Raw genomic sequence first — 144,179 nt, 5'->3', positions numbered from 1 at the left:
AGAGCAGTGTCCATGGCACGATGCTCAATACCCAGCAACCTCCTGAGAGTAAACTACTGTCAGCAAAAATGATCACTATCCAAGTATAGACACAATACAAAAATACAGTAATAGTCACATTAAAAAAAATCGCGGAGGAGATTCAAGATGGCAGAGACAAGCAGACACAGGTAGACCTGTGGCAGCAGTCCACGGAGGTAGACGGGCCCAGCGGCAGTGTCCAACAGGGACATTTAAGCCCGGCGGCAGCTGGCGGAGACATACAGGCCCAGCGTCAGCCCACAGGGGTGGACAGGCCCTGTGGCGGAGATAAGCAGATGGAGGTGGACGGTCCGGCGGTGGCGGCCTACAGAGACATTCAGGCCTGGTGGCGGCCCACAAAAGTAGACAGGCCACACAGCGGAGACAGGCGGACGCAGGTGGGTCTGAGGCGTGACCCATGGAGGTGGACGGGCCCGGTGGCAGCGGCCGACAGGGACATACAGGCCCAGTGGCAACCAGCAGAGACATACAGGCCCGGTGGCAGTTCGCAGAGGTGGATGGGCCTGGCAACAGTGACAAGCAGAGGTAGGTAGGCCCGCGGCAGCAGCCGGCAGAGACATACAGGCCCGTTGTCGGCCCGCAGAGGCGGATAGACCCAGCAGCAGCTGACAGGGACATACAGGCCCAGCGGCGGAGACAAGTGGACACAGGTGGGCCTGTGGCGGCGGGCCACAGGGGGGACAGGCCCAGGGACAGAGAGGGGCGGACACAGCTTGGAACGGGGACGCCCCCAGCCCCAACACCTGGGGAAGAGGCTATCTCCGTGGGTCGGAACCAGGGCAAGTCTAGGCACTCCGTCTGGGGACAACCCAGGGCCCAACTGCTGATCCTGTGAAACCCAACAACTTGGAGGTGTTGGTGAGACTACCCTGCTCAGCTGAAACCCATCTGGGAGAGGATTCAGATGCCTACAGTTTGAAGTCTGAAGAAACAAGATCAGCTGAGGAGTTGACAAATGAACAAAACGTGACCTGGGAACACAGAAGGCGCTACCCAGCCACTAAACCAGATCACCAGAATCATAAGTATATAATTCACCAACTGAAATCAGCTGTCCCTGAAGAAACAGCCCAATAGCACCAATTTAACCAAGAACCCCTACTAAACCAAAACTAAAAATTAGAACAAGAGAGGCACTCTCAGACACAGACACCACCTGCACCGCACAGAGGAAAAGATGAGTAGACGCCAGTGCAAAAATACAGGCAACAACATAAAGATCTATATGGCAACATCAGAACCTAGTGATTCTACACCTGCAAGACCTAAACATACCATGACAGAAGAAACAGAAGAAATCAACCCTAAAAATGACTTTAAGAAGATGATAGAGGCCCTTAAAGAAGAAATAAAACATTCCCTCAATGAGGAAATAAAAACTTTTCTTAAAGAGGAAATGAAAAACTACCTTAAAAAGGAAATAAAAACTTTCCTTAAAGAGGAAATGAAAAACTCTCTTAAAGAGGAAATAAAAACTTCCCTTAAAGAGGAAATGAAAAACTCCATTAAAGAGGAAATAAAAAACTCCCTTAAAGAAATGGAAGAAAAAATGAACAAAAAATGGGAAGAAATCAAATCAAGCCAAGAAAAAGCAATTAAACAGATGAAAGAAACATTCCAAGATCTGAAAAATGAATTTGAGACAATAAAGAAAACACATGCTGAGGGAATGCTGGAAATAGAAATCCTGACAAAATGAACAGGAACTACAGAAACAAGCATAACCAACCGATTGCAAGAGATGGAACAGAGAATCTCTGACACTGAAGACAAGATAGAGAAAATAGATTAGTCAGTCAAAGAAAACACTAAAGACAAAAAAGTCGTAACACAAAACGTCCAGGAAATTTGGGACACCATGAAAAGACCAAACCTAAGAATAATAGGGATAGAAGAAGGAGAAGAATACCAACTCAAAGGCACAGAAAATATATTCAACAAAATCATAGAAGAAAACTTTCCTAACCTAAAGAAAGAAATACCTATGAAGATACAAGAAGCTTACAGAACACCGAATAGGCTGGATCCAAAAAAAAAGTCCCCTCGCCACATAATAATCAAAACACTAAACACACAGAACAAAGAAAAAATATTAAGAGCCGCAAAGGAAAAAGACCAAGTAACATATAAAGGTAAACCCATCAGAATAACACCAGACTACTCAATAGAGACTATGAAAGCTAGAAGATCATGGACAAACCTCATGCAGACACTAAGAGACCATGGATGCCAACCCAGACTATTATACCCAGCAAAACTCTTAATCACCATAGGCGGAGTAAACAAAATATTCAAGGATAAAACCAGATTTAATCAATACCTGTCTACAAACCCAGCCCTACAGAAAGCACTAGAAGGGAAAATTCAACCCAAAGAAGCTAAACACATCCATGAAAAATCAAGCAATAGATAATCCCATACCAACATACACCACAGAAGGACAACACAACACAACCACAAAAATAACAGGAATTAACAATCACTGGTCATTAATATCCATCAATATCAATAGTCTCAACTCACCTATACCTGGCGATCTCTGAGCAGGCTTCAGATTTTGACAGTTGATGAAAGATACGACAAGCATTAATGTGTGGGTGAAAAGCTTGGTGAAATTCTGAGTGAAGTTTTAGTTAAAGTTGGTTGAACTTGGGATTGACTGGGAGGCCAAAGATTTAAAAAGCAGAAGATTCTCTCAAGACACAAGTTGTGTGATAATAGTGTGTTTTGTGTGTGTGAATGACAATTTGTAAATGTTGAATTCTAGGCTTCGACAATCATTGTCAGTGCAGATCAAGCTGTAAGTATTTATGTTTTAAAACTTAAATTATAAAGCTAGTTACGTCTTTCTAACAACTAGTTTTAATGTTTATGAGCATATTTTACCTACATTACCTTTTCAGGATGTTGAGAAAGATGCATCACAAGCACAGGCTGGAGGCTGGGGGCTAGATGGTTTTGAGGAAGAGGACTTGGTGGACTCTTTCATAGAGCAAAGGGAAGCAATGCCTTCTGGGAAATGAGCTAAGTTTTAATCTAGTCTTTAAGATTAGAAGTCAAAAACAAAAATATTAAGGAAAGGAAAACCTAATTGATCTTTGAAGTATTGTTATGTGGAATTGAGTGGGACTTTTGAGGCCTTTCTTCCAGAAAACAAGGACTTGGTTGTCAGGCCTATATTAGACCTAAACCTTGGTGCCATGTAGTTGTACTTAAATCATTTCAATGGAAAGTGTCTTAGTGATTGGAACTTCTAGTGCAGTTTGGAGTTCTTCCATTTGTAAAATGTGATATTTGCATGGGATTCTTTGAATCTTGTTTTCTAGTCCCTCCCCATCACCACCCTCATAGTCTGAAGGTAGATTTTTCTCTTGATAAAGGAACAAAAAAAGTGAACATCTTGTTTGTAAATAGGTATCTAGTAACTAGTGGTAAACTTGAAATGGTAGAATTCTTTAAAGCCTAATTCTAGGTAGCCTTAAGAAAATGTATCTTAATTATTTTTGAACCTGTATTCACCTTGTTTTTTTCAAATATCTTCAGTTATATTTTCTTTTTCAGAGCTGCTTCTTATTTGGGGCTACTTTTTTTTTTTTAATTGAGGCGTAATTCATAAAAGGGTATATTGTTTTGATGAGACTTTTTACAATGGTGGCTAGATGTCTTTTTTTAGTCTTCCAAGAAGGGCCGTTTTACTTTTTTAGAGTTACTTTTTAAAGTCATGAGATCAACAACTTGGACTACTATGCATGTAAGTGCTAATGCAAATTAAAGCCAAGTTGACCTCCAGCAGCAGTTCATTCTATGTTGACAGTGAGAGAACACTTTGCCTGTTAGGATACTGTTACTCATGGACTGAAATGCTGAAGAAACCCCTCCCCCTATTTTGTTTTTTGCAAAAATCAAGGTATATTCTAGGGTTTCCTGGTTGACCTCAACAGATAAACTGAGATGATAGTCTTAGTTCAGAAATGATCTGAATGTAGATTTACAGTCTACGTGTACAGCTGGCTAAGTGAGATCGCTTTCACAGTTCTGCATGTATTCCATCGGCTCCCCATTAGTCACTGAACTCTTAAAACTGGTATTGTAACATTATCACAATGTTTTGCGCCAATTTTATAAACTTTACAGTGCAATATGTGTTCCTTTTCTGAGGCAAACCAAAGGTATATTTCTCAAGGTTCTGCTGCTATCAGCAGCGTTGATGGAGGATTTTTTATACATTTGTAATAGATAGAAATAAACCAGAAAAAAAAAGAAGAAAAAAAAAGTGGTGGAGGAAAAGGTGAACACTGCAAGAATACTCAAAAGGGCTGAGAGTTGCAAACGCCAAGAATGGCTTTGCATAGTAAATGGAATAGAACAGCCCTGAACTATAGCTTACTTTTCCTGGTTTGGTCTGACAGAATGATTGAATGCTTTTGTACAAAAATCAGAGCCTTAAAAACAAGGATTTGGTGAGATTGTAAAATGGTGTGCCACTTTGGCAAAACAGTTTGGTGGTTGGTCAAAATTCAAAACATTGTTACTCTGTTACTCAACAATTCTACCCTTAGGAATATATCCTCAAACTACTGAAAATGTGCACCTATGAAACATGTACATGAAGGTTTACAGCAGTGTGTTGCTAATAGTAAAAAAGTTAAAACAACTCAAATAGCTATCAAATACTGGAGAGAAATAAAATGTGGCTTATTCATACAATAGAATATTATTAAGACATAAAAATGAATGAGAAACTGACAGATTAAATGACTTTGGTGAACCTTCATAATTTCATTTGTAGATCTTTCCATTTCTAATTTATAAATACATTTGGGGTTATAAATTATAAATGTACTGCCTCCTGTCAACATTGTATACTTCTATTTGATGATTTCTGTGTCAAACATTATATGGAAATGTTTCCAAGTATTTTCTGTATTAACTGTGAATGAATAGAACAAAATAAATTGCCTGTGATGGAAGAAAAAAAAAATCGCCACATGAGCATCGACCATTCTAGGAAGTAAAGGAGCACTCATTACTGTGTGCATTAGATATGTGATGCTGTGGGTGTGAACAGAAAGGAAGCAGAGCTGCCCTGTTGATTAGTGTGGATTGATAGGGAAAATGTGGGCGCCATGGGCCCTGGCCCCCGACTGTGAGTGGCTGCGGCCTTGCTTGCTGACCTTGATCAAATGTCCTCCCTATTCAGATCCCCTGCCGGTATCCACCCTTCTGAATACTAAAGGGAAGTTCCTTGTTTGTGTATCCTGCATTTTGGGCGTTAACAACTTAGATGCAAGAATGTAGAACATTGGGTCTGGAATGTAGACCATTGGTAGCGAACTTCTGCCCTCCGGGGGTTCCTCCATTTGTGCTGTAAGCCTGTATTTAAGGTTTCTTCCCACTTTCAATAAACGGCATTCGACATCCAGTCGTGGCGAATGACTCGCTGTCTCTTGTCTCTATTTTTAATCCGCAGCCCTTCGCTAGGACATGGTGAACGGTTATCGGTAATGCGGGCGTTACCGCTACAAATGGAGGTTCCTACCGAGATCTGAGAAAGAAGGACCAGCTGACGGACATTCTTGGAAGGCCGGCCGGCATTTTAAAGGTAAGAGTGGATTGAAATGGGTGCGGCTAGCTCACAGTCACTCCTCGAGGAACAATTAATTGGACTGTTGAGGCGGCAAGGCACTATCATTAAGAGCAAGATGGTTAAAGATTTTGTTCAAATCCTCCAGAATGCTAGTCCTTGGTTTCTGGTCTCCGGAGGATTTAATATACCAGATTGGGAACAGGTCAAGGTTGACTTACAGAAATATTTGCATAAAGAAGGGCCTCATTCCGTATCCTTAGCTACTTTTTCTTTGTGGCGCTTGGTTAAGGATGCATTGCTTAGTGATGATATTGAAGTCCAAGAACACTTAAATGAAGCTAAAGCTGTGTTGGAGGAGTCTCAGATAGAGGAGGCTCTCAGAACCCTTCAAACTTCTGATGTTTCTGATTCGCCAGAGTCATCTTCCGATTCTGCAGAGTCATCTTCAGAGGGTGATGATGTAGAAGTCAGATCAGAAAAGGATGCTAGATGCCTAAGAGGGAAATCACTGATTTCTCGCAAGGATAGACCTCCAACCCATAACCTTGACTTTTGCAACACGGAGGTCCTTCCTTCCGCACCCATGGAGGGATTGACGGGGGGAGTTGCTTACCTGGTTATAGAGACTCAAAATGCTCAAGGGCAGAGACAAAGGGAGCACAATCCTCTAGATTTTAAAAGCATCAAACAGCTCAAGGAAGCTGTGATGTCATATGGGCCCCATGCTCCTTTTACCACCGCTATACTTGAATCTTTTTCTGCCTTAAATTGCACCCCTAGCGATTGGATGCAGTTGTGTCATGCTGCTCTCTCTGGGGGGGATTATTTAATTTGGAGGAGTGAGTTTCAAGAACATTGTCAAACTACGGCTAATAGAAATGCTGCTGCAGGCTTCCCGGCTCATAATCTTGAGATGCTCACGGGTACAGGGCAGTATGCCACTTTACAAGCACAGATTTTTTTTTTTTTTTTTTTTTTTTTTTTTCGAGACAGCGTTTCTCTGTGTAGCTTTGCGCCTTTCCTGGAACTCGCTTTGGAGACCAGGCTGGCCTCGAACTCACAGAGATCCGCCTGCCTCTGCCTCCCGAGTGCTGGGATTAAAGGCGTGCGCCACCACCGCCCAGCAAGCACAGATTTTGTATGATCCCGCAGTTTATGCACAGATTAGTGTGGCCACTACCAGAGCGTGGAAAGGGCTACCTAATAAAGCTGCTGGTGAACAACTATCTAAAGTCATTCAAGGGCCGTCAGAACCATTTGCAGAATTTGTAGATCACCTGCTTCAACTAGCAGGGAGAGTGTTTGGGGATGTTGATCAAGCCATGCCCATAGTAAAGCAACTGGCCTTTGAAAATGCCAATAAATATTGCAAGGAGGCCATTAGGCCTCATAAAAATAAGAGCTTAAATGATTATCTTAAACTATGTAGAGATATAGATGGGCATCACATCATGGGACAGGTAATGGCCTCAGCCATGAGGGGGATTAATTCTGGAGGAAACCGCCCAAAAACCTGTTTTGGATGCGGCCAGCAAGGTCATGTTAAGAAAAATTGTCCTGGAGCCCAAGCAACGGCAAAGACACCGGGACTTTGCCCGCAATGTAAAAAGGGGCATCACTGGAGTAATGAGTGCCGATCTAAGGTTTATGCTCAGGGAAATATGTTACCGCCGTCAGGAAACGGGCAGCGGGGTCTGCTCCGGACCCCCCGAAGCCAGGTGTACGGAGCCCTGGGTACACCTGTCCCATCCCCAGTTTCCCACCATCCCATCCAGTTCGTTCCTCGAAGGAACCCCTTTTTGTCCAAGACCTTATCAGAGGCACCCCTGGAAGCACAGGATTGGACCTCTGCTCCTCCACCAGAACAGTATTAACACCTCAGATGGGTCCCCAGGCTCTTGGTACTGGAGTTATGGGTCCACTACCTGCAGGGTCTTTAGGACTGATTCTGGGCAGGAGTAGCGCTCTTATGCAAGGTGTTAGAGTAATTCCAGGAGTGATAGATGAAGACTCTGAAGGGGAAATTAGAATCATGGTTGAGGCTGGTAAAGGGGTGACAATTATTCCCCAGGGTGCTCGCATAGCACAACTGCTTTTGATGCCCCGCTTTCATACTAATAATACTTTTCTTAAACCACACAGAGGTGAGAGTGGATTTGGCTCTACGGGCCCTCTAGCATGCTGGGTTTCCACCTTAGAACAAAGACCCATGCTAAATTTAAAAGTTAATGATCACAGTTTTCGGGGTCTTTTAGATACTGGCACTGACACTTCAGTTATTTCTTTAAAACATTGGCCCGAAGCTTGGCCCCTTAAAGATTCTACCTCTCACCTACAAGGTATCGGCACAGCTCAGACGCCATTACAGAGCAAGCTACTTTTAAATTGGAAGGATGAGGAAGGTCATGCAGGAACTTTTCGACCATTTGTGCTACCTGACATTCCAGTGAACTTGTGGGGACGGGATGTGTTGGATGGCATGGGAGCGGTGCTTACTACACAGCCTGTACAACAGATGCTGAAGAGTCAGGGCTACTGCCCAGGCAAAGGCTTAGGGAAAATGTTGCAAGGAGACCCGCTCCCTGCGGCAGACAAAAACTGTGTCACTAGGGGTCCTGGCGATACTAGAGGATTAGGGTCTTTTCCACAGGGGTCACTGCACAGCAGCCTTCAATAATACAACCGATAAAAATCACTTGGAAGAGTGATGACCCTGTATGGGTGGAGCAGTGGCACCTTGCTAAGGAAAAATTGGAGGCTGCGTATGCGTTGGTTAAGGAGCAGTTAGATGCTGGACATATCATTCCTTCCACTTCACCTTGGAACTCACCTATATTTGTTATTAAAAAGAAATCAGGAAAATGGAGGCTATTACAGGATCTTAGAGCTGTAAATAAAACCATGCTTCTCATGGGAGCAACACAGCCTGGCTTGCCTGCCCCTGTGGCAATTCCTAAGCATTGGCACTTAATTGTGGTTGACTTGAGGGATTGTTTCTTTACCATTCCTTTGCATCCCGAGGACAGTCCTCGCTTTGCTTTCAGTGTTCCTTCAGAAAATCTTAAGGAACCTTATCAGAGATATCAGTGGGTGGTATTGCCTCAAGGAATGGCCAATAGCCCTACTATATGTCAAATTTATGTGTCTTTGGCCCTAGCTCCAGTTCAAAAAGCTTTTCCAGGTGTTTATATAATTCACTATATGGATGATATATTAATGGCTGCTAAAGTTAAAAAACTTGTTTTTGATGCCTTTTCTTATTTACAAGAGGTTCTTAGCTTGGCTAATTTACAGATAGCCCCAAAAAAGGTACAGGTATCTTTTCCCTATCATTATTTAGGTCATGAATTGTTACGCACGGGCATACGCCCACAAAAGATTACTCTGCGTACGGATCAGCTACGCACACTTAATGATTTCCAAACCTTTCTGGGAGATATTCAATGGCTTCGGTCCACTTTAAAAATTCCAACAGGTCAGCTTCGCCCCTTGTATGATGTCTTAAAGGGCGACCCTGACCCTTCATCTCCCCGTAAATTAACAGCTGAAGGACGTGTAGCCCTGGAGCAGGCTCACGTGCAGTATATAGATCTTAATTCTCCCTTCTTGTATTTGATATTTTGTTTTACTCATTCACCTACTGGAGTGTTTTGGCAAACAGGTCCTATTTTATGGGTACATTCCCCAGCTTCTCCAGCAAAAATCATCACTCCTTATCCACAGGCTGTCGCTCAGATTATATTTAAGGGAATCAAGATCAGTGTTCAAACTTTTGGTAAAGAGCCAGATATTGTGGTGACCCCATACACCCAGTCTCAAGTAGCATGGTTGCAAGTTAATGATAATGATTGGGCCATATTGACATGCTCCATGCAGGGTCAGTTTGATACTCACTACCCCTCCAATGATGTGTGTCAATTTTTTAAATTGCATCCTGTTATATTTCCCAAGATAGTACAAATGACTCCTATTCCTCAGGCCCGTGTGGTATTTACTGATGGCACTTCACGTGGTTTTGCTGTGGTGGTTTCTGGTAACATAGTAAAGAGAATAAAAATCCAGGGCACTTCTGCCCAGGTGGCAGAGGAACAAGCGCTGTTGCTTGCTTTACAGATGTTTTCTAATGAGAGTGTAAATATTTATACCGATAGTCAATATGTGGCACATGCCATTATGCCTTTGGAAACAACAGCCTACATACCATCCATTTCTTCCATTCATGAATACTTATTACAAGTGCAAGGACTTATATGGTCCCGCTCACATAACCTTTATGTGGGCCATATTAGAGCTCATACTCAATTGCCTGGACCTCTAAGTGAAGGTAATCAGAGGACTGATGCCATTACTCGTATGGCTGTCACATTAGTGTGTTCTGCCTTTGATAAGGCTACTCAGTTGCATCAACATTATCATCTTAATGCTGGATCTCTCCGTTATCATACAGGCATAACCAGGAACAAGCCATCCAGATAGTTAAATCATGCCCTATTTGTGTGGAATTTTTACCTGTTCCTCATTTGGGAGTTAATCCTCGAGGACTTTTACCTAATCATGTGTGGCAGATGGACGTCACACACGTGCCTTCCTTTGGAAAATTACAATATGTTCATGTGTCTATTGATACATATTCTTCTCTAATTTTTGCTTCTGTCCATTCAGGGGAAAAGGTTAAGGATGTAAAGAATCATTGTCTTCATGCTTTTGCTTACATGGGAGTGCCAAAATGCATAAAGACTGATAATGGTCCCGCCTACAATAGTACGGGATTTTCAAAATTCTGCCAAGATTTTTCTATTGTTAATAAGACTGGTATTCCTTATAATCCTCAAGGGCAGGCTATAGTAGGACGCTGCCATCGTACCTTAAAAACTTATATTGCTAAAGTAAAAAGGGGGGAGCTAGGGGCTCATCTCTCCTCTCCACATTCTATTCTTTCCCTTGTTTTATATATTTTAAATTTTTTATTGGTGGATTCTGCTGGAGTAACTGCTGCAGATAAGCACTGGAGGGCTCCTGTTGCAAATCATCCTCTGGTGCAATGGAAAGATCTTTCTACTGGCACTTGGAGGGGACCCGATCCGGTGTTGGTGTGAGCCCGGGGATCTGTTTGTGTCTTTCCGCAGGACAATGAAGTTCCTCTTTGGGTTCCTGAATGCTGTGTGCGCCCTGTGGCTGCAGCTGAATCCCAACATGGCAGAGACCTATTGGGCCTTCATAAAAAACTCTCCCCTTCTGATGCCAATGGGGATTGAGAGCCCAATACGGCCAGCCTTGGCAAACATTATTGTAAGTCTAGGAACTGTAGCCATGTGGTTGGATTCTTCAGAAGGTAATATATGGTGACTTTTTTCAAAAACGTTGAGAATGTATCACACCTTGGAGATTAAGGATAACTCTGAAGGTCAATAAACTTCATTTGCTAACAGTAACATGCCAGCTAAGCCTTTTTCGCATTTTGCAACCCCCCTCAAGCTGGTGTAGTACCTACTTTTCAGGAATGGCTCTGTGCAACATTTACTGGCCTCCTGAAGCTCATCTAGCCTTTTTGTAGATACCTCAAAATTTGTGAGCCTGAATGTAGCCATTATTGAGGCCATTAGTTCTGCTCCTTGTTTGCTGTTTTTGTTTTCTGTTTTCTTTATGTTTCTCAGTTGTTCTCTTGCAGACCTGCCAGCCTAAGTAGTGCTGGGATCAAGAAAAATGGGCCTTGGTGGTTCGTGTTCCTGTAGCCATGTCCATGCCAGTGGACCATGGCAGCTAGACACAGATGATGCTCACACGCTCCAGAAGAGACTCTGACATCGCTGTTGCAAGGGCAAAAAGCAGCCACATTCTTTGCCAAAATGTCACAAGAATGGTTTCTAGGCCACTTGCTAATATTCCCACCCCCCATTGACACTTCTTGAGCTGGGCCCCCACAGTTCAAATCATCCCCAGCACTGTCTGTCATGCTCCCATCAGGATTTTCCATTGATCCCAACTTCTTTTCTAGTTCTAAGTCCCCAAATCTTCCATATTCCTCCCAAAAACAACATGGTCAGGTCTGTCACACAGTACCCCACTCCTGGTACCAACTTATGTCTTAGTCAGTTTCTATTGCTGTGAAGAGACACCATGACCAAAGCAACTCTTATAAGAGAAAGCATTTAATTGAGGCTTGCTTATACTTTCAGAGGTTTTAGTCCATCATCATCATGGCAGGAAGCATGACATCATGCAGGCAAACACTGGAGCAGTAGCCGAGAGCTACATCCTGATCTGTAGTCAGAGAAAGAGCCACTAGGCCTGGTATGGGCTTTTGAAACCTCAAATCCCACCCCCAGTGACACACTTCCTCCAACAAGGCCACACCTCCTAATCCTTACAATCCTTTCAAATAGTGCCACTCCCTGGTGAGTAAGCATTCAAATATATGAGCCTAGAGAGCCATTCCTATTTAAACCACCACACAGATTTAGGATTTTTAGTGGATTTAATCACTCATTTAAATGACTTAAACTTGAGTCTTCAAGATAAAAACCAACTATTTACTTACTATGCATTTATTTATTTATTTATTGGGGGTGGGGTCAGAAGACAATTTGCAGAAGTTGCTTCTCTTCCTCCACCACATGGGACCCAGGGATCAAGCTCAGGTTCTCAGACTTGGTGGCAGACTCCCCTACCCACTGAGCCGTTCTACCAGCCTCCATTTTCTCTTATTACTGGTCACAAACTTGAGATTTGTTTGACAATCTTAAAAGACTCCCTGAGCAGGACACCATAGAGTGAGGATTATGATGTGAGGACATTTTTGTTCTTCTGTGGTTGTAGATGTCACAGAAATTGTACACACACCACTTGCTGATCAGTGTTGATAGAATAAGATAATAACCAATCCAAGAGAAGAGTGGAAACAAAGCCGTTTTTAATGTATGATTCTGTAGAAAGGGATATAGCACGGGAAAGGGCAAAATGGCTGGTGTGCTGATTTGGAACAAGACAATGGTTTTCAATCATGTCTCTAATCATGACAAGTTCCTGTTCTCTCTTCCCAGAGGCCAGGCCTTGATCCTATTCTAAACTCCTCACCCCATTGACTTAGGACACAGAACATCATCTGACGAATAATTTTAGAACCAAGACTACCTCCTCCTCTGGTCTACAGACAGTCACATAGTCATACTCACGTAGTCATACCTAGACCTGTCCAACTCTGATTTCTCAGACATACCAGCTCCAGCTGCCCACTAGGAGACTGAGCCCATCACTTCCCGCTAGCCTGTAATTTTGATAAATGTCAAGCACATCTCATACTGAAAATGGAACATGACAAATTAATTTTTACAATTTTCACTAATGTCTATGTATTAAATGTATGGGCCAAGACAATTCTTTACCTAATGTAGTGCAGAGAAACCCAAAGTCTGGCCACCACTGATGTAGGCAGTATGTACTGCAAAACTAGCTAATTAGGCTGAAATTCTAGACTCGGGGCTGGTGAAAGACTTCGACCAAACTCAAAATGAAGGACTTTCATTTACTTATTTATTTATTTAGAATGTAGTGAGGTGTGTGTGTGTGTGTGTGTGTGTGTGTGTGTGTGTGTGTGTGTGTACTGGGGATGGAGCTTAAGGCCTGCATAAGCACTGTACCACTCAGCTATATCCTCAGCCCTATCATTTTTATTAACGAGAAATACTATATTAGCCTCTAAAACTTGTAAACTTGAGGGAAGCATAGAGACAAAGAGGCAAAATGTAAAGTCAGAACTCTCCCAGCTCTCTGAGTACTTGGAGACATCAGAGAGATCTTAGACCGGCAGCTAGAGCTGAAAAGCTAATGAAAACCTACTATCTATAACACGATGGTGCGCTCTCCACTTCTTATCAATGCAAACTGGACCCCACTTACACGGCAGGAGACAAGGCCAGGCAACTTCTCCCAACTGCCGTCCAAAGATCCCATTCCCCTCCTTATCTGTTCTCCAAGCTGGGGGAGGCGGGCACCTGGCTGGGACTTGGCAAGTTTGTTCTTTCAATGGGTGAGCACTCGGGGTTCCTTGCCGGTGATCATACTTTACAGCCACAAAGCGTTCCATTCCATTGTTGCAGTCTCAAAGTAACAGGAAACTTGTGTTCATAACAAAACAAAACAAAAAGACTCCATTCCTTCTCCAAGGTGTAACCCTCACCCCACTCTCTCACTCTGAGAATTTGTCTACTGAATTTATGTTCATAGACTAGATTCCTTTTCGTTTTATTTTATTGTTTTCACAAGAGAGAGTTTTTGTAAAGTGGTGGGAGACAGGTCTTGGCGGATGAAGCCAAGGTGCCCCACGGCGGTGAGAGAGACGCGCCATGCAGACAGATGGGTGGCGGCCAAGGGGCACGGAGGAAAGTCACTCACACCATGCAGACAGGGCAACCCACATGGAAAGTTTTATTGGGGGGAGGGAGAAGGGAAGAGAGGGAAAGCAGGATGGGGACTGAGAGAAGAGAAAGAGAAAAGGGAAGAAATTAAGAGAGCAGGTACACACTACCTCATGGCAAGAGAGGGGGAAGCGGAGAGAGACAGACAGACAGAAATAGAGAGAGAAGACAGAAAGGTTTTGTTGTTGTTGTTTTCTTAAAGGAGACTCCATCTAGGACAACATTATCAGGGAGCTGGGCAGTCAGGGGCAGGTCTGAATGCTAACAGGAGTGACCGTACTTCGTGTGCTCCAGTGTTCGCGTGAACGTGGAGGCCAGAGATCAGAAGAAACTGAGACACACCTCAGAGTATAGGGGTGGACCTCTCAAAGACGTCTCTTAGAGAGTAAGATAAGGTAGATGTGGGCTCCTCCAGGAAGAGTCCCCATGAATGGTCTGAGCATTAGCCATATATTCCCTTTTGGTGACTTTTAAATTACATCTCAAGAGATTGCCCAGAATTTTTCAAAAGTTTGTTCTCTCTCTTGTAAGTAAGATGAAAGGGTGGCCCCAGGGTGCCTTGGAAGCATTTGTAATCTGATCAAATAAGACCAGAAGCCACTAGGGCTGTACAGGGGGTTTAGCACAGGCCTTTTAGGGGGTTTCTGGTAAGACTGTAGAGAACAGCAGCTCTACAGCCTGCAAGGCAGCAAGACCCCGAGCAAATGCTTTACCATGGCTCCTGGCTCAGGAACTCTCCCCTCTTCTCATGTCCCCAAGGCTTTCCCTGCTCCCTCTAACCTTAGTGCCACACCTGGGTTTCATTTCATCTTTTCTGTAAGGTAGGTAGGCACCATAATTCCCATGTAACAGATCGAGTATCAAAGCTGTGATATCTTATGGCCATTTTTAATAATCAGCAAGTCTTGGACCAAGACTTGAGTCCTATTTCAGCCTGGAGCCGATTTCTCCTAACTCTACTGAGAACTTTCGGCCTTTCTGTTTCAAGAATTTGGGCTTTCAGGTGCCATGCAGAATATATCAGCAAGTTCTACTACCCCAGGATTTCTCAACTGCAGTACCACAGACATTTTTCTTTTCTCCCAAGAGGCGGCAGGTGCATTGCCTTATGGGATGTTGAGCAGTGACCTTCGCCTCTTCCCAGCTGATGCTAAGGGAAACTCTGACATGCTCCTTTCTCCACACAATCAGGTTCCATCCTGCGCTGAATCCCTTTGGAAGGTGCATCCTGTGCCCCCTTCAGTCTGTGAGAGCTCGTGGAGACAGAGCCCTAAGAACCTGCCTGTGGCCTCTATTTGGTCCCCCTGGATTTCTTCCTGTCCCCTCGACTGCAGAAACTGACATCATCACTGTGAGCCTTTATCTGTTCTTGGCGGCTGTCCAACCCCCTCACATCTGCTGAGTCCGTGTGCTAGCTCATGCAGTCTGCCTGATTCAGGAGCTATTCAAGACCTGGAATGAAAATTGAATTGGCTGCCCAACAATGATTTACTGGAGGCTTCTAGAATTGTCTCCCACAACTGGATTAACTATTTTGATTAATTTGACCTGTCAGTTTGTTGGGAAAGAAGGGAATAGCCACTTAATTTATTTATTCATTTAATTTATTCAGCTGAATAATTTATGTAGACTCATTCATTTATTTATTTAACTGACACCAGGACTAAAATGACTTGTTTCCAGGTGACATCCAACAGTTAAAACCATCGGGTTGGTTGTACGTTGAGACTCAAGTTGAATGCAGATCCCGCCCCAGTACAAATCATTTTCTCTCCTTTACTCTCCTGGGAATATTGTTGGGTTAATAAATAATCACACTCTTTAGAAATTGTTTCTCTTTTTTCCCCCACAGAGAACATAAGATAAAGCTTTCCTCCAATTTCAAATTTTATTTTTAAATAGTTTTTTTTCTTGCAGTGAATATAATTTTTATACATATGTATGAAGATGCCATGATGAAACCTATTTCTTTACATGCTAACCTTCAAAAGTTAATTTACAAAAAAGGTAAATTTTTCCCTTCAGTTTCAAAATCTACTTTTTTTTTTCACATGCCCATGTAGCCCTTATGTTTATATGATGATGCCTTTCAGGCAAGAGAGACTGGCGTTCACTGGTGTATACACAAGACTCAAAATGGTAAATGTGTATCATTGCACATCCACGGTGGATTTCCTGTGTGATGGGCAGAGAATAGGAGGAGGCAGGCCAGAGGGTTCACTTCACACTGGATTCTTTAGGAAGCTCATAAAAAGGATTTACTGTATTTTGATTAATCCATCTTTCATCCACCTTGAGTGTCTCCATGGCAACTGGATATTTGTTTCCCAAGGATGGGTTTTCGGGCTATAGAAGGTTGATTCAGTTTCATGCAACCCCCCTCCCCCCACCCCGTATTCCTGAGAGCCACATCTTTGAAATTCAGCATGCATAGACAACTGCTCCCAGGCCCTGTCTGTGTTACTGATGCCAATGCTGGTGTCACTTTATCAATGACAAGACGTGATCGATTTTCCAAGCATTTTCTCACTGCCAACACAGACATCTGTTTTGCTTCTACTCCTAAAAAACATTAAGTATTTTGAGCTTAGCCTAAAGGAGGCTAGCTAAGTCGTCATGTATGGTTTTTGTTTGTTGTTTTATCACAAAAATGTGCATCGCCAAGTGTTGGTTAGAATATTTCAGGAGATGAGTCTACAAAAGTCCTATTGGATGCTCTTGTAAATAAAAAATAGCCATCCATCAGAAATTAATTATCCCATTTTCAGAAGACAGATATAAATCAGAATCTGATTCCAAGTTTACTAACATTAAAAACACACATTGTAAATGAGGTTGCATAGATTGCTCAAGGGTCCTCCATGAGTTAGAAGTGAAGCTGAGGGCTGGGGGTGAGCTCAGCAGCAGAGTACCTTCCTCGAATGCTCAAGGCCCTGGGTTTGATTCAGAACATGAAAATGGGTAAAGCTGAAATAAGGCTGAAGAGATGGAAACTCCCAGCACATAGCTCTGGGGGCAGGGAGCAGGGTGGGGGGTGGGCATCACAAAGTTGGTGTTCTTGGCTCCCACATCAGCCTGCAAATGTTCTGAGAATGAACTGTATATGAGCTTTTCCCTTCCTCAAAGCAGGAGCACACTGCTTTCTGGCTCCTCCCCAACCCTTTAGTCTTTAATGTGGAAACATGGCAAGGCATGGATGGATAGATGGATGGATGGATGGATGGATGGATAATGGATGGATAGATGGATGGATGGATGGATGGATGGATGGATGGATGGATGGATGGATAATGGATGGATGGATGGATAATGGATGGATGGATGGATGGATGGATGGATGGATAATGGATGGATACATGGATACATGGATGCATATTGAAAGCAGTAAATATTGCTCCATGGTATAAAGTGTGCTTACCTGACCTAAGTTCAACTTCCAGAAGAACAACAACAACCAAAAAAAATCTAAAAATTATATTCTTTGAAAAATAAACAACAACAGAAACCCTGCATGTTCCCCGTGTTCCTGAGAGCAATTACTGGAGTGAGGACAGAAGCTCTCTCCACAGCTTATGTAATTCTACACACTTTCCTTTGTCATGACCAAAATTACTTCCACAATCAGCAAAAACAATAAAATACACGTTGATTTTACAAACAAATTAAACAAAGGAAGGAACTGGTCTCCAAAGTCCAACGTTTACACAAAATAAATCTATTTCTTCAATTTAAAAATTTTTAAAATCTGCAAACTTTGCAACTATAAGTTGTATTTGTGTGTTTCGACGCCTTTATGGATGATTAAAATAATAAAACCAGCTTATTTTACCCGTATTATGGGACTGACAATCTCAGCTTTTTTTTTTTTTTTTTTTTTTTTTTTTTATCTCTCTTCCTAAAAGTAATATCGAATGTCTGACACACAGTTTAGGGATCATAACATGAATTATTGGAATTCATTCGCGAAGCCCAGACTCATTTAAAATCGCTGCTGTCTGCAGTGCAATAAACGTGATGGATGGCCTTCTGCAGCAGCGTGCAGCAGCCCCTCCACACACGGAGCGGCGGCTTTGTGTGCCGACAGGAGCGCATTTCCCGAACATTCTGCCAGCGTTTCCAATGGGACTGGCTTGAAGTCTCCTGCTCACAGTTATTTAAGAATAGCCTGTTCTTTCCCAATTACCACGGATCAATTTAGACTGTCTTTAAGGAAGGGAGCCTCACGGACGACTGGTGATTTGTGAAGGAGTGAAAATGGGCACACAGCCCTCATCTTTCCATCGCTTTCTAGGTTCTCTGTCATTTGGAGCCAGAAGGAAAAATTCTTCTACCGAAGAAACCACAAGAGCATCGCATTAAAAACAAGGCTGCTCCAGGAATCTTCAATTCTCTCAATGCTATTTTTCAGGAATAAATATTTATATTTCAGGAATAAATATTCAACTTCCAGATGAAATAAATAGCAGATTTTAGTGCCTCCCAAACTCTGCCCAGCAGCTCTGGCTCCCTCTCTACCCTTCTTTGCTCTGGCACCGGACTCACTACACCAAGCCATGGTTTTTAGAAGCAGATTATGAGACCCGTGTCCTGCAGTCAGTTACAACACACCCGTGTGCAGTATAGTGATAAAGCAACATTAAAAACAATAATACAAGCAATATTTCATGAGATAGCTAACCCTTATATCAAGTCATTCCCCTCACCTGGAACACTGTAATTAAATAAATATTTACAAAGGAAAACAATCTTTTAAGAGTCCTGGCCAGGCCAGGCATGGTGACACTTGCCTTTAATCCCAACACTCACAGAGATCTGCCTGCCTCTGCCTCCTGGTGCTGAGATTAAGGGCATGTACAATATATATCCTATATGTTATTATTATTATTTGTATAAACATCCAATATTACATATATACACAAACACACACACACACACACACACACACACACACACACACACATATTAGAACCAATATCCAATATGATGATATAGAGACAGACAGAGGCCAGTAACTTCCTCAGTCAGGGCTGGTTAGCAAAGACACATGCCTTTAATGACCCCTTCTGCTTCAATCCTAGAGGAAGAGAAAAGGAAGACACAGATAAAACCTTCTCCTTTGCACAACAGTACAATTAGCCAGGATTAAAAGTTAATTAAACGGCCGGGCGGTGGTGGCTCACACCTTTAATCCCAGCACTCGGGAGGCAGAGGCAAGTGGATCTCTGTGAGTTTGAGGCCAGCCTGGTCTACAGAGTGAGTTCCAGGACAGCCAGGGCTACACAGAGAAACCCTGTCTCGAAAAACCAAAAAAAAAAAAAAAAAAAAAAAAGAAAAAAAAGAAAGAAAAGGAAAAAAAGTTAAACAATAATTGTATTTAGCTAATAAAAAAGGGGGACAGCACTACAATGCCACTTTCCAAAGTCCCGTTCTAACCACTTTAATGTAAGATACTTGATAAAGGACAAATCATTGTAAATATGGGAGAACATATAGTCAATTTAGTTTTAAAATATGTAAATTTTGGTTGTTTTAAATATATGTTTCATCTGTTGCCTTCACTCCATTAGGTCAAATTGTGTTCTTTTCTTTTTTAATATTTATTTATTTATTATGCATACAGTGCTCTGCCTGCATCCCTTCAGGCCAGAAGAGGGCACCAGATTTCATTACAGATGGTTATAAACCATCATGTGGTTGCTGGGAATTGAACTCAGGACCTCTGGAAGAACAGTCAGTGTTCTTAACCTCTGAGCCATCTCTCCAGCTCCCAAATTGTGTTCTTGATTATTGAGTTTTAGGGATATTAATCCTAATATATGTCACATGTAAGCATTATAGCAGATACAAAGGGGTAAGGGCAAAGGAAAAGGTCATTATCAGGTTCATAATGGCTAACTGTTTTGATATGATTCAGGAGTTTCTTTCTTAATGGCCTTTACCAGCTGTTCCTCTCTCCTGAAGACTATTGTCCTGACCACTACTCAGCCTCCTCACACCTAATCCTATGAATGACATTTTTGGCTACAAGGGACCTTATACTAGTAAGTAAATATTATGTGTCATAAGTCATAATACACACACACAAAAAAAAAAAAAACAAAACCCACAAAATGTGATGTTTGACCAACAGAGAACTGTGAACAAAATCTCCTGGAAAGAAGCTGTGTTGACATAGAGTGACTGCCTGACTAACTAGGATTTCAGTACTGTGGAGGTATTGGCATGCCTCAGGTCCAGAGGCTAATGACTTCATCTTGGGCTAGTTCTCATCCTCCAGGACAGCCATTCCTTCACCAAACTAATATTTCGAGGGCAATAGGTAAAAAGCCTTTGGAATCTACTAACTTAGCAGACCCACTTAGCTTCCACCAACCCCAAAGCTAAGAATATCTTCAGATAATATGTAGAAAAGCACCCCCCCACACACACACATACACAATCTTGCTGGAACCACCTCTCTGATGTACCTACAGGTATGTTTTAACATGCTTCAATTTATGACTTTGTTCCCAGACCATGGTCATTCAAAAGGGCTCCAGAATAACCTACCTCTTATTCCCTTAAAAAAAAAAAAAAAAAAAAAAAAAGCCAGAGTATAGTTCAGTGGAGAGTCCCTGCTCTGGAAGGGAGAAAAACTTAAAATTTTGTATGCTCAGGTTTGTTATTGGTAATCTCGTTTAAAATGGGTCCCACATGTGCTGTGTAGAGTTCTCAAGACCATGGTGTAACTGAGAAAAGATATGCATTAAATAAGCTTTGATCAGACAGGAGTTACGTAGCTGTTCTGGCTTGACTTCCATGTCGATAAATTGTTATGGGTATCCCGCCAGCTCAGACACAGTTTATAGCTCATTAGAAGTCTTTATTTCAGCTGGCTGGGACCACAAACTGGTATTTGGGGGCCTAGTAGTGACCATGAGTGTCCACAGCACGGATTTTTTTTTTTTAAAGGCAAAAACTGCACCCTGGCATCTCACTCAGCAGCTGCAGGGGAACTCCGCAGAAGCAAGCAGTTAACAGAAGCTAAGGTAAGTGGTTACCTCTAGTGGTTTTCACACAGACAGGTTAAGATAAGTTAACTAGGACATCCTGACCTTGGATTCCTAGAATAGAGTTGGATAATTTTCCATGGGATCTCAATCAAGCCGATCAAATTCTGGTTAAACCTGAAATGGCCTCAGCAAGAATTCAAGATGGAGGAAGCTCGGCACTGTCTGCTCTGTCCCAGAGTGAACAGTAAAAAACAAGGTTTACTTAGCTGGAAATACACATTGAACAAGGCTTATGTGTGTTAATTGATGAACTAAAAGTTTTGACCATAATTGTGATGGTTTGAATGAGAAATAAGCCCCACGGTTTATGCATTTGAACACTTGATCTCTAGTTGGTGGCACTATTTGCGAAGTTATGGAACCTTTAGGAGGGGACTCTTGCTGGAGGAAGTATGTTACTAGGATGGGTATGAAAGGTTTATAGCCTCTCCCCCACTTCCTGCTCATGGTCCCCACCCCTCTTCTTTCTGAGTGTGGATAAAATATGATCAGCCAGCTTCTTGCTCCTGTTACTGTGCTGTATCACGTAGTCCCAACTTTGTAGGACTCTATCCCTCTGGAACAATAAGCCAAGATCAATCTTCTCTTCTTTAAGTTGCTTTGGTCAGAGTGTTTTACTACAGCAACAAGGCAACAGAGTGGAAACCAGGACACGACAGCTGGGGGAACCTGTCTATATTATCTAGGAACAGTGGTCCAGGATCCACTAATTCAGCATTTAACACTACTGTACAGACTATGACTACTGTAAATAACAGGAATTAACTGTACAGGCAGTATAAATATGAGGCAATGTATACAAAATAATATACTGAAATCAAGTAAAGTCTCATGAATGAAAGGGTGATCAACTTAGGATTTTTCTATGTAATTGGTCACACGCACCAAACCTAAAAAAAGAAAAATAAATATCTCTATAGGTTGTGATTCAAGCACCCAACAAAACCCAATTTTCATTATGATAACCACTATCTATAGAGTAGAAATAGAACCCAACATCTTGGGCCATTGAGATGGCTCATCAGATATGGGTACCAACTAACCTGAGTTCAATCTCTGGGACCTACATGGTAGAAGGAGAGAACTGACTCCTTTGACGTCCAAACACATGTCATGGCATGTGAACACCTCCTCCTCCCCACAAATTAATAATTAATTAATTATTTTAAAGTGAATATCTTCTTAACCTAAAAACCAGCTGAGGTACACAGTGTGATGGTTTGAAGGAAAATGGCCCCCAAAGGGAGTGTCACTATTGGGAGGTGTGGCTTTGTTAGAGTACATATGGTCTTGTTGGAGGATGTGTGTCACTGTGGAAGCAGGTTTTGAGCTCTCTCATATATTCTCAAGTACCACCCAATATCTCAGACCACTTCCTGCAAGTCAAGATGCAGGACTCTCAGCTACTTATCCAGCACCATGTCTGCCTACATGCCACCATGCCACACCATGAAGATCATGGACTAAACCTCTGAGAATGTAAGCCACCCCAATTAAATGTTTCCTTTATAAGAGTTGCCATGGTTATGGTGTCTTTTCACAGCAATAGAAACCCTAACGAAGACAGAAGTTGGTACCAGGGACTGGGGTATGCTGTGATAGGCCTGACCATGCTTTTGTTTGAAGGAATTTGGACTTTGGAAGTTTGGATTAGGAAAGCAGCTGAATGCTTTAAGTGCTGCTTAATGGGCCGTATCAGTAGGAGCATGAAAGACAGTGTTGCTAAGAATGATTTGAACCATGGGGTTGCTGGCTCAAGAGGTTTCAGAGGAGAAGGATTTTGGAACATTGCCTAGAGATCATTCTTGTGATATTTTGGTGAAGAATGAGGCTGCTTTTTGCCCTTGTCCAAAGAGTCTACCTGATGCAGAATATTACTTTAACTATGTAAAGATGTGTTACATTTGTTTATGCTGCATTTGTGCGATTGTGTAAAGATGTGTTGCTGTTTCACCTTGCCTGTCTAAGGCACTTGACTGGTCTAATAAAAAGCTGAAAGGCTAATAGCTAGGCAGGAGAGGGGTAAGTGGGGCTGGTGGGCAGAGAGAATAAGTAGGAAGAGGAATATAGGTTTGAGAGAAAAGCAAGGAGAAAAGAATGAGGGAAAAAGAGAGGGAGATGCCCAGGGCCAGCCAGACATGGAAGAAGCAGGAAAAGTAAGACAGGGAGAGAGAGAGAGAGAGAGAGAGAGAGAGAGAGAGAGAGAGAAGAAGAAGAAGGAGGAGGAGGAGGAGGAGGAGGAGGAGGAGGAAGGAAGGAAGGAAGGAAGGAAGGAAGGAAGGAAGGAAGGAAGGAAGGAAGGAAGGAAAAAATCCCTGAGGCAAAATATAGATGAAGAGAAACAGGTTAAGTTATAAGAGCTAATGGGAAAAGCAAAAGATAAAGCCAAGCTTTCATAACTAATAAGAAGTGTCTGTGTCTTTATTTGGGAGCCGGCTATCCAAAAAAGCATGCTACATCTGCTGGCTATCCAAAAAAGCATGCTACATCTGCCTGAGGCTAAAGTGAAGAGATTTGGATTAATCCCATTGGCAGAGGAAATTTCAAAACAGCCTAGTATAGACTCCATCATGTGGTTATTAGTGGTAACTCTAATGAAGATTCATAGTGAAAAATAGCAAGAAAATGTAAAATTTAGGGTTGGAGCTCAGTGGTAGAGTGCTTGCCTAGCAAGTGTAAGGCCCTGGGTTCAGTCCTCAGCTCTAATAAGAAAAGAAAAAAAGAAAATGTAAAATTTGAGGAGAAAAGGAGCACCAGGAAGTGGAATGGAGTTAAATCATGTGTTCAAGGAGATAAACAGATTAAGAAATGGAATATAGGGAGTGGTGACCTCAGGGCAAGACCCCACATAGCTAAGTTTCCAATTTGTGAAAAGGAATTGAAGAAAAGCTTAGAGCTGGGTGTGGTGGGGCACATCTTGAACCTCAGAACTGGATGGCAGAGGCTCGCAGAGCTCTGTCTCATGCCTTAGATCTCCCCATGCTAAGGAATTTTGTGACCTCACATGTGTCCTTTCTCAATTTTTAAGCTCAATGATGATTTAGAGAATTCGTGAGAAGAAGTAAATATGCTACTAATACTCAAGTTCAAAAGCAATAGGAGGCTCAGTTTATATATAAGAGAGCCTAGGAGCACACCCAACTGCATATGAAGCCTTCATGTTTCAGACAAATCAATAAGCCACTAGAAAAATAATGGATAAATCAATACATAGTGTTGAGTTCTACTGAATTACCATATTGAAAAACAAAAAGACAGTAGTGTTTCTATTTTACATAAGAGTCAAACCCCAGAGAAAATATAGACTTAGTTATAAAATAATTATTCAAAACTTGCAGAAGAAAATGTAAGATAATATAGCTTTGGAATAGTGATGAATTTAACAATAAAAATTGAAACCAAGAATTATAAAGAGTCTATAAATTGGGTTATATTAAAATTTCAATTTTCAAATGGGGTACATGGCACATATCTATGGAAAAAAATAAAAAAGAAAGGACATGACTAGTCCCAGATTTCAACACCAGATGAATGAAAAAAAGAAATAAAAAGGAAAGGACATGACTGCTCCTAGGTATGGTGGAGGAGAAGGTTTAGTGTAAATGAAAGGAAGAACATAGCCAGATGCAGGGACACGTGGGAGAATCCAGAGTGGACATGACCCTGAGCCATGTGAGGAGAGTTAGGGAGGGAGAGGGGAGAGAGGGGAATCAGGCAAGCATCCAGAAGGCCCAAGAGAGAGTGGAGTAACCAAAATGACTGGACTACATAGGGAAGAGCAACCTAGCCTCCTAAGCTGGGGAGTTCAGGGTAGGGAGTAGGGTATGCAAACCAGGAATAACATGTAGGGGCTAAGCAAAACAGGTTCGCTTTGATGTGTTAAATTGGCACCTCAGGCAGGTTTGAAACCTAACAACATGTAATCCCAGAACTCAAGAGGTAGAGGCAGAAGAATCAGGAGTTCAAGGTCATGCTTGGACAACTTTCTGGAGTCAGTTCTCTCCTTCCACCATGTAAGCCCAAGGAATCAAAGTCTGGTTATCAGGCTTGGCAGTAAGCACCTTAACCCACTGAGCCATTGTTCCTGTCCCATAAATTTCCTTTGTAACTCCATATTTCCAGGGGCATATTCACACAATTGAAATACAGGGCAGTACTCAGAAATACGTTGATAGGCTTGTTGGTAACATAAAAAGTTCATTGACAGCTGTAGCTAGAATTTTCCTGCCTTGCCCACAGTCAGGACAAATCTTCGTCACCCGCCAGTCCCACAGCCACTCAGACCCAAACAAGTAAACACAGACACTTATATTGCTTACAAACTGTATGGCCGTGGCAGGCTTCTTGCTAACTGTTCTTATAGTTTAAATTAATCCATTTCCATAAATCTATACCTTGCCACGTGGCTGGTGGCTTACCGGCGTCTTCACATGCTGCTGGTCATGGTGGCAGCTAGCAGTGTCTCTGCCTCAGCCTTCTGCTTCCCAGAATTCTCCTCTCTCCTTGTCCCACCTACTTCCTGCCTGGCCACTGGCCAATCAGTGTTTTATTTATTGACCAATCAGAGCAATTTGACATACAGACCGTCCCACAGCAGACAGCATTCAGTGAAATAAGACAAAAATTTTAAATATGTGCTTTCATTGAGTTCTCACCTACAAAAAAAACCTGCAAGTATTTGCTGAGCAGTGGTGGCACACACTTTTAACCCCAGCCCTTGGGAGGCAGAGGTAGACAGATCTCTGTGAGTTTGAGGCCAGCCTGTTCAGCCAAGGCTACACAGAGAAACCTTGTCTCAAAAAAACAAACAAACAAAACCCAAGCAAACAAAAACTGCAAGAATTAAGGTTGGAAAGAAATATGATTCAACTGTGTGGCAGTTTGAAAAGGTATGGTCCTCACAGACTCATGTGTTTGAATGCTTGACCCATAGGGAGTTGCACTATTAAGAGGTATGGCCTTATTGTAAGAAATGTGTCACTTTGGGGGTGGATTTTGAGGTCACATATATATTCAAGGTACTTCCAGTACACAGGTCTCTCCTTCAGCTGTCTGCAGATCCAGATGTAGAACTCTCAGCTCCTTCTCCAGCACCATGTCTGCCCAAGTGCCTCCATGTCCCACCGTGACGATAATGAACTAAACCTCTGAAACTGTAACAGTTAACGTTAAACGTTTTGCTTTATAAGAGTTGCTGTGGTCATGGTGTCTCTTCACAGCAATAGAAACCCAAACTGAAAGTGATTTTTCTAGGTTATGTCTTTGTACTTTCTATTTTTGAGCTTTTCTAGATTTCTGCATTGTAAATGACATATTAAAATCAGGAAACAAGTTGTCTTTAAGTTAAAAAAATGTTTTGTATGAGGGTCAGGAGTAGAGCTCAGTAGGAGAGTGTGCAGTAAGCAAACACAGGCTCTGGGGTCACTCCCAGCATCAAAACACAGGGATGGGGTATAAGAGAGAGAGAGAGATGATATAAATGCTCATTCTATCTCTTAAGCTGCATATGGTAGCTCATGCCAACAGTCCTAGTACATGAGAGACTGAGGCTGGAGGATAGCTGTGAGTTCAAGGCAGCCAGGGCAGACTGAGACCCTGTCTCAAAACAAATGACAAAAACCAGAAAACAAATTGTCTGGGATGTTCTGTTTTGTTCTGTTTTTCTATTTCTTTTCATTTCTAGTGTCAAGTGGCTGTGATAGCTCTGGTTCTGCAGCCACCAGAGAGCTAGTACCTCAAGAGACAGAGTGACTTAAGATTTTCTTAGCTGGGCGTGGAGGCAGAAGCAGATGGATCTCTGAGTTGGAGCCCAGCCTGATCTACATAGCAAGTTCTAGGCCAGCCAGCCAGCGCTAGACAGTGAGACCTTATCTCAAAAAAAAAAAAAAAAAAAAAAAGCTAATACTTGGGAGATTATAGTTTTTAGAGTGAAGATTGGGCTTATCTAAGGCCTAGTACCCTGCAGGATTAGAGGTTATTGTCCCCTGGAGCTGGACTACAGTGAAGGCCTTTTATAGGGATGGAAGGAGGTACCAGGAGAGAACGGGCAGGCAGGGGTCTTCATCACACATGGTATGTTTTCCCTTCACCTCTGGATAGGAGACTGCAATTGACCTTAACTTTCTGTGATTGGCTCCTGTGTTTTCTTTAGACAAAGATATGGCTTGACAACAAATTAACCTCACAACAATTGGCATGCTTTGTGTTCAGTGTACAAGATTAAAGAATAAGGAGGGGGGTGGGCAAGATGGTGCTTGCCAGCATGTGGGAAGTAGAGGCAGGTGATTAGGAGTTCAAACCAGCCTCAGCTATGTAGTATGTTTGAGGCCAGCACAGGCTCTACGAGACCCCGTCTCAATAAAAACCAAAAATGGTGAAAGGAAGTGTGTCACAAATCTAACACTCACCACATGCTTCATTTCACAAGTCCAGATCAGATTATTTAGTAGCTAGCATCTTAATCATTTAGGTATTATTAGAATTCCTAGGCACTCCCCCAGCTACATGACTATGCCTGTGCTGGCAAGATGCTTAGTCATCCCAAGTCCTTACATCCCATGTAATCTGTGCACTGTGTGATCACGTAATTTGTGTGCAGCGTGATCACGTAATCTGTGCACATACATGGTGTAGCTACGTAAGCCCATATGTACATGTGCAGGGGAACCTATAAAAGCAGGTTCTACCTATTCCTCCCTCCTCTTCCTGCACGGTCATTCCATAGGCCTATGCACACCCCTTCTGTTCCCTTCCCTTAATAAACTCTCTTATAATGGGTTTTGTTCTACCTCTTGGCTTTTCTCGAACAGTAAACGGCACTGCTTAATAAATAACAGGTATAGCTTTTCTTTAGAATTAGAATGGAAAGGAAAAGTAAATCTGCCAAGGATAGCTGCCCAAAGAGAAGACTCTGTTACCTTAGCAACACGCCAATGTTTCAGAGATTGGAGACTGACATCTGTGACCATCCTGCCTGAAGCCCTTGAAAGGTTTGTACCGTGTCTCTTAGGGCAATGTTATTGAGGTCTCAGGCAGGTGGCAGCCAGGGTAGTTCATTACTCTTGAGAACATAGATGGCGTATATGTCTTATCTTGGTCTAGAGATCATCAGACATCCTGGACAGTTGAATCTAAGACCATGACCATTTAGAGACAGCTATCTGCAGGTCAGTACATCTAGTTTCCACTGTGGCAGGAGAGTGGGGCAGAGAGTAAGCCATTACAATTAGCATATAAAAGAAGCCAGTTGGGGAAAAGACTGGAAATCCCTCCCCACCAAGGCTGAGAACTCCATGCATAGACTTAAGTGCATGCTACACGAATGACCCAAAAGCCCTAAAAGGGAGGTAGGTAGATAAAAATCCAAATCCTTTGTACAGTGTGTGCCATTGAGTCCTTGAGCTTTCTCTGGTCCACTTTACCCATCAAAAGTGCCTTACTCCATTAATAACCATCTGTTCTTTACCCATGTGTCACTGTCCAAATCTTTTGTTCCAAGGACACAAGAACTTAGAAATTTCACCGATGTCCTCTAGACTCTAAATCCACCTTTAACACCATGACAACATCTGCTTTATACTTCCTGACAATTAACTTTTAACACTTTATTTATTTACTTACTCACTTATTTTTGAAACAGGGTCTCTGGTAACCCAAACCAGCCTTGAACTCACTATGTAGTCAAGGATGGATTTGAACTCCTGACCTTCCAAGTCTCCACCTCCCAAGTGCTAGGATTACAGGCATGAGCCACCATGTCCACTTCCAGGAGTCTAGTTCAGGGCTTCACATATTCCAGGAGCAAGCACTCCACCAACTGAGTTACATCCTCAGCCCTACAACTGCCCTTTAAATATGACTTTAGGAATGGGCGGTGCGCAGAGACAGGTGTATTTTAACTAATTCTGTGGTTAGCCATTAGATAGGGAGCAAGGTGTAAGAAGAAAACAGCTCATGAAGTGAAAAGAAGACAGAGAGAAGTGGAAATAAGTTCTAACTCAGGGTGTGGCTTCAGCATTTTACTTACCTTTTTTTCCTGTTATATGTGAATAATGTAAGGATTTCTGTCAACTCCCAGTTAGTATTTTAGATGAGTCTTTACCTGTGATTTGGAAAGAAAGCTTTCAAAACAGGAATCCAAATGAGAGTAAAAGGCGGAACATCAGCCACTGTCAATGTCTGATGGGAACCTTGAAGAAGTTTGCTGCATGGTAGAGAGCCAGAGCCCAGCAATAATCCTACCATTCACTATGAGTAACGACCATCTGTTGGGCCCTTGGGAGGACCCAGCTCAGTCAGTCTGACTGCCTTGGTTTGCATGACAAAGAAGGTCCCAGAAACTCAATATGATTGAGATCAGCTCCCAGCTGGTAAAACAATCTGCAGACAACTGGCAGATCATACCTCTCCCAAACAATACTGTTCATGAAATAAAATGAAGGTGAAGTTTGAGAACTGTCTCCTGAGCCAGAGATGTACTCAGGTGGGAGAGGATGTACTAAGCATGCACAGAGGAGAGGTCCCAGCCTCAGCACTACATAAATGGAGTGTGGGGCACACCTGTTAGCCCAGCACTGCAGAGGTGAAGGCGGGAAGATAGGAACTTCCAGATCATTTTTGAATAAATAAGGTTAAAGACCAAGGTGATCTACACAAAAATCCTGTATGAAAACAAAAATAAATAAACAAAAAAGCATAAATATTCCTTCAATCGGGTTTGTGTTTTTTGTTTTGAGACAGGGTCTTCTTGGTATACCTGTTGGACCCCAAAGTTTAGGGTCTCAAATGGGTGCCCCAAGAACCCAGACTCCAGTCCAGTTGAGGCAACAGCACGAGGATTTATTGAAGCTTCTGTACAGATGGGCAAACTCTTGTCCTAAGAGCGAGAGTCGCATCCTGCTGTAGCCACATAGGTGCTTATAAAGGAAAACCCCACAAAACCCACAAGATTACAATTTCCAATCAATTTCATGGGCTGATCACAGAGTGGGTACAGTCATGTCCGAATGTACATTCTTCCTGAAACCTCAAGGGGGGTTATCAGGGCGGGAGTGGAGTTTACATACAGGTCACGGTGGTCCTTCCTGGAACACCTGCAACTATCCCAGTCACAGTTGAGCACATCTCTTAACAGAAATCTTTTTACATCGTTATATGGTTGCAGGGGAGATTGAGTAGTGGCTGAGTCAGGTTGCCCTTGGAACTAGATTTTTAGTTTCTCATTTCCTGGTGCTTGAAGTTTCCCTTTCCTGAGGCTTGGGGGTATAAGCCTGAAGGAGCAGGGTCTTTCAATACCCAGATCACAAGGACCCCCTAAAAGACCACCACGGAGACGGAATCCCATATGTAAAAACAAAGAGCCTTTGTTTTCAAGCTCAGAGCTTGAACTCTCTGTCCAAGGCAGCAGTGAGAGCAGAGATCCCAGAGCCCAGGCAGGGTGGGACTTTTATCATAGCAGAGGTTACAGTAAGGGGATTTCCAGGATTCAGAACCCTGTTTGGCTGACATTTGTCTGAGGGTATAGGGAATGTTTAGAATGTCAGGTTTCCTCTTTGATGCAGGCCCCTCTGAATGGGGTCAGCTTATGGCTCTTCCTGGGTCCAGATGTTGCCTGCCAGAGCTGTGTCTAGGCCTCTAAGCCTGTCAATGACAGCTGTGTGGTCAAGTTGTTTTGGGCCTCCACACATACTTATGTGGCCATTTTTAAAAAACATTTTGCCTAAAACTTTCAAAACAGGAACCCACTCTAGAGAGAAAGACAGAATAGCAAACATTGCAAATATCTGTCTAATTTGGGAATCCTAAACCAGTTTACTGCCTCTCAGGGAGAGTTTGAAAGAAATAAAACTCTTGTGTTTGCTTTTTCAAAATGTTATAGTCTGGAATCTCAAGTGTGAAAAGTTAATGATATTCTGCATCTCATAACTCATTATCACCATGTATCCATGAATGGCTTGCTTTTCTTCTGTTTATTATATATTTTTTTCAGCTTTAGAACCAAACTCAATTCCCATTCCTCTCCTTCCACCCATCCTAGCATGTTTGATAAATTTTCTTAAATATGTTTTATGAATGACTAGTGACTCAGGTCCCCTCCTTTCTTATGAGTTACTTTGCTATTACTGTCTTTGGAGACAGTAAACTCAAAAACTTCTGCATTTGGAAAAGATAAGCAATCCATATAGTATTGCAGAGAATTGGTGTAGGAAGAAAGAGGCATCAGGATTAACATATGAGGGCCAGAGAGATGGTTCAGTGGGTAAAGGTACTTGCTGCCAAGTTTGATGGTCTAAGTCAATACCAGGAAACTACCACAGAAGGAAAAAAATCTACTCCTGAAAGTTGTCCTCTGATCTTCACATTCATGCTGGATCACACACACACACACACACACACACACACACACACACACACACACACACGCATGCACTCACGCGCACACATGCATATACACAACAATAGTATAATTATTATTACTCTAATTTTTTTAAAGATTAACATACAAAAGAAACCATCAAGGAAAGACTGGAAACCCCTCCCTCAAGGTACACAAAGCAGAGCATGTGAGAGAAAAGCCACATGATCTCTCCAGAGAGAGTATGCTACCATAAGGGCTCAGGAGTCTGGTGGTCCAAAGTTCTCTGGCCCACTTCCGCTCTCAGGAGTTCTTTTCTCTTTCTTAGTAAACAGTCTCTATTTCTGTGGCATCTATGGAGCACTGATCCAATTCTTCCAACTATGGTACAAGAATCTGGAACTTTCACTGGGCACCTTCTGGACTCTCATTCATGACTTGTAAGTCTGTGTAAATGGAATTACTGAGATGCCTAGAAATAAGTAGGCCATGGGAAGGTTCTGCTCTGTCTGGGGAAAGCTGACTTTGTTGCAGAGATTGCCAAGACAAGGCAAGAATAAGACCACTATCACAATTTTTGAGCCAAATTTGAAGCAAACTTTATTAAATACTGACCAGGACCATGGACACTAGTCTGGTCCGTGAAGCGTGAATCTTAGAGAGTCTTATTAATAAAAACAAACCTGGAGCCGGGTATTGGGGTGAATTGGGGAGATCAGAGAGACAGAACAGGCCACAGCTTCCTCACCTCACCAATTCCTCAGGTGATCCTGTTTCTTCAGACTGGATGCCTCTGAGTCCTCATCCAGAATGAATCTCAGCTGAACTGCTGTTCTCAAAAGCCTGAATGAAAGCTTAACCAGTCAAATGCTTCTAGTTTCTGGTCTTCACGCCTTATATATCTTTCTGCCTTCTGCCATCACTCCCTGGGATTAAAGGCGTGAGTCACTATGCTTGGCTGTATCCTTGAACAGATGGATTTCTGCCTCTGGAATGCTAGGATTAAAGGCGTTTGTGCTATCACTGCCTATCCTCTGTTTAAAATTGTGACTGTTCTCTTCTCTGATCCCAGATAAGTTTATTAGTGTGCACAATATTTTGGGGAACACAATACCACCACAGGTCCATGCCTGGGATTCCCAGAGAATGGCCCCCAATCACATTAGACAGAGCCTTATAAAGGCAAAATGCACAAGGCTATATACTTCCCACTCTGATCCAATTAGCAGCAAGCACACATCCTGACATACTTCCTATCTACACATCATCAAGTACATCCTGTACCTTTGGGGCCACCAACCATGTTTACTGAAGTAAAAACTGTGGCTTGTTATCTTATATAAACAGCCCCCAGTGCTCCAGGAAGTTATCTGTCCTTGGGCAAGTGGAGCTTACAGGCTAGAGGCATTTTTGTTTTATAGCTCTCTTAAGCACAGTAATTTAAACTTAAAACACAACTTTAGCTGTCACAGTAATTTATCAGAGAAGAGCAAAGGCAAGTACCCATGTTCACTGCTTATATCACACAGTTTGAGCATTCTGTCTAGTTGAGACCGGCCTATCGAACAACCACAAATCTCACTCAGTTTATGGTCTGCTGCTTATTCGATGCATAAATTTGTGCAAATCACACACAAAACCTTTGTTTGTTTCTTTAGGTATATATTGTTGTTGGGTTGGTTGATTTTGAGACCTTCTCACCATGCAGCCCTGGCCCTGAACTGGCTCTATTGACCAGATTGTCCTTGAACTCAGAGATCCACCTGAGTTCTACACCAGCTGTTTTTGGTTTTGGCACACTATCTTACATAGCTCAGACTGCCTTTAAATTTGCTACATGTAGCGAGCACATACCCCAGTTATGAGGGAGGAATAACCACTCTTGATTCAGACTTGGTATAACACTCATTTATTCACACAGTAAGATTACAAGCACTATTCATCCTGTCTTCCAAATGGAAGCAGGAGTACCTCTCCAGGTGTACAGGTCCGGACTCGCCACGTCTGTTCCTCTGGATCTTGGGTCAGCCTTCCTCAGGTTGGCCACGTCTGCACTGGGGACAGGATCTCACGTCTCTGGCAGAGGAGAGTCATCTCGAGCGAGGGCCTGGCGAGCTCTGTTGGTCTGGTCTGAGGCTTCATCTTTTATATTCTTTCCTGGCTGGGTTTCTAGTCTTATCCCTACTTCCACACATAGCTTATAGCTTATCACTACTCCATTCGTGGTTTACTTACATCATTCTATTGCCTATCACTCCTGACCAGGGTTGTTCACCCTAGGCCTTACATGTGTTCCTTACACTATATAACCTGTGTTGGACTTAAACTCTTGCCCTTCCGGCTAAAGTACTTGGGTCGCAAGTACACACTGTCAAGTCCGGCTTGAATTTCTTTTTATCTAAAGATTTATCTGAAGATTGCCCCCCAAAATGACAGTGCTCATGACAATGTCTTAAAGAGAACTTCAGTAAGTAAACAGAAACATTGTTACTGGGTAAACAGAAGCCTAAAGGTGAGATTCTGTTTACCTGGAAAGCCGACCTCTTAAGGCAATTTCTGTTTACTGGGAACCTCCCTTAATCTGCCCCAAGTACTTAGGGCAAGGGCATCTAGTTCCTGTTAATCCAAATAGCCTGCCTCCTCTCAAAGACCATCACCCTGTTGACTGTCATTTAAAATCTTCTTGTTTTTTCACCATTTTGCTTCTCTCCATCTCTTCAATAGACAGTCTTGGCAGTTTGATCCCCAATAGACCTTTCTACCATGAGTAGTCCAGTTCAGTATTTTCACTGCATCCTTGCTTACAAAGATTTTATCAAAATAATTTTCCACATGCTGCACAGTAATCACACCTTTTGTTTCAATGACTTGACCATTCCAACATGTGTGTATTTTATCATGTATAACCTTTGCTCTAGTCCATAAACTTTTGACATTTGTAGCTCTAATTGCTTTACAGTTCATATCTCAGTATGATAAATATTTCCATGCATACATACAGCTTTCTCCTCACTTTAAATAACTTCTCTTGAGATGAAAACGCCAGTTTTAGAATTACCAGAGTGGTCAAAGTGCATGAACACTTTTATATGGCTCTTGATAAGCAATCCCTAAGAGAATCTAGGACACTGTTAAATTATTTGTTGATCCCAGGAGACTTCTCTGCAAGTCCTGTGCTCTCTGCTCTGGAGGCCACTTACAGGGAATAGACTCCAAGGACAGAAAGTGCCCTCGTGTTCTGATGGGTTCTGCCTGGATTTAGGAACTGACAGCCTGCCCAATGTGATTAGAAGCCTCATATTTCACTACTAAAAGGGTCAGGTCGCTTCAAAGGAGGGCATATGTAAGCATGAAAATATGTAAGCATAGCTTCTTCTTTATGAGGCTCTAAAAGGGTTCTACGTGTAGGTAGAGAAAAGTGACAGATGGGGAGGAAGTTAAGAAAGAGTGTCAGAGAGATGATCAGGAACCAGAGCACACATGGATTCTACACTGCTGGGTTTGGTTTTGTGCTGTTAAGCTCAGATACCTGGGCTTAACCCCCAAAAGACCACCACAGAGACGGAATCCCATATGTAAAAGCAAAGAGCCTTTATTTCAAGCTCCGAGCTTAGTCCCTCTGTCTGACACAGCAGTGAGAGAAGAGAGCCCTGAGCTCAGGTGGGGCAGAATTTTTATTATAGCAGAGGTTGGGGTGAGGGGATTTCCAGGGTCCAGGACCCTGATTGGCTGACAATTGTCTAGGGGTATCGGTAAAACAAAAAATAGGTGTGTGCTAGACTCAAGGACATGTGGCCACCTTACCTACCTGGATGGAATGTTTGGGATGTCAGGTACTTCCTCACCCCTGGGTGGACCCCTGGGTGGTATCAGCTTAAGGCTTTTCCTGGATCTGGGTGTTGCCTGCCAGTAAGCCTGTCACAGAAGCTGTGTCTAGGCCCCTAAGCCTGTCATGGCTGCTGTGTGGTCAAGCTATTTTGGGGCCCCTTCACATTACATGTAGAAAGTCATTGAAAGCGACAAACAAGGAAATTATGGAAGTTTGTGTTTACCAAGAAGTTGTAAGTGTTTAAAGACAGGGCCTGGAGAGATGGCTTAGCTATTAAGAGCACTTATTGCTCTTGCAAAGGACCCAGATTCTGTTCCAAGCACCCGCATAGCAGTTCTCAGCCATTTGTAACTCCAGTTTCAGAAGGTCTGGCCTCCAGGTACCAGGCACACATAACAGTACCCATACATACACAAAGATAAAACACTCACACATGGAAAATGAAGCAAATAGTCTTAAAATTAAAATAAAGATAAGGGCTAGGCTGGGCCTGGTGATATACAACCTTAATCCCAGCACTCAGAAGGCAGAGGCAGGAAGATCTCCGTGAGTTCAAAGCCAGCCTGGTCTTCCTAGTGAGCTCCTGGACAGTCAATGCTACGTAGTGAGAACCTAATCTCAAACAAACAAAAAGTGAAGGGCTAGGAGAGAGGTTCCAGCAGAAGAATACAAAGAGTGAGAAAATTCTGCGTTACACAGGACCATTGGATGGAGGGTTTTGAATAGAAGAACAGTGAATTCTTCTAGTTAATGGGGTAGGCTAGGAGCCAAGAAATGAGGAGAACACTAATGAAATGAGAAATAATTTGCCTTGCAGCAGAGCATAAGCAGTGGGTTACAAAAAGCAATCAGTTTTTAGATGTATTGTGGAGGGAAACCAGGCAGGATTCACTAACGGGTTAGATGTGTTTGGAGAAAAGCTGAAATGACAAGAATAACCCAAAATTGAGCTCAAGCAGCTGGAGGAAGAACTCTGGAAGTGGAAAAGAAGAGGAAAGCTGGAATGGAGCAGGGTGGGGGTTTTGTTTGGCAATTGTGGGGGAGATATTAGCTGAGTGTTAGGAATATTGAGTTGATGTCTTACAGACAAGTAAGGTACCAAACAGGGCCCGATCCTAGAGTCAGAAAGAGAAATCTAAATCCTAATTTTGTAAATAATAAATGTATTTTTTTTTACATCCCAGCCACAGTTTCCCTTCTCTCCTCTCCTCCTAGTCCTTCTCCCTCCTCAAAACCCCCTCCTTCCCATCCCCCAATCTACTCCTCCTCCGTTTCTGTTTAGGAAAGGGGCAGATCTCCCTTGAGTATCTATAAAATATGGCATATCAAGTTGCAGTAAGACTAAGCCCCTCCCCATGTGTCAAGACTGGGCAAGGTGATCCAGTATGAGGAGTAGGTTCCCAAATGCCAGTAAAGAGTTGGAAACAGCCCCTGTTCCCACTGTTAGGAGTCCCACAAGAGAAGGTCCTAATTGTTAATCTGGCAGTCATCAGATATGTTTGTAATTTCTCTTGTCCCTATACCTGGCCGAAAGCAACTTAAGGAAGGGAGAGTATATTACAGCTCCCGGTTTAAGAGCACAGTCTTTCACCACGGGGAAGATGCAGGTGTTGGTTTTAATGCCGCTGGGGGGGGGGGGCTGTGTTATTCATTAAGTGGCACTGTTAAATTGTGAGAAAGGCCACGAGGTATAACATAACCCACTATCAGAGTTTATTAGAGGCCTGTGGAAGATGGGGGTGGGGGTGGAGGGGTCTGTGATGCTTCTTGTGGATTCCCCTGCACATGCATGTATGAGCTTAAGGAGCTACGCCATGCATGCACATAGATTGTGTGATCACCCAGCGCATGGATTATGTAGGACATAAGGCCCCTTATTTGGCTACTGAACTGTGCCTGTGTGGTCATGTAGCTGGGGGAGTGGCCAGGAATTCCAATAGTAGGTGCAGAGGCAGCTGGTCACATTGCATCCACAGTCAGGTGATGAATGCTGGTACTCCATTTGTTTTCTTTCTCTTTTTTTTCATTTTTATTCAGTTCAGGACCCCAGTCCATGTAGACAGTACCGCTCACACTCAGGGTGGGTGGTTCCTCTTCAGTTAAACCTCGGAAAACACCCTCACAGCTGTGCCTACGGGCTTATGATTACAAATCCAGTCAAGCTGACCATGAAAATGATCTCGTCAGTCTACTGATGACATTTAAAGTCCTTTGAGCCAATGAACTTACCAAGAAAGATGCTAGAGGGTGTAAGTCATAGAAAACAAAGAGAAGCAAGGACCCAGGGCCGGGAAGAACTCCTTGCCCCACTCACAATAAAGCAATGGATCCCTGGTAGCCATTAGGTCCAATGTCAGCCTAGCCTCACCCACCCCAGGTTGATTCAGCCCACTGAATGGACAGAGAACAGGCATCTAATCCAAGTGGAGCCGACCGTGATCCCCGTGACAGGGCCTGGAAGATAGATCAGGGAATAAAAACACACCCCATGCTAGTCTGATGACCTGAGCTTCATCTCTCGATCCCAGGGTAGAAGGAGAAAACAGATTCCCAGAAGTTGTCCTCTGACCCCTATGCATGTGTCATGGCAGGTCTCCAATGAGCCTGAGGCAGGAGAAAAAAAGGGGAAAATTACAGAGACATGAGGAGGAGGAAAGAAGCCCTTGGCATAGGGATCTGACCTGCCTTTCCCTCTGACAGTCAGGAACTTTAGGCACCACTGATGCAGCCAAAATGGCCTGCTGAGATAACTGTCTCATGGGAGGCCTGCCATGGTGCATGTGCGGAGGTCAATGTGTGGGAGTCGGTATTTTCCTGAAGACATATTAAGCTAACGATGTCAAAGGCAATAAACAAATTGCACTTACTTGGGGACAAAATGATGTATGACCCAGACTTTTTAACATTTCCCTTTCATTTCTAAATCTGGACAATACCCATCATAAATACACATCACAACTTTATCTACAAAAGGAAACCCGTCAACCTTTAAACCCTGTAAATTACACGGGCTAAGCAATGAACTTATAAAGTCCCAGGATCATACCTTTAACCATTGTAAAAAAGGGTCAAGTGGGACTCTCCTTTGAGAAGCCCATAACCCCCGAACACTACCTCCCCTTTACCCTCGTGCTTAAAATGATACTGTAATTCCTTTTGACAAACACCAGCTCAGCTTTGTATTGGCTCATTTTGAAATTCTTCTCCATGTTGAAACTAAGGATCCTGGACTTGCCTGCCTTGGAGGGAGGGGTCCCTAAAGGGAAAAGGAAATGCCTCAGGCTCTGTGAGTGACAGTGGGTGGTGACAGCTCTGTCCCTTCCACCACTGACAGACCTGGCCCTTTCTTCCCTCACTGAAACGCTGGGGTTCTTTTGTCCGAAATATCTTCTTCTCTGCTTAGTCCTCTCGGATAACATGCAATGACTTGTTTATTGTATTTGTGGACCACAGCCCAGCTTCTTAAGCTGGGGGTCATGACCCCACATGGAATTGCATCATTGAATGTGAGTGTCGAGGGAGGTCTGGCCAAAGGGGAAGGTTTCTCAATGTGAAACCTTGGGTTTCTGGCAGCCTTCGGCCATGTTGTATCTGTTATGATTTATTATTGTTATAAGGGGGACCCCCGAAGGTATCCAAGTGTGCAGGGAACCATGCTGGCATGCTGGGCAGATGCAACGGAGGGCTGGCGGGTGACCCACTCTATGCGGGCATGGTGGCAGCCCCTATACAACCCATGAAGCATCCACATGGAGAGTTTATTATAATAGAGAGATAAAGAGGTAGAGAGGAAGACAGAGAAAGACAGAGAGAGGGAGAGAGAGAGAGAGAGAGAGAGAGAGAGAGAGAGAGAGAGGAGGGAGTTGAGGGGTGCACACCTCATGGGAGTGAAGTAGTAGAGAGAAGAGAGAAATGGACAGAGTTTTTCCTTAAAAAGAGACTTTTACAGGGGAAAATGTTGTGGAATAATCCTTTTGTACACTGCGAAGATTTGTCACTTGAATAGGTTTAATAAAATGCTGATTGGCCAATAGTCGGGCAGGGTGACCAAACTAAGGATGATGGGAAGGAGAAGGGTGGAGTCAGGAGTCACCAGCCAGAGGCAGAGGGAGCAGGAGATGAATATGCCATGCTAATAAAGGTACCACCATGTGGCAAAGCATAAATAGAAATATGGGTTGATTAAAATGTAAGTTTGCTAATAACAAGCCTGAGCTATTGACTGAGCATTTTGTAATTAATATAAATTTTTGTGTGTTTATTTGGAACAAGGCAGTCAGGACAAAAAGCACCATTTATAGGCATTACACCTGGAAAGACTCACTAGCCTTCCAAACATCCCAAATGCCCCATTTAAATAGAAATCATGCACAGTAATTACATCGCCAGCTGTAGTGTGACTTTAATCAGTGTAAAATAACCTTATGCTTCAGGCTTAAGAACACTAGTCTTGGGGGCTAGAGAGATGGCTCAGAGGTTAAGAACACTGACTGTTCTTCCAGAGGACCTGAGTTCAATTCCCAGCAACCACGTGGTGGCTCACAACCATCTGTAATAAGATCTGGTGCCCTCTTCTGGCCTGTAGACATACATGCTGGCAGAACATTGTATAAATAAATAATAAATAAATAAATAAATAAATAAATAAATAAATAAATAAATCTTTCTTTAAAAAAAGAACACTAGTCTTGGATCCTGTCTTAGCCAGTATTAAAGAGAGACAGAGAGAGACCTGTAGACATACATGCAGGCAGAACATTGTATACATAATAAATAAATAAATAAATCTTTAAAAAAAAAGAACACTAGTCTTGGATCCTGTCTTAGCCAGTACTAGAGAGAGAGAGAGAGAGAGAGAGAGAGAGAGAGAGAGAGAGAGAGAGAGACTTTTACATCAGGACACAGGGTGGTACCAAGGTGCAGGGTCAGAATATTAACAATATCACATGACCTCACTGAAGCCTTGGTTCTGAGCATACAGAGTGCTTACTTTGCACTGTATATATGGCCATCCCACTAAAAGGCCAATGGAATCTGTCTGGAACATCTCAGCTCACATTTTAATTTGAGGCTGCTGTACATTATGAACTTCAGTGTCCTTGTGTCCAAACAGAGCTTTCAGCTCTTATAGCAGCATAGTGGCTTCTTTTATTTTTTTGAGACAGAGTTTCTCTGTGTAGCCCTAACTGGCCTCGAACTCAGAGATCCACCTGCCTCTGCCTCCCGAGTTCTGGTATTAAAGATGTGTGCCACCACCAGCCAGAAAACAAAGACTTTTAATTTTTTACTTCCATTATGTTTCTATAAAAGCAAAAAACAAAGACTTAAACAATTTCTTACTGCCTTTCCTCAGCATGTATCAATATATCATTGGATTGGATTTGTATGCCTGAGGTCACATAAAAATTTCTTAGGCAAAATGAAGTGCTGAGTGGAGAAGTTTAAGAAGTCTTGTGATATCTTAAGATAGCTTGGAACACGTAGCACTCTGTTCATAGGGGGAATTCTTACCTGATATTTTGAGAATGCCTTCCCTGGGGAGACTTAAAGCCTGTCCTTTCTTCGTAAGGACCTAGTGACAAACCAAAGAACAATTCCACCAAAGCTCTTCCTAGGGAATCAATGAGTTTACCAAGCTTACTTATGGAGCATCGATGAGGGGTGACAGGCAAGAGCATGGGTGACCCCAAAGAAGCTGAACTGAAAACTCTATACCCAGCACAGATACACCCCAATAGCTATGTAGATGGAGCCTTCTCCAGCCTGTATACCCCAGCACCTAGGACCTGAAGACTCACAGCCCTGGGCAATTAGGTAAGAAATGTGTACAAATGGTAAGAGGAGCGACTGAAAACTCAGGGGAGGGTCTCAGGTCCTCCCTAACCTCTCCTTCTATGAGGTACCTTCAACATTCTATAAGCCAAGTCTCATGATGGACCCTTGTACATAGATAGATAGATGCCTGAGCTCATGAAGACGGTTGCTATTTTGCTCCAAGGATCACATATTCTACAACATGAGGTCATGTGTCTTAGCATCAGTCCTTGTGACCCAAGAGCTCCTGTAAGATCCAGACTGTCATCTCTTGGTTTGGGTTCCTCCAGGAACAGAGAGGATTAAAGGAAAGACAGATTGAGTGGATTCTAATGACTGATACAGATCATTAGCTAAACTAGCAGCTTGACAAACTGTGAATGGATTCAAGCTTTGAGATTAGAAAACTAAAAGGTCTTTTTGGAGGGTCTTAGGAACTACAGTTTAGCAGACACAGACTCAGACATCAATGAATGAATTGTTTCATTCAAGCAATGAAGTGTTTCAAAGGAGACAGACAAGTGGGAGGCTCAGACAGGCCAGAAGTCCTAATTCATTGCAAATTTTTTTTTGTAAAAGAACACTTCTGTGGAAGTTCAGAAATAACAGGGATAGGAAATAAAGAATAATGGTGTGTTTCTAATACCAAAATGCCTCAGATAGGCTGGAGTTTACCAGGCACGAGGTCCTGGCTCCTGTGGCATCTCCTTCCCTAGGGCCTTTAATTTATCTTAGAATGGAAAATAACAGTGGCTCTAGGCTGAGGCCAGTATCAGGGAATACCAGGGAGGGACTCTCCAGCCCAGGATATACATTCGATTAGGCTCTGTGTGCTTGGAATGTGGAAATGAAATGAAATGTAAACTGAAGGAATAAGAATGAGGCACTAAGGGTGGGGGGTATACCGAAGACCATCCCACTCAGCCCATGGGGATTTGTAATCAGGCCTATAAAAATAAATGCTGGGGTCATCCTCCAATGGTAAAATAAATTCTGCTTTGACTACTCTGAGCCTTTGGTGCTCTTTATTAAGTATTATAAAACTATCTTTGTAATATTTGATTTAATAGAGGCTTTTTAATTTTTATGTATTTTATCTAATTTATTTATTTTTGTGACAGGGTCTCTCTACATAGTCCTGACTGTCCTAGAACTCCCTCTGTAGGCCAGGCTGACCTCAAACCTACAGAGAGAGATCTGCCTGCCTCTGCCTCCCGAGTACTGAGATTAAAGGTATGGGCCACCACACCTGGCAACTTTTTTATTTAATGTAGCTTAATTTGTCATTTTAATGGCTCATGCTCACTGCTTCCTATTTAAGAATGTTTTCCTGGTATTGCAGCCATAAAGATTTCCCTTTATGCTTTTATTTTCAGGAGTATTGGGGGAAGGGGGTCTCATGTAGTCTAGGATAGCCTCAAACTCACTATGTAGCAAAGGATGACCTGATCCTTCCTCCTCTACCTCCTAAGTATTGGGATTGTGGGTGCGCATTAACATGCTCAGCTCTTTTTAAAAGTGTGTGTGTGTGTGTGTGAGTGTGTGTGTGTGTGTGTGTGTATGAGTATGTGTATGTATATGTGTATGTGTGAGTGCGTGTGTGTTTACACACACTGCAGCTCATGGTGGAAGTTAGAGGACAACTTTCAGGAGTCAGTTCTTTCCTTCCACCATGGTTCTGAGGCGTGAACTCAGGTCAGCAGGCTTACAGAGCAAGCTTTTACTCACTAGCCATCTCGCCACCCCGAGCTTCTTAAATGGTCAGGGCCACATAACTGAATATCAGATGACGGGAAACATGGCTGCAGCAAAAGATTGCTGAATAGACAACGACCAAAACTTAACTCAAAACCAAGGCCACCATGAATCCAAGGAACTAGCAGAGCTTCGCCATGTTGCATGGCGCAGCGTCACCACAGCCCCGCTTCTGAATCCCGTCCACTTTGCCCTGCTCCTTCCGCCACACACTGCCGGACCCCAGCTAATGCTGCCTGATGTTACCTGGTACCACGAAAATAAGCAAAAGTTCCTGCTGTGCAAAAGCTCGCGATAAGATAACAAAATGAAATACTGGGGTGAGTTTTCTTTTTCTTAATGACTTACCCACCTGTGTTAGTTGTGTTCTGTTGCTGTGAAGAGATACCACGAACACAGCAACTCTTATCAACGAAAGCTTTCAACTGGGCCTTGCTTAGACTAGGAGGTTTAGTCCATTATCATCATGACAGGAAGCATGGCAGCAGGCAGGCAGGCATGGTGCTGGAGAAGTGTCTGAGTGTAGTTGGCTTTTCACTCTTTGGAGGCCCAAAGCTCCCAAGTATATACATGAAGACTTATTTATGAATGTCTGACCTTAGCTTGGCTTATTTCTAGTCAGCTTTTCCTAACTTAAATTATCCTGTCTATCTTTTGCCTCTGGGCTTTTACCTTTCTCCTATATACCTTTTCTTCCTTCTTACTCCATGGCTGGTTGTGTGGCTGTCCTCTGCTGTCCTCCTCCCCTTCTCCTTTTCTTGATCCCTCCTCTTCTCTTCTTCCTCTCTCGAGCCTAGATTTCTGCCTGGCAGCCTCACCTGTCCCTCTCCTGTCTAGCTACTGGCCGTTCAGCTCTTTATTAGACCAATCGGGTGTTTTAGGCAGGCACAGTAACACAACTTTGTAGTGTTAAATGCAACATAAGAGAATGCAACACATCTTTGCATCATTAAATAAATATTTCACTTCGTAAATGAATGTAGCATATCTTAAACTCCTGTTCCACAACATGTGGAGCTCTACATCCAGATCCACAGGCAGCAGGAAGAGACAGACTCTGGGTTTGGAATGGGCTTTTTGAAACCTCAGATCCCACCCCCAGTGACACACTTCCTCCAACAAGGCCACACCTCTTAATAGTGCCACTCTCTATGGGTCAAGCATTCAAACGCCTGAGTCTATGGGAGCCATACCTAATCAAAACACCACACCTAATCCTTTTGAAAGACCCCCAGGGGAGATCTTCCTTCGGGAGAGACCCCAAACCCAAGGAACACACCGAAACCACAGATCAGATGCAAACAGCAAGAGGGTTTATTCAGATACACAGGTACCTGGGGCGAAGTCTCGCGGAGGACTTGCGCGCCTTCCTAGGGCAAGGGGGACTTTTTATAGGATCCCAGGGGCAGAGGCGCGGTTACAGAAGCGAGAAGCATAGTTACAGGGTTCCTATTGGTTATTTCAAAGAAGGCCAGGGTGAACTTGGGGACGTGTTTTTAATTCTTGGAAATTTGATGTGTGTGGCTGACTTGGCCTTGCCTAGGGTACAGTGGGTGTTTTTCCAGCCCAGCTGCTTATTCCTCAAGGCCGGTGGCCGACCATAGTTATCTCTCTCAAGGCCGGTGGCCGACCACAGTTATCTCTCTCAAGGCTGGGTGGCCGGCCACAGCTGTGAACCTCTGTTTTTCTGGTTCTTGCCTTTCAGAATGGCGTTTCTTAGGCTAAGTTATTGGGACGGGGGGTGGGGGGGCATTTCATTGGCCCAACGCCCCATGTCCTCATAATGGAGTGGGGGTCTTTCACTTTCAAACAATGCTACTCCCTGATGACCAAGATTTCAAATCTATAAGCCTATGGGGGCTCTTTTCATTCAAACCACCATACTACCTTTTCACTCCTTATAGCTGCCCCTGCCACAAAGGTATGTGTTGTGGGGAGGGGTGTTCAACATTAAAACATGATTCACAGTTTATTTAGTTAAATTTAAAATTGGAGCTGCTATTTAATTTTATCCTTTTGAAAAGAGATAAAGATATTTTTCACCCTCTCTTAGTTTTTTTTTCTTTTAATTTAAAGATGAGATCTCAGAGTGGTATTTGAGATAGGACACAGCTAACTGCATTTATTAGCTTTGAGCCAGAAAGAACTAATTAATTGTATTTACTATCAAATTTTACCCTTTATCTCTGTGGCCAGTTTAGGCCAATGTGCTCTTTTGGCTGATTTTTAACTAAGACATAAGAATTAGTTTGAGAATTGTTGCAGAAATGTGAGCGTTTGACAGTTTAAAGCTGCCTCTTTGGGGCCTGCCTCTACTCCCAATTCCTTAATTCCCTGGTTTTGCGGACAAGGTGAATAGAAATGGGATGCTCTCCTACTTTTTAGACAAAGAATAATGTCTTAATTAGGATTTCTGCTGTGGCAAAATAGCATGACCAAAAGCAACTTGTGGGAAAAAGGTTTATTTCATCTTACACTTCCAGACCACAGTCCATCACCAGAGGAAGTAAGGGCAAGAGCTGAAACAGACAACATGGAAGAATGTTGCTAACTGGCTTGCTCCCTGTGACTTGCTCAACCTGATTTCTGATACACCCCAGGACCAGCTGTCTACAAGTGGCACAAACCCACAATGGGCTTGCCTGCAGGCCAGTGTTATGGAGGAATTATTCTTTCTTACTCCACGAGGGAACAACCAGGGCACAGTCACAAGCAAATCAAAGTAAAACCAAAGCCTAACAGTGCAAAAAGTTTAGTGTCAGATTTCTAGGATTCAACATCTTCCAGGCTCCAAAGGGCTTGAAGGCTCTACCTGTCTGGCTCTGCCGTCCACAGCACACAGAGTTTGTCTCATAGCCTCGGGCTAGCTCTACTCCACAGCTGCTACTGTCCTTGGTGGTCACCCCATGGTACTGGCATCTCCAATATTCTGGATTCTCTGCTGCAACCAGGCTGTACCTTCATCAATAGCCTCTCCTGGCCTCTCTTCAGGGACTCTGATCTTGTCACAGAGTGCCAAGCCTCAACTTTTTTTTTCATGATTGCTTCAATCCTGGGGCTACTACTGTAATTGAGGCTTCATTTTCACTAATGGCCTCCCCTGGCCTCTCACAGCACCAAGCAGCAGCTGATCTCCATGACACCTTTATGCCTTCAAATCCAGTGCTGTCTGAGAAGCTCTTATACATTATCAGGTTTGGCTTCCAGCACAAACTACAGCCGTGGCCCCCTCTGGACCACACTTTCTGAGTACTGACCCTGAGGAAGCAATCCCAGGAGATTTTGCCTCAATAATGCTCATCTCAAAATGACTAAGGTAACTCCATCTCATCCTGACTCCATTTTCTGTCTCCTTGGCTACTCCTCAGTCCTCTACCCTGTGTCTGCCTTGGTAACACATTATACATTCCCATGCCCCTAACCATGGTATAGATGTATTGACCAAAATAATTGATGTTTTATACAAATAAACATAAACTAAAATAACTGGTATAAATCAAATTAATTGTCATGTTTTGTTTGAAATAACTAGTATGTTCTGCCAAAACAGATCTTGCAAGGTTACTCTGACCCTTATCTAGCATTAATATAGCTGTAGTTTTTGCTTTTAAAATGCTGTATCCCTTAGCTTCAGCAACAAAAAGACTTCTGAGTTATTAGTCTGTTTTTGGTTGCCATCCAAAACTTAAAAGGACTCTTATGCTCTTAACTTGCTTAATAAGTATGGTGGTCTGTATCTTTCTCACATGGATTACTTTAGTTTTGGAGGCCCCAGGGAGATTCACCTACACCTCACAGGACTCAGCCTTACTCTGGGCATTTCTGGTCAGAGACAGGCTGCACAGGAGGTACCCCATGACAAATGTTCCAGAGCCCCACTCCTCTCATTGAGTCTAGAGAGGTCTGGGAAAGACTGCCATGTTCCAAGATACTGAAACAGATCGAGTCTCTCTAATACCCCTAGGAGGTATGTCTGATTTCAGTTCTAGTTGAGAAAGACAGGCCTCTTGGGGATCTGACTTAGAATTAAGGAGCATATGCCCTCTGTGGAGCCTTCCTAAGCACTAGAAAGGAAACATCTGATGAAGAATTGTTCCATCTTTCCACACTGAATTAGGATGTCTATAGAGGAGGACCTAGTTTCCTGATTCTGCCTCTTGTGAGAGATTTGGTTTGGGTTTTAGTCTGGATGAATGGCTGGCCAACTATGAGTGATGGAATGCATGCTGGGCACAACCTGCCCAGAGGGTTATTTTGTTGATTTGTTAGTGATGTCTATGAGTTTCTTCCCCTCCCTGTTATTGGTCCTGAGAGGAGGAAAGCTAAACTATTTCCTGAATTCACTTTGACTTTGTGGTGGTTTCAAGACTCTCACTCTCTAGAGAGAGATCCACTGCCCTCATTGCTCACTTTACACAAACAATGCTACTTGCATTTGAAGTTATATTTGCAGCTCTAGGGCACCCTTCCCTTCACAGAGAAAAGAAAACTCTCCCTGGGGCTCCCACAGGCTTCTGGCATGAGTTGCATTCCACATTCTCACCCCTAGTGCCATGACCCCACTGCAGCTCAGCTGTCTCAAGCTCTGTCTGTTACAGTGTCAGCATCATTCATTTTGTTCATTTTATATTGTTGTCTATAAACTGCTGCAGGAGGCAATTATGCATATTCAGCAGATTGTGGTGGTATTCTAATTGTACTGAAATGTGATTTTGATTGTATGTTAATAAATAAAGTTGCCCGGGGGTCAGAGCTATTAGAGCCATAGACAGAGTGTGGCGGTGGTGGCACACGCCTTTAATCCCATAGATCTCTGTGTGTTCAGGGATACAGCCAGCATTGGAGACATATGCCTTTAAGACCTAGGGGGCTGTATATTCAGACAGTGATGAGGCAGTCACGTGTTTGGGTTTACAACCAATGAGAAGGCAGAATGACTGGAAAAGCGACTTACAGACAGGAAATAGCTCTCTTTCAAGAAGCTGGGACACAGAGGAGGAAGGGTGAGATTTTAGCTCTGAGCTCTGACCTCTTGGCTTTCTCTTTTACATTGTTTCTGTGTTTCTTATTTAATAAGACGGTTGGTTACATCTACATCTGGCGCCCAACGTGACAAGAATCCATTAAAAACCGCTTGGCTTGGCAGCAGGTTCGCTTTCCCGCAAGGGCGGCAGGCGGCAGGCGGCGGCAGGCGGCGGTCGGCTTCTTAGTCCGAGTGGCGGCTTCTTAGCCTGGGTCTAGGTCTGCTTGACCTCAGGCTGGACTATCGGTGAGCTGCTTGCTTAAATCCTGCTTGCTTAAAGCCGGTGTTACAGGTGTTACAAACAACTCAGACCTGCCCTGCCGAACAGGGCCCTGCCTGTAAAGCCAACGCACGTGGTCGGAGCTTAAGGAAGCCAGACCCAAGCCTTGACTCGGCACAAGAGGGAACACGTGGCTGCATTTAAACTTTAGTCGGCTACGCTTTCTTGTGCGTCCTCTCTCTCTCTCTCTCTCTCTCTCTCTCTCTGGATTTACACCTGGGACACTAGGTGGCTGTTTTGAAAATCCCCTCGGATTTCTACTGTTCTACATAGATTTGGTAAGTCATAACATATCAGATATTTTAAAGGAAATTATCTAAAAGAGAATTTTTTCCACATTAAAAAAAAATGGGTTTTATGTGTACATTGGAAGAAAATTGGTTTTTGTTCGAAATTTTAGGCAGTCTGACAATGGAACAACTATATAACATTAGTATTGGTGGAATTATGCAGCTTATCACTATGCTAATCCTCATTTTAATATTTAAAAAGATAGTCAATTTAAGTGCCAGGATAACAGCTTTAGAAGAACTTGTTAAACCTGTAAAAATTCAGACAGAAGAAATTAACAGTGAAGTTGTTTCAAGTCTGGATCATAAGGTTACAGAAAGAAAGCCTGTTTTCACACAGTCACCCTTAATTTATCCTGTAACCGTACAGCAGATGCCTGATCAAATGGCTACACAAAATATTTGGGCTCCAATTGAAATGTTGGATTTAAAAAGGTTTAAGGAGGCAATAGTATCTTATGGCATGCATTCCCCATATGTAAAGCAAATGTTAAACTCTTGGTCAACATATAATAGGATAGTACCACAGGACTGGCGGGACCTTGCACAAGGTGTTCTGGAACCCAGCCAGAGACTTCAATTTCTGACCTGGTTTAAGGAGGAGGCTAAAAACATAGAAAAACAATGGAGGGATAAAGGAATACAAGTTTGCCAGGATCAGCTTATTGGAGAAGGCCAATATGCTTCAGTACAAACACAATGTTTATATGATGTCCAAACCCTAATTTTATGTCGAACGGCAGCCTTGAATGCATGGGACAGAGTTGAGGAACCAGGAAAAAAATCTGAGTCATTTACAAAGGTGATGCAAGGCCCAAGAGAGTCTTTCACAGATTTTTTTTTACAAAGACTGGCTTCAGTAGTAAAGAGAATGGTCTCGGATTCAGAAGCTGGTAAGGCAATAATTGAATCTTTGGCCTTTGAGAATGCAAATGCAGCATGCAAAAGAATAATCAGGTCATTAAGGGCAAGATCTGCACTTATGGAAGATTGGACTAGAGAAACAATTAATGTTGAGGCTGATGAGCATGATGATACGTGGGTAGGAGAAGTAATTTCAAAAGGTTTGAGGAGTGTTAGATGTTTTGGATGTGGAAAGCAAGGACATTTGAAAAGGGACTGTAGACAGGTCATTCCCAGAAACAATCTTTCTTCAAGGAACAATGGCAACAGAATGCCCCTTCCTTCTGGAGTATGCAGAAGGTGTGGTAAGGGAAAACACTGGACCAACGAATGTAGATCAACAAAGGACAGACAGGGTAATCCTTTGCCTCAGTCTTGGGGAAACTCCCAGAGGGGCCTCGCGCAGGCCCCCAGTGCAAATCCAGTTCAAACCTTTCCTGCAGCCATAGAGGAAATCCCTGCTCTGAGCGATTAAATAACCAAATGCCTATTGGAATAAATCATGCTGGTCAGGATGATGAAACAGAGAGAATAGAAAATTCAGGAGAAAACATAAAGAAAATTTTTTGGCAAACTTCTATTAATGAACAGAGACCAAAATTAACGATAAAAATAAATGGTGTTTTGTTGTCTGGTCTGGTAGACACAGGTGCGGACGTTACCATAATTGCACCAGAATTTTGGCATCCAACTTGGCCTCTTCAGGAGGTAAACGTTCAACTGTTAGGAATTGGGACATTATCTCAGGTGAAACAGAGTGCAAGATGGCTCGAATGTATAGGTCCAGAAGGACAGAGAGGAAAATTAAAACCATATGTGGCTAACATAACTATGAACCTGTGGGGTCGAGACTTGTTGCAACAATGGAATACTCAGATTAACATCCCTCCAATCTCAGAAACAAATCATAAACTAACACATGTTACTCAGAGAAATATTAGAAGATATTGTTCTAATGAGTGGTCACCAGCCATTCATATTATACAAGAACAGGGCACAATAACTGATGATCTTCCAAAGACACCAACAGCTCTACCTTTAAAATGGTTAACAGACAAGCCTGTATGGGTCCCACAATGGCCTTTAACAACAGAGAAACTCCAGGCTTTAGAAGAGCTGTTAGAAGAACAGTTAAATGCTCAGCATATTGAAGAATCAACCAGCCCTTGGAATTCTCCTGTATTTGTTATTAAAAAGAAATCTGGTAAATGGAGAATGGTAACAGACCTTAGAGCAATTAACAAAGTAATTCAGCCAATGGGCTCTCTACAATCTGGAATGCCTTTGCCTTCTCTGTTACCAAAAGGATGGCCTCTCATAGTTATTGATTTAAAAGACTGTTTCTTTTCAATACCCTTACAAGAAAAAGACAGAGAAAGATTTGCTTTTACAGTGCCTACTTATAATAATTCTCAACCGGTTAAAAGATTTCAATGGAGGGTCCTCCCACAGGGAATGTTGAATAGCCCAACTCTGTGCCAATATTTTGTACAACAGCCATTGGAAGTGATACGTAAAAAATTTCCTAAATCTATAATTTATCATTATATGGATGATATCTTACTAGCTGACTCAAATGCAGATACTTTAGAAATAATGTTTGAAGAAGTAAAGAAAATTTTGCCTTGCTGGGGATTACAAATTGCTCCTGAAAAAATACAAAGAGGAGATTCTATTAATTATTTAGGATATAAAATAGAGCTACAAAAAAATTAGACCCCAAAAGGTGCAAATTAGGAGAGATAGACTACAGACTCTTAATGACTTTCAGAGATTATTTGGAGATATTTCTCATCTATGAACTAATGTTGGGGTAAAAAATGATGAACTGACTAATTTGTTCAAAACCTTAGAAGGTGACAAGGACTTAAATAGTCCAAGAGAATTATCACCTGAAGCTGAGAAAGAATTGGCCTTGGTAGAAAAGAAAGTGCATGAAGGACACGTGGATCGTATTGATCCAAAGCTGGATTGCATTTTGGTTATTTTACCTTCTAGGCGTTCTCCTACTGGAATATTAATGCAGAGGGAAGATATTGTATTGGAATGGATATTTTTACCAAATAAACCAAATAAAAAATTAAAAACTTATGTGGAAAAAAATCTCTGACTTGATTTACAAAGGAAAATTGAGACTTCGTCAATTAGCAGGCATAGATCCAGCAGAAATTGTCGTACCATTAACTAAGGAGGACATTGAAAAATTATGGACAGAAAGTGAACCTTGGCAAAGAGCTTGCAGTAATTTTTTGGGAGAAATTAACAGCAAATATCCCAAAAGCAATAGAATTGATCTTATAAAGAGAGCTGATTGGATCTTGCCTCGAATTGTACAGCAAAAACCCATATCTGGAGTTCGTACATTTTATACAGATGCCAACAAACAAGGAAAGGCAGGTTACAAATCAGAAAATTTAAGTAAAGTAGTTCAGAGTCCATATAATTCAGTTCAAAAATCAGAACCGTATGCTATTCTGTTGGTATTAATGGATTTTTCAGAACCTCTCAACATAGTAACTGACTCTCAGTATGCTGAAAGAGTGGTGTTATATATTGAGACTGCAGAATTTATCCCTGATGCTTCAGAATTTACTTCACTATTTATTCAATTACAAGATACAATCAGGAAAAGGAATCATCCTTTATATATAACTCACATTCGATCCCATACTGGTCTGCCAGGCCCTCTAGCACAAGGCAATGATGAGATTGATAAATTATTGATAGGAAATGTGCTGGAGGCCTCAGAATTACATAAAAAAACATCACGTCAATAGTAAAGATTTAAAAAAGGATTTTTCCATAACCTGGCAACAAGCCAAAGAAATAGTAAAGAAATGTCCTACTTGTTCCTTCTACAATCAAACGCCATTACCAGCAGGATGTAACCCAAAGGGTACTCAGAGAAATGAAATCTGGCAGATGGACGTGTTTTACTTTGCAGAATTTGGAAAATTAAAATATGTACACCACACCATCGATACTTATTCAGGATTTCAATGGGCAACTGCTTTGAGTTCTGAAAAAGCTGATTCTGTAATCACTCATTTGCTAGAAGTTATGGCCATCATGGGTATACCTGCACAAATCAAAACTGACAATGCTCCATCATATGTCTCTGTTAAAATGAAACAGTTTTTTGCTTATTACAATATAAAGCATATTACAGGCATACCACATAATCCTACAGGTCAAGCAGTTATAGAAAGATCAAACAGAACTCTAAAGGATATGCTAAATAAACAGAAATGGGTAACAAAACGCCCAGAAATAGACTGCATAATGCTCTTCTGACTTTGAATTTTCTGAATGCCAATGAGAAAGGAACAACAGCTGCAGAGAGACACTGGATAATAGAAAAAACTACAGAATTAAATCAGCCTATATACTTTAAGGATGTGCTGACCTCAGAATGGAAACCAGGGTATGTATTACGTTGGGGACGAGGTTTTGCTTTTGTTTCTACAGGAGAAGATAAGCTGTGGGTACCATCAAAATTGATAAAGGTTCGATTTGAACAAGAGAGACCTCTTAATTAGAAGAGGTGATAGTTCATCAACCAGCATGAACATCCAATTTAAACTAACTTGTATCAATAACACATGCCTTTTCATTTAATCAGATAATAACTTGCCAAAAGGAAACATCACCAAAATTAGTCTTGGGGAAAGGTTTTTGTTTTTGTCTTTTAGGAGAATGAAGGTTAAGGAATCTGAAGAACACTGGACAAATGAGACAACTGAAGAAAAGGGACAAATCATCTATCCTAAGAAATAGAGTGAAGCGGTGTATGGGTATATATTATCTAAAAAATGTTATGTCTTCCTAAATGTTTGTTTCTGCTTTTCTCTAAAGATTTAACACTATTGGTCTTCTAATAGTCCCAGTTCAATTAAAATTTAAAGCTGACTTTGGAGTTGGAGAATGGCTCTCTCCTTCTTTAAAATCAAGCATGTTGTTAAAAGGAAAATGCAAACTCCCTGTATCATGCCAGAATAAAAGAGCCATCTTCTGCTATGGTACAGGACAAAAGCAAAATTAATTAAGGGACTATTCTATTACTAATCTCAACTCTTTGATTCTATTCTGATTCTTTAAACTTTTCTTAAAGTATGAATTTTATATCAAAATTTACAAGATTAACATATATAGATATATATACATTTTAAACTTTGTTAAGATATGAATGGTCATATAGAGTACTAACTAATTGTAGAAAAAAGGCTAGCTGCATATATATGTGTTTGTGTTTGAGTCTCTTATCAGTTTTCTGCAGGAAATCACTGCCAGGCCTAATGTCAACTGATGTCTCCAGGAAGAAGATGGGGCCCCACCACAACAACAATTCCACGTGGACAATAATAATATCATTAAGCTGACAAACATCATCCACAGATCAGCTTTGAACTACAAGGTGCTCAGAGCAATTTTGAGATGACTAGCTGAGATGATTCAGTCTCAAAGACTACTTGAATAAGGACTTGAGATAAACCCTGAACTTTGGCATTATACATAGACTGGATAATGAAGGATATAGTTACCTCTCCTAGAATTTGACAATTAACCTAAAATTTTTCTTTCAGGATAAAGAAAACTTTGCCCATACCCAGCAGGAAGCAATTTTAAGAATACGACGCCCACATTCCCAAAGAGGTGGTGTGGGGCGGGTGGTTTTTTGGTCTTTTTAATGGGTTTTGGGTCTGGGATAATTTTCAGTATTTAGGGGGGTTGGTTACAAGTTATTGTCAAGGGTTAGGAAAAAGGCTAAGCAAAGGAGATTAGATTTAAGGTTCTTGTTTAAAAAAGAAAGAAAGAAAAGAAAAGAAAAAGACAATTACTAGTTTTAAATACTTTACATTGGATTGGATTGTTTTATATTGTATACAAATTTGAAACTGATATTGTTAGAAAATGCTATATGTATATTTCTAATTGTATTTATACCATTCATTTAACAATGTAATGCAAATTTCTGATCCTTGAATGTTATTTTTTTTTTGTTTTTTTTTTTTTTTTGTTGTTTTTTTCCTTTTTTTTTTTTTTTTTTAAAGATTTATTTATTATGTATACAGTGTTCTGCTTGATGTGTCCCTTCAGGCCAGAAGAGGGTACCAGACCTAATTCTAGATGGTTGTGAGCCACCATGTGGTTGCTGGGAATTGAACTCAGGACCTCTGGAAGAGCAGTCAGTGCTCTTAACCTCTGAGCCACCTCTCCAGCCCCCTTGAATGTTATTATTACCAACTATTAGGATATAAAGAAATGAAAGTTAGTAGTTAGACATTACAATAGAACTTGTAGTCATATTAGATATGTTTTAAAAATTGAGCAGAGATGTTTTAGACAGGTCATCTTCAAACCCTTCAGAGATATACAGAATATGGCATTTAAAATGTTTTAATAACTTAGAAAATTTTTCTTTTTTGAGACATGTCGGCTCCTGGCAGTACCAATCTACTTCAGAGAAAATATGGGCATTGAAGAAACTGTATACGGAGTCAACTTTCATTGTGGCAAAAGTTAGCCACTGGACAACAAAGTATCCTCGAATCAACAGAACAAAATGGACAGACAGAACACGAAACAAAGGACTACTGATTCTTGCCAAAACAAGTGTGGCTATGGCTTTATCAAAAGGCATCTTCTGAGGCCAGGACAATATGGCCCCATCCCTGAAGTGGCCTTCGCAATCTGGAAAAGGTACAGTGACCTTTTCTTTGAAGGCAGCTGAACAGGCAGAGGGCCGATGGCTTCTGTTGTGCAATGGAACAGCAGCTGAAAGCTCATGCCTCTCAAAAGTAGACTGGCATTTAATAGAGGGATGTAGAGAAGAAGGGGATGCTGAGATGAAGCCATATATACACAACCAAGAAGAATGAACAGCTGAATTAAAAAACTGTCAACAATTTCCAGAATTTAAAATCCTGAATCATGACAGGACACTATTGGAATTCAGGTGCTTCTGGTACGTGGACTGCTCTCATCCAATGTGAGGTTGAACTGTTGACCTTGTGTACATTCTACATCACAAATGAGTCTGTCAGATACACTAAGCCTATAGGCTGAAGATGATGCCCCAACACTGCAGAGAAACCTCAGGTGACTGCCCAGGCAGCTGGCTGTTTCTGTCAACTCACAAATTTTTTGGAAGTTGCTTGCATGCACTTCCTGTTTTTTATTTTTGTTAGCTAATATTATTCCCTTCTTGGGTCTCTGAGGGAGTTGAAGATTAGTTAGTTATGGTTGAAGATTAGTTAGTTATAGTTGAAAATTAATTAGGATAGAAAGTGCATTAGATACATCTTGGATTTACCAAAATAGGATAGATAATGGAATTATTTTCTCTGATTTGTCAAATACCTGTTTAGGTATTTATTACTTGTATATATTGTATATAGTTTTTGTACTTTTGTATATAGTTTTTCTTTTGTTAGTTATAACCTTTTGCTTTTTTTTTCTTTTTATTAAAATAGAAAAGGGGAAATGTGGTGGTATTCTAATTGTACTGAAATGTGATTTTGATTGTATGTTAATAAATAAAGTTGCCCGGGGGTCAGAGCTATTAGAGCCATAGACAGAGTGTGGCGGTGGTGGCATACGCCTTTAATCCCATAGATCTCTGTGTGTTCAGGGATACAGCCAGCATTGGAGACATATGCCTTTAAGACCTAGGGGGCTGTATATTCAGACAGTGATGAGGCAGTCACGTGTTTGGGTTTACAACCAATGAGAAGGCAGAATGACTGGAAAAGCGACTTACAGACAGGAAATAGCTCTCTTTCGAGAAGCTGGGACACAGAGGAGGAAGGGTGAGATTTTAGCTCTGAGCTCTGACCTCTTGGCTTTCTCTTTTACATTGTTTCTGTGTTTCTTATTTAATAAGACGGTTGGTTACATCTACAGCAGATGACAACTGATATTCAACAAGTCAACCTTCCACAGGAATAATTCTGTGATGGGGAGCCCCCACTTGGCAATGACCATGAGGGTCACTGACTCTGAATCCATTTGTTTCTGTCTATAATTTTTCTCATGTGCCACTTCATTTCTTCACTAAAAACTGCTATGGATGTTTTCCCACTGCTTGTGTGTTTATCTCATGTATATATTCCATCTATTGGGCACACTTATAGCTGTGGATGGTCAGGAAGATGATTTCTGCTTAAGTTGTATAATTCTGATGAATAGAAATAATACTAGGATATTTTTCATAACTGACATAGGAAAATAAGAGTATTCTCTGTCACAAAGATTGCTAATTTTGGACTTCAGAACAAATTCAAAACAAACTAGCTGCCTCTGCAGAGAATACACAAGGACAAGTTCCTAAATATCTGTTAAACCAAGGTCAGGCATGAAGCAACTTTAATAGACATGATTTTCTCAACAATTGGCTTTCTTCACATACTCCTAGGCTCAAGATTCAGCCAACTAACTGTTTATTGTTTAAGTCCTTAATTTCAATATCACTTTCTGTTTGGGAACCCTGACCACTTAGAGCTATACACAGCCGAGTGTTACTCACCAGCCAGTCAGCATGACCTCCTTAGTCTGAGAGAAACTGTGTGACTTATCATGTGTTATGAGAGTGGATTGGACCCTGTATATATAACTTATAATTGTCCAGAGTTTGGCTGTTGGAGATGTGTGTATGCTGAAAAGGAGATGTAGCTGAGCGTGTAGAGAGTGAATGTATGGAAAATGTGTAGAGAATGTGTTGAGATACAGGTTATGTAGAGACAGATAGAAGCGAGAGCTATATAAATGAGATGTATGGCTATGTAGAAGAAGTATATGGCTGTGTGGAGAATGTAACTGTGTGGAATGTAACTATGTGAAGACAGAGATGTGTATGTAGGGCGGAGATGTGTGTGAAAAGGTGAGTGAGTGAATGAGTGAGTGAGTGAGTGAGTGAGTGAGTGATGTAGAAGAGAAATGCAAGTTATGAGCGAAGAAATGTATCAGGGTAGAAAGTTGAGGAGAGATGTATGGATAGAAGAGAGAGCTGTGTAGATGATATGTATAGCTATGTAAAAATGTAACTGTGTGGCTGTGATATAGAGAGATGTAATTGTATAGAGATGTATATTTGTGTAGAAGAGGTGAGTGGAAATGTAGCTGTGTGGAGACATGGAGATTTTTTTTTTTTAATTAGGAACCACATAAGGGTGTTTATTTCATACAGGGCTCTGTACAAACCATCTACACATCTCTTTACAGAATAAGTAAATACCTGAAGGTAAACTGACAGCGCTTTCTCCTCAGTAGCGGGGAGTCCTGGTGTGGGCACACACCACTCTTCAGCTCAGCACACGCCAGTGCCACCTGCTTGTTTGGATGCAGAATTGTGGCTTGGACCCTGGGCCCATGCCCCTCCCCTCAACCAACACACTCCCTATAGCTCAAGTATGCTAGAGGCACAGATAACAAACTCCCGTGGTAGATTGACAATATCTGTCACTTTATCACTCTGGATCCTGGAAAATTCTCCTTTGTCCTGAATTAATCCCTGTGAATCACTCACCCCAGCTTGGTCTGGTTAAAGTGCTTTTTGTAACTCAGCCTGGACACCTCTTCTGCACTCTGGCTTGTGGCTGCCTGGCTCGCAGAGCGTCCCACTGCATACAGTGGGCACAGGGGACACATAGGTCTGGACATGGTAGGACTGGAGAAGAGTGCCCAGGAAAGATCAGGAAAATAGAAGCATGTAAATGCTTCCCACTACACACTCTTTAAAGCAGCAAAAGGCACTTTTGTTTTCAAGCCAGAGTTTATATAAAACAAACCTGGCTTCGCTTTTAACAAAGCCATCCTAGGAAGACAGAGAGATCCCATGGATCCCATGCACCCCTCCTCCTGGAGGAGCCCAGGGGTAAGTGGGGCTGGTAGTGTGGGGTTCCTGCCAAAGCCTGTCTGCATGCAAGTTTCCAAGGACATTCCCATTCTGAGACCAGCAGCTGAGGAGGCCAATACACGGGCAGGCCAAGGTGGGTGATTAGTGGAAAGTGAGACAGGAAGTGGCACTGTGGGGCATGGGGCTGTTCACAAAGCAACTTTGGCTAAACTGAGCAGGGAACGCATCTCAGGTGCAATCCTGTCATCCCAGATAATCAGGAGCTGAGGCAGGAGGATCAAAAGTTCAAGGCCAGCCTGGGTAACCTAGGTAGACCCTATCTCAAAAATAAAAACTACTCAAGTCTGGTGCTATTTATTCAGTGGTAGAACACTTGCCTCACAAGTACAAGGCCCTGGATTCCATTCCCCTCCAAAAAAGGGAAAAATAAATGTTAGCCCAGTACAAGCTCATCGCTGATAGCTTCTCTCATGAAGGAACTATGAGAGAGGAGGCTGGAGACAGCTCCACAGTTAAGTTACTGCTTCGGCTTTACTAGAGGACCGGCCTTTAGATCTCAGCACCCACACCAGACTCCAGGAAATCTGAAGCCCACTTCTGGCCTCTGTGGGCACCCACCCACCCACACACACACCCACCCACACACACACACAAGTAATTTTTTTTTTAAAGTGAGAATAGTTGCTATGTTAGGTGTAGTATACAGTCATAAAAATAGTATTAAAAATGTCTTTCCAGGTAATGTCACGTGGTTTGTAGAGAAAGAACAGGGAGACCCAGGCAACATCATCCAGGGGAATTAACACTCCCCTGCTAGGAACTCTAGGCCGGGATCATGAAATGTAACTTGAACCCAGCTCATGTCTGTCTCTGACTCTGACCAGCTGGCTCCCAGGCTATCGATCCCTCCCTCCCCTTGCTCTCATCCCAAGGCTGGACTGTGTCGGCAGCTCTTGCCTCTTTGTCTAGGATACATAGGACATGGGGTGCTGGGGGGAGGGCATCTCTGGGCCTAACTTTCTTCTCGGCAGTGAGCTGGGTAGCCAGGTGCTGCAGAGCCACTTCCAACAGTTAGAGAGCACTCGGGTCCACTGAGCCGTGTCGGGCAGCTCTGCCACCCAAACCACAAGACAAGCTGCCAAGGGTGGCAGAACAGAACACCCCTGACAGAAACCCTTTAATCACAGCATTTCCACCCTCTGCGCCTTTCTGGAAATGGGGAGAGCTTGGTGCACTGGGTGAGGAAGTGGCTCCTTGGGCTGAGTTTAGGGGAACAGCTGCAGCTGGAACTTGGGGGCCCACTCCAGGGCACTCTTCACCACCGCCAGTGCCGCCGCTCCAAGTGCCACTGTGAGCCCCATCACTGCCAGTTTCACAAAGCGGTTGGTCCTTGGTTTGGTCAGGACATCTTTCGTACGAGCCTCAGGCCGCAGAAGTCCCCGAAACCGCTGCCGCAGCACCATGTCTGGCCTCTGCTGCGCTGAGGCCAGCTCAAAGTCTTTGAAAGTAGAGGCTGCCGTTCTTTCAGCCTCCTGCTGCGCAGCCGCCTCCCTTGCAAGTTCTGAAGGGGGAAACTGAACAAAGAGGTCTCCGGCTCTGCTGATGAGTGTCTCATAGGGCAGGTCCTGAGGGATCTGGGACAACAGGTGGTGGACAGAGGCCATGTCACAGTCACAGTCCAGGACTTCCTGCTCCCGGTACAGCACAATCACAGCTGCAAAGTAAATGGGCATGAGTGGGTGGCAGGCCAGGAAAAAGTCGTATAACCGCACAACGTGCCTGAAGTCCGACAGGACGTGCCCAAACCAGGTGATGAGCCAGCTGAGAGCAAAGATGGTCCCCACCTCAGCACTCTGCATGAAGTCATGGAGTTCTGGGTTCACTTGGTCAATGATGGGTATCAGATAATTTAGGATGTGCTTGGTGTTGTCCATTGTGGGATCCATGAAATCCCTGAGGTGGTGAGTAGATAATTTTTCTACCAGAGATGTTGCCAGCCTCTCGCCACCACCAGCAGAAAAGTGACCACTATATCATGGTAGCCCTGGTAGTAGTGGAGCTGAGGGTTTCGATCCAAGATGAGGAGGATGATGTCGATCAGTTCTTCCTGAAGCCCTTCTCTCTGCTCATCTGGCATGCCAGGAGGGAAGCGAAAAGAGACCGCCTGACATCTAGCAGCACTTGCTGGTAATCCTTGCTCATGTGTCGAAGATCCTTCCTTGACTCAGGCGCTGGCTCATTGGAGTTGACATTGAGGAGCTTGGGCCATACTTGGCACCTGATCTCATCAGTCAGGAGGCCTCCTTCACTGATAGCCATTCGTCGGAGGGCGGCCATGTCGGTGGGATCACTGTTCAGGGCCTGGTGTATTTCCGCCACCTTCTTTTTCCTTTTGGCATTAAAGTCTGCCTTCCCGGTGCCGCGGTTCCAGCTGCCCGCGGAGCCGTCGCCCTTTGAGGACCGGAGGGCCATCCCCGGGGACCCGGGCCCCGGCTGGCGGCGGAGCCTGAAGCGCGGCTCCCACCGCCGAGATTTTTTAAGATTAAGTAAAACAGAAAGTTACCACTAGAAAGTATGTGTTTCCATTCTTATTACCCCTCAGATAGAAAAGTCTAACCCTTGCTGCATTTGTGGGTTTTTTTTTTTTTTTTTAACATACCCTGGAGGCAGTTTTGGAGCAGGCTTTCCCAAAGGCCATCCTTAATTTTGCTCATTTAATCTTATGGTCTGTGAACTCCCTAATTGCCCCCCTTCCTCCTGAAGATGGGAAATTTCCAATCATGCCAATATTCTCCTAGAGTTGTTCTCTCTGACTTGGAACCTTACTTGTTCACCCATTTGGGACCTGTGCCAGGTCTTACATGGAGTCATTTTCTCTTCAATGTTGTTGTTTCTGGGCTGGTCCTGTAAACCTCCTACTCTAAACCACATAAACTTTCTTCTAACATGGAGAGGCGCAGATCTAAGCTTTCACTCTTTCATGTGTGACTTATTCCAGGGGGTTAGAGAGGACTATGGTGTTTTGCTCTCAAAGAGCACTTTTTGTGAAGTCAACTGGCCCTTGTATAAAGTGGAATGGATATCTACCAGTTCCCTAGATCCAGCTATTGCAGTCTGGCTTAAGGTCATGGGGACCCCAGAACACCCTGACCACTCTCCTTACATTGATCAATGGTTCACACTTATCCTAACCACCCTGCCTGGCTCAAGATCTGTGCTTTGAAAATGTATCCCACTGTTTTGGGTTCTGGAAAACTTCCTGTTTCTTCACCATCTGTCCTGCCCACTTTAGAGGCTGAGGATCCTCCAGTTTACTTCTCCCTCCTTATAATCGTATCTTTCTCCTCATGAGGCTTATCTTTCTCATCCTCATCCTTCCCATCTTCTCCTGAGTCAGACTCCCTTCCACACAACCTCAGCCCCCTCCATCCCATCCCATGCTACTCCATGCACCTATGCCCTCTACCTCCATCCACACTTCCCCCTTTGGACCCATTCTGCCTATCTCCTTCATCATTTTTCCCTCTGTAACCATCACAATCCCTTCTGCTGAAGACATCCCATTTCCTTCGCTCTCTGTACTTACTTTACCCCATTGGCCTCTCACTTGAAGGCCTGCCATGCTCTAGACTCCAGATTCAGACTAGACCCCATCTGTTTCTTTCTGTTTCAGTAAGCCCCCTTCCCAGGGGTGGACAGAGAATGACTGAACGAAAGACAGAGACTCAGAGGGAGGCAATGCCTTTTCCTACTGTGTTTTCTCTTCTCTACTTCAAATCTGTATAACTGGAAAACCCAAAACCCTTGTAGTGGTATTGTGTTCCCTGAAATATTGTGCATGCTAATAAACTTATCTGGGGTCAGAGAACAGAACAGCCACTAGATACAGAGGCTAGAAAATGGTGGCACTCACACCTTTAATCCTAGCCTTCTGGAGGCATGGATCTCTGTAAGTATAAGGCCACATTGGAAACAGCCAGGCATGGTGACTCACACATTTAATCCCAGGGAGTGATGGCAGAAAGGTATACAAGGAGTGAAGACCAGAAACTAGAAGCTTTTAGCTGGTTAAGCATTCAGGCTTCCAAGAAGCAGTTCAGCTAAGATTCATTTAGATAAGGACTCAGAGGCTTCCAGTCTGAGGAAACAGGATCAGCTGAGGAACTGGCGAGGTGAGGTAACTGTGGCCTGTTCTGCTTCTCTGGTCTTCCAGTGTTCACCCCAATAGCTGGCCTCAGGTTTGATTTAATTAGTAAGACCCTTTAAGATTCCTGCTACAAAACACCAGAGAGATTCAAGATGGCGGAGACAAGCAGACGAAGGTAGGCCTGTGGCAGCGGCGCGCAGAGGTAGACGGGTCCGGCGGCAGTGGCCGACAGGGACATTTAGGCCCGGCGGCAGCTGGTGGAGACACTCAGGCCCAGCGGCGGCCCACAGAGGTGGACAGGCCCTGCGGTGGAGATAAGCAGACGGAGGTGGACGAGACCGGCGGTGGCAGCCAACAGAGACATTCAGGCCCGCCGGCGGCCCACAGAAGTAGACAGGCCACGCGGCGGAGACAGGCAGACGCAGGTCGGTGACTCACGGAGGTGGAAGGGCCCGGTGGCAGCGGCCGACAGGGACATACAGGCCCAGCGGCAACCGGCAGAGACATACAGGTCCGGTGGCAGTTTGCAGAGGTGGACAGGCCCGGGGACAGAGAGGGGCGGACGCAGCTTGGAACGGGGATGCCCCTAGCCCCAACACCTGGGGAAGAGGCTATCTCTGTGGGTCGGAACCAGGGCGAGTCTGGACACTCCGTCTGGGGACAACCCAGGGCCCAACTGCTGATCCTGTGAAACCCAACAACTTGGAGGTGTTGGTGAGACTACCCTGCTCAGCTGAAACCCATCTGGGAGAGGATTCAGATGCCTACAGTTTGAAGTCTGAAGAAACAAGATCAGCTGAGGAGTTGACAAATGAACAAAACGTGACCTGGGAACACAGAAGAAGGCGCTACCCAGTCACCAAACCAGATCACCAGAATCATAAGTATATAATTCACCAACTGAAATCAGCTGTCCCTGAAGAAACAGCCCAATAGCACCAATTTAACCAAGAACCCCTACTAAACCAAGACTAAAAATTAGAACAAGAGAGGCACTCTCAGACACAGACACCACCTGCACCGAGCAGAGGAAGAGATGAGTAGACGCCAGTGCAAAAATACAGGCAACAACATAAAGACCTATATGGCAACATCAGAACCTAGTGATTCTACACCTGCAAGACCTAAACATACCATGACAGAAGAAACAGAAGAGATCAACCCTAAAAATGACTTTAAGAAGATGATAGAGGCCCTTAAAGAAGAAATAAAACATTCCCTCAATGAGGAAATAAAAACTTTCCTTAAAGAGGAAATGAAAAACTCTCTTAAAGAGGAAATAAAAGCTTTCCTTAAAGAGGAAATGAAAAACTCTCTTAAAGAGGAAATAAAAACTTCCCTTAAAGAGGAAATGAAAAACTCCATTAAAGAGGAAATAAAAAACTCCCTTAAAGAAATGGAAGAAAAAACGAACAAAAAATGGGAAGAAATCAAATCAAGCCAAGAAAAAGCAATTAAACAGATGAAAGAAACATTCCAAGATCTGAAAAATGAATTTGAGACAATAAAGAAAACACATGTTGAGGGAATGCTGGAAATAGAAATCCTGACAAAACGAACAGGAACTATAGAAACAAGCATAACCAACCGATTGCAAGAGATGGAACAGAGAATCTCTGATACTAAAGACATAATAGAGAAAATAGATTCATCAGCCAAAGAAAACACTAAAGACAAAAAAGTCCTAACACAAAACGTCCAGGAAATTTGGGACACCATGAAAAGACCAAACCTAAGAATAATAGGGATAGAAGAAGGAGAAGAATACCAACTCAAAGGCACAGAAAATATATTCAACAAAATCATAGAAGAAAACTTTCCTAACCTAAAGAAAGAAATACATATGAAGATACAAGAAGCTTACAGAACACCGAATAGGCTGGATCCAAAAAAAACTTCCCCTCGCCACATAATAATCAAAACACTAAACACACAGAACAAAGAAAAAATATTAAGAGCCGCAAAGGAAAAAGACCAAGTAACATATAAAGGTAAACCCATCAGAATAACACCAGACTACTCAATAGAGACTATGAAAGCTAGAAGATCATGGACAAATCTCATGCAGACACTAAGAGACCACGGATGCCAACCCAGACTATTATACCCAGCAAAACTCTTAATCACCATAGGCGGAGTAAACAAAATATTCCAGGATAAAACCAGATTTAATCAATACCTGTCTACAAACCCAGCCCTACAGAAAGCACTAGAAGGGAAAATTCAACCCAAAGAAGCTAAACACATCCATGAAAAATCAAGCAATAGATAATCCCACACCAACATACACCACAGAAGAAACAAGCTGGTGTAGCTATCCTAATAGCTAGAGAAAAAGGATGTTTCAAAAGAGAAGAAGTCTTGTGGCAATGCCTCAGTGGTCCAGGTAACTACTAGAACTCAGAAAAGTTGGTTGAACTTGGGATTGACTGGGAGGCCAAAGATTTAAAAAGCAGAAGATTCTCTCAAGACACAAGTTGTGTGATGATAGTGTGTTTTGTGTGTGTGTGAATGAGAATTTGTAAATGTTGAATTCTAGGCTTCGACAATCATTGTCAGTGCAGATTAAGCTGCAAGTATTTATGCTTTAAAACTTAAATTATAAAGCTAGTTACGTCTTTCTAACAACTAGTTTTAATGTTTATGAGCATATTTTACCTACATTACCTTTTCAGGATGTTGAGAAAGATGCATCACAAGCACAGGCTGGAGGCTGGGGGCTGGATGGTTTTGAGGAAGAGGTCTTGGTGGACTCTTTCATAGAGCAAAGGGAAGCAATGCCTTCTGGGAAATGAGCTAAGTTTTAATCTAGTCTTTAAGATTAGAAGTCAAAAACAAAAATATTAAGGAAAGGAAAACCTAATTGATCTTTGAAGTATTGTTATGTGGAATTGAGTGGGACTTTTGAGGCCTTTCTTCCAGAAAACAAGGACTTGGTTGTCAGGCCTATATTAGGCCTAAATCTTGGTGCCATGTAGTTGTACTTAAATCATTTCAATGGAAAGTGTCTTAGTGATTGGAACTTCTAGTGCAGTTTGGAGTTCTTCCATTTGTAAAATGTGATATTTGCATGGGATTCTTTGAATCTTGTTTTCTCATCCCTCCCCATCACCACCCTCATAGTCTGAAGGTAGATTTTTCTCTTGATAAAGGAACAAAAAAGGTGAACATCTTGTTTGTAAATAGGTATCTAGTAACTAGTGGTAAACTTGAAATGGTAGAATTCTTTAAAGCCTAATTCTAGATAGCCTTAAGAAAATGTATCTTAATTACTTTTGAACCTGTATTCACCTTGTTTTTTTCAAATATCTTAAGTTATATTTTCTTTTTCAGAGCTGCTTCTTATTTGGGGCTACTTTTTTTTTTTAATTGAGGCGTAATTCATAAAAGGGTATATTGTTTTGATGAGACTTTTTACAACTGTGGCTGGATGTCTTTCTTTAGTCTTCCAAGAAGGGCCATTTTAGTTTTTTAGAGTTACTTTTTAAAGTCATGAGGTCAACAACTTGGACTACTATGCATGTAAGTGCTAATGCAAATTAAAGCCCAAGTTGACCTCCAGCAGCAGTTCATTCTATGTTGACAGTGAGAGAACACTTCGCCTGTTAGGATACTGTTACTCATGGACTGAAATGCTGAAGAAACCCCTCCCCCTATTTTGTTTTTTTGCAAAAATCAAGGTATATTCTAGGGTTTCCTGGTTGACCTCAACAGATAAACTGAGATGATAGTCTTAGTTCAGAAATGATCTGAATGTAGATTTACAGTCTACGTGTACAGCTGACTAAGTGAGATCGCTTTCACAGTTCTTCTGCATGTATCCCATCGGCTCCCCATTAGTCACTGAACTCTTAAAACTGGTATTGTAACATTATCACAATGTTTTGCGCCAATTTTATAAACTTTACAGTGCAATATGTGCTCCTTTTCTGAGGCAAACCAAAGGTATATCTCTCAAGGTTCTGCTGCTATCAGCAGCATTGATGGAGGATTTTTTATACATTTGTGATAGAAATAAACCAGAAAAAAAAGAAGAAAAAAAAAGTGGTGGAGGAAAAGGTAAACACTGCAAGAATACTCAAAAGGGCTGAGAGTTGCAAACGCCAAGAATGGCTTTGCATAGTAAATGGAATAGAACAGCTCTGAACTATAGCTTACTTTTCCTGGTTTGGTCTGACAGAATGATTGAATGCTTTTGTACAAAAATCAGAGCTTTAAAAACAAGGATTTGGTGAGATTGTAAAATGGTGTGCCACTTTGGCAAAACAGTTTGGTGGTTGGTCAAAATGCAAAACATTGTTACTCTGTTACTCAACAATTCTACCCTTAGGAATATATCCTCAAACTACTGAAAATGTGCACCTATGAAACATGTACATGAAGGTTTACAGCAGTGTGTTGCTAATAGTAAAAAAGTTAAAACAACTCAAATAGCTATCAAATACTGGAGAGAAATAAAATGTGGCTTATTCATACAATAGAATATTATTAAGAAATAAAAATGAATGAGAAACTGACAGATTAAATGACTTTGGTGAACCTTCATAATTTCATTTGTAGATCTTTCCATTTCTAATTTATAAATACATTTGGGGTTATAAATTATAAATGTACTGCCTCCTGTCAACATTGTATACTTCTATTTGATGATTTCTGTGTCAAACATTATATGGAAATGTTTCCAAGTATTTTCTGTATTAACTGTGAATGAATAGAACAAAATAAATTGCCTGTGATGGAAAAAAAAAAAAAAACATAAAAAAAAAAAAAAAAAGCCTGGAGTTCTAGCTACCAAAAAAAAAAAAAAAAAAAAAAAGATTCCTGCTACAACCCTCCCACTGCCTGGAATCTGTCCTCCATTCCCACCACACTACCTGAGATGACTGATAACAACTCCTTCTAACTCTGTTTACTTCACAGGAAAGAGAGCACACTAGGATGGAGATTAAGGCCTTTTTGGCCTCAGCTGCTGGTACAGATGCTGAGAAGCTGTGTGATTTTGAGGAAGCCTTCCCATCCAAACGTTCTGGCTGGGACCCCAACATACTCACTGGTCTTTGTGCTTCAGACACTTTTCACCAGTGCCTTCTGACTGGGATTTGGGTGTAGTTCAAAAACCCATTAATTTGTCAAGACCACTGCGGGTCTCCAGAGGCCAGAGAGATTGCAGGAAGCCTTCTGAATTTACATGCCATACCCAACAAGCGCTGACCCTGACCGTGAGGGAGCTGGACGGTGAGTCAGAATGCAGGAGCTGGGGCTCTGCCCTCCTAGGCACCCAAGAGCCCTTGATCACTGCATCAATAGAAGGTCACCCAGTTAAGTTACTGGTAAACACTGGGGCAGAGATTTCTGTTTTAAAACCTCTAACGGGAGCAGTTAGAAATGAGAAGATGTCAGTTCTGGTAGCCGCTGGCACAGTTAAGCACTACTACTTGACACCTGAAAGAATGGTTAGCCTGAGCCACAAACAGGTGACCCAGTCCTTTGTGGTTGTGCCAGATTGCCCTTTTCCATCTCCAGGCATAGATCTCCTTCAAAACTTACATACCACCATCACCAACACCTTTACTCCCCAGAATTTCCTCTGCACCTGCCTACCAGCCTAAGTGCCCCTCTGTCTGAAGAATACCTCCTAATCATTCCAAACTTCACAGCAGAGGCAAATACAGATCCCAGAAACCTGCTCTGAGACCCACAATGACAGTTTCCTATGGTATCGGCTGAGGCAAATCCTCCAGGTTGAGGGGCACACCACCCACTCATTTTGGTAAGTCTCTTAGTTACAGTCACACTCATAAGGGTCTGGCACTATCCTATGAACCAAAAGACTAAACTAGGAATTGCCCCTCATATCAAGAGGCTGTTGGAAGCAAACATCCTCACCCTGTGCCTGTCAGCCTAGAATATGCCTTTCCTGTTGGTCTGTGAACTGGGGACTTCCGATTATCCGCCTGTCCAGGATCTTTGGGAAGTAAATAAGTAGACTGGAACCATCCACTCTGCTATTTGGAATCCATGCACTTTGCTTAGCCTCCTCTCACCAGATCATGAAGTCTATACAGTCCTGGACCTTTAGTACACTTTCTTTTTTATTTCCTTGATACCAGTGAGCCAGTCCATATTTGCCTTTGAAGGGATGGATATATCCTGTAAGCAAAGTCAGCTAACATGGACTCAGCTACCCGAAGATGTTTAAAAATCTCCCCATGCCTTTTGAAGAAGCATTACAAAAGGACTTGGCAGAATTCAGGTGTCCCACCCTCACTCAACTCTGTCCCAGTATACAGATGACCTCTTTTGCTGGCAGCAACCAATGTAGTGACCTTTTAAAAAGACACTGGGCTATTGAGTCTCTAAGAAGGCAGCTCAGCTTTGCCAAGGTAGTCTCCTAACTCCAGCTCACACAAGGTAAGAGAACTCTCAGTACAAGAAGGAAGCCATCCTCAGGATCTCCACACCCTGTTGTATGATATTTTGTTTGTGTTCTGACAAATAAAGCTTGCCTGGAGATCAGAGGGCAGAGCTAGCCACTAGTTAACCATAGAGGCCAGGCAGTGGTGGCACACACCTCTAATCCCAGCACTTGGGAGGAGGAAGCAGAAAGATCAGGAGTTCAAGGCCACCCTGGGCTACACAAGATTGAACCAGTCTAAAAGAAACAGAGCCGGGTGGTGGTGGCTCATACCTCTAATCTCAGTGCCTGGGAGACTCATGCCTTTGATTTCAGCATTTGATTGGCTCACACTTTTGATCCTAGTCCATGGGAGGCTCAAGTCTTTGATCCCAGCACTAGGGAGGTGGAGACAGGAATATGAGGCAGGTGGAGGCAGAATTCCCCTCCCTTCCCCCATTTGGTCTGAGATTTTGTAGAGGTACGAAGTTTCTGGTGACTGGCTGCTCTGCTTCTCTGATCTTTCAGCTTTCACCCTCGATGTCTGACTCCGAACTTTTATTTAATAAAACTAATTAGAGGTGTGCTTCAACACCTTAAACTCAAAACAGGTATGGAATTTCTGGGGCCAGTGAATACTGCAGGCTCTGGGTTCCAAGGTTAGCTAAAATAGCCTAGCCCCTTTATTCTGTCATGGTGGGAGATAGGCCTTTAAAATGGCCAGCCACAGAAGAATAGGCTTTTCAAGAACTGAAGCAGGCCCTGATCCAAGCCTTGGCTCCACCAGCTGTCACTAAAACATTCCACCATTTGGACATTGAGACTTGGACATTGCAAAGGGCTTCTTGACTCAGACCCTGGGATATTGGCAGAGGCCAACAGCATATCTCTCCAAGCATTGGATCCAGTGGCTTCAGGTTGGCATTCCTGTTAGCAAGCCATAACTGCAATCAATACACAAGTGAGGGAAGCTGAAAACTCACTTTAGGCCAGGATCTGACTTGGGTGTCTCCCCACACTGTGGAGACCCTGCTATGGGAGATGGGAATGGATGTCAAATGCCGACATCACCCAGTATCAGATCCTATTACTTGATCGTCCCTGTTTCACTTTCACTGCTGAGTCTCAACCCAATGACATTCATGACTGATGACAACCTTGAAGGCCCTCTCCATGATTGTGAGGACCCGATGGACATGTCCCATGCTGGTTGCCCAGACTTTTGAGGCTCTCCCCTCCCTAAGGCAGATGTTGAATGCTTTACTGATGGAAGTAGCTTGGTCATCTTCAGAAACAAGCAGGAAAGCTGGGGCAGCAATAACTACCCAACAGGACACCATCTGGGCTCAAATCTTGCTACAGGGTACTTCAAGCCCAAAGGCAGAATTAATAGCTCTCACGTGGGCTCTTCACTGGGGAAAGAACAAACAAGTAAATATTTATACAGACAGTAGATATGCTTTTGCGACCCTTCATGTTCATGCCGTGATTTATAAAGAAAGAGGCTTTTCAGCTGATGAAGGGAAGACTATTAAAAACAAAGAAGAAATTCTAGCTCTCCTTGAAGTTGCCTGGCTCCTTAAGGAGGTAGCTGTTATCCATCGTAAGGAACATCAAAGGGCCAACACGCCTGAAGCTAAAGGATCAGAGACACCCTGTAGCTGTCAAGAAGCTGAGATTCCTACAGAAGCCCCTTCCATCCTGCCCTTCACCTTTGCCCACCACAGCTTCCTCCTCAACCAACCTATCCCCAGGAAGAAGAGGAAAAGGCCTTAGTGGATCTTGTCAGACTTAAGAATCATTTTGTATGAATTAGATGGCCCATCTGGGCACTATCACACTAAAGGAATTATCCAGGTACAAGATGCTGGAGCTCTGAGAGATGGCTGCCCAGGCTGCATCTCAATATCATTCCTGTACCCAGGACAACCAAAAACAAGGGGGGAAAAAAGGAGTACCCTCTATTCACCTGAAGGAGAGATGGGAAGTTGGCTTCACCAAGTCAAACCTCCTTACACCAGGTACAAATATCTGTGGGTGTTCATGGACACCTTCTCCAGGTGGGAAGCCTTTTTTACCCAGAGAGAGGGTGCTCTGACAGTGGTCAAGACTTTCATATGAGATTATTCTTAGGTTTAGGCTGCCCTATCAATTGAGTCAGACAACAGACCTGCCTTTGCCTCATCCATAGCTCAGAGGGTCGATAAGCACTAAACCTGACCTGGAAGTTCTACTGTGCTTACTGACCCCAGAGTTCTGGGCAGGTTGAATGCATGAGCCAGCCTATTAAGTCTACCCTCCTTCTCTACATTAATTTTAGAAACTGGTGAAAACTGGCCCAACCTTTTGTCTCTGACTCTCCTTGGACAAGATACAGGAGTTTACCCTACTATGAAATCATGTTTGGGAGGCCATCCCCCTTGCTACCCTTTTTAAGAAACCCATCACTGAGATTACTAATCAGTTTCTTTTTCCAGTCTGTCCAACAGGTCCAGACTGCAGTCCATACTAAGGTTTGAGATGCCTTTGCGGTTCTCTCTTTGATGGCATCACTCATTCCAACCAAGGGACCAAGTGCACATCAAGAAGTTCCTTAAGGGACCTTACACTGTTATCCTGACAATGCCAACTTCCATCAGGGTTAAGAGAATCCCCAGTTGGACTCATCACTCCTGGGTCGAGTCTATTCCAGACCAGGAATAGGAGGGATCTATGGTCTCACCTGGGCTAGATCTCCTCAAGTTAAGACTCTCAAAAAGAGGACTCCTACTTGTCTATACAGTCCCTCTTGTTACAACTAGACCATCTACTTATTCCTTTACTCCAACCTCCTTCCACACCAGGAAGGTTCTGGTGGAAGCTAACTGGACTGGAGAGTCCGATAAGCCTGTGTTTTAAAATGATTTCAGGAAACCCTTAAACCATCCCCATAGTTAAGGCTAGGAATGATTTTCTGATGGGCTTAGGCAAAATGTCTTCTAATATCCCCTATGACTGTTGGAGCATTTAAAAAAATAGACTTTTACCTATGTCCCAGGAATGGGAAAATATTAGGAACACCCCAGATGAAAGATCCCAATGTGGTCTAGAGGAATAATTCTTACATCCCAAATGATATGCATAGACATTGCGGCCTATTCAGAGGCCCAAATGATTCTACTTCCTGTCTGTAAGGAAGAGACCTACTAGGAATTGTTCAAACCCTGCGACTAGTAACTCCATATATCTACAGGTCACCCCCCAGATTATTCTTCGACTGTTGGATCCACCTGGGAATAAGTATACAACTGAGCATGACCAAGGCAACTTGTTTAATCTCTACAGTAGACAATACCAGACCCCCCCAAAACGCACATTTGGCAGGATAGCACCCTTGGATAAACCTCTAGTCACCCCTCTCTGAGTCAAACAGGAGCCTGAAGCCCCTGAAACTGCAGGTCTACATTCTTCAACCCCTGGAGCTGTGATCACTAGCTCCACCCCTAAGGGGACCCCTGGCACATCTGACCTTTTTATTATGCCCCAGTGAATGCACCATCTCCCAAATTACACCCAGCATGAACGGGTTCACGATTTCTGAATCTATTTGAAGTCCTGACCTCCTTACTGCATCAGATTGGGAGCGGAGATCCTGAAAACTGTGTCCTCCAACTGGTCTGCCCGTTCGCTCTCAGAAACCACTATTATGTTGGGAGATGTGACTGGAAACACTTCATGTCTTTTCACTGCAAATTACCCCCATGCTAGTTCCCTTGTCCTGCTTCTTGCAATGCTGGTTTCATGGTTCCTCGTGGATCAGAAACTTACTGGCTCCCACGGGAACTTGGTTTGCCTGCACCACCAGTCACACTCACTGTATGACCTCAGAACAGCTGTATAATAATCCAGTTTCATGCATGGTTGTCATGTTCTTCCCCAAGTGTATGTGTATTCGGGACCAGAATATGGGGACCGTCTTTTATTCCCCTTCGGGCTACCCCATCGGCAGTCCAGGAGGGCTGCCCCACTCCTCCTCCTCCCAATGTTGGTTGGGATAGGAGTAGCAGGGACCACTGCCTTAAGTACTACAGCCCTAACCAGAGGGAAAGAGGGCCTAGAACAGACAGAGGGCAGCTAGACGCAGACATGAAACCTTAGACATTAGACACCTTCAGTCCCCCATTGGTAACCTCCATGCCCAGAGAGTCTCTGGCAGAAGCAGTCCTGCAAAACTGGGGAGGCTTACACTTAGTTTTCATGTCCCAGGAGGACTTTGTGAGGCACTGGGTAAGGCTTGCTGCCTTTGAGCTAATGAATCAGGAGTTATCGAGGAGACTTTACAAAGGGTTAGGGGTAATCCTGAGGAAAGACAACAGGAGCCTGCCTGAGTCTAACAACTCCTGGCACTGATGCAGGAAAAACTTGAATCAGTAGATGTGACACTATGAAGGATTTACTAACAAACTTGCTTAGAAAATATCTAGTTGTACAAAGCAGGATTCAGCTAAGGAGTGCTATCTACCATGTGTCTGGAAGATAAGCAGTGTGTTAACCAGACTTCCTAGGAACCGTGACAAGAAAACTGTTTCATAACTGAAGCTTTCTTTGGGTTGCTGAGAAAGTTTCCACTGATGTTTGTTCACCAAGCTTGACCTCCAATGAGGCTCCATTCCCATAAAAAGGGAAATAAGGCTGACTTACAATAGGCCATTAGGCCCATCCCCATATAAAGAACAGGCCTCTAAAAGGTAGTTCAAAGGGGTCAGTGCAGGGTCACAGCCACCATTAAGTATGGGTCAGCCATTAAGTCCCCTGTGCTCTTATCAGTAAAATCATAATTCTGCCAGGTGGACAAGATAAACCTAGGTGACAATTATTCGGAAAAAAAACAACACTGGTGTACTTAAGAAAATTCTAGCAAGATTTGGGTGTGTAAATCTCCCATCTGCCCAAGTGGACACACTTGCAGTGTTCTGTCTCTGGTTAAATTGTTCAAAGTGTAACTTGGGATATAGGGCCTAAAAGAGATTTGAAGATGACAGTGTATATAGAATGCATCAGGCTAAGGTGTATATCAATTAATAAAATGTTCTATTCAGGGCCAGCTCTTCTTTGGGTGTTGGCTTTTTTTAATCTCTGAGCGTGCAGAGTGCTTTCTCACAGGGAAAGCATATTATTTCTACAATAATACCCCAAACTTCTGACTGGAGCCTTTGGCTCACCACCTTCCTCACTGACCCTGCTGGCCCTTTGCTCCTCCTTTTTATACAACTTGTGCGGCTTTGTATAATAAATTGCTTTTTAAACTTCACCAAAGAATCCCTTTGATTAAGCTAATAACTACAGCTGTGCACCACCACATCTGGTTTGTAAGGTGCTGGGGATCAAACCCAGACCCTTATGTAAGCAAGCACTCTACCAACTGAGCTGCACCCCACACCCGCCCCTGCCCCCAGGACTCTTTAAGGCTAGCCGCACATATGGAAAAACGGGCCAAAAGGGCCTTCCTGAAGTTACAAGTGTTAGAATTCTGCCCTCACTCCGGCTACATGACAGCACGTGCACAGTTCAGGGTCTTGCGACTTATGTCATCAGTGTGCACTGGTGACGCTGTCCGAATGGTCACACAATCTGCGCCTTAAAAAGCCGAAAGCAGCCCCCCACCCTCTCTGCTCTCTCTTCGTTCCGCTCCCTCTGTCCTCACCCCGCCATTGTTCTCTCTGGCCTCCACACGTGCTCTTTCCCAGCCTGGTTCTTTTGTCCCCACCCCCTCTTCCTCCAATAAAGCTCTCTGTAACTGGGTAGTCGAGGCCATGGCTCGTGACCTTTCTGCCAGTAACCAGCGCCACCACCAGCACCGCGTGCCGCCACCAGCACCACGTGCCGCCACCAGCACCGTTTATCATTGTTTCAACAAGCCTTAAAGTGGTTTCAGCTTGAAATAACAGGCCAAACCCACATACTTTGAGAAGGTCCATCTACAGTCCCATCAGAAATTCACACTATCACTAGGCAGATTCATCTTTTGTCTGAATTGAAGTTATTTCCACTTACATGACCCCAAGCTGTCCTTCATACAATTCTCATAACTAGAATCCTGCCTACACATATTGGTGCAGGTACATACATCTGAAGGGCAAGGTGAACATACAACATAGTTTAGCTGGGTGTTCCCACACTTCCAGAGTCAGAAGATGACCACATCTAGACTTTTCCCAGTGTCCTAGTTAGGGTTCCTATTGCTGTGATGAAACACCATGATGAAAAGCAACTTGGGGAGAGAAGGATTTTTTTCATTCACAGTTTCATATAACAGTTCATCATCAAAAGCAGTAAGGGAAAGAACTCAAGCAGGGCAGGAACCTGGAGGCAGGCGCTCATGCAGAAGCCAAGGAAGGGTGCTGCTTATGTAGAGGGGCCCCAAAACAGCTTGACCACACAGCTGCCATGACAGGCTTAGAGGCCCAGACACAGCTTCTGTGACAGGCTTACTGGCAGGCAACACTCAGACCCAGGAAAAGACATGAGCTGACCCTACCCAGGGAGGGCCTATATCTTAGGGGAAAGTACCTGACATCCTAAACATTCCAACCATTAGATAAAGTGGCCAGATGTCCCTGAGTCTAACGCACACCTGTTGTTGTTTTACAGATTAAAAACTCAACAAAGAGGGGTAAATTTGTCCATCATTTGTGTTCTTTGTAATGCAAATAAGGGAATGGGCTATGTTAGCCCCTCAACAGCCCACAGAGAAGATTTCTCTTGCTAGCCCGTATTCTCCATATTTATCTAAAGATCTCTGCAAATGAAAGAGAGAATTTGCTCTTTCTATTTTATTGACCTAGTGCAGAGTAAAGCAACATACTCCATCTCTCAACTAGATCTACCTTTCTTCATATAATCTTAAAGACTAAGAACACTGTTGACAAAAAAAACACAACTCTCACCTCAAAGGAAAAGGGAGATGGTTTATTCTAGAGATCAATATAAGTGACCAAGTTCCAGGAAATAAAAGATTTGGATTTCTTTTAATACCATGTTCCAATGAGGTAGCAATTTCATGACATTTGATATGAAGGGAGCAAAGAAAATAATAAATCAACACAGTTTTAAAACACATTCATGAGTATATCCAATAGGCAAGTGTTGCAGTTCTAATAAGAATAGCCCCCATAGGCTCATATATTTGAATGCTTAGTTGCCAAGAAGTTGAACTCTGAAAGAATTAGAAGGATTAGGAGGTGTGGCCTTGTTGGAGGAAGTGTGTCACTGGGGGTGGGCTTTGAAGTTTCAAAAACCCATACAGTCTCTCTCTCTGTCTATCTATCTATCTATCTATCTATCTATCTATCTATCTATCTATCTATATCTATATCTCTCTATCTCTCTCTATCTCTATCTCTTTCTCTCTCCAGCACACACTCCACGCTCCCTGCCATGACGATAATGGACTAACCTCTGAAACTCCAGTTAAATGCTTTCTTTTATAAGAGTTTCCTTGGCCACAGTGTCTCTTCACAGCAATAGAACAATGATGAAGACAGCTGTAGCTATAGGTCTCAGATACTGTCTGCTGGCCTGCTTAGCTTTTGGGTTGGTGAGAGCTAGTGGTATAATAAATTAATACATCTCAAGAAATTTTATAATCCATGGCTGATATGTAACATTAAATTAATTATAAAATAAAAATATTTTTTAAAAAAGAAATTTTATGTGGCGGTCACAATGACATTAGGCCACACACAGAGGAAGACAATGGCTATTCAAGGATCCAAGATAATTTGGAAGTAGGCTCTGGACCTGCAACATTCCAGCCTCTCCACAATCACTGGCATTCTAATCAGCCTGTGTAGAGCATTCAAGTAGGTATGTCTTCTTCCTGAGAACTTTTGTCCACAGCACTTTACAGACTGTTGATAGCAATGTTACACAACAGAGACACTCTGCTTGCAAAGCTTCTCTTAATCACTTATGTTCTGGATAAGATATATCTCCTCCAATCAATCACTGTGCAATCAATTGATTTTTAAATCTAAGAAGAGGTCTCTTTACATTTTTTTAATTTTAAATTTAAAAATTTTAAATTAAAAAAAATTTTATGTGGATGGGTATTTTGTTTGCATGTATGTCTGTGAATGACTAGTCCCCAGAATGGCCAGAAGAGGACATTGGCATCCCTAGGACTGTAGTTACAGGTGACTGTGAGCCACCATGGGTCCTCTTGATGAAAAGCCAGGTACTCTTATCCACTGAGCCATCTCACCATCCCCAGGGCTATTCACATTTATTTATCCATTTTTTGCCAACCTAATTATTTAAATACAGGATTATATTGAGGTATGAGTGACATACTATCTTAGGGTTTCTATTGCTGTGAAGAGACACTATGACCATGGCAACTCTTATTAGGAAAAACTTTCGTTGTGATGGCTAGCTTACAGTTTCAGAGGTTCAGTCCATTATCATAGCAGGGAGCATGGCGGCATGTAGGCAGACATGGTGCTGGCTACATCTTGATCAGAAGGCAACAACAGGAAGTGGTCTGTGACACTGAGCAAAGCCTAAGCAAAACAGACCTCAAAGCCTGCCCCCACAGTGACACACTTCCTTCAACAAGGCCACACCTTCCAATAGTGCCAATCCCTATGAGATTGTGGGGGTCAATTACATTCAAACTACCACACCTATCAAAAGCTGTCTGTGTTGAAAGTATACAATATAGCAGGAATCTTAAAAGTTCTTTCCAATTCCTCAGCTGGTCCTGTTTCCTCAGACTGGAAGCTTCTATGTCCTCATCCCAATGGCTCTCAGCTGAACTGCTGCTTCAAAGCCTGAATGCTTAACCAGCCAAATGCTTAACCAGCCAAATGCTTCTAGTTTCTGGTCCTCATGCCTTATATACCTTTCTGCTTTCTACCATCACTCCCTAGGATTAAAGGCTTGCTTCCTGGGATAAAGAGTAACCACGCCTGGCTGTTTCCAATGTGGCCTTGAACTCAGAGATCCCAGATGGATTTCTGCCTCTGGAATGCTAGGATTAAAGGCGTGTGCTATCACTGCCTAACTAGTGGCTTTTCTGTTCTCTGACCACAGATAAATTTATTAAGGTACACACTATTTTGGGGAACACAATACCACCACAATACAACTTGATGAGTTTGAAGATATTTGTGTGTGTGTATACACACACACACACACATATGAACTCTATACCACAATCTATCCCATGAATTTATCCATCATCTCAGTATTAGCTATTTTTTTCTTTTTTCTTTTTTGTTTGTTTACTTGATTTTAGTTTTGGTTTTTGTTTGTTTGTTCATTCTATTTTGTTTGAGACCAGGTTTCTCTGTGTAGCCCTGACTGTCCTGAAACTCGCTCTGTAGGCCTCAAACTCAGAAATTCGCCTCCCTCCCTCCACCTCCTGATTGCTGGGACTAAAGGCGTGTACCACCACCTAGTTACTTTTCTTTTACTGTGATAAAACACGATGACCAAGGCAATGTATAGAAGGAATAGCTTATTTGGGCTTATGGTTCTGGGAAGTAGAGTCCATCACCATCAAGGTGGGGAAGCATGGCAACCAGCAGGCCCGGTGAGTGCAGCAACAATCTGAGGGCTCACATCTTGATCTGCAAACAGAAAGCAGAGAGAGAGAGAACTTGAAATTGACGTGGCTTTGAGATCCCAAAGCCTATTCCGAGTTACATGCTTCCTCCAATAAGGCCACACCTCCTAAACCTACCTACCACCAACTGGGAACCAAGTAATCAAATATCTGAGCCTATGAGGAACTTTCTTATTCAAACCACCACAGCCTCCAAAAGTTTCTCCTTGCACTTAATCAATATAAGGGTGTATGTGTGTGTGTGTGTGTGTGTGTGTGTGAGAGAGAGAGAGAGAGAGAGAGAGAGAGAGAGAGAGAGAGAGAGAGAATATGAATACATGTCTGTATGGTGTGCATATAGGAGCACACTTGGAAGCCAGAAGAGGACATCAGGGGTCTTACTCTACTTTATTCCCTTGAGAAAGCATCTCTCACTGAACATGGAGCTTGGGTGGTGGCCAGCAGATTCCCTGTCTCTACCATCCCTAAGGATGGGTACACACACAGGCATACCCAGCTGTTGATGTGGGTGCTATGGGTTTGAACTCAGGTGCTCATGTTGGCACAGCAAGCGCTCATGCCCACTGAGTCATTTCCCCAGCCCTCCCTCACCACTTTTTGAGACAGAGTCTTTACCTCACATTGTCTGGAACTAGGAGCATAGCTGAGGATAACTTTGAAAGTCTATCCACCACACTCGGTCTATTCAGTGTTGGAAATTGAGCCCAGGGCTCCCTGCATGCTAGCAAGCACTCCATAGATTGAGCTATATTTCCAGCCCCCAATACTTATAAATCTTACCTAATAAGACCTTGTCCCGTTTGACATTTTGACATTCAGTCTCTGACTCACTCGCTATCCCATTCTCTCATATTGTTGTACTGTGACTGAATCCAAGATCTCATGCATGCTAGAAAAGTGCTCTAGAGCCTGGAGACAAAGCTCAGTGGTTATGGGCACTCCCTGCTCTTCCAGATGACCTGGGCTTGTTGGCCAACACCTACACAGAAGCTCACAGCTGTCTGTAACTCTAGTTCCAGGAGACCTGATACCCTCTTCTAGCCTCTGAGGGTACTGCACACATGTAGTACACATATTCACATGCATGCAAAACACTCATAAAATAAATATAAATAATATTTAAAGTGCTCTATCATTGTGCTCTATTTTTAGCTCCTGTTCTCTGATTCTGAGTTTGATTGTCTTTCACTAAAGACAATGCTCTTCAGGTTCATACATGGTGTTGTCAAGAGACCATGTTTCCTTCGATGTACCACTGTATGTTTCTGTTTCTGCTTCTGCTTCTGCTGCTTCTTCCTCTCCTCCTCCTCCTTCTTTTTCTTCTCCTCCTCCTCTCCTTTTTATTCTTTTTCTTTTCCTTCTTCTTTTCCTCTTCCTTCTCATTTTCCTCCTCCTCTTCTTTCTATGTTTTTACCTCCACCCAGGGAGAAGACAGACTTGGATTCTAACTGTTGAGCCCTCTCTCTGGCCCCTGTGACAACTTTTGACTCAGACTCTGCTTTGTCTCGTATAAGGATAAGATAGCCATTTCTGCTGTCTTTTAACTTCTTTCCATTGATCTCCTTTTATCACCCCCTCACTTTCAACTTGATGTATCCTTAAATCTAAAACGTCTGGAGGAAACACAAATAAACATTAGTTTGGTGGGGGTTTATTGTTTTTGAGAAGAGGTATTATGAAGTCCAAGCTAAGCAAGAAGTTGCAGTGTAGCTGAGGACAGCCACAGATAACTTCTTTTATTTTTTAATTTATTTGTGCATTTATTTAGACAGGTATCCACCTGCCTCTGTGTCCCAAGTGTGAGGACTAAAGGCACAACAATGACCTTCTGATCTTCCTACTTTAAGCTCCCAAGTGCTGAGACTGTAGGTATAAGACACCATGCCCAGTTTTACGTTGTGCTAAGGATCAAATCTAGAGCCTTGTCCAAGCTAGGCAAGCACTATACCTACTGAGCTACACATAACCCCATCTCCTGATGTGGGGTTTTGTTTTGTTTTTAAAATTTATATTTTTCAGGCCTGGAGAGATGGCTCACTGATTAAGAGCACTCTCTGCTCTTGTGGAGGACCCAGGTCAGGTTCTCAGCACTCACATGGTGGCTCACAACTCTTTATAACTCCAGTTCAGGGGATCCATGTCTTCTGCCTTCCATGAGTACTGCATGAATGTGGTACATACATATACACAGTCAAAACACTCATATAAATAGAAAGATAGATAGATAGATAGATAGATAGATAGATAGATAGATAGATAAGTAAATAACATGTATTAATAAAAAAGTTAAAGAAATTGGTATATTCAAATTCTTTTGTGTGACCCCTATTTAGGTATTTTCATCTATAGGTAGATATTAAATCGTAGAAGTACAAAGCTTAGAACTTACCACTTTTCCTTCTTGCTGATGTCACTTAGATTCCCCCCCCACCCCCGCGCCCCTTGGGTATTAAACCCAAGGCCTCACCAAGCCTGGGGAGAAGGGGGGAACCAGAGCAGCTCTCCTCCTCACGTCCTGTAGTCAAGGACATCTACTCTATGTCCAAACATGGCTGCTGGTGTAAACGAGAAACAGCATGCTGGACACTTGATACAAACGGCAGGAGGATGACACCGGAGCTCCTGGGAAGCAAGTCTCGGGGCACAGCTGACTTCAGCTCCAAACACAGCAAAGCCAGCTGGGATTTCCAGCCAACAAGCAGAGCCACAGGGTCAGCTGAGGGAAAATAACTAAGAGTAACCTCATTAGACATCTCCGGTAGGGGACTGTTGTTAAACTGGCCCAACAGGATTCCCCATAGAGCCTGGCCAGCCTAGGGTTTGGACAAGGAGTGCAATCAGATACACACCACAGGCAGCCTTCTTGCTAAAATAGACCCAGGAGGTCTAGGGCTTGGAGGGCCAATTATAGGCCCAACCAAGAAGAGAGCCACTTGGCTGTGGTTTCTCCAGTCTGGAAGGGCACTTGCTTTCTGGTCCATCTCCAAGTACCCCTTCAGGTGCTGTTTGGTTTTGCAATCGCTTTCTACACTATATAGTGCGTTTTTATCCTTAGTTCCTTCTGCTAAAAACTCAGAGGTTAAGAGCACTGGGTGCTCTTCCAGAGATCCTGATTTCAATTCGTAGCAACCGCATGGTTGCTCACAACCATCTATAATAGGATCCGATGTCCTCTTCTGTCATGCGGGCATACGTGCAAGTAGAGCACTCATAATACATAAATAAGAAAAAAACTTTCTGTTGGTATACTTACCAGTTCTGGAAAGTACAAAATCTCATGTGGCTGGATTGTGCAATATTTGCCTAACACGCCCAAGACCAGGGGTTTGATCCCCAGCTCCTCATAAACCAGGCATGGTAGTCCATACCTGTAACTCTAGCTTGGAAGGCAGAAGCAAGATGATCAAAAGTTAAAGGTTATCCTTGGCTACATTTGGAGTTTGGAGTTTGAGACTAGCCTGGTCTATGTGAGATGCTGCCTCAGGGGAGAAAATAAAGAAATAAAGAAATAGCTCCGCTGATGAAGTCATTGCCATTCAAGTCCCAGGACCTGAGTTCAATCCCTACCAACCAACCAAAGCCAAGCTGGATCTGGTGTTGCAAGTCTTTTGTAACCCAGCTCTGGAGAGGCAGACTGGCAAATCCCTGGAGTTAGCTAACCAGCCAGCCTGGCTTAACTCATAAGCCCTGGTTTCAGTGAGAGGCTGTGTCTTTGAAAAACAAAACAAAACAAAAAACAAGGTGAAGGTATGAGAAACATTTTATTTACCAAAGATAAATAGGCTGTTTTGTTTTGCTTTTGAAATCAAGGTAAGGATTTATGGTTCCTGAATTGTGCCTTCTCTTTTGTGCTGATTGGCCGATTTTATCAGATTGTCAAGTTGGGCTCCTACCAATGGGATGAGACAAAGTCACCACCTATGACAGGAATGACAGGCAGAAGCCATCTTGGTCTGGTATGCTTTGAGCCCCATCTGGGTTCTGGCATACCTTTTTTGACAAAAGGAATTGCCTTGCCGAGTTGCTCTCACTGTGTTCATATGTTCCTTTGTGAGACACTGAGAGTATTTGTCTCTAACAAACAGCATGTGAGGAATGATGCTGAAGGCTGACTTCCTGCTTCTACAGACATGTTCACATATGTGTATATACACGTACATGCTGGACCCATAGACACACACGCACACGCACACGCACACGCACACACACGCAAAAGAAATCTCTTAAGTACAAAATCTTAAGGGCATAGCTTGATACATTTTGACAATATAAAAGCACAGAATTTTCACTGAGGCCAAAAGTCATGCAACCAACATAGGAGAAACTCCTTGATTACCCTCTTCCAACTACAGCCATGCCAAGGCTGTCCTTCTAAGGCTATTGATTAGCTTTGACTCTGCTTGTGTTTGATGAAACTACAGAAAAGCGACATGTACTTTTTAATGCCTGGCTTCTTTGGCCCAACATTACCTCTTATGAGATGTGGTGTTCTTTAGTCTGTGTTTCAGGGTTCTCTAGAGGAATGGTGCTTACAGAATTAACCTATATATAAATATAAAAAGGGGGAGGGGTTCTATTGCTGTGAAGAGACATCATGACCATGGCAACTCTTATAAAGGAAAACAATTAATTGGGTGGTGTAATACAAATCTTAAAAGGCCTTATAATAAAAAAAAAATCCAGAGCCAGATATTGGGGTGAAACTGAAAAATCAAAGTAGCAGAACAGCCAGTCACTAGCTTACTGCTACAAAATCCTCAGCGTAAAGAGAATGAGTTTCTGTTTCTTCATGCCTTATATACCTATCTGTGTCCTGCCATATTACTTCCTGGGATTAAAGGCATGTGTCTCCACTGCCTGGTTCTGTTTCTCTCATGTAGCCCAGTGTGGCCTTGAACTCACAGAGATCCAGACAGACCGATCTCTATCTCCAGAGTGATAGGATTAAAAGTGTGTGCCACCACTGCCTGATCTCTCTGCCTAATTTAGTGGCTGGCTCTGTCCTCTGAACCCCAGGCAAGCTTTATTGGGGTACACATATAACATCATATTTCCTTTTATTTGTCTAAAATAATAAAAGGTTATAACTAATATAAGAAAAACAATCTATACAATAAGTACAATAACTATATATAATATGTATAGTCAAGAATTATATTAACAATGTCCAATACATTAACATTTGACAAATTCAGAGAAAATATTCCATTATTTGTCCTATTTTCATGAGTCCAAAATGTTATACCTAATTCATGTTCTATCCTAATTTATATTACCAACCAAAAATATCTTTTGATGTCTTTCAAACTTACACACTTTACACCTCTTTAGTGAGTTTCTTTTCTGAATTTGTTAACAAGGAAAACTATAACTAAATCTATCTAAACTTCAACTCCCTCAGAGATCCAAGAAGGAAAAAATATTAACTAAGTAAGAACTGCAAACAAGCAACTTCCGAAAAATGTGAGAAATGACAGAAACAGCTGGCTGCCAGGACAGTCACCCAAGGTTCCTCTGCAATGTTGGGGCATCCATCTTCAGCCTATAGGCCAAACATACCTGACAGACTTTTCTGTGAAACAGGATTTTCTGAAGGGCTGTCCTACTTTGTCTTGGCAAGGTGCAGCAATCCTTTCTTTTGTGTCCTGTTTGTGCATTTTGGACAGAATACTGTCAGCAGTTGATGTAACGGCATTTTCTTGCCCAGTGGCTAATTTTTGCCACAAAGAAAGTAAATTCCATATGGAGCTTCTTCAGTGTCCAACATCTTCTTTGAAGTAGATTGGTGCTGCCAGGAGCAGACATGTCTCATAGTCATAAAAAAAGGAAAAAAATTTGCGTTATTAAAACATCTTAAATGCCATATTCTATAGATCTCTGAAGTGTTTGAAAATGACCTGTCTATCTAAAATATATTTCTTTTAATCTTGAAAACATATCCAATAGGACTACAAGTTTGATTGTAAAGACTATTAACTTGCATTTCTTATATCCTAATTAGTTGGTAATAATAACTTTCAAGGACTAGCAATTTGCATTACATTGTTAAATGAACTGTATAGGTATGATACCTTGAACAAGATTAGAAGTATATGTACAGTATTTTCTAACAAAATCAATATCAAATTTATATCAATATACAAAATTTGTATACAATATACAAAAATTCAATCCAATGTAAAATATTTAAAACTAGTAGTTGCTTTTTTAAAGTGGATACAATAATCTACCTTTTTATCTTATATCTATATCCTACCCTTTTTCTTTTCAGAGTAGATTCAATAATCTACCCTTTTATCCTGTTATTTCTGTATCTCTTTCTTTTAAGAGTAGATGCAATAATCTACCTCTTATCTATATCCTCTTTTTTCTTTTTCTTTTATTTTCAAATAAGAAACCTGAAGCTAATCTCATTTTTAGCTTTTTTTTCTGACCACTAACAATAACAACTTGTAACCAACCACCCTAAATAATGACAATTATCCATAACCCATGGAAAGACCAAAAACCACCCACACTACCTCTTGGAAATGTGGGTGTCATGTTCTTAAAAATACTTCCTGCTGTCTTGGGGTAAAGGCATCTTTAAGGGATCCTGAAAAGAAAAATTTGGGGTTAATTGTCTTACTCTGGGAGAGGTAGCTGTATCATTTGCTATCCAGTCTCTGCATAATGGGAAAATGCAGGGCTTGTCTCAAGTCCTTGCTTGAGTAGTCTGTGAGGCTGTATCATCTCAGCTAGTCATCTCAAAATTGTCCCAAGCAGTTTGTAGTCCGAAGCCAATCTTTGGTTGGTATTTGTCAACATATTGGTATTATCATTGTCCTGATGGAATCGTCATTGTAAGGCCCCATCATTTTTTTGAAGACTTCAAAGTCACTGTTAGGCGTTAGTCATGGTTCACTGCAGAAAACTGATAGAGATTCAAACCTGAAATCATATACAAGAAGTTAGATGAAGCCTTTTTCTAGGATTAGTTAGTACTCTATATGACCATTAACATCATGACAAAAGATTAATATATATATCCTATAAATTTTTATATAAAATTCATACTTTAAGAAAAGTTTTAAAGAGTCAAAATAAAACCAAAGAATTATGAGATTAGTGGCAATAGAATAGTCCCTTAATTTTGGTTTTCTTCTGTCCTGTATCAGGTGGCTCTTCTGACATGATACAGGGATTTTGCATTTTTTTTTTTAACAAACATGCTTGGGTTTAGAGAAGCAGAGATCCACCCTCCAACTCCAAAGCCAGCTTTAAGTTTTAATTGAACTGACCATTTGAATTATGTGTCTGTAGATAACAGCAGAAACAAACATTAAGGAAGACTTATGAAATTTTATCCTGTTAAATATGTGATATACCAATAGGCCCATTTACTCTTTCTCTTGGGACATTTTTTCTGGATGATTTGTCCTTTTTCTTCAGATGTCTCATTTGTCCAGTGTTCATCAGATTCCTTAGCCTTCATTCTCCTAAAAGACAAAAACAAAAACCCTTCTCCAAGCCTAACTTTGGGGAGGTTCCTTTTTGGCAAGCTATATCCGATTAAATGAAAAGCATTTGTTAGTGGTATAAGTTAGTTTAAATTGAATGGTCATACTGGTGGATGAACTGTCACCTCTTCTAATTGACAGGTCTATCTTGTTCAAATCGAACCTTTATCAATTTTGATGGTATCCATAGTTTTTATTGCCCTGTAGAAACAAAAGCAAAACCTTGTACCCAACATAATACCATTTTGAGGTCAGTATATCTTTAAATTATATAGGCTGATGTAATTCTGTAGTTTTTTTTTCTATTATCCAACGTCTCTCCACAACTGTTATTCCTTTCTCACTAGCATTGAGAAAATTCAAAGTTAATAGAGCATTATGAAATCTATTTCTGGGGCGTTTTTGTTACCCCTTTCTGTTTATTTAGTATATCCTTTAGAGTTCGATTTGATCTTTCTATTGGCCTGTAGAACTATGTGATATACCTGTACTATGCTTTATATTGTTTTGTTTTGTTTTTAAGATTTATTTATTTATTATATATACAGTGTTCTGTCTGCATGTATCCCTGCAGGCCAGAAGAGGGAGCCAGATCTCATTACAGATGGTAGTGAGCCACCATGTGGGTGCTGGGAATTGAACTCAGGACCTCTGAAAGAACAGCCAGTGCTCTTAACCTCTGAGCCATCTCTCCAGCCCCTATGCTTTATATTGTAATAAGAAAAAAAAAAACTGTTTCATTTTACCAGAGATATATGCTGGAGCATTGTCAGTTTTAATTTGTACAGGTGAAGCCATGATGGCCATAACTTCTAGCAAATGCATGATTACAGAGTCAGCCTTCTCAGAAATCACAGTAGTTGCCCATTGAATAGGTATCAATGGTGTAGTGTATATATTTCAATTTTCCAAATTATGCAAAATGAAACACATCCATCTGCCAGATTTCATTCCGTTAGTACCCTTTGGGTTACATCTTGCTGGTAGGGAGTGGAGTTTGATTGTATAAAGAACAAGTAGGACATTTCCTTATAATTTCCTTGACTTGTTGCCAGGTTATGGAAAAATCCTTTTTTAAACTCTTACTATTGACATGATGTTTTTTATGAAACTCTGAGGCCACAAGCACATTTCCTATCAGTAGTTTATCAATCTCATCATTTCCTTGTGCTAGAGGGCCTGGCAGACCCATATGAAATCAGATGTGAATTTTATATTTAAAGGATGCTTCCTATTCCTGATTATTTCTTGTAACTGAGTAAATAATGAAGTTAATTCTGACTCACTAGGGATAAATTCTGCAGTTTCAAATTGTAAGAGCACTCTTTTGGCATACTTAGAGTCAGTAACTACGTTGAGAGTTTCCAAAAAATCCATTAATACCATCAGAATGGCATATAATTCCAATTTTTGGACAGAATTATAAGGTCTTTGAACCACTTTACTTAAATTTTCTGATTTGTAACCTGCCTTTCCTTGTTTGTTTGCATGTGTATAAAATGCTCCAAACATGGTTGTTTCCCATACAATGCAAGGCAGAATACAGTTATCTCTCTTTATAAGTTTAATTCTATCATTGGGGATATTTGTTGTTAATCTCTCCCAAAAAAATTAGTGTAAGCTCTTTTCCAAGGTTTACTTTCTGCCTGTAATTTGTCAATTTCATCATTAAAGGTACTACAATTTCTGCTGGGTCTATTCCTGATAATTGACAAAGTCTCAATTTTCCTTTTAAAATCAACTCAGAGACTTTTTCCACATAAGTTTTTGATTTTTTTACTCCATTTATTTGGTAGAAATATCCATTCCAATATAATATCTTACCTCTGCATTACAATTCCTGTAGGAGAATGCTTAGAGGGTAAAATAATCAAAATGCAATCAAGCTTTGGATCCATACAATCCACATGTGCATCCTATATTTTCTTTCCCACCAAAGCCAATTCTCTCTCAGCTTCAGCTGATAGTTCTCTTGGACTATATAAGTCCTTTGTCACCCTCTAAGGTTTTAAACAAATTACTCAGTTCATCATTTTTTTTACCCCAGTAGCGGTCTATAGATTAGGAATGTCTGAATAATCTTTGAAAGTCATTAAGAGTCCATAATTGATCTCTCCTAATTTGCACCTGTTGGGGTCTAAGTTTCTGTAGACCTATTTTATATTCTAAATAATTGATAGAATCTCCTCTTTGTATCCTTTCAGGAGCAATTTGTAATCCCCAACAAGGTAAAATTTTCTTTACTTCTTCAAATATTCTTTCTAAAGTATCCACATTTGAATCAGCTAGTAAAATGTTGTCCATGTAATGATAAATTACAGATTAAGGAAATTGTTTATATATTACTTCAGAATGGCTGTCATAAAAAATATTGGCACAGGGTTGGGCTGTTTAATATTCCCTGTGGGAGAACCTTCCATTGATATCTTCCATTGACTGTCTGGGAATTATTATAAGTAAGTACCATGGAGACAAATTTTTCTCTTTCTTTTTCTTGCAAGGGTATTGAGAAGAAATAGTCTTTTAAATTGAAACTATAAGAAGTCATCCATTAGGTAGCAGAGTAGGCAAAGGAATTCAAGATTGTAGAGAGCCCATTTGCTGAATTACCATGTAAATAGCTCTTAAATATGTTACCATTCTCCATTTACCAGATTTCTTTTTAATAACAAATTCAGGAGAATTACAAGGGCTGGTTGATTCTTTAATATGCTGAGCATTTAACTCCTCTTGTACCAGCTGTACTAAGGCCTGTAGTTTCTCTTTTGTTAAAGACCATTGCTGAATCCATACAGGCTTGTCTGCTAACCATTTTAAAGGAAGGGCTGTTGGTGTCTTTGGAAGATCAGCAGCTGTTGTGGTAATGCCCGAGTTACCACTACCCATTCACCATGTCCAAGCAAGGTGCTGTGGATTAAAAAATAAGAGACAAGAGACAAGAGACAGCGAGTCATTCACACAGCAGAATGCCGAATACTGTTTATTGAAAGAGGGAGGAAACCTTAAATACAGGCTTACAGCACAATGGAGGGTCCCCAGAGGGCAGAAGTTCGCTACCGAATGTTCTACATTCTTGCACCTAAGCTGTTTACACCAAATGCAGGATACACAAACAAGAACCTCCAGTGATCATTAGGTGAGAAGGAAACAGGCAGGGAATCAGCATAGGGAGGACATCTGGTCAAGGTCAGCAAGCAAGGTGGCAGCCACTCACAGTGGGGGGCCAGGGCCCACAAGCAGCTGTTGTGCCCTGTTCTTGTACAACCTGGATGGTTGGTGACTATTCTTTATAATAATTTCTAGTATTTTTCTCAGAAGCATATGTTAGTTTATAGTTTGTTTATGAGGTTGAAGGAATGTTAACCTGGGTATTCCATTGTAATAAATCACATCCCCATAGATTCATAGCTATATTAACCACATATAGCTTTAATTTTCTTCTCTGTCCTTCTGGCCCTATACATTCAACACATCTTGTGCTCTATTTAACTTGAGATAATGTTCCATTCCATAAAAGTTGAACATTTACTTCCTGAAGAGACCAAATTGGATGCAGAATCTGGTGCAATTATTGTTATGTCTGCACCTGTGTCTACAAGAGCTTCAATGAGAATGTCATTTATTCATATTTTTAATTTTGGTCTTTGTGCATTTATAGAAGTTTGCAAAAAATTGGCTTTATGATTTCTCCTGAATTTTTTGTTCTCTCTTCTACAGCTGTTCTATCACCCCAAGCAGCATGGTGTTTTTACAATAGGCATTAGGTTCTTTAATTGCTCTGAGAAGGGGTTTCTTCTATGAAGGAAGGAAAGGACTGAACTGAATTTGTCATGGAAGCCTGAGAGAGGCCCCTCAAGGAGTTTCCTGAAAGCAAAGGCAAAGAATTACCATGTCTGTCCCTTGTTGATCTACATTCATTAGTCCAATGTTTACCTTTACCCACTTTCTGCATATTCCAGAAGGTAGGGGTATTCTGTTTGGATTACTCCTTAAAAAAATTGTTTTTAGGAATGCTCTGTTTACAATCCCTTTTTAGATAACCTTGTTTACCTCAATTGAAACACCTGACATTACTATTTTTCTTCAAACCTCTGGAAATCACCTCTCTTATCCAAGTATCATCATGGTCATGAGATTCAATATTAATTGTACCTTGAATCATTCCTCCAAGAGTTCTGATCTTGCTTTTAATGGCCTAATTATCCTTTTGCATTGTGCATTAGCATTTTCAAAAGCCAGAGGTTCAATTATCATCTGTCTAGCTTCTGAATTTGGTATCATTCTATTTACTGCTGAAGACTGCCTTTGTAAGAAATCAGTGAAGGTTTCTTTTGGGCCCTATATAACTTTTGTAAATGACTCAATTTTCTTTCCTACTTCTTCAATTCTTTCCTAATCATTCGAGGCTGCCATTTGGCAAAAAGCTAGGGTTTGTGTTTTCATCATATAGAGATTGCCTTTCTATATTAGCATAATCGCCTTCTCCAAGAAGTTGATCTTGGTAAATTTCCATACCTCTAGCCCTACTTTGTTGTTTCGTGTTCTTAGCCTCATCTTTCCATCAGGTTCTCCATTGTAACTAGGAACTAGCCTCTAAGACTATATTTGCTATAACCAAATCTTTCCAGTCTTGAGGGATAATTCTATTACAAGTTAACCATGACTTTAACATTTGCTTCACGAATGGAGAATGCATATCAGATGACATTATAGCTTCTTTGAATCTCCTCAAATCTAACATTTGCCGAGGAGTCCAATCAGCGTGTACATAGCCTTGAGCATTTGGCAATTCCTGTATGGTTACTGTATAGATTAAGGTTATCTGTTTGAAATCCTTAGGCTGTTTCTCTGTAACCATATAATGCAATGCTGAGATTGGTTCACCTTTAAATTCTTCTGTCTGGGTCTGAATTTCTCTATGATCTGTTTAACAAGTTTTTCTAAAATTTTTATCTTGGCACTCACATTAACCAACTTTTGTAATTGTAAAACAAAAATGATCAAACAAATAATATTTACAATTGACATTACATCTATCCCATCAACATTAATTATCCTCTCATCTAGTTGTTCCATTTTTAGACCACCTAATGTGTTATCAAACAGAGACCAAACACCCTCCTTTGTAAAAATGTTCCCCATTTTTAATGTGGGGGAAAAATTCTCTTTTAACTAATTTCTCCCTTTAAGAAATCTCAATTGACTCACTAACTCTGCCTACTGTGTAGAACAATAGAAGCCCAAGCATTGTGGGTGCCATGGGCCCTGGCCCCTGACTGTGAGTGGCTGCGGCCTTGCTTGCTGACCTTGATCAGATGTCCTCCCTATTCAGATTCCCTGCTGGTATCCACCCTTCTGAATGCTTAAGGGAAGTTCCTTGTTTGTGTATCCTGCATATTGGGCGTTAACAACTTAGATGCAAGAATGTAGAACATTGGGTCTGGAATGTAGACCATTGGTAGCGAACTTCTGCCCTCCGGGGTTCCTCCATTTGTGTTGTAAGCCTGTATTTAAGGTTTCTTCCCTCTTTCAATAAACGGCATTCAGCATTCAGTCGTGGCGAATGACTCGCTGTCTCTTGTCTCTATATTTAATCCGCAGCCCTTCGCTCGGACATGGTGAACGGGTATCGGTAATGCAGGCGTTACCGCTACAAAGCATGTTTCAGGGCAGCTACCTAGTGTGGTAGCCACCTGAGATGGGGATTCAGGGAGAGCCCACAACCCATCAGGAGAAAAGAAGTGAAAGATCCAGCCATCTGGATCCAGCTGGTTAGGGACTCCAGCCAGTGTGGGGAGGAGACTCCAGCCACATGCACTTCAGGACTGAGCTGGGACCTGCAAGGCCACAGGCAAGTGGCTTTTTCATGAATTTGTGCCACAAACATTGGGTGCCAGATGAACATGAATCTTAAAAGGTCTTATAATAAAAAACCCAGAGCCAGATATTGGAGTGAAAGCTGAAAGATCAGAGTAGCAGAACAGCCAGCCACTAGCTTACCTCTATGAAATCCTCAGCCTCAAGAGAGCGAGTTCCTGTTTCCTCACACCTTATATACTTTTCTGTGTCCTGCCGTATTACTTCTTGAGATTAAAGGTATGTGTCACCACTGCCTTGTTCTGTTTCTCTCATGTAGCCAAGTGTGGCCTTGAACTCACAGAGATCCAGACAGATTTCTGCCTACTGAGAGATAGGATTAAAGTTGTGTGCCACCACTGCCTGACCTTTATGGCTAATTTAGTGGCTGGCTCTATCCTTTGATCCCCAGGAAAGTTTTATTGGGGTACATAGTATATCACCACAAAGTAGCTTACAGTTTCAGAAGTTTAGTCCATTATCATCATAGTGGGACATGGTGGTGTGCAGGCAGACATGGTGCTGGAGAAAGAGCTGAGAGTTCTACGTCTTATAGGCAACAGGAAGTGAACTGAATCACTGGGCATTATCTTGAGCATAGGAGACCCCAAAGCCTGCCCCACAGTGACACACTTCCTCCAACAATGCCATACCTCCTAATAGTGTCCCTCTCTATGAGATTATGGATGCCATTATATTCAAACTACCACAAAGGAGTTTATTAGAATGGCTTACAGACTGGTCCAGCTAGTTCAACAATGGCTGTCTACCAAAGGAAGGTCAAAGAATCCAGTAGTTGTTCAGTCCACGAGGCTAGCTGTCTCATCCGGTCTTCAATATACCCCAGAATCCCAAAGAAGTAGGATCTAATGCCAGTGAAGGGATAGACTTGCTAGCAAGAGCAAGAGCAAGCCAGGAAAGACAGTAAGTTTCCTTCTTCCATGTCCTTTATATAGGCTGCTTGCAGAAGGTGTGGCCCACATTAGAGGTGGGTCTTCTCACCTCAAAGATCTGGATTAGAAGTGGGTCTTCCCACTTCAAGTGATTTAATTAAGCAAAAATCCTTCACAAGTATGACCAATAATTTTGGGGGTTTGGTTAATTTTAGATGTAGTCAAGTTGACAACTAAAAATAGCCATCACAGTCTCCCTGTAGGCTGCTTATTCTAGTTTCTCTATGCTATAGCCTTGTATGAACTGATTGTTTATTCCATCTATGGGTCAGAACACTTGAGTAATTTCTAGGTTTGTGTTTGAATGGTACTGCTGTAAATGTTCTTACATATTGTTGTTTATCAATTTCTCTTGGGTATAACTAAGAGGGCAAATGAATAGACTTACTTCCCTGCAAAGACTGGACCAATTTATACTTAGTCAGTAGTAAAAGGACTTGCCAGTGTGTGTGTGTGTGTGTGTGTGCTTGTGGAAGTCAGAGAACAACGTGCAGGCGTTGGTTCTTTCCTTCCACTGTCCTGGGGATTGAAGTCAGGTCACTAGGCTTTGGGAGCAAGCGATTTACCCACTGAGCCATCTTGCCAGCCCAAGAACTGCCAGTCTTCCACCTCACAGCACCGGCTATGGTCTCATTTTGCCCTCTTAGCCATCATTGTGGGCTTGCGGTAATACTGCGTAAGTGTTTACATTTACATTTCCCTCATCACTGTGGAAGTCAATAGTTCTGTGTTTATCCCATTTCAATTGTTCAAGCTTACACCACACTTGCATTTTCTTGTTCTATGGACATTCCTAATAGAAGGAATAATGCCCTCCCTGCTGCTTTCCTTTTCTCCTTCTTTCTCTGCTTCTTCTGCTGGTCAAGTCTATCTTTCTCATCATGCCTGCTGTGTAAAGGGTTGACAATTCCTTTATTTATCAACCTTAGGTTATATACATTGATTCCCCCATAAACACAGATAAGGTAATCTATGATAGAACATGAACTTACTCTACCTTGGAAATGTTTGTTAAAGATGTGGGGATGAGGGCTGGAGAGATAGCTCAGTGGTTAAGAGCCCTTGCACAATCATGGGGACCATAGTTCATCCAAGAACCCATGTAAAAAGCTGGGTGTCTGCAAACATCTGTGACAGCACCTGAACCCACATATATTCAAATATAAATAGATAGATGCATGGATGGGTGGATGGATGGATGGGTGGGTGGATGGATAGATGCATGCATGGATGGATGGATGGATGGATGGATGGATGGATGGGTGGATGGATGGATGGATAGATGCATGGATGGATGGATGGATGGATGGATGGATGGATGGATGGATGGATGGGTGGATGGATGGATGGATGCATGGATGGATGGATGGATGCATGGATGGATGGATGGATGGATGGATGGATGGATGGATGGATGGATGGATAGGTAAATGTCTTTTTCTTAAGGTACTGGGGATATAATCCAGGGGCTTCTGCATGCTAAGCAAGTAAGTTCAGAATTTTTATTTTTATATTTTCCTCCTCCAAGTTTTGAAGTTATATATTTTTATATTATTTCTGTATGTATTTTTTAATTGGTAACTTTAGTCCTCTTTTTTTTATATTTATTTATTTATTATGTATACAGTGTTCTGTTTGCATGTATCCCTGCAGGCCAGAAGAGGGAGCCAGATCTCATTACAGATGGTTGTGAGCCACCATATTGGTGCTGGGAATTGAACTCAGGACCTCTGGAAGAACAGTCAGTGTTCTTAACCTCTGAGCCATCTCTTCAGCCCTAGTCCTCTTTTTTAACGTTATTTTATTTAATTAATGTATTTATTTTTCATCTTGACTGCAGTTCCCCCTCCCTCCTCTCCTCCTGTTCCTCCCCCCCACCTCCCATCTGCCCCCCCCCAATCCACTCCTCCTCCACTTCTGTTCAGAAAGGGATAGGCTTCCCATGGGTATTGGCAAAACATGGCATATCAAGTTGCAGTAAGATTAAGCACCTCCGTTTGTATTAAGGCTAGACAAGGATCCAGTATGAGAAGTAGGGTCCCAAAAGCCAGCAAAAGAGTCAGAGACAGCTCCTGCTCCCACTGTTAGGAGTTCCACAAGAAGACCAAACCACACAACTGTCATATATATGCAGAGTACCTAGGTCAGTCCAATGCAGGCTTCCCCGGTTGTCGGTTCAGTCTCTGTGAGCCCCTATGAGCCTGGGTTAGTTGATTCTGTGAGTTTTTACCCCTCTGGCTTCTACAGTCCTTTCTCCCCGTCTTCAGCAGGATTCCCTGAGCTCTGCCTAATGTTTGACTGTGGGTCTGCATCTGTTCCCATCAGTTGCTAGATGAAGTCTCTCTGATGACAATTTGGGCTAGCACCAAGGAGTATAGCAGAATATCATCAGGCATCATTGCATCTTTTTTTTTTCTTTTTCTTCCAGTTTCAGTTCTACAGTGGGATATATTTACTGTCCTTTGCTGTTCCTCAGAGAGGAAAAACTTTCCTTTACCGTCTTAGATTAGTGCGGGGAAGAGGGGGGGGGGGGGGGGGGGGGGGGGCTGAAAACTGCACTGCGGGTCAACAGACCAGCGCGTTTGCGACTACGCATGCGTGGTTTCACAAACAGAAGCGAGCCTCTGTGAGGTAGTTCTGGCCTCTAAACAAAAGGAAGAGCATCTGAGCTTCAAGGGAAATAAATCATGAGAACATGACTGTGAAATACAGTGGCGGTTTATGGACGATAAGAGCTACTGCAACGAGATCTGCTTGCACAAGCTCAACTTGGCATTGACTCCTCGTTTTTGATGACAAACACTCTTTCGGGGAACAGAAAAGGCATCTTCCTTAAAAGGAAATTTGTTCCCTGCTCATAGGCAGAAAAAAATTGACAGAGGGATCTCCTGGCATCGATCGAGTAAATAAATATACATCGCCTTCAACGCTAAATGTGCTTTGTCCCAACGTGGCAGATTCGGCTCTCTTCCCCTGAGCCTTTTGGAATAGCTTCCTCAATCATATATTGGGTTTTAGAATTCATCTTCTAGAAGTTTCCTTAAGAAAATTTGATAGGAGGACTATGCAGACTAGCTCATAGACAATTGGCCTAGAACATGCAAGTCCCTGGGTGAGAGACAGATTTTGTTCCCTAGCTAATTGCATCTGCAAAAACATCTTCTGCTTTTCTGTTTTGGGACATGACTGTACGTAAAACCTGACTTATGTCCTTTATGTCTCGATTATCTCTAAGATGCCACCCCAGGAACTTTTCATGTAGAACACTGACAAGCCCAAATCCCTCTCCCCTGCTACCTCAGAGGCTCGCCCCTCCCCATAAGTACAATGGCCCTGTGGTCTGCGCTCTCTTCTATCCTGGTCTTGGATCACCCCGAGTCTGGGGCATCTTCTACCAGCAGCCTGCTTGGCTGTGTTCCTTCACTTGCTCCTGAAAGCGCCTTTGTAGCCCAGGCTAGCCCTGACACCCCCAGGAAGCTGCTTCTAACTGCAATCTGCCACCAGCAGGCTCTGCTGAAGCAGTCTGCGTTGAAGTCCCACCTGGTTCTTGGAGAGTTTACATGAATTTTGAAGCGGGCAACTCTGGGGTTTCCAAGGATTGCTTTCGACTCCTATTGTGTTTGTATTATTGACAAGAATGAAGGTTCCAGCGTGTAGCTAAACAGCCACGTTTAATGCTGAAATCCCAGAAATATAGACTTTGGGGGCTATGAGTGAGGAGGCAGACTAAAGGGAGGCAGGGAGGGGCAAGAGAGGGTAACAGGGGGGAGAAACAAAGACATTTTCTTTCGTGTGGGATCTCAGGCTGGCCTCTAACCCATGATCCTCCTGCCTCTGCCTCTGCCCCTTCAGAACATCCTACCAGCGTGAGTCACCGCAACCAGTACTCCCTTTGTTCTTTGTGTTTGTGCGTGATGTGAAAGCAGAAGGGGAAATACTGGGGGGCGGGGAGGAGGAGAGGGAACGGGGAGGGTAAATCTGAGCAAGGTATGATATGCGAGTATGAAAATTCCATAATGAAACCCATTATTTTGTACACCAGTTGAAAAAAATCTAGTAACTGGTAAGTTTTAAATCCCCAGTTGCTGGGTTTCTGACACTGTTGATGTAATAACAAGCCAAATCAAAATGGATTAATAAATCCAGGTTTAATGAACAGAGCAAAGCAATCCTGGGTGACCCTTGGGAAAGCAGGGGAAGGGTCACAGGGGAGGAGTCACACGGCAAATATGGCTACCAGGCCTTAAGTAACCTGTAGGTGTGGTCTTGAGTAGCCCTAGGGAGGGTTGGCTTTTGGTGGGCCTTGAGGGGATGGGGGTCTGCAATGGGAGGGCAGCTCTGGGGGAGGGGCTGCTGTTTGGCCGGCTTTGGGAGGCAGGTTTGGGGAGAGAGATGGGGGAAGGGAGCTGAGGTAGAGCTTCCACCAGAACAGTAACATTTTAAAAGTTAGGTTTTGCCAGGTGGGGGTGGCGCACGCCTTTAATCCCAGCACTCGGGAGGCAGAGGCAGGTCATCTCTGTGAGTTCAAGGCCAGCCTGGTCTACTGAGTGAGTTCCAGGACAGACACCAAAACTACACGGAAAAACCCTGTCTTGAAAAACCAAACCAAACAAAACAAAAAGAAGGAAGAAGGGCGCAGTGCTTGTGGTGTGCTTTTGTTCTTGCTGCTAATTTCTTATAAGCGAATTCAGACTCAATTTTCTCATCAATGAAATGGGAATAAGATGTAGTCAGTTCTCCATAGTCATGAGTTATTCAGCCACAGGTTCCATCAAGCATGAATCAAAATCTTTCAGGGGTCTGGAGAGAGGGCTCAGTAATTAGGAGCACTTGTTCTTACAGAGGACCCAGCTTTGATTCCCAAGAACCCACTTGGTGGCTCACAAACGTAACTCCAGTTCTAGGGGATCCAATGCCCTCTTCTGACCTCTATGGGCACCAGGCATGCACACGGTACACATACATACATGCAGGCCAAGCACCCATACACATAAAATAAATCTTTAAAAAATGTTCAGAAAAAAAAAAATGTACCAATGTTGCACATGGACAGGGATCTTCCCCCATTATCAGCTCTTCTATAAACACTGCATAATAACTCCTGGCCTAACATTCACATTGCATTGGGTATCATGCAAATGATTTCTAGTCACATACCCTTTAACAGGAACATGACCTGAGAAGCCACTGTTGAGTGACCATCATAGACTGTATTTGCTCAAAAGTGTCTGTGATGTGACCAAGGAACATAATATGGGATCACAGTCATACATGCCACCTGCCATTGAAACAGCATTATGGACTGGGTGATTTACAGGAAGATGTGCTTCCGTTATGTACAAATACCATGCCATTTTATACAAGGAGCTGGAGGGGAGATGGCTTGCTTAGTGGGTGAAGCGCTTGCCATACAAGTACGAAGACCTGAGTTCAGATCCCCAGCACCCATGTACAAAGGTGGGTGTGGGGGCTGCAGAGATGGCTCAGTGGTTAAGAGCACTGGCTGCTCTTCCAGAGGTCCTGAGTTCAATTCCCAGCAACCACATGGTGGCTCACAACCACCTGTAATGAGATCTGGTGCCCTCTTCTGTCATGCAGGCAGAACATTGTATACATAATAAACAAATAAATCTTAAAAAAAAAAATTGGGGTGTGGTGGCCCACACCTGTAATCCCAGCACTGGGAGAAACAGACAGGTAGATCTGGGGCTCATAAGAAGGCCAGCCTAGCCAAATTAGTGAGCTCTAAGTTCAGTGAGAGACTGTCTCAAAACATACAATGGAGAACAATAGAAAAAAACACCCATGCACACGAACAGATATACATTCCCTTCCTCCCACCTCCTACATATATCACATGTACACACACAAAGAACAGCAAGGGGGACACCTAGGGAATTGGTATAGCACCCCTCTGGGTATATCTGTGGGGACATTTCCAGAGACAATTAGGTCATGAGGGCTGTGAAATTCTCCATGGCTAATCCATTGATGGATTCAAATTTTGAGTAGACTCTTAAAAAGAGGTGATATTGTGGAGGCTCTGCTCTGCCTGGGGGAAGCACAGCACTTGGGCCATATCTTTAAAAAGTATATCTGGCCCTGGCCCCTTCCTGTCTGTCTCTCTCTGCTTCCTAGGTTTGTTCTACCATGTCTCCTCACCCTGATGGCCCGCCTCATGAAAGACCCACAAACAATGCAGCCAGCTGACCGTGGGCCAATACCAAATCTGTGGCCAAGATGCATCCTTCCCCTGAATATATAAATAAATCCTTCTGGGAGGAAACACACACACACACACACACACACACACACACACACACGATTAAAAAAAAATTCTTGCCATTATTCTTAGAACAATGATTTATTTGGATATGACCACCAAAGCCCAAGCAACTAAAAACTAAGTAAGACTCCATCAAACTTAAACTTTCCTGCAGAAAAGGAAACCAGCAGTCCAAACGAGAGGAAACACCTGCAAGTCGTGAGTCCGATAAGGAGTACACAAAGTCTATAAGGACCTCTTGCAGCTAAAAAAAAAAAAAAAAAAAAAAAAAAAACTAACTGCAAAGTGAGCAAAGAAACCAAATACACATCCTTCTAAAGAATTACAGTTGGTCAATAAGAACATGAAGAGTGAGGCTGGAGAGATGGCTCAGCAGTGAAGAACACTGACTGCTCTCCCAGAGGCCCCAGGTTCAATTCCCAGCACCCACATGGCAGCTCACAGCCATCTGTAATTCCAGTTCCAGGGGATCTGACACCCTCATACAGACATACATGCAGGCAAGACACCAATGCAAACTAAAAAAAAAAAAAAGTAAATAAAAAAAAGGACATGAAAAGTGTTCAACATTACTAATAATCACATTAATGCAAATGAAAACCACAGTAGGATACCAGTGCCACTCTATTAGGATGGCTGTCATCAAAAAGACAAGAGACAAAAAGTATTAAAGGGGCCCTTGAGAGGGACTGCCAACCCTGCCAACCCGAGTTCAATCCCCAGGACCCACATGATGTAAGAGAAAAGGCAACTCCTGCAAGTTGTCCTCTGGCTACACATTCATGCATGCACATGCACACACACACACACATACACACACACACACACACACACACACATATAGATTAATTTAATTATACATAATTATTTTTAAAAGCTTTAAAAAGACATGAGAAAAGGGAACCCTTGTACTTTGAGAGTATAAATTGGTACAGAATTACCAAAAACATTAAATATTAAAATAGAACTCCTATGTGATTAAGCATTCACACTACTGGGATTCTGAAAGAAACAAAATCCGTATCTCAAAGAGGCATCCATAGGCCCTGTTCGTTGTGGAAACAATCCACTTGTCCATCAGTGGATAAATGGACAAAGAAGTCATGGCATGTATTAACAATGGACTGTTATTCAGCAGTTTTTGTTTTTTGTTTTTTGTTTTTTTTTTTTAAGCAGTCTCTAAGAGGCATGGTGGCACATACTTGCAATTCAGGAGGCTGAAGTAGGAGGAACACAAGTCTGAGTTCAGTTTGGGTTACAGAAGGAGAGTCTATCCCAGAAGGAAAAACAAGAAGGAAGATGAGAAGGAGAGGAAAAGAACTGTCATTTGAGATGACCTGGATGAACTTTACGGGTATTAGTAAACTAATAAGGACAAAGACAAGTACTGTGCATGTACCCTGTCACCCTAGGAACCCAGCAAATGGGAGTTGCCAGCAGTGGGGTGTGGGCATGGAGAGGAGAAGTGTAAGGTTTCAGCTATAAGGTGAATGAATTCTGAACTTGACACGGTGGCACATACCTGGCCGTCCCAGCACTTGGGAGCATAAGGCAGAAGAACTAAGAGTTCAAAATCAGACAAGGATATCTGATCAGTTTGCAGGCTAGCCTGGGCTACAGTGAGAGACCCTGCCTCCCAAATAAAAACAAAACCCACCAACAAAAAAAATGAGTAAGGAGTTCTCAGGATCTAATGTGCGTGTGGTGACTATAGTTAAAATACTGTACTGAATAATTGAGATTTCCTACGAAAATATGTCTTAAATGCTCTTACTATAAGGAAAATAGAAGCACTTGAAGTTTTGGACTTGTTAACTAATTTGATTATATTAATCATTCTACAGTATACACGCACGTCAAACCATCACATTGGAAATCTCAAATTCATGCAATTTTTAAAATGAAGCTTAATAAATTCATTTAATTGATTAAGTGTGTGTGTGTGTGTGTGTGTGTGTGTGTGTGTGTGTGTGTGTGTGCAGGTGTGCTCATGCATGGTGCCCATATGGAGGCCAAAGGACAGCCTTAGGGAGTCAGTCCTTTCCTTCCACTGTGGGTGGCAGGGATCAGACTTGAGCCATCAGGCCTACACATGAGCTTCTGACTTCTTGGCCATCTTGCCAGCCCAAATTTGTGCAATTTTATTTGCCCATTATACCTAAATAAAGCTAGCATATATATGATAAGGAAGGGAGGCAGGAAAGAAAAAAGAAAGGTAGGCAGGCAGGCAGGCGGGCGGGCGGGCGGGCAGGTCGGTAGTATCATTGTGTATTCCAGGGAGGAATTTTTTGGTTTTTCGAGACAGGATTTCTCTGTGTAGCTTTGTGCCTTTCCTGGGACTCACTTGGTAGCCCAGGCTGGCCTCAAACTCACAGAGATCCGCCTGGCTCTGCCTCCCGAGTGCTGGGATTAAAGGCGTGCGCCGCCGCCGCCACCACCACCCGGCTTGGAATTATTTAAATACATAAAAAACAAGATTAACCAAAATGTTTCCTTTTCTTTATAAAATCAATCAGAGGCCAGGTGGTGGTGGCTCATGCCTTTAATCCCAGCACTTGGGAGGCAGAGCCAAGCAGATCTCTGTGAGTTTGAGGCCAGCCTGGTCAAAAGAGCGAGATCCAGGACAGGCACTAAAACTAGGCAGAGAAACCCTGTCTTGAACAAACAAAAAAATAAATAAATAAAATGAAATCAATCAGTGTTTTTGTGTGCTGTTCAAAATATTGGAGATAGAACAATGGATGCACACCATCCCTGCCAGGCAAGTGTACCACTGAACTACCTCTGCAGCATCATAGTATTTCAGTTTCCTCACCTACCTTTCCTTTTGATTCTCATCCCCACTCCATTCCTGGTAATAAGAGTAGAAGCATGTATTCCTACAACTATAATAGTTTTAAGAGTTGCTTCAATCAAGTAAAATTAAAGAGTGAAGCCTGAAAAGTCCTGCATTCATTCTCAATTGACTGCAGACTTTACATGACTTGTTTTTGCCAATAATGCTGATGCTGAATTTCCTAGTCAATTGTTTCCTTATTATAAAATAATCAATTAGTCCATTACAAAGTGGTATCCTGAATCTCCTTGCATGTTTCATCAATATCTCCTTATAAATTGACGTAGGCTTCTACTTTAATTGACAACATCTGCTAAGAGTGCTTATTCCTCCTGTATCGAAATAAATCCACCAGAGAACACATGTGGACACTCCTAAAGCCACAAAGAAAGTCTGATTGCTGGCTGGCAGCCGCATGGGGAACTTGCCCAAATCGTGCAGCCCCGATTTGTCCTTTGTCTTTTAGGCACAAAAACCGTGTCCTGGTTGGCACACTCTGGTTAGCAAGAAGCAGAACTACAGAAGCCTAAAAGGAAGGTTAGCACATTTGGGGAGTTTCGTGGATCCCGGGACTGTGGACCAGGGTCGGATGGATTAGGTCTTTGCTCCCATTTTGGCAGATGTTGGGGCCTATGTGCTGGGTTTTAAGGTCTGAAAGGTGTTTCTACCAGGGTGTCTGTTGTGCTAAAGTCTGGAGGGCTGTTACACGTCAACCACAATCGTGCTTTGAATGATGATTATCTCCCCAATAGGAAAATAGCAAGCATGAGAAGTGTTGTTTATTTCTACAGATCTATGTTTGGCTGGGACTCCAGCTCGCTCTTGCTAAAGTCCTCATTTCTCTTCCTTTCTCCAAATCCTGCCCTTAGAGAATCTCCAACAAAGAAAAGCCCAGTTCTACATTCTTGGCTGAAGCAGCCCCTCCCCCGGATGTCCCCCCAGGATATCTAGGGCTACATCTAGAGACCCTGTCTTAAAAAAAAAAAAATAATAATCCCAATTTTATAGATAAGGACTTTAAAATAATATAACAACAGAAAGACCTTAAGAACACATGTGTCCCATGCCCACACATGAGAATTAACCACAATGACTACTATCAATGTAGAGAACTCTGTCATCCCACTGAGTCACAGAATGACTCACACCACCTGAGGGACCCGGGGGTTGGCAGAGGAAAGGGAAGGGACTTCCTCTGTCTGCAGGCTCCCCACTGCCTTTTTTTGCCTCACAACCTGACCTCGGCAGGAAACTGATGTAGGCCAGTCTGTGCCAGCTGTAACGGATAACCCTGAAGTTGTTTGTTCCATGGCTGATTTTGCAGCTTAAGATTTTAGCTCACGGCTGGGTAACCATGGCTTTCATGCTCTGGTGATTCAACCCAGGCCACAGCCTTGGCACAGGCGCACTGTAGTTTCATGTAAATAGTCGTTTCCTGACAACCTTGCTAAGTCACAGGCCGGGGAACAAGGGTGGTTTCCTTCTCCCAGGTCCATAAATAACCTCTCTGCAACCCTCCACTGCTTCCTGCTCAGCTACGCTGAAAAACAGTTCTCTCGAGATGAGATGAAAAGGGCAGGTCCTTGCCCTCAAGAAGCACCAATCTAATATAACAGGTGAGCACAGAGCTGCCGATCTCTGTAAACAGTGACATGTTAGAGCAGGTGCTCCAGAAGAAAACAGAGTATGCTGTCAGCAGGAGGGAGAGGATGAGCCTTATGCGGGAATGCTGCACAATAGGTTACATTTGAATAGAGTTTAAGAGCTCATCAGTGAGAGGTGGCTGGAAAGAGTCAGACCTTTTCCTTACTGTGACTTTCTTGTTTCTTGTTCTTTTTTTTTTTTTTAAGGGTCCTATGTAGCCTAGGACCACATAGAACTTCTAATCCTCCAGCCTCCACCTCCTCGGTGCTGGCATGGCCCACATCCGGTTTATTAGTGATGTGACAAATATTGAGAGGACTTAGAAAAAAAGAATGACTTGTCTCACAGCTTCAAATTACTCATCAATGGTGACAGAAAACAAAAAGTGTCACAGGAAGAGACCACAGACACACCCTAAGTGTTCCAGTTACCCCAACTAGGTCCCTCCACCCTTAGTTCCGAGACCTACCAATAGAGTTTTCAGATTTTCATTCCATCAGTGGGTTAATCCAGTGGCAAAATCAGAGTTTTCATGATCCAGTCACCTCTCAAAGTGTCATCTCTGAACAGGGCTCACCTATATAGGACCAAGACTTCAGTGCACCAGTTTTCTGAGTGGATACTTCCTACCAAACCATAACATCAACACTCTGGGAAAATAATACTGCAGGACCATGTGACCAGCTTCATGTGAGGTAGAGACTTCCACCCACAGGTATGAATTCCATATGCACAAGCTGTAAATGCTGGTGGACAAACATACCTCTTCCATATACTGATATCATTTCCTTTCTTGCTGGGTATAGAAATAATAAATGATGAACTGCAAGAAAACTACCTGAGCATCTCCACAATTGGTAGGAGGTAACACCATAGATGCAAATTTGAGGACTGTGTTGGCCTGTCTTATGTCAACTTGACACAAGCTAGAGTCATCAAAAAGGAGGGAGCCTCAACTGAGAAAATGTCTCCATAAGATCAGGGCAATAAACTGTGGAGGTTGGGAAAGAGACATGTGATTCTATTACAGTGTGCTTTTGAGAATGATGTGTATAGCAAAGATTGGATTCCTTAAAGAAATAAAACTTAAGTAATTTGCAACTCACACACACACAAAAAAAGATCAGGGCAGTAGATAAGCCTGTAGAACATTTTCATAATTAGTGATTGATAACGGGGTGGGGTGGGGGGGTAGAGGGGGTGTGTCTAGCCCATTGTGGGTGGTGCCACACTGTACTGGTGGTTCTGGGTTCTATAAGAAAGCAGTCTGAGCAAGCCTTAGGAGCAAGCCAGTGAGCAGCACTCCTCCATGGCCTCTGCATCAGCTTCTGCTCCAGGTTTCTGCCATGGTTGAGTTCCTGCCCTGACTCCCTTTGATGATGACCTGTGATGTGGAAGCCAAGTTAACCCTTTCCTCCCCAACTTGCTTTTGGCCGTGGTGTTTCATCATAAAAATAGTAACCGTGACTGAAACAGGAACAAACGTCATGCTTGGGCTAGACTCTGAATTAGTCAGGCTTCAAGTGATCCCAAGAGTGGTAATAAAGAGAGTCAAAAATGAAATTTGTTTCATGAAAAAGAGGAAGGCTGAATGTACCAAATATATTTGGTGCATATCCCCCAAATACTGAAAATATTTCCGGTTTTGTTTATTTGCTTTGTTCGTTTGATATGTTTGAGAGACAATGCCTCATTCTGCCTATGCCACTGAAGCTGACCTTGATCCCTGCCCCCACCTCCCAAACATTGAGATTATAGGTGTGTACCGTTGTGCCTATGTCTCGGAACCCCCAGAGACCACCAAAGAGCTGGTTTCCAATGCAAGCACACAGGGTCTTATTATTACCAGATTTGAACCTGGGCCACCAACCTATGCTCCAACGCAGCGGATGGAGGAAAATTCAGTGGCCATGGACCCAGGAGTAGAGAGTTTTTATCGGGGGAAAAACCGCAAGTGCCTAAGTGCCATTCTTTGTGGTAACTGTGAAGGTCTAGACTTGACTTTACAGGCTCCATCTTAGGGGCAGGCCGCCATCTCAGACCACCTGCTGTGCTCAGTTCCAGGAAGGACCTCAAGAATGTGCCATGACAACTTGAACAGATACAGGGCAGTAAAGTTCAACAAGATCCAGATACTCCTGTAGACATCCTGTCTGTGATTTATGGCCCTTGAAGATATCTAGAGAATCCTGCTGAGCAGTCCAGATAATCCTGTGCAGCGGGGTGGGGTTCCCCACCAAAAGTCTAACCCAATGGTTTCAAATGTGGTTTCGCGCCCAAAGTCTAGACCAATAGTTTCAAAAAATTACCTTGCCCCATATCCCTTCTACCCAATTCCAAGCATGTAATTCCCAGCTTGTGGTTTTTCCCTATGAAAAACTCTCTACACTTGGGGTCTTGGCCGCCACCACATTGCCTTCCATCTGCTGTGTGGTGGCCCAGGTTGAACCTGAATAAAAGGACCCTTATGTGCTTGCATCGGAAACCGGCTCCTTGGTGGTCTCTGGGGGTTTCACGAAATGAGTACAACAAGCTCAGGGCTCTCTGCTCTCACCACTATATCTGACAGACAGACCAAGCCCCAGAGCTTGAAAATAAATGCTTTTTGCTTTACATACAGGGTTTGGTCTCTGCCGTGGTCTTTTGGGAGTCCCTGAGATCTGGGCATAACACTGGGCAGCTCTGGTGGCTTCTGATACCAGTCATGGCACTTCTGCCTCTCGTGGAGCCCTCCTTCCCATGCTGCTCAATAAACTTGAGCTCTCACCCTCACAGGTTCTCTGGATTTTATTCAGGGGACTTGAGAGAGCCAGCACTGGCCTCTGGTGTTGGGATTTCTGGAGCTCAACTGATTGTGGAGCACCTTTGCAGGACACCAGGACTAGACTGTAACACTCAGGGAGCACCACCTGTGTCTCAACCCTGTCCTTAGTTACTCAGTTGCTATTTACGTATTGAGGCTGTTGGTTTTTGTGGCGCTCTTACCCTGTGAGGAATCCACTAACAGGAGTTTTATTAAGAATAGGGAGAGGGACAGATGTGCACAGGCTTGTGGAAAGACACGTGACTGAAGGGGGCCCGGGAGTCATGGTGTCAGCTTATAAGGGCTGCGCCTGCGCACACAGGCCCAGGTGGCTATTCTACGCATGCGCATATATCACATGGTTGCATTGCGCAGTTTACCCAACCGTGGAAAGCCACGGTCCTAGGTCACCCGGAAATGACTAGGCGGAAGTGACTAGGGCCCACCACTGGGCATGCACAACCATGCCCAACCGTGGGGGCGTATTGTGAATTAATATCAGAGGCATTATCTCATTCTGTCCACGGAGCTAATTTAAATTTGTGGCAATCCTTCTGCCTCAAGTTCCTAAATGCTGGGAAAAGAGGTATAAACCATTACACCTGACTTGAATTTTCTATTTTTTCAATGTGCCTAAAAAATTTTTTTCTAGAAATTTAATCTTCATGGTGAGGCTGGTTGAAATTTAACACAATTGTAATGCTTAGTGGTGGAACTTTATTAGGTAATAAAACTTTTTAAATTTTTATTTATTTATTTATTTACTTATTTATTTATTTAATGCCAATGCAGTTTATTGAAGGAGGGAGGAGGTCTTAAATACAGGCTTACAGCACAGTGGGAGAACCCCAGAGGGCTAGGTAATAAAACTTAAGCAAAGCCATATGACTGTGTCTCAGTTACCTTTCTACTGCCATGACAAAACACTGTGACGAAAGGAACTTATAAAAAAAATGTTGAATTGTGAATTCCTGAGGGTTAGAGTCCCGGACCATCTTGTGGAGGAGCATGGCAGCAGGCTGGCGTGGCCTTGGAGCCATAGCTGAACACTCTCAGTTGATCCACAGCATGGGGAGGAGAGCTAACTAGGAATGGCTTGAAACCTCAGAGCCAACCTCCATGACACCCCTCCTCAAACAAAACCTCTCAATCTTTCCTAAGCATTTCCAACAGCTTCAGATCAAACATTCAAATATTTGCCTATGGGGGCCATTCTCATTTAAACCATCAAATTTCACTCTCTAGTCCTCATAGACTTGTAGCCATCCACATCTCAATGCAAAATGCGTTCAGTCCAACTCCAAAAGTCCCCAGAGTCTTTCAGACTCAAGACTACTTAAAAGTCCAGAGTCTCTTTTAGAACTCATGGCGATCTCATAACTGTAACACCCTATAAAATCTAAAAGCAAATTACATACTTCCAGCATACAAAGGCACAGAGTGTACATTATCATTCCAAAAAAGAGAAATGAAGACATGGTGAGGGCGTACTGAGCAAAAACCAGACCAAAACCTAGCAGGTTAAATTCCAATGTTGTATTTCTGTGTCTGGTGTCAAAGGGCTGAGATGGCTCTTCCCTTCCAGCTTGCTGACTGCAGCACACTTCTCTCTCTTGGGCTGGTCCCACTCCCTGTGTGCAGCTCTCCTTGGGTGGGCACCCCACAGCTCTGGCACTTCCAACATCTTTGGGTCTACCATACAATCCAGACCTCACTTTCACAGCCTCATACAATGGTCTTTCTGGGCCTCCACACAGGTGTTCCCCTGACACACATCTGGCCTCAATAGCTCTCCTTAATCCAAGAGGATGATTCCACAACCCCTTTATGCCTGTATCCTTCATAACTCTAAAGCCAGAACCACATGGCAGAAGCTTCGAAGTATTCTGACTTCTTAGTTTGGAGTCTGATCCGCTCCTTGAATTATGTTGGCATAGACTTTGCTTTGTGGCTTTCCTTTTTTGCATAAACTTTCCTTTTACAAGTTGGGAATTGAGCTCAGCTAGTTTAGCAGGCTCTTACCCTGAGGACACCACGCCCTTTATTCCATTTTGCATCAGGCCTTTCTTTAAACGTCTCATCTTTTTGAGCACAAGCCTTGGCTCCAACATTAAACTTTCTGGTGCTCTTTTTCCTCCCCAAACTGCACATTTTGTATTTCTTTTTGCCCCATTTGCTCTTTTTCATTGTAGCTCTGCATAAGAGTGATCACCAACAATCACATGACACAGTCAGTACTAGGATGTCTTGACCTCTCCTCTGCCAATGAAATTAGTTCAGACCTCTTCAGGGCAGCCTCAGGAAGATTCTTAGGACAAGGCCAAAAGGCAGCCACATTCTTTGCCAAAATATCACAACAGCCCAGGAGCAAATATTGTTCTCTGAAGTTGTTATGGGGTACCTGAAGAGGAAAAATCCAGAGATGCCGGAATAAGTTCTAAGTCTTTATTCACCACCACCAGGACTGTCCTGTTGCGATAACACCCACATCACCGATACCCATTCACCATGTCCGAGTGAGGGGCCGCGGATTAGAAAATAAGGGACAAGAGACAGCGAGTCATTTGCCACGGCTGAAATGCCGAATGCCAAATGCCGTTTATTGAAAGAGGGAGGAAACCTTAAATACAGGCTTACAACACAAATGGAGCATCCCGGGAGGGCAGAAGTTCTCTAGGGAATGTTCTACATTCTTGCATCTAAGCTGTTTACACCAAATGCAGGATACAGGAACAAAGAACCTCCAGTGATCTCTTCGGTGATAGTTAGGTGAGAAGGAAACCAGCAGGGAATCTGAATAGGGAGGACTTCTGGTCAAGGTCGGCAAGCAAGGCGGCAGCCACTCACAGTCGGGGGCCAGGGCCCACACTATCCCAAGCAAATAGTGGGATGCAGCTCTAACTTCCAACTTGTTCAAGGTTTTTGTTTTGTTTTGTTTTGTCTTGTTTTGTTTTTCTGAGACAGGGTTTCTCTCTGTAACTGCCCTGGCTGTCCTGGAACTTGCTTTGTAGACCAGGCTGGCCTTGAACTCATAGAGTTCTGCCTGCCTCTGCCTCTCAAATCCTGGGATTAATTAAAGGTGTGCCATCACCACCTGGCTTGTTCGAGTTTTTAGAGGCAAAACCTGAAATTGTGACATTTACAGAAAGGCAGTTTTGGGCTGCAGCAAGCAAACCCTGTTTACAGAGACAATATGTGAGACCAAAATGAGCCATCTTAGAAATGCTTTCACCCAAAAATTAAGGCCTAAGATTTCTCCTTTTGGGAATAGGCCATTAGTTACTGAAACCAGTAAGTTTGGATTCCAGAAACAAGGAAGTGTAAAAGTACAGAGTCACAAGATAGTCACGAGGTAATGCCTGCCAGACTATGGAATGTCCTCTCCAAGGTTTCCAGGGTAACTGACCACAGAAATGCCCCCACCTGAGGGCAGCCAATGAGAAATGGTGGTGGGCAACCACTCCCTTAGACGTAATTTCTAGAAGTCCCTAGAAGCGAGCCAATCAGAATTGTGCCCATACTAGCACCCCTAAATGATGTAACCTTGTGATTTTTCCCTTTAAAAGCTGAGCTTCCAGATAGGTGGGCATTTCCTCCAGCCTCCACTGCGTTGGATGTATTGGACGAAGTCCCTGCCTAGGCTTGTATTGCTTTTGGATATCCAGAATTAAACCTTGCTTTTGCATTCCGGCATGCTCGTCTTTGGTGGTCTCTCTGGGGGTCACGATCTGGGCACAACAAATAGTTTAGTGGTCAGGCAGTTCTCTGAAACCTGTAGATCAGAGACGCATTGGAGAGGAATTTATGGCTGGTCCAGAGACCAGTTTACTCTAGGAATTTATGGTGACTTTATGGTTGATCTAAGTGACCAGAAACCAGTTTACCCAGGATAGTTAATTTTAGGTCAGCTGCCCACACAAAACCTTTAGAGCTGGGCCCCCATGGTTCACATTGATCTTGGCACCATTTTCTTCCAAGCTCCTACTAGGAGAGCCCATTAAGCCTGCTTACAGTATTCAGCTGCTTTGTTAATCTGAATTCCAAAGTCTTTCACATTTCTCCAAACAACAGAATTCAAGTCTGTCACGCAGGAGGCCACTCCCTGGAACCAACTTCTATCTTAGCCATTCTCATTCAACCCCCACAGAATGTTACCCTTGGTCTTTACACAGTAAGAAGTCAGGACTTTCTATCTCCAACACATGATGGTCTGCACCATTAGGGGACTCTGAAGAGGGTCCCCACCCATAAAATGGACCTCATCAGATATGGCTACCCAATCTTGACTTCCTAGCCTATAGAACTATGAGCCACATAAAGCTTTTATTCTTAATACATTACTTAATGTGTAGCAGCTAATTATAGCAACAGACGAAGTACTGAGCTACTACTCTTCCGTGAATTCAAATGTCTGGTAAGCAGTACTTCAGATCTTGGGCAGGCACTATCTACTATGAGAGGGGGCTAGGATGTGAAGGGTTTTAGAATATTTCCAGTAACTTGACCTTCCCAAAGGCACAGAAAGGCTATCTGAGTGGAACAAAGGTCCTTGGGGCCAATTAACATTCCCACAACATGGTGCTAGCATGGGTATTCGGAATGAGCTAAGACGGGGAACACCGGATATCCAGGGGACCATGAGTAAGCGGCTTATACAGATAAACAATGATGTAATCCCTGGTTATGTAACTATGAGTCATCTCTGGCAAAGTGCCACTCTTGTGTGACTCTTCGTAACTATACTAGTGAAATCTAGAGGTAGGGTGCTTGACTGCCTTTCGCCCAGACTGAATAAAGTATGTCCCATCTGCTTCTTCACATTTTCTTCAAATGTCTGGCTTTCTGAAAATTTCCCTCCCTAGCTTTAGAGCTCAGATCTCACACCATCAAGGGCTTTTAAATGGGAAATTGTCTGGGTTTGTATTTTAGAGAAACATTTGTGGTGATGGTGTTGAAGATGAGGGAAAATCGATAGTAACTATAAGCCGGAAGGATGTTATCCTGTTCTGTATTCTATAGACTGTACCTATAGTCTCTTTGAGTCTTCAAAGAAGTGTTTTCTTTTTTAATTTTCAGGTCTGTAGCCCATTGGTTAACAGAAAAGGCCTACCTACAGAATCATTTACTTGTTCTTGGACACACCCACTGTTCGGCTACTGTTCTTCGTGTTCTGGTCTCAGACATGAAGACCGTTGTGCTAGTCAGTATGACTGTTAAGTTGACACAACCTAGAACTGTCTGATAAAGGAGTCTTAATGAGGAGTTTTCTAGGTCATGCTGGCCTGCGTGTGGGAAATTGTCTTTTTCTTTTAATTATTTTATTCTATGTGGTATGGGTGTTTCACCTGCATGTGTCTCCACACCATGTTCACTCTCTCTGCTTCATCTTGTGTTTGAAGGTGTGAGCTCCCAGCCATCTTGCCTGCTGCCTGGTCATTGCCATGCTTGCCACCATGATGGGCTTTTATCCCTCCACAACTGTTAGCCAAATGAACCTTTCCTTCCATAAGTCATCTTGGTCAGAGTGTTTTCTCCGAGCAAAAGAAAAGTTACTAACACATGATGCTTGGACTTCCTGCTTTGACTTTCCAGCAGTAATGGACTGTGGCCTGAAACTCTAAGCTAAATAAACTTTCTTCCCTGATGTTGCTATGCAACATTTCATCACAGCAACAGAAATGAGACTAGAACAATCCTGAAATGCCAGAGCCCTCCATGGGCTCTACTCCTCCTTAGCCCCACCAGGTTTTCACAGAACTTACTGTCTAGACCACTGGCCAGAACCTGGCTATTGTTTTCCATCCTTCTGTGTTCAAGCGCCAGATCTTGCAATCCTGTGACGTCTACCTGATGGTGAGTGCACATTCTGCCTCATCCTTGGTGGGTTCTCCAGCTGTCTCAGAGAGGTCAGTGTCTGTCTTCCTCAGCATCACGTGAATGTATCTGTCATACATACTCCTTGTCCTTCTTCTGGTGGGGGGGAATCAAACCCAGGGGTCTCAAGCATGTAAGATAAGAAGTGCTCTACCACTGAGCTACATCTTCATCTCACCCCACCCCCAGTCTCTTTTGAAAATTATTATTATCAATATTTTTTAACTAGCACACAAAGTGATGGGTTTTTCCTTTGTGTTTTGTTTTTGAGACAGGGTCTTACTATGTAGTTCTGGCTGTCCTGTAAGTCACCATGTAGACCAGGCTGTCCTCAAACTCACCTTCCTCTGCTCCCTAAGTTCTGGGTTTAAAGGCCTGTGTACTATGCCTGGTGGTGGGTTTTTCATACATACTGTTTTTCTCTTTCTCCCTGACTGTCCCTTCTCCCTAGACTCCACATGCTGGTTCCCTACCCTTCACTTAGTATCTCACTTACTTTCACATCAGATGTACTCTAGTACTCTTTTGTTCTCCCCTTTCTCTAAGATTTCTCCTTGCCAGCCAGGAGTGATGGCCCACACCTTTAATCCCAGCACACAGGAGGCAGAGGCAGGCAGATCTCTATAAGTTCAAGGCCAGCCTGGCCTATACAGTGAGTTCCAGGACAGCCAAGGCTACACAAAGAAACTCTGTCTCAAAAAAAAAAAAAAATTTCTTCTTTCCCTCTCATGGTCTTCTTTCTAGTTGCGTAACCTAAACCCACCCCCTCAAACATGTACATAAAAATTAAAATCAGTTCCATCAATTTTTCTGCAAATACCATTATATCATTTTTCCTTTATGGCTGAATAAAATTTCATGTTTGTTCATGTGTCATTCATGATCAACTTCTAGGTTTGTTCTGTTTCCTAGATATTATCAACAGTGCCCCAATAAACATGGGTGTGTAAGTAACTCTGTGGTATGTTGACTTAGCGTCCCTGGAGTATAGCTATCCAAGAATGGCATAGCTGGGTTGTATGGAGTTCTATTTTTAGTGAGTTAAGAAAGCCCAGTGGTTTCCACACGGTCTACACCAGCTTGTGCTCCACCAGCACTAACCAAGGCTCTTCTTTCCCTGCAGCCTTTCCCCATGTGGGACCCCCATGTGCTGTACTTTGTTTCAGTGCTATCAGCCCTTCTGACGAGGATGCAATGGAATCCCAAAGTGCTTTACATCTTGATTTCCTTGATGGCTATGAGTGTTGAAGCCTTTTCAAAATATTTATTAATAATCTGTGTTTCTTCTTTGGGATTTTTGTTTATTTGTTTTTGCTTTTGTTTTCTTTTGTTCTTTGGGACAGTTTCTTCACTTCTGTTCCTCCCACCTCTGCCTCTTGAGTTCTGGGGTTCCAGGACATGCCACCACACCTGGGTGGTGTTTCTTCTTTTGAGAACAGTTCAGTTCATGAATATATTTGCTGATTGATGATAGCAGCTGTTCTGTGTTTAATTTTTGCAGTTATTTATATAAACTAGATATAGTCTTTATAAAGTCTATATATGCTCATATATGTATATTAACCCTTTCTCTGAAGTACGGCTTGCAAGGATTTTCTCACTTTCTGTAGATATCTCTTCCCTCTGTTAATACTTTCTTATACTGCACAGTAGGTCTCCAATGTCATACCACATATAAATTCTGTGAGATTATCTCCTGTGCTACTAGAGTCCTATTCAGAAAGTTCTTACCTATGCCTGTATCTTAAATGTTTCTCCCTCTGGTCTACCAATTTCAATGTTTCAAATTTTTAGTAAGGTTTTTGATTCATCTGAATTTATTTTTGTTCAAGGTGAGAGATGTGGATCTAATTTCATTCTTCAATGTGTGTATAGTTTTTCAGCACCACTGTTGAAGAGACTTTCTTCTTCCAATGTATGTTTTTAACAATTTTGTCAAAAATTGGGAGACTGTAGCTATGTAGATTCTGGTTTCTCTGTGCCATTTCAATTATTCTATATGTTTGTTGTGTGCCATAAACTCCATATGAATATATCTTTGCTCCACGCACGCCCTTCATTTCCAGTATTGGAAATCGAACCCAGAGGGAGGTTTGTACATGGTAGACGAGTGCTCCTCCTCAGCCTCTCCTCACCACCACCCTTTACTGGTTCAGCTTGCTTTTGATTTTGAAACGACTTTCACTCTTTATCCTAGGCTGTACTTTAACTCATCTTGATCCTCCTGCCTCAGCCTCCCTAGTGCTGGGACTATGTGTCACATAGGTTTCACACCTATCTCTCCCGCAGCTGCTTTGGGTTGGTGGGTTTTGTTTTTTTTTTTTTTTTTGAGACAAAGTCTTACTCAGTTGGCCTGGGGATTGTAGGTGTTCTCCCACCTACCTCAGCTTAGTGCTCTATTACAAGCAGGAGATGCAGGCCTGCCCCCCTTGATGGCATTCATCCCATCTGTACTTACAGTGCTGGTGCTGAGTGCTGAAACACCAGGCTCACGGCAGGGGCAGCAGCATGCAGACCTCCCATGGCAGGGGCAGCAGCATGCAGACCTCCCATGGCAGAGGCAGCAGCATGCAGACCTCCCATGGCAGGGGCAGCAGCATGCAGACCTCCCTCCCATGGCAGGGGCAGCAGCATGCAGACCTCCCTCCCATGGCAGGGGCAGCAGCATGCAGACCTCCCATGGCAGGGGCAGCAGCATGCAGACCTCCCATGGCAGGGGCAGCAGCATGCAGACCTCCCATGGCAGGGGCAGCAGCATGCAGACCTCCCATGGCAGGGGCAGCAGCATGCAGACCTCCCATGGCAGGGGCAGCAGCATGCAGACCTCCCATGGCAGAGGCAGCAGCATGCAGACCTCCCATGGCAGGGGCAGCAGCATGCAGACCTCCTCCCATGGCAGGGGCAGCAGCATGCAGACCTCCCTCCCATGGCAGGGGCAGCAGCATGCAGACCTCCCTCCCATGGCAGGGGCAGCAGCATGCAGACCTCCCATGGCAGGGGCAGCAGCATGCAGACCTCCCATGGCAGGGGCAGCAGCATGCAGACCTCCCTCCCATGGCAGGGGCAGCAGCATGCAGACCTCCCATGGCAGGGGCAGCAGCATGCAGACCTCCCATGGCAGGGGCAGCAGCATGCAGACCTCCCATGGCAGGGGCAGCAGCATGCAGACCTCCCATGGCAGGGGCAGCAGCATGCAGACCTCCCTCCCATGGCAGGGGCAGCAGCATGCAGACCTCCCTCCCATGGCAGGGGCAGCAGCATGCAGACCTCCCTCCCATGGCAGGGGCAGCAGCATGCAGACCTCCCATGGCAGGGCAGCAGCATGCAGACCTCCCATGGCAGGGGCAGCAGCATGCAGACCTCCCATGGCAGGGGCAGCAGCATGCAGACCTCCCTCCCATGGCAGGGGCAGCAGCATGCAGACCTCCCTCCCATGGCAGGGGCAGCAGCATGCAGACCTCCCTCCCATGGCAGGGGCAGCAGCATGTAGACCTCCCATGGCAGGGGCAGCAGCATGCAGACCTCCCATGGCAGGGGCAGCAGCATGCAGACCTCCCATGGCAGGGGCAGCAGCATGCAGACCTCCCATGGCAGGGGCAGCAGCATGCAGACCTCCCGTGGGTGAGTTGCAGAGGCATTTCTCAATGCACTGTGATTGTGGTAAAGCCCCAGTGGTTTGTCTTGTGCCCTTCAGAAAGGTGTCAAGGTACAGTGGGATGAGCACGGAAGCAGGAATCATGAGAACTGGGTTCCAGAACCAATTATCCTGTCCCTGTGAATGAAGCACACCCCAGTCCAAAGGGGGCTATAAATCTATTAAAACTTGTTACCGTACACATACACTTTTTCTTTGGCAAACACACACTGCATTTCATGTGTGATGCTCAACTTCATTTAACAAAGCTTCCTGCTGATGGAATCAGGTAAAAGGAAAATCAATAATTCTGTGTAATGACTTGTCTTAGTTACTATTTTGTTCTGTTGCTGTGATAAGATGTCATGACTAAGGTAACTTATAGAGGAGGAAATTTATTTGAGGCTTAGAGTTTCAGAGGGTTAGAGTCCACAGCCATCACGGGAGGGAGTGTGGCAGTAGGTAGGCAGACATGACCCAGGAGCGGTAGCTGAGAGCTCACATCACAACCACAGAGCAGATAGAGAGATACTGGAAAGCCCACCTCCCGTGACATACCTTCTCCAACAAGGCCGCACCCCCTAGTCCCTTCCAATCAGTTCTACCTCCTGAGGAACAGCTATTTAAACTTATGAGCCCATGGGGGCCATTCTCATCCAAGCCACCACACAAACTGTTCATGGTTTTAGCATTGAGATTAGGTAGAGATTGGGTAGAATCTATAAGGAAACACAGCCATCATCTACCCTCTGCTGAACGCTTGCTATTTACAAAGTACTCTACTAAGCACTTTGCATATAAAATGCTCATTTAACCTTCAAAATACATGACTGATAAGCATATGATTACCTGCATACACTCTGTGCCCAATTAGCTGGGACTAGTAGAATTTAACTCATTTGACCGAATACCCCATGCTAGTTAGTAGACAAGTAAGATTTGAATAAATATCTCTGTCCTGCAATTACTCATTCTTAACCACTAAAATATCTTCCTTCCTTCCTTCCTTCCTTCCTTCCTTCCTTCCTTCCTTCCTTCCTTCCTTTCTTATTTTTTGCTTGTTTTTTGGTTTTTCAAGACAGGGTTTCTCTGTGTAGCTTTGCATCTTTCCTGGAACTCACTCTATAGCCCAGGCTGGCCTTGAACTCACAAAGATCTGCCTGCCTCTGCCTCCCGAGTGCTGGGACTAATAGCATGTGCCACCACCGCCTGGCTGATAACTGCCTTCTTGGTCTCACCCTAAATATGAGTTAGAAACCAAATTTCATAACTTATAAGGAACTTACCATTTGAGAGATAGAATGACTGTGTAACAAAGCCAATCATTTTGGAAAATAGTGGATAATTTCCCATCTTAAAAATGACAAGTAACAAAGGGCATGGTGGCACATACCTTTAATCACAGCACTTGGGAAGCAGAGGCAGGTGGATCTCTGTGAGTTCGAGGCCAGCCTGGCCTACAGAGTGAGTTCCAAGACAGCCAAGGCTACACAAAGAAACCCTGTCTTGGAAAAAAAATAGTGGAGCTGGAGAGGTGTCTCAGCAGTTAAGAGCACTGGTTGCTCTTCCAGAGGATCTGGGCTCAATTCCCAGCAACCACATGACAGCTCATATCTGTATGTAACTCCAGTTCCAAGGATTCAACACTCCCACACAGACATACACACAAGCAAAACACCAATGCACATAAACATTTTTTAAGAGTAAATTTAATTTTTAAAACATGACAGGTAAAGGGCTGGTGAGGTGGCTCAGTCTTTAAAGGTTCACTTATCCGACACCCTGAGTTAGATCCTCAGGAACCACATGGTAGGAGAGAATAGATTCCTGCAAATTGTCTTCTACATGGGAGCTGTGGCACACATGTACATGCATATATATGCATATAACATGCTCTCTCTCTCTCTCTCTCTCTCTCTCTCTCTCAATAATGTTTTTAATTGTTTTAAAGATAGATAGAGCTGGGCATGATACCACATGCCTATAATCCTAGTACTTAGAAGGCTGAGGCAGAAGGATTCTGAGTTTGAAGACAGCTTGGGCTCCACAGTGATATTCCATCTAAGCAAACAAATAAAAGACAAGGGCTGGGTGTGTAGTTGAGTTGGTAGAATGTCCGCCTAACATGCCTAAAGCCCTAGGTTCAATCCCCAGCACAGCATAAAACCAGGGATGGCAGCACTTGCCTGTATTCACAGTACTTGAGATGTGGAGGCACAGGATCACACCTCCCTCTAGAGCAACAGGTTTAAAAGAAGGTATGCGTGTTGTTGAGCATAAAGTCTCCCTAGAAATCAGCTGCCTTCTTGCCTTATACAAGATGGCTTCCTAAAGCCAGTGTATCTTTTGAGCAGATACAACCCTTTCATAGTTCTTCTGTGTTACAAAGAAAAGGTTTCCTGCCAGGTGGTGGTGGCACATACCTTTAATCCCAGCACTCAGGAGGCAGAGGCAGGCGGATCTCTGTGAGTTCGAGGCCAGCCTGGTCTACAGAGTGAGTTCCAGGACAGGCTCCAAAAGCTACACAAAGACCCTGTCTAGGAGAGAAGAGAAGAGAAGAGAAGAGAAGAGAAGAGAAGAGAAGAGAAGAGAAGAGAAGAGAAGAGAAGAGAAGAGAAGAGAAAAGGTTTCCCAAGTCTCAAAGTAGTTGTTTGTTTTATGCAGTGGTGTAGCTAGAGTTTTCCTGCCTGGCCCACAGTCAGGACAAATCTCTGTCACCCGCCAGTCCCACAGCCGCTCAGACCCAACCAAGTAAACACAGAGACTTATATTGCTTACAAACTGTATGGCCATGGCAGGCTTCTTGCTAACTGTTCTTATATCTTAAATTAATCCATTTCCATAAATCTATACCTTGCCATGTGGCTCGTGGCTTACCAGCGTCTTCACATGCTGCTTGTCATGGCAGTGTCTTCCACTTCCCAGAATTCTCCTCTCCTTGTCCCGCCTACTTCCTGCCTGGCCACTGGCCAATCATTGTTTTATTTATTGACCAATTAGAGCAATTTGACATACAGATCATCCCACAGCACAGTGGTGCTGTTATTTATTAAGCAGTACTGTTACCGTGTGAGAAAAGCCACAAGGCACGACAAAACCCATTCTAGGAGTTTTATTAGTAGAGAAGGGAGGGTCAGGAAAGAATATGATCAGGCCTGTAGAAGACATGGGCGGGGGGGAGTAGAAGAAGTGGGAGGAGTCTGTGATCCACATTTTGTGGATTCCCCTGCACATGCACATATGGGCTTACAGAGCCACGCAACACATGCGCATAGGTTTTGTGATCATGCTACATGTAAATTATGCAACCATGCAGTGCATGGATTACATAGGACGTAAAGCCCTGTGATGACTAAGCATCTGAACAGCACATAAGTGGTCATGTAGCTGGGGGAGTGGCCAGGAATTCCAACAGTGGTACCATGACCTACAGGGCATCTCACAGAGACACAGTTTGTACAACTGGTCCTGGTAAAGCTGCCTTCAATGAAGGCATGTTAGCACCCAATAAAGCCTCAGTACAGAGTCATTTCCTTGTTGGATTTGGTTATATTGCTGTCACGGGAGAAATGTGGTATTAATGTTGTACCTGTGTCAAGAAACCCCTAGAGACCACCAAGGAGCTGCTTTCCAGTTTCTGATGCAAGCATGCAAGGGTCTTTTTATTGACAGGTTCAAACCTGGACTGATGCCCAGTGGATGGAGGGAAATGCAGTGGTGGCCGCAGGCTCATGGGTAGGAGGGTTTTCAAGGGAAAAAAAACCTCAAGCTGGGTGTTACATGCCTTGGCATTTAAGGATTGGGTGAAAGGGATGTGGGGCAAGGTGATTTTTTTGAAACCATTGGTCTAGACTTTTTTTTTTTCCTGGAGCTGAGGACCAAACCCAGGGCCTTGTGCTTGCTAGGCAAGCACTCTACCACTGAGCTAAATCCCCAACCCCAAAAGTCTAGACTTTTTGTGCGAACCACATTTGAAACTTATTGGATTAGACTTTTGGTGCAAAACCACAACATGCTGACAGGATATCTGGATATTTGCAAGGGCCATAAACTGTCAACAGGATGTCTGCAGGAGCATCTGAATCTTGTTAAATTTTACTGCCCTGTTTCTAAATTGGTTGCTTCTAGAGTATCTGTTCAAGTTGTCATGACACATTCCTGAGGTTCTTCCTGGAACTGAATACAGCCCCCAGTTGTGGTTATATATTGTGTACCCTAATAAATTTTGCCTGAAGATCAGAGAACAGAACAAGTCACTAGATTAAACAGAGAGGCCAGGCAGTAGTGGCACACACCTTTAATCTTAGCACAAGGAGGCAGAGATCCATTTGGATCTCTGTGAGTTTAAAGCCACCATGGACAACATGAGATTGACTCATTCTAGGAGAGAAACAGAGCCAGGCAGTGGTGGCACACACCTTTAATCCCAATACTTGGGAGTCCGTGCTTTTAATCTCAGCATTTGAGATCTCATGCCTTCGCTTGGGAAGCATACATGCCTTTAATCCCAGGAAGTGATGGCTGGGCAGAGAAAGGTATATAAAGCATGAGGAGACAGGAACTAAAGCCTTTTCAGCGAGGAACCTCTTTCAGCTAGGGGCTTTTTAAGTCTGAGGAATCCTAGAGGTAAGATGTGGCAGTGGCTTATTCCTTTGTCTCTCTGGTCTTTCCGCATTTACCCCAATATTGGTACTGGGTTTTTTGTCATAAGACCTTTAGAAATTCGAGCCACATCTAGTCTAAGATGGTGGATCTTCCCTAAGATGGAGTCTGCAAAGTCAAGGCTAGGCCTTCATATTGCCTTCACATTAGAAGCAGGATATTTTGACCATATTGGGAAGCAGGATATTTTGACCATATTGGGAAGCAGGATATTTTGACCATATTGAGATTCTCTGAAATGAGCTATGTTCTAGAATATGATGCTAGGAATAACTGTGTGGTTGGTTTAATGACCATGAGTTCCTGTATTATGTGCTTTGTAGGAAGCCAGCAAACATCACTATTTCCCTGGGTTCTGAGAGCCTTTATAACAAATTATTGAACCTCAGAAAGGAGTTGTCAAAACACCCTCAATTTACAACCAGCTGATCTGTAGAAGCTCTGGCGGGGGAGGGGGGTAAGACACTGAGGATGGAAGGCAGTCTTCTGAGATTGAACCCTTAAGTTGTGGGATTTAATGCTAACTCCAGGTAGTCACCATCAGAGCACAGTTCAATTTTAGGGTACCATCTCACATCTAGAAAGTGCAAGCAATGGTTGCTGGTGCTAGAAAATATTCCACAGAAAGTGAGCCATGTTCTTATACTTGATTGAATATTTAGTTAGATTTAGTCTTTCACCTCAAACCTGGATGTGTTGTTGACTTTTTTTTAGAAGGCTCTCATGTATTGCAGGCTGGCCTTACACCCCAACCCCTACACAAGTATGTCCATGCACAGGCAAAAATGTATGCACAGACATACACATAACTAACACACACAAAAAAAAACCCTAATAATAATAATAAATAAATATATCAAGCAGAAGCAACCAAGTACATTCAGAAGGTCAGATATTCTACAACACATCAAATCTGTTCTGAAGAAACAACTATAATGAAGCAAAACTTGGAAAGGCAGGTGAAGGGAATTGAAGGCCATGGGGGCCTCTTTTTAAACAACAAAGCACCCTTGCAGATATCCTGAGTGTGCTAAAGATGGCATACACAGGATATCCGGGAGCTATGAGTCAGCCAGTGGCACACATGACCAACAATGCAATCTGTTATGTAACTATGAATCACCCCTGGCAGAGTGCCACCTTTGTGTGGCTTTGTGTAAATATGCCCCTGAGAGCAGAGGCCATTGCCTTCACCGGAGTCAAGAACGGTATATCTTGTCTGCCCCTGGCTTCCCACATTTTCTTTCACCCCTAGGCTTTCAACCACACTCCCACAACCCCACCTCCACCCCCCACCTTCCACCCCCACCCTGGCCTCAGAGCTGTGGCCTCAAGGCAGGGTACAGGGAGAGGGTAGTGAAGAGAAAACCAAAATGTGTGGACCCTGCTTCCCCTGCCTGGTGTTCAGAACAATAAACGACATTCTCTCTCTCTCTCTCTTTTTTTTTCTCACTAGCAGATACATTCTCACCAACATATTTGAAAATGCCTTGACTCTACTCTTCTGTTGCTCTGTAACTGTAAATATTTCATGAAACCATTTCCATGGGGGAACATGTTATTCATGTCAACCCGAAACTGTGCTCCTGGACACCGATCACTCACATTAGACTCAAGAATAAACTATCTCTTTCTCCCTTTGTAACGAAAGCAGTTTGTATGGACACTATCACGTCTGTTGGCATTCAGGCATGCCTGGCCCGCCCCTTGGGGACTGGCAGGAGGCGTTATCCCTGCATGCATCCCCACGCCAGTACTCAGGCAGTACTTTGGCGGGGCCACACCCGCTTTCCCTCTCTTCTCTCCTCAGCTCCTGTCTCCAGAGGCACTCTGTGTCTCTTCCTTCCCCTCCCTCAATAAACTCTCCAAGTGAGTTCTGTGGTTTGGTGTGACTTTCTAGGGCCCCTTGGCTCCAAATCCCCAAGGTTACATTGTGCCATTTTCAAATTATAACAATGTCTATATTTTACTACAAAATACATCAAAAAGGTAAACAAACATAGCCAAAAAAAAAAAAAAGTTAAATGAGTGTCTATTACAAATAATACTGGTGTTCTCTTCTGATAATACTGGTGTTCTCGTCTGATTTGCCTTGCTGTGTAGCCAAGGCTAGTCTTGAACTCAGGATCCTCCTGCCTCAGCCTCTTTAATGCTGGGATTACAGTCCTGCAGTACCACACCCAACTAATTTTCAAGGGCCTATTAGACACTGATTTAGATAATCAGAATCTTCTTCCAGCTGGGCATGGTGGTGCATGACTTTAATCCCAGCAGCACTCCAGGGAGAAGCAGTTGGATCTCTGTGAGTTCCAGGCCAGCCAGGGCTACATAGAAAAACCATGTCTCAGGGAAAAACAAAATCAAGTTGACTTGTTTATTTGCCTGGGGTGGGGGTGGGGGAGTTAAGACGAGGAATTTCCATTCCTATTAATTTGACAGGTAAATTAATAGTTACTTTTTTTTTTCTTTTTGAGATAGGGTCTCATTTAGCTCAAGCTGGCCTCAAATTTGCTGACATGTCTAGGGTAACCTTGAACTTCTGATCATCTTGTCCCCACCCCAGGCCCCAATGCTGGAATTATATCACTGTTGTTTGAAGGAAAAAAAGAAACAAGAAGGAAAGGAAAGGACATGACTTCTTCTAGGTATGGTGGAGGAGAAAGTTTATTGTAGATATGTGGGAGAGCACAGCCAGAGGCAGGGGCGTCTGGGAGAATCCAGAGTGGACATGACCAGGCTCAGCTGGGTCATGTGGGGAGAGGGGGAGGGGAAGAGAGAAGGGAGAGAGGGGAACCAGGTGCTGCATCCAGAAGGCCAACGGTACAGGAGGGGAGGGTCACCAAAATGTCTGGATTACATAGGGAAGAGCCTCTGGGAGGTCAGCCCAGCCTGTGGGCTGGAGAGTTCAGGGTGGACTGCAGGGTATGCCAGCCACTGCTCTGATATGTTAAATAGGCACCTCAGCTGTTTGTCCAGGGTTAGAAACTTAACATGGTGGTTAGAATGAAAATGGCCCAATAGACTCATAGGGAGTGGCATCAGGAGATGTAGCCTTGTAGGGGGAAGTGTGTCACGGGAGGTGGACTTCAAGGTTTCAGATGCTCAAGCCAGGCCCAGTGCCATTTTCTCTTCCTGCTGCCTGATGATCTGGATGTGGAACTCTCAGCTCCTTTTCCAGCACCATGTTTGCCTGTGTGCCACCATATTCCTACCATGATGATAATGGACTAAACATCTCTAATCTAGCCCCAATTAAATGTTTTCCTTTATAAGAATTGCCATGGTCATGGTGTCTCTTCACAGCAATAAAACTCTAAAACAATCACTAACTCCCTGATAATTCTTCCCAAGGCTTTTTGCTACTGAGATAACACTCTACTTTTATAATGCTTTTTGATAGACTTCCTAGTAATTGGCTAAATTAATGCCTTTCAGAATAGGAGTCTCTTTGCAAGTCAGATGATTTCAATGATTTGCTTACTGAGGTACAAGCTGATAACTCATTAAAACCAATTTTCAACAAAGATGACTCTATGATTTTTAGAAAATAACTCAGCGTTCCAAGAATTGATTGGCAGAGCTGTAACAAAACTCCCTCGACTTTTTTAATCTACATATTTATGTAATCAAGTTTTCTCAATGCTTATTTCTCTAAATATGAAAAATAGGAATAAATCTGATGGTGAACCCTCATTCTAGTTATATGGTGCAACTGGACACAGATGCATGACTTCATTAAGAGAAAGCCACCACTGGGCTATTAAGAAATGCTTTTTATTTTGTATTTGGTAATTACCCCTCAAAATGTAAAATATTTATGTTGATTTGATTGATTGTGAATTTGTAATTGGTAGGATGGCCCAACACAGAAATATTTTTGAAATATGAAGAGCCAAATGGGGCCTGGGTGTGTACCTCAGGAGTAAAGCACTTACCTGGTACAAGCAAGGCTGTAGGCCTGAAACTCACTATATAACCCAAGCTAGCCTTAGAGTCACAGCAATCCTCCTGCCTCAGCATCTGTGGCACTTTGAATGTAATTGGTCCCCATAATCTCATAGGGGACTATTAGGAGGTGTGACCTTGTTGGAGGAAGAGTGTCACTGTGGAGACAGACTTTGACGTCTCATATATGCTCAAGATACTGCCCAGTGTCTCAGACCACTTCCAGTTGCCTTTGGATCAAGATATCTGCCTGCACACTGCCTTGCTTCCTGTCATGATAATAATGGAATAAACCTCTGAACTGTATGACAGCCACCCAATTAGTTTTCCTTTTTAAGAGTTGCCATGGTCATGATGTCTCTTCACAGCAATCAAAACCCTAAGATAAGATCTCAAGAGCTGGGATTGTAGATATGAGCCACCATGCCTGGCTACCCAAAACTTTATTTATTTCAACCTAAATCTGTGTTCCTGGATAGATTATACATGTATGTATATGTATGTATGATACATACATGCTTTTTTGAGATAGTGCCTCACTAGTCCTGGTTGGCCTAGAACTTGTTCTGTAGACCGGGCCGGCTTCAAACTCAGAAATCTGCCTGCCTCTGCTTTCCAATTCCTGTGATCAAAGACATGCTTTGCCACATCTGGTCTAAGAAATTTTTTAAATAAATGTTTAAAAATATGTTTATATCTGTGACGGTGCAACAGGAGACACAGCCCAGCATATCCACCAGCAGTCTGAGGAGTTCCCTTATCTTTTGGGGACCTGTACTTGGGTAAAGCTGCATGGAGCATTGACTTTGCCACAGGAAAGAACTCAGGGCAAAAGAACTCCGTTTGAAGCAGAGTTGGAGTTTATTAGTGAAAAAAAATTCAACACGGACATAAGCATGTGCTGTGGGATGGTCTGTATGTCAAATTGCTCTGATTGGTCAATAAATAAAACACTGATTGGCCAGTGGCCAGGCAGGAAGTAGGTGGGACAAGGAGAGATGAGAATTCTGGGAAGCGGAAGGCTGAGGCAGGAGACACTGCCAGCTGCCGCCATGACCAGCAGCATGTGAAGACGCCGGTAAGCCACCAGCCACGTGGCAAGGTATAGATTTATGGAAATGGATTAATTTAAGATATAAGAACAGTTAGCAAGAAGCCTGCCACAGCCATACAGTTTGTAAACAATATAAGTCTCTGTGTTTACTTGGTTGGGTCTGAGCGGCTGTGGGACTGGCGGGTGACAAAGATTTGTCCTGACTGTGGGCAAGGCAGGAAAACTCTAGCTACAAGCATGGGTGTTACAGAAGGGAAAAAGTTGAGAAAAAGGATGGATGTGCATTCTAACGCATGGGTATGGGCCTCCCCAGGAAGGCGGATGTCAGCGGCACAGCAGTAGTCATATGTGGAGTCTGGAGGCTTGGGAACGTCACTGCTCAAACCTCATTTCTAAGAGACCCTCCTCTCTCCCATCTCCCCTCTTCCAACGAGATCAGAGGATGGCTCTAACTATGCCTTGGAAATAACAGGATTTATCTAATAAGATAAAGCCATGGGTCACAAGGGCTGGACAAGGGGTTAAGACATGTCACTCACCGTCAGCGGCTTTTCTTGTGACACTCCTAGAAAATGGCCCTTAACGGATGAGAAAGGAGAAGAGTCTTTCACATCTAGGCCTTGAAGCATAATTCATTGCTATTTTAGTTTCCTTTTGTGTATGAGAGAGGGAGAGGATGCATGCATGTGTGGGGGGGATCAGAAGACAGCTTTGTGGAGTCAGCTCTCTCTTGCCACCTTTATGTGGGTTCCAGGGTGGGACGTGAGTCACCAAGCTTGTGCATCAAACACCTTTACCCCTAAGCCACCTTGACGGCCTTATTGTGACATGCACATTTAAAATATTTATATAAATTTGGGCGTGGGCATGGTGGCACACACCTTTAATTCCAGCACTCTGGAACCAGAGGCAGGGAGATCTGTGTGAGCTTAAGGCCAGCCTAATCTACAGAACGAGTTTTGGGCCAGCCAGGGCAACATAGTGAGACCCTTTCTCTCTCTCTCTCTTTTTTTTTTTTTTTTTTTGAGCTGAGGATTGAACCCACGGCCTTGCACTTGCTAGGCAAGCACCTACCACTGAGCTAAATCCCCAACCCAGTGAGACCCTTTCTCAAAGAGAGGAAAGGAGAGGACTCCAAGAGGAAAAGATTTATTTAGCTTAGACTTTCAGGTTACAGTTCATTACTAAGAGAAATCAAGACAGGAACTCAAGTATGAATTTGAAAGAGACATCATGGTGGAATAATTGATGGCTTACTCATAGGTTCATGCTCAGTGTCTTAGTTAGGGTTTCTATTGCTGTGATGAAACACCATGACCAAAAGCAACTTGGGGAGGAAAGGGTTTATTAGGCTCATACTTAAGCATTGCTGTTCATCACTGGAGGAAATCAGGACAGGAACTCCAACATGGCAGGATCCTGGAGGCAGGAGCTGGGGCAGAGGCCATAGAGAAGTGGTGCTTATTGGCCTGCTTTCCATGGCTCACTCAGCCTGCTTTTTTATAGAACTCAATACCAGCAGCCCAGGGATGGCACCACCCACCATGGGCTGGGCTCTCCCTCACTGAGCACTAAATGAGAAAATGCCTTACAGCTAGATCTCATTGAGGCATTTCCTCAGCTGAGGCTCCTTCCTCTCTGATGACTCTAGCTTATGTCAAGTTGACACACAAAACTACCCAGTACACTCGGATTCCTTAAATAGCCTAGAACTACCTATCTAGGGAATGGTGCCACCCACAGTAGGCTGGGACCTCTGACATCAATTAATGATCAAGATAATCCCCCAAATCACAGTGAAAGGTCAATCTGCTCTGGGAAGATCTCAATAGAGACTCACTTCTCTGGTGACTCTAGGTTGTATCAAGTTGACAGTTAACATTAACTACGGCAATGAGGTAAAGAACCCAGATTCGAAAGGACATAAACAATAAGCCTCTATCTGTATTGTCTTATGAAAAAAAACCAAAAATATAGGAACAAAAGTCAATACTTGCTCTAGGTTTGGGTAAAGGAAGTAATTATTCTAGGGACATGCAGGAATTTGGGGAGGGGTGAGTGATGAAAACTGTGTTACATCCTAGTCCTCATTCCACAACCATGTGAATTTGTCAAAACTCATGGGGCTGGTCACTAAAGTGGGGTGGGAGTTAACTGTGAAAACTATGCCCCTCAATAAACATAACCATAAAAGAAATTAAATGTCAAACTCACAAATACAAATGAATGTCTCACATTAATGGAGAACAGCAGTGTAGGGAAGTTAGGAAAGCTATATCCTTACCTAAACTATTTCTTAACAACCAAGGCTTAGTGTCCAATTTATTCTATTATTCAACTGCACAGCTGTTTTGTTTCTTTTGAAAACATACACCTTGTTGGGGCTATCTATACTTAATCTTTAGCTGTGTTCTTGGTAGCTATGACATTTTAGTCTGGCTACTTTGGCTCATTTATTGCACAAGAATCTGTGGGCAAGAACAGATACTTAGGCTATCTCTAGGGGAAGAAATGGCTGTCTCTCAGGATTAGTTTCCATGAGATCCTGTGTATTCAATTTGCAGTGATGTTTTCAACAGAAACCACTGTACAGATGATAGGAAATCAGCTGGGAAGCAGAAGCAAGGGCTTTTTTTGGTTACCCTGGCAACTCCAGCTCTTTTCTGAACAAGAGACCAGCTCTTATTCAGCCACTTTTCCCTGTCTGGCTAAGTATTGTGGTCAGAGTTCTCCCAGTTGAGTGAGTGTAGGTGGGAGTGAATGGCTTCTTCAAGGGTATCTGTGGTATAAGGTGGTTTGTCTGACAAGCTTACCTGGAAGTTTATGCTGGGTGAGGTCTAGGGGAGGGTATGTTGTGATAGATTTGCTTAGGGCAGGCAGATTTTTTTCCCATGACCTCCAAAAATGGTCATACACACCCACAGGAAAGCCAACACAGTACCTGCCACTCACCAGCCATCCACTCAGATACGGTGAGTTCAGGGACAGAAAAGTCACTGTGTCACGCACAAAAAGGGGATGCCATATCTGTTAGTTGTTTGCGGTGCTCTTGTTTTCTTTAAAAAAAAAGAAAAAATTGGTGGATGAGTGGGTATGGGTCGTCATTTCTCTCAAAGACTGCTTCCAGCTGAATGGTAGGCATCGGTTGGCTCTTGGGGGAAATGGGGAGGGTATCTTCTGAAGTCCTGGGATGATGGTGGGAGTCCTGGAATGAAGTTCTGTCATCCCCTTGTTCTGCAGCTGTCCATCTTTCGTGGGGTGGCTGGGAACCTTTTGTCTGACAAGATACTGGTGACATAGAAAAAGCTTAGAGAAAAAAGAATCATTATTATTTTATTTTTGGAGTTGACATTTATCTGAGGTAGATCTGGCCTGCCCAGATGGAGACATGTGACATTTATCTGAGGTAGATCTGGCCTTAGTACTCCATTTAATTTTTACCTGAGACAAGTCTTACTAGAGGTAGTTTATTTAAGGCTTCTGTTTTCTTCATTAGTTTAGCATTTAGGAAATGCAGGTGATTAGTTGCTGAGTATTGAACAATGATAGACTATTGTATTACATTTTTCCTTACTGCCTGGATATTTCTGATGGTCCTTTTTGCCTCCAGCTCTGTGTGCCCCTAGTTGGGAAAGGAAGGGGTGATACCTTATTCCTCTGGAATTGGTGACAAGGCAGTGGATCCTGATGTCCTCTGGAGCTTGAGATAACAAGGCCCTGTTTGTTTTACTGTATATGAAGAGAGATTTTTCTGGGATGGAGGTGAGATAAAAGGTTTTAGGTGAGACAGGTGGACCCAGTGAGGAAAGCCCTCGAGTTTAGCAGCTGTAGGAGTTACAAGAATTACCTTGAAGGGTCCCTGCCACTTAGGGGAAAGGGGTAAAGGGCGCTGACCTGGAGGAGAGAGAAGAACCTGATCCCCGATGTGGATTGGAGGTGGACGATGATTGTCACACGGCTGAGGTAATGAACAGGCTGGGTAGCTCCATAGGATAGACCTTAGGTGACATAAAAGGGGAGTTAACAGGCTATCTGGAACAGTTGGAGCATTGGATAGAAGACCTGGTGTTAGAACTGGCCTTCCATACATTAGTTCAAATGGAGAAATTGAAAGAGGCTTTTTAGGAAGGGCCCTGAGCCTCAGAAGAGCTAGAGGCAATAATCTTACCCAGTCAAGGTGAAGTTCCTGTGATATCTTAGTAAGAATAGTTTTTAAAGACTGGTTGGTACACTCCACATTGTGAGGATTGAGGACGGTATGGGATATGAAAATGCCAAGGAATATTAGGAGCCTTAGCTAGTGTCTGAGAAATCTGAGAGGTGAACTCCAGGCCATTGTCAGACTGAAGAGAAATAGGAACCCCAAACCAAGGAATAATTTCTCGGAGAAGGAGGTCTGCAACTGTCTGAGCCCGCTTATTAGAAACTTGGTATGCTTCCACCCAATTTGAAAATGAGTCCACCATTATGAGGAGATGTTTAACTTTCCTGACAGTGGGCATATGGGTAAAATTGAGCTTCCAGTCGGTCCCTGGAAGGGAACCTCTAGCCTGGTGGGTAGGAAAAGGTCGACTCCTGTACTTGGTATTGGGATCTGTTTTTTGGCAGATCTCACAAGAGGCGGTAATAGTTCTTAAGAATTGTAAGTCCTCAGAGGTGGGCTGCAGGTGAGCTTTTATGAACTGAGACAGAGCAAGATCGTTAGGATGAAAGAGCTGGTATAGATAGGAAAGAATTTGCCTAGTGTCAGGAGTTCCCTGTGAGGGTGTAAGCTGTACTGTATGGATTCCCTGTGGTGGGTGAGGTGAGACTTGGCCCTGGAGGGCTGCTGTCCTGGCTGCCTGGCCAGGTTGTTTCCCTTAGAGATGATAGAGCTATCGGTCTGATGAGACCGGCAGTGGACAATTCCTATAACCCTGGGGAGGTGGGAAGCCTCCAGCATGGCCATTATTTGGCCTGAGTAAATATGGATCCCCCTTTTGCTGTGATAAGGCCACGCTCCCTCCAAATAGCAGTGTGGGACAGGAGGATATGAAAAGCATATTTGGAGTCTGTGTAAACATTTAGAGATTGTCCCTGTGCCAATTGGAAGGCACGGGTGAGAGCTATCAGCTCAGCCTGTTGGTTAGTGGTGTGTGGGGGTAATGCCTGTGCCTCTATTATCTCAGTATCTGACACTATGGCATAACCCACTTTACCGGTCCTTTCATATTAAAAGGAGCTGCCATCTGTGTACCAGTAGCCTGAGGCAATGTGCCCTCCTGTATGTGTAAAGGGTGAGGTAACAGTTCCTCTAAGGTTTCACTGCAGGAATGAGAAGGAGAATAGTCAGCATTGGGTTGAGGGAGGAGGCTTGAAATATTAAGAGGTGGACAAGTCTGCAAAGTAAGTGTGGCATCCTCTAGTAATGCCACCTGGAAAGAAAGAGGTAAAGTTTGTAAACCTTTATAAGCTAAGAGATGGGACAAATTATGGTGAGAGAAGACAGTAATGGATGACCCAAAGCTTAGCTTCTTTGATTCCCAAATAAGGAGCTCTGCAGCTGCTAAGGCACGGATGCAAGGTGCCTGGCCCTGACTGGTAAGGTCTAACTTCTTTGACAGATAGGCTACAGGTGCAAAGGAGGGTCCCAGCTGATGCCCTAGGGTCGCCAGGGCAAATCCCTCCTTCTCTACTACATAGAGGGAGAAGGGACGGGTTAAGTCTGGAAGATGAAGTGCTGGGGCCTGAAGAAGAGCCTGTTGGAGCTTCTGGAAAGGTTTAGTGACAGGATGGAGGAGGGGCTCATGTGGTGAGCCCTGAGCTGCCTTGTATAAGGGGCGAGCAAGGAGAGAAAAAGATGGAACCCAAGACCATAGGAAGCCAGCTATTCCTAGGAAAGACAGAATCTCTTGTTTAGTAGAAGGGACTGTGAGAGACTGAATCAGATACTTTCTGTCTACAGTAATAGCCTTTTGGGTTGGAGTAATGGTTAGACCCAAATAGGTAACCTGGGGAGTTGATAGCTGAACTTTAGAAAAAGATACCCTGTAACCTCGGCTGGAAAGAAATTTAGGAGAGCAGAGGTGTTAGTTTGGCTAACCTGTAAGGACGGGCTACAGAGTAAAATATCATCTACATACTGTATTAGTTTAGAGCCAGGGAGAGACAGAGAAAGCAGTTCAGAGGCCAGAGCCTGACCAAATAGGTGTGGATTGTCCCTGAATCCCTGTGGCAGGACAGTCCAGGTCAGCTGTGTGGACCGGTGAGTGTGAGGATCAATCCAGGTGAAAGCACAGATATTTTGAGACTGAGGACTAAGAGGAATAGAAAAGAAGGCCTCTTTGAGATCTAGAGCTGAGATGTGAGAGGTTCCTGAAGGGATAGTGGACAGGAGAGTATAAAAGTTAGGGGCTACAGAATGGAGAGGGACCACTGCAGAGTTAATGAGCCAGAGGTCTTGAACCAGGCGGTAAGTTCCATTAGACTTTTTAACTGCAAGTATGGGGGTGTTAAAAGGTGAAGAGGTTGAGCGGAGCAGCTTTTTCCTGAGAAGGTCAGAAATAATAGGCTTAAGTCCTCTTAGGCTCTGGAGTGAGAGAGGGTACTGAGCTTGGTTGATGTATCTGGTAGGGTTCTGTAGCTGGATAGTAATAGGCTGATGGCGTCTAGCGATAGAAGGGGTCTGGGTATCCCAGACTTTTAGGTCTACCTGAGAGGCTGGCAAGGGAAAAGAATTGTTAGTCAGCAGAGTGAGTGGCTAGGAGAAGGAGGAGAGGGGCTGCTGGCGCATCTGGGGTGAGACAAATGTGTGGAGCGGAAGAAATGGATGCTCCTACCTTAGCTAGAAGATCCCTTCTCATTAAAGGTACAGGGCAGCTTGGCACCACTAAGAATGATGTGAGGGATGCCTCTGAACATGCAATTGAGTGGTGGTGTCTGATGAGGTAGGTAAGGCTCTCCCCCAACCCCGACAATAGAGAGACGAGAAGAAGAAGTAGGCCCCCAAAACTCTCTCAGGACAGAGTAGGAAGCTCCGGTGTCCAAAAGGAATGAGATGGTGCGCCCATTTACTTTTATTACTACCCTTGGTTCCCTGTGTGAGATGGGAGTGGCCGGGGCAGGAACTGGGCTGTAGGCCAAGCCTAGAGAGTCAGCGGGAGGGTGGTCTTCATCTGGCGTTCCTATGTCGCTTGGGACATTAGGACAGTCAGCTGACCAGTGATCCTTTTGGCAACATTTTGGACAAGGCCTTGTCGGTTCCCTTCGTGGGGTGGTGGTGCAAGCCTGGGCCCAATGGCCTTCTTTCCTGCACCTGAAACAGGGACCAGACGGCTTTCGGGGAGCCGGTTGGATAGTGTCTGCCAGCATCTGGCAGCTCCTTTTTTGGGCCTTTTCATCTCTTCCATGGTATACCTGCCTGTGGGGTCAGAGGGCCGTTCTCTAAATGTTTAAGTTTAGCCCTAATGTTGGGGAAGCTCTGTGAGACAAAGTGGGTCATTAGGAGCTGCCTGCCCTCAGGGCTCTCCGGGTCTAAGCTAGTGAAATGAAGTAGAGCCTTAGTGAGCCGCTCTAAGAAGTGAGATGGATTTTCATCCTTATCCTGAATTATCATTTTTAATTTTTCATAGTTTACTGGTTTTAGCCTTACGGAGGCCTGTCAGGAGACAGGTAACAAACATATCTCTGGCTAGAGAGCCATCCTGGGTGTTATAATCCCAGTGTGGTTCTTGGTCAGGAACTGCCTCGGCTCCTGGAGGATGTGAGGGGTTAGTCTGGTGAACCTCATCTGCATGAGTTCTAGCCTATTCCCATACCCGCCTGCGCTCCTCAGGAAGTAAATTATTAGAAAGTATCATGTATATATCATGAAAGGTGAGACTATAAGATTGAGTTATATATTGAAACTGTTTAATAAAGGAAGCAGAATTAGAAGTATAAGAACCCAGCTTAGTTTCTATCTGAGAGAGTTCTGCTAGAGAGAATGGAACATGGACTTTAATCAGTCCATCCACACCAGGCATCTTTCACAAAGGGAGAATAGTGGATGGGTTTGGATGGCTGGAATCAGGTACTTTAGCAGTTCGAGAGCGGGTAGGAGGAGGAGTGAAGGTTGGAGCCAGGCAGGGCCTTTGGAAACGGCCGCTGCTGAGGAAGAATCGACTTTAGAGGAAGAAGAATCCAGAAGAGGAGCTGAAGGAACAGTCACCCTAGGAGTAGGGGTGGGAGCTGGAGGTTGGATAGGTGGAGGGTTCATTAGCAGGATCTAGAGTCAGAGATTCCAGAGTCAGAGAATCCTCCGGTTTAGGCATAGCTAAGAGCATATGAGCAGAGAGAAGGAATCCAGAAGAGAAGGTTTAGCACTGAGAAAGAAGAAAGCTATGATATAGGGCAACTCTTTCCATTTGCCTGTTCGCTGGCAGAAATTAGATAACTCCTGTAAAATATTGGGATCTAAGGAGTCACTCAGCGGCCATTTTTTGTTATTTTCTAAAGCATATTTGGGCCATCTCTTAGTACAGAGACGGACAAGCTTAGGAATCTTTAAGTAAGGCATTAAGCTGAGAGGTTTCAAAGCTTCAAGAAGACAGCCTAAGGGAGAGGAAGGACTGATAGGGTTGGAAGCCTTATTTTCCATATCTGCAGCAGAGAGGCAGGAAGAAAAAAAAAAAAAAAAAAAAAAAAAAAAACATGATCCAGAGCCAAGGCCCCAGGCATCCCTAAGGTCAAGGATGGATCTTTACCGGGCACAGGCTGCTAGATGGCTCATCAGCTGAAAAGCAGGGGCCCCTCGCTGTGTGAAGCAAGGATTCCACGGGAATCCGTAACAGTGTCTACCGCTTCATCAAGCCAGAAAAACGTGTCGCTCCCACACACCCCCAGGACGCACCCAACGGTGTGGTCCAACCTCAAGGAATATCTCAGGCTGCAGACTTGGGAGATGGCTAGAAATTTAGGCCTGCAATAGGGGACGACTGTAGCCAATAAAGACTGTGGTGGTGGTGGTGGGGGGGGTTCCCTCAGTTTCAAGAATACTCAGTGAGATGCCGGACATTCAGGGGTCATTCTCACAGATTCAGGAAACCATTTACACTGGCCAAAACGTGGGGGGCTCACCAATCAAAGAAGCGGTGTTGCATGCAGGTTCGCGCAGCCAGGCGAATGGACAGTGGTCTGTCGAGTACAGAGCAGAGTCCCTGGTTTACGGATTTCCAGTCGCAGAGCACCCCAAAGCTCCCATTTCATCACAGCACCAGATGTTAGTTATTTGCAGTGCTCTTACCCTGCGAGGAAATATCACGAAACATGACAGAATCCACTAACAGGAGTTTTATTAAGATAGGAAAGAGAGACAGATGTGACAGGCCTGTGAAAACACACGTGAATAAAGATGGAGTTGGGAGCATGGCACCAGCTTACAAAGGCTGGGCCACGCCTGCACACATAGGCCCATGTGGCTATTCCATGGTTGCGCTGCACGCTTTACACAACCACGAAAAGCCACGGGGTCCTGGTCACCGAGACATTTTGATCCGGAAATGGCTAGGCGAAAGTGTCTAGGTCCTCCAGGCATGCGCAACCATGGGGGCGTATTGTAAATCCTTATCAATGTCCTTCACCCTTCTCCAGCCTCAGTGATGGAGAAGAAACTAAAACAGAGCATTCCCTGTTGCCTGCCAAATCCACTAAGCCAAGATGCAGAAGGTGGCACTGTAAACATGAGGTCAGAGTTCTCACCAGGATTAGAGCTGTTTTAATAATCACAATTAAGCAGAGCATTATGAGGCTGGAGAGATGGCTCAGCCCGTAAAGGCTAGGCTCGGTCCAAAAAAAAAGAGCACCATGAAGCCATTCTAAGGTTTTGCATGATGTCTATGGTGGTTTGAATGAAAATGGCCCCCATAGACTCACATCGAATGCCTAGTCACCAGGGAGTATCATTATCTAAAGGGATTAAAAGGATTAAGAGGTGTGGCTTTGTTGGTGGTGGGCTTTGAGGTTTCAAAAGCTTATATGAGGCCCAGTGTCTCTCTGTCTCAGCCTATGAAACAGGATGAAGCTCTCTACTTCTCCAGCACCACACCTGCCTGCTGCCATGCTCCCTGACATTATAACAGATTAACCTCTGAAACAGTAAGCAAGATCATTAATTAAAGACTTGCTTTTATGAGTGCCTTGATCATCATGTCTTTTCACAGAAATAGAGCAGTAACTACAACAATGTCATTAAGGAACAAAAAAAATTAATGATTTGACACAAACTTGATGTTTATGTAAATTTAAAAACATTTCATAGGGCCAACCAGATGGCTCAGTGAGTAAAGGTACTTGTTACCAAGGCTGATGACCTAAGTTTGATCCCCAGAACCCACATGGTTGTGGAAAGAACTGACTCTTGCAATTCATCCTATAACCTCCACATGTAGGTCATGGTGACTGCACACAAATTAATTAATTAACTAATTAGTGTTATTTAAAAAGTCTTAGAAGGTCAGTATAGTAACCAAGATCTGTAATCCCAGCATCTGGGAAGTGGAAGCAGGTTAATCTGGAATGCAGTGATAGCCTTGGCTACATAAAGGGCCCAGCTTCTACATAAAACCCTTTCTCAAAAAAAAAAAAAGAAAGAAAAAGAAAAGAAAAGAAAAAAGAAAGAGAAAGAACGAGAGGGGGCGTGAGAAGAAGAAGAGGAAGAGGAGGAGGAGGAATAAAATTTACAGGGTGGGGTTTTAGCTCAATGGGTAGAGGACTTGCCGAGCATGCATGAAGGCTTTGATCTCCATCATGAAAAACTGAGCACAGTAACACTCAACTGTAATTCCAGCACTCCAGACTCCTAGAACGGGAAGGGGAAGGCAGGGGGAACAAAAATTCAAAGTCATCCTCATCTAGGCTAGGATACATGAGATCATGTTTGAAAAAGAAGAAGAGGAGGAAGAAGAGGAGAAGGGAGAGGAAGAAGGAGAAGAATTAATGGAGCAAGGGAAAGACCAGCCTGAGAGGACTGTGGGTGGGCAGGGGAACGGGAGTAGAAAAATCAACAAAGTAGTTATAAAGATGCCATAATGAAACTCATAACTCTATATGCTAATTTTAAAAACTAATAAAAAAGCAAATGTTCACAATAAATAATAAAGTTGTGCACCCTCAAATTTACATACACATTAAAATATTAATTATCTCTCTGCAATTGTCCATGCAAAAGCACAGCTTTCATCTCAAAGAGAATAAGTTGGGGTAATCTTTTTGTACACTGTGTAAAGATATGTCTATGTCCTTCCTCACCTGCTTAAGGCACCTTCTGATTGGTTTAATAAAGAGCTGAATGGCCAATAGCTAAGTAGGAGAAGATAGACAAGACTTCTGGGCAGAAATAGGAACTCTGGAAAAGAATCTGAAGCAGGAGATTTACCAGCTAGACACAGAAGAAGTTGGACCTATGGTACTGAGGAGAGGTAATAAGCCATGTTACTGGACTGGACATTGTTAATATATATAATGGAATTTTTTGTCTGAACCTGTCAAATGTTAATGAACTAGACATCATTAATGTAATCTTGACTGTGTATATTGTATATACTTACTGGATATAATTTTTCTTGTATTAGTTATAAGATTTTTTAAATTTTAGGCAAAAAGAGAGGAAATGTGGTATTGTATTCCCCCAAATATTGTGCATGCTAATAAACTTATCTGGGATCAGAGACAGAGCAGCCACAATATTAAACATAAAGGATAGGCAGTGGTAGCACACGCCTTTAATCCTAGCATTCCAGAGGCAGAAATCCATGTGTTCAAGGATACAGACATGTTGTAGGATGGTCTGTATGTCAAATCTATTGCTCTGATTGGTCAATAAATAAAACACTGATTGGCCAGTGGCCAGGCAGGAAGTATAGGCGGGACTAACAGAGAGGAGAATTGAGAGAACAGGAAGGCGGAAGGAGACACTGCCAGCCGCCGCCATGACAAGCAGCATGTGAAGACGCCGGTAAGCCACCAGCCATGTGGCAAGGTATAGATTTATAGAAATTGATTAATTTAAGATGTAAGAACTAGATAGCTAGAAGCCTGAGCCATTAGGCCAAACAGTTTAAATAATATAAGTGTCTGTGTGTTTATTTTATAAGTGGGCTGTTGAACTGCCAAGGTTTGGTGGGACCAGAGAGAAAACTCTCCAGCTACACAGACAGGCATGGTGACTCATCATGCCTTTAATCCCAGAAAGCAAGCCTTTAATCCCAGGGAGTGGTGGTAGAAAGCAGAAAGTTATATAAGGCATGAGGACCAGAAACAAGAAAAATTTGGCTGGTTAAGCATTTGGTTGGTTAAGCATTTGGCTGTTTAAGTTTTCAGGCTTTGGAGCACAGTTGAGTTGAGAGCCATTGGGATGAGGACACAGAAGCATCCAGTCTGAGGAAACAAGACCAGCTGAGAAGTTGGCCAGGTGAGGTTAGCTGTGGCTTGTTCTCTCTGACCTTCCAGTGTTCACCCCAATAACTGGCCTTAAGTTTGATTTTATTAATAAGAACTTTTAAGATTCCTGCTACAGAGCCATGTGGCAGAATGTAGATTAATATAAAGGGACTAATTTAAGTTTTAAGAGCTAGTCGGGAACAAGCCTAAGCTAAAGCCAAGCTTTCATAATTAATAAAAAGTCTTCGTGTCATTATTTGGGAGCTGGCAGTTCAAAGAAAAACTCACTACAAGAATAAAAGAGAGTTCATTCCAAAGCTGAGTCTCAATGGCCATTGTCCGGGGATAGATTCAGGTTGCCATGCTCCGCTCTGGAAATGATTACACGAGATTATTATTAGTTACAGAACAAAGAAACTAGTGTGTTCACCAGATAGACTATGAGGGCTGGAGGTAGGTGGTTACTACAAAGCAGAGAAAACGCTACTGATCAGTCTCAAAAGCTGTTTGATGACCTGCTTGGCTTTTCACTGTGCTAAGAATACATTTTGAAGATTTCAGTAGTTATCAGAATGTTAAGTCAGAAACAGATGAGCAATGAATGTGTCCAAGAGCCTAAAAATAGCTAGCTGTGTACCAAGGCTGTCTTTAAATCCAGGTTCTCCTGCCTCAAGTGCTGAATTCCAGGTGTGCATCTTCATACCCACTCGTCATTTCCTCATATTCTACATCATTTCAAAACTTATTCTTGGGATGTATGAAGTGGCACACACCTTTAATCCCAGCACTAGAGAAGCAGAGGCAGGCAATTCTTGAGTTCGAGGCTAGCCTGGTCGACAGAGTGAGTTCTAGTTCTTATTCTTTCTGGAATGTCTTTCAGTATTTATTTCAAAAAGTTTCTAACACTTGGCATACTCAAGGGTTTAAAGTGGCCCTCAACCACATACTGAGTTTGAGGCCGACCTGGCATACACAAAACCCTGTCATAAAAAAGCAACACACACACACACACACACACACACACACACACACACAGTCTTAGTTTATCTTGTCAACTTGACATACCTCTAGTTTATCTCTATAAGGACATTTTCAGAAAGGTTTAACTGGGCTGGAGAGATGGCTCAGTGGTTAAGAGCACCAACTGCTCTGCCAGAGGATCCAGGTTCAATTCCCAGCACCCACGTGGCAGGTAACAACTGTCTGTAACTCCAAGATCATCTGACACCCTCACACAGACACACATGCAGGTAAAACACCAATGCACATGAAAATAAATAAATAAATAAATAAATAAATAAATAAATAAATAAATAAATAAATACCGAAAGGTTTAACTGAAGAGAGAAAACCCAGTCTGAATATGGGAGGTACCATCCTGTGGTCCATAACAAATGAAAAAAGAGAAAATGAACTGAGCACCAGCACTCACCCCTCTCTGATTCCTGGCTGTGAACAGCCCATGCTCCTGCCACCAAGGTTTCTCTGCCCTAATGGACTCATCCTCACACTGTGAGTCCAAACTTTCTTCCTTATTACCTTTTTCTGGTGTTTTATCACAAGAAAGAGAAAAGTAACTAATTAACACACACACACAAAGTTTCCATGAGGGGAGCAGAATTTTTCTGATCTATCTTGAAGTGTTCATATTTTACTTTCGTTCATGACTAAGTAGTCTGACAGGTGCTTGGAATACTATCTTAAAAAATACTTCCAGAGCTGGGGAAGTAGCTAAATTGGTAGACTGCTTGCCCAGCATGCATGCAGTTCTAGGTTCCATCCCTGGTACAGTATAGTCCAGACATGGCAGCACACGCTTGTAATCCCAGTGTTTGAGAGATGAGGAGGGAAGATCAGAAGCTGAAAGTCATTCTCAGGTACACAGTGGATTTGAGGTCAGGTTGGGATACATGATACCCTGTTGGAGAGAGAGAGACAGAGACAGAGACAGAGACAGAGACAGAGACAGAGAAAGTTATTTCCATTGCAACTTTGCAAGCATTCTTTTATTTTCAAAATCTTACAAAACCTCACATTCTGATCTCTTTCTCTGCAATGACTTATTTATTAGTTCTCTGCAGAGATGAACTCATTCCCCTTGTCAGTTGTGTTGGTTTTCTGGGTAAACAAATTCAAATAAAACAAGATGTGTGCCATGTCACTTCTCTGACTCGATTTTCTAGGCCCTCTGTGGAAGAACTCATGTCAGAAGTCTGAGGAGAGTGGTTTCCTTTGTGAGACCAAAATGAGCTATCTTAGAAATAAGACCAAAAGGCTTTCACCCTAAAATTAAGGCTTAAGATTTCTCCTTTTAACATTTCTAAACATAATAAAGGCAATTTACAGCAAGCCAACAGCAAACATCAAATTAAATGGAGAGAAACTCAAAGCGATACCACTAAACTCAGGAACAAAACAAGGCTGTCCACTCTCCCCATATTTATTCAATATAGTACTAGAAGTTCTAGCTAGAGCAATAAGACAACAAAAGGAGATCAAAGGGATACAAATTGGCAAGGAAGAAGTCAAACTTTCACTATTTGCAGATGATATGATAGTATACATAAGTGACCCCAAAAACTCTACCAGAGAACTCCTACAGCTGATAAACTCCTTCAGTAAAGTGGCAGGATACAAGATCAACTCAAAAAAATCAGTAGCCCTCCTATACACAAATGATAAAAGGGCTGAGAAAGAAGTCAGAGAAACATCACCCTTTACAATAGCCACAAATAATATAAAATACCTTGGGATAACACTAACTAAACAAGTGAAGGACCTTTTTGATAAGAACTTTAAATCTCTAAAGAAAGAAATTGAAGAAGATATCAGAAAATGGAAGGATCTCCATGCTCATGGATAGGTAGGATTAACATAGTAAAAATGGCAATCTTACCAAAAGCAATCTACAGATTCAATGCAATCCCCATCAAAATCCCAACACAATTCTTCACAGACTTGGAAAGAAAAATACTCAACTTTATATGGAAAAACAAAAGACCCAGGATAGCTAAAAGAATCCTATACGATAAAGCAACCCTTGGAGGCATCACCATCCCTGACCTCAAACTCTACTATAGAGCTATAGTAATAAAAACAGCTTGGTACTGGTATAAAAACCGACATACGGACCAATGGAATCGAATTGAAGACCCTGACATTAATCCACACACATATGAACACCTGATTTTTGACATAACTGGATATCAATATGTAAAAGATTACAAATAGATCCATATCTGTCACCATGCACAAAACTCAAGTCCAAGTGGATCAAAGACCTAAACATAAATCCAGTTACACTAAACTTAATAGAAAAGAAAATAGGAAGCACTCTTGAACACATTGGCACCGGAGACCATTTCCTAAATAAAACACCGACAGCACAGACAATTAATAAATGGGACCTCTCGAAACTGAGAAGCTTTTGCAGGGCAAAAGACACAGTCAATAAGACAAAAAGACAGACAACAGATTGGGAAAAGATCTTCACTAACCCCACATCTGACAGAGGATTGATCTCCACAATATATAAAGAACTCAAGAAACTAGACATCAAAGTACTGAACAGTCCAATTAAAAAATGGGCTAAAGAGCTAAACAGAGAATTCACAAAACAAGAACTACAACTGGCTGAAAGACATTTAAAGAAATGCTCAACATCCTTAATCATCAGAGAAATGCAAATCAAAACGACTCTGAGATACCACCTTACACCTGTTAGAATGGCTATGATCAAAAACACCAATGACAACCAATGTTGGAGAGGATGTGGAGCAAAGGGAACACTCCTCCACTGTTGGTGGAATGTAAACTTGTACAACCACTGTGGAAATCATTATGGCGGTTTCTCAGAAAATTAGGAATCGAACTACCTCAAGACCCAGCCATCCCACTCTTGGGCATGAATATACCCAAGGAATGCTGATTCATATCATAAAGATATATGCTCAGCTATATTCATAGCAGCACTATTTGTAATAGCCAGAACCTGGAAACAACCTAGATGCCCATCAACGGAAGAATGGATGAAAAAAATGTGGTACATATACACAATGGAGTACTACTCAGCAGAGAAAAACAATGAAAGCATGAAATTTGCAGGCAAATGGATGGAACTAGAAAAAATCATCCTGAGTGAGGTAACCCAAACCCAGAAAGACAGTCATGGTATGTACTCACTCATAGGTGGATTCTAGATATAAAATAAAGAACAATCAGACCACAAAAAAATAAATAAATAAATAAATAAATAAATAAATAAATAAATAATCCATGAAAAAAAAACAAAAAACAAAAACAAAAAACTAAGGCCTAAGATTTCTCCTTCTAGGAATAGGCCAATAGTTACTGAAACAAGTCAGTCCAGATTTCAGAAACCAGGAAGAGTAAAAGTACAGAGTCACAAGATAGTCACAAGGTAATGACTTCTGGACTATGGAAATGTCCTCTCCCTGGTTTCCAGGGTAACTGACCACAGAAGTGTCCCTACCTGAGGGCAGCCAATGAGAAATGGTGGAGGGTAACCGCTCTCTTAGAAGTAAGATTAAGCCATGATTTCTAGAAAGCCCCTAGAAGTGAGCCAATCAGAATTGTATCTGTACTAGCACCCCTAAATGATGTAACCTTGTGATTTTTCCCTTTAAAAGCTGAGCTTGCAGAGAGGCGGGCACTTCCTCCAGCCTCCACTGCATTGGATGTATTGGACGAAGTCCCTGCCTAGGCTTGTATTGCTTTTGGATATCCAGAATTAAACCTTGCTTTTGCATTCCGGCATGCTCGTCTTTGGTGGTCTCTCTGGAGGTCACGATCTGGGCACAACATATGTTACTAAAATTCTGAACAGTGTTACACATCAAGAGAGCAGAGGACAGCAGTAGGAAGAACTTGGGCTTGACCCAGTGACTGCCACAGGATGTCACACCTATTAACCCTGTTCCCTGCTCTCTGGTTGCTGGAGAGAGTTTAAGGTGTTGTGCCCAGATCGTGATCCCCAGAGAGACCACCAAGACGAGCATGCCGGAATGCAAAAGCATTTGGGTGCTCTCTCTTTGCCTTTTGGTTAATTTGGCTAGGGGTTTGTCTATCTTGTTGATTTTTTCAAAGAACCAACTCTTTGTTTCATTGATTTTTTTGTATTGTTCTCTTGTTTTCTATTTCGTTGATTTCAGCCCTCAATTTGATTATTTCCTGGCATCTATTTCTCCTGGGTGAGTTTGTTTCTTTTTGTTCTAGAGCTTTCAGTTGTGCTATTAATACATTGGTATGGGATTGCTCCATCTTCTTCATGTGTGCATTTAGAGCTATGAATTTTCCTCTTAGCACTGCTTTCATAGTGTCCCATAAGTTTGGGTATGTTGTACTTTCATTTTCATTTAATTCTAGGAAATCTTTAATTTCTTTATTTCTTCCTTGACCCATTGATGTTTCAGGTGGGCATTATTCAGTTTCCATGAGTTTGTGGGTTTTCTATAATTTTTGTTGTTGTTGAGGTCTAACTTTAAGACATGGTGGTCTGATAAGATACAGGAGGTTAGTCCAATTTTTTTGTATCTGTTGAGATTTGTTTTGTGTCCAAGCATGTGGTCAATTTTTGAGAAGGTTCCATGGGGTGCTGAGAAGAGGTATATTCTTTTGTGTTAGGATGGAATATTCTGTAGATATCTATTAGGTCCATTTGAGTCATAACATCTGTTAGGTCCTTTATTTCTTTGTTAAGTTTCAGTCTGGTAGATCTATCTTTTGGTGAGAGTGGTGTGTTAAAATCTCCCAATACTAATGTGTGGGGTTTGATGTGCGTTTTAAACTTTAGTAGTGTTTCTTTTATGAATGTGGGTGCTTTTGTATTTAGAGCATAAATGTTTAGAATCGAGACTTCATCTTGGTGGATTTTTCCCATGATAAATATGTAATGTCCATCCTGATCTCTTTTGATTGATTTTAGTTTGAAGTCTATTTTATTAGATATTAGGATAGCTACACCAGTTTGTTTCTTAGGTCCATTTGCTTGGAAAGCCTTTTCCCAGTCCTTTACTCGGAGGTAGTGTCTGTCTTTGAAGATAAGGTGTGTTTCTTGTATGCAGCAGATGGATGGGTCCTGTTTTCTTATCCATTCTGTTAGCCTGTGTCTTTTTATAGGTGAGTTGAGACCATTGATATTGATGGATATTAATGACCAGTGATTGTTAATTCCTGTTATTTTCTGTGGTTGTGTTGTGTTGTCCTTCTTTGGTGTATATTGGTGTGGGATTATCTATTGCCTGAGTTTTCATGGATGTGTTTAGCTTCTTTGGGTTGAATTTTCCCTTCTAGTGCTTTCTGTAGGGCTGGGTTTGTGAACAGGTATTGATTAAATCTGGTTTTATCCTGGAATATTTTGTTTACTCCACCTA

The 144,179-nt window shown here is 43.0% G+C and overlaps 1 pseudogene; it reads right to left on the bottom strand.

The window, feature by feature from the left end:
- Positions 1-58,709: 58,709 nt before the first annotated feature.
- Positions 58,710-60,671, bottom strand: LOC114687081 (annotated as a pseudogene).
- Between the last annotated feature and the right edge of the window lie 83,508 nt (positions 60,672-144,179).

Source organism: Peromyscus leucopus, chromosome 3 (assembly GCF_004664715.2).
Source record: "Peromyscus leucopus breed LL Stock chromosome 3, UCI_PerLeu_2.1, whole genome shotgun sequence".
Lineage (NCBI taxonomy): Eukaryota > Metazoa > Chordata > Mammalia > Rodentia > Cricetidae > Peromyscus > Peromyscus leucopus.
Note: the sequence above shows the minus strand (reverse complement) of the source record. Positions and strands in the feature narration are given on the sequence as shown.